Source organism: Salvelinus fontinalis, chromosome 12 (genome assembly GCF_029448725.1).
Source record: "Salvelinus fontinalis isolate EN_2023a chromosome 12, ASM2944872v1, whole genome shotgun sequence".
NCBI lineage: Eukaryota > Metazoa > Chordata > Actinopteri > Salmoniformes > Salmonidae > Salvelinus > Salvelinus fontinalis.
The window spans coordinates 48,597,973-48,718,857 of NC_074676.1; the positions used below are offsets into that span (position 1 = coordinate 48,597,973).

A 120,885-nucleotide genomic window follows, 5' to 3' on the forward strand; every position below is an offset into this window, starting at 1 on the left:
TGGTTCTCAATCAGAGGCAGGTGTCAGTCTTTGTCTTTGATTGGGAGCCATATTTAGGTAGCCTGTTTTTCATTGTGTGTTGTGGGTGATTATTTCCGTTTCAGTGTTTGCACCATTCGGGACTGTATTGGTTTTCATTTGATTTGCTTGTTCTTTTTTGTATTCATTCTCGATTAAACATTTATTATGGATACGTACCACGCTGCACCTTGGTCCTCCTCTCCTTCCACCAACGAAAGCCGTTACACCACCATAGCAATGATATATAATCCATTGTTTGATGGAGCGTGTGAGCGTGTTCCAGTGGATCACTTTTGTCGAGTCAGTGACCATTGATAAATGCATTTATAAGTGTGTTGCATTTTTTTTAAATTGCCGGACTTGCACCTACATACAGTACCAGTCAAAAGTTTGGACATACCTACTCAAAGGGTTTTCTTTATTTTTACAATTTTCTACATTGTAGAATAATAGTGAAGACATCAAAACTATTAAATAACACATATGGAATCATGTAGTAACCAAAAAAGTGTTAAACAAATCAAAATATATTTTATACAAGTAGCCACCCTTTGCCTTGATAACTGCTTTGCACACTCTTGGCATTCTCTCAACCAGCTTCATGATGTAATCACCTGGAATACATGTCAATTACCCGGTGTGCCTTGCTAAAAGTTAATTTGTGGAATTATTTTCCTTCTTAATGTGTTTGTGCCAATCAGTTGTGTTGTGACATGGTAGGGGTGGTATACAGAAGATAGCCCTATTTGGTAAAAGACCAAGTCCATATTATGGCCAGAACAGCTCAAATGAGCAAAGAGAAACAACAGTCCATCATTACTTTAAGACATGAAGGTCAAAGGTTTCTTCAAGTGCAGTCACAAAAACCATAAACTGCTATGATGGAACTGGCTCTCATGAGGACCGCCACAGGAAAGGAAGACCCAGAGTTATCTCTGCTGCAGAGGATCAATTCATTAGAGTTAACTGCATCTCAGATTGCAGCCCAAAAAAAATGCTTCACAGAGTTCAAGTAACAGACACTTCTCAACGTCAACTGTTCTGAGAAGACTGCGAGAATCAGGCCTTCATGGTGAAATTGCTGCAAAGAAAACACTACTAAAGGATGGAAATAATAAGAAGAGACTTGTTTGGGCCAAGAAACATGAGCAATGGACATTAGACCGGTGGAAATCTGTCCTTTGGTCTGATGAGTCCAAATTTAAGATTTTTCTTTCCAACCACCGTCTCTTTGTGAGACGCAGGGTAGGTGAACGGATGATCTCCGCATGTGTGGTTCCCACCGTGAAGCATGGAGGAGGAGGTGTGATAGTGTAGGGGTGATTTGCTGGTGAAACTGTCAATGATTTATTTATAATTCAAGGCAATATTTTAAACTGTTTTTTTCAATTTTTGCCTAAAATGACATACCCAAATTTGAGCCTGTAGCTCAGGACCTGAAGCAAGGATATGCATATTCTTCATACCATTGGAAAGGAAACACTTTGAAGTTTGTGGAAATGTGAAAGGAATGTAGGAGAATATAACACATTAGATCTGGTATAAGAAAATACAAAGATAAAACCAACCGTTTTTTTTTTTTTTTTGCACCATCATTTTGAAATGCAAGAGAAAGGACATAATGTATTATTCCAGCTCAGGCGCAATTTAGATTTTGGCCACTAGATGGCAGCAGTGTATGTGCAAAGTTTTAGACTGATCCAATAAACTATTGCATTTCTGTTCAAAGTTTTGTATCAAGACTGCCCAAATGAGCCTAATTGGTTTATTAATAACTTTTCAAGTTCAAAACTGTGCACTCTCCTCAAACAATAGCATGGTATTCTTTCACTGTAATAGCTACTGTAAATTGGACAGTGCAATTAGATTAACAATAATTTAAGCGTTCTGCCAATATCAGATATGTCTATATCCTGGGAAATGTTCTTGATACTTACAACCTTTTGCTAATCGCACGTTAGCTCAACCGAGTGGAATCATGTTGCAAACAAGAGTTTCTATTGGACAAATTCAGGTATGTTTGCTTCCGTTCCATTTGCTTCCGTTTAAGAAACGTTTTCCAACAGATTCAGCAGAATGAATACACCCCTGATTACATGTAAACACAGTTCACTTTCATAGCAGCCACGTTGTATTCCTTCTCTTATCTTCTTCAACCGATCGCGGCCCGCACCTGCCCGCCCAACTAGCATCACTACTCTGGATGGTTTTGACTTAGAATATGTGGACAACTACAAATACCTAGGTGTCTGGTTAGACTGTAAACTCTGCTTCCAGACTCACATTAAGCATCTCCAATCCAAAATTAAATCCAGAATCGGCTTCCTATTTTGCAGCAAAGCCTCCTTCACTCATGCTGCCAAACATACCCTCGTAAAACTGACTATACTACCGATCCTTGACTTCGGCGATGTCATTTACAAAATAGCCTCCAACACTCAGTAAACTGGATGTAGTCTATCACAGTGCCTTCCGTTTTGTCACCAAGGCTCCATATACTACCCACCACTGCGACCTGTGTGCTCTCGTTGGCTGGCACTCGATACATATTCGTCGCCAGACCCACTGGCTCCAGGTCATCTATAAGTCTTTGCTAGGTAAAGCCCCACCTTATCTCAGCTCACTGGTCACCATAGCAACACCCACCCGTAGCACGCGTTCCAGCAGGTAAATTTCACTGGTCATCCCCAAAGCCAGCACTTCCTTTGGCCGCCTTTCCTTCCAGTTCTCTGTTGCCAATGACTGGAACGAATTGCAAAAATCACTGAAGCTGGAGACTTATATCTCCCTCTCTAACTTTAAGCGTCAGCTGTCAGAGCAGCTTACCGATCGCTGCATCTGTACACAGCCAATCTGTAAATAGCACACCCAACTACCTCATCCCCATATTGTTATTTATCTTCTTGCTCTTTTGCACCCCAGTATCTCTACTTGCACATCATCATCTGCTCATCTATCACTCCATTGTTAATGCTAAATTGTAATTATTTTGCCTCTATGGCCTATTCATTGCCTTACCTCCCTAATCTTCTACATTTGCACACACAGTACATAGATTTTTCAATTGTGTTATTGACTGTACGTTTGTTTATGTGTAACTCTGTGTTGTTGTTTTTGTCGCACTGCTTTGCTTTATCTTGGCTAGGTCGCGGTTGTAAATGAGAACTTGTTCTCAACTGGCCGACCTGGTTAAATAAAGGTGAAATAAAAAATCTATGCGCTCTCCTCCTCTCACCTTTTCCCTTCGCTTATGGACTTCAATACACAACACATCAGCTGTAAATGACCAGGCAAAAAAATGTTTTGAGCCAAACCATAACAGAACAATTACACACTCTACATCGTTGTCACCATATTAGCTAAAGGAACATCATAGTCAAGATAGTTTATAGAACGAATACGTTAGTAAACCCGCTAGAATCATGCGGCAACGTTGCCATGCACAGTCAGTAAGCAGTTTAGCAGTTACACCAGCGGGCAATACATTTGTAAAACCAAAAGCTTACCTTGAATTGGAAGAGTTCCAGTGTTGTGTTGGATACTCATAGCCAGCTAGCTAGCTGCATTTGATAGCTAAGTAAGTGAAAGTGAAAATAATAATGAAATATCTCTCTTTCTCTCTCTCGCTCTCTTGCTTCTCCTTCATTTTTTAAGAAATTAATTTGTTAAAAACTGTTCAACTATTGTCTTTCTCTTTGAGTCAACTACTCATCACATTTTATGCACTGCTGTGCTAGCTAGCTGTAGCTTATGCTTTCAGTTCTGGATTCATTCTCTGCTCCTTTGATTGGGTGGACAACATTTCAAGGCATGCTGCAAGAGCTGTGACAGGTTGGAGGACGTCCTCCGGAAGTTGTCAAAATTACTGTGTAAGTCTATGGAAGGGGGTGACAACAATGAGCTGCCTAGGTTTTGTATTGAAGTCACTGTACCCAGAGGAGGACGGAACCTAGCTGTCCTTCAACCGACTCATATTAAACATCTCCAATCCAAAATCAAATCTAGAATCGTCTTTCTATTTCACAACAAAGCCTCCTTCACTCACGCCACCAAACTTACCCTAGTAAAACTGACTCTCCTACCGATCCTCGACTTCAGCAATGTCATCGACAAAATAGCTTCCAATACTCTACTCGGTTGAAAAGCATGCATTTAGTTTTACTAGTGTTTGGAAGCAGTTGGAGGCCACTGAAGGAGTGTTGTATGGCATTGAAGCTCGTTTGGAGGTTAGTTAACACAGTGTCCAAAGAAGGGCCAGATGTATACAGAATGGTGTTGTCTGCGTAGAGGTGGATCAGGGAATCACCCGCAGCAAGAGCGACATCATTGAAATATACAGAGAAAAGAGTCGGCCCGAGAATTGAACCCTGTGGTACCCCCATAGAGAATGCCAGAGGTCCGTACAGCAGGCCCTCTGATTTGACACACTGAACTCTGTCTGCAAAGTAGTTGGTGAACCAGGTGAGGCAGTAATTTGAGAAACCAAGGCTATTGAGTCTGCCGATAAGAATACGGTGATTGACAGAGTCAAGAGCCTTGGCCAGGTCGATGAAGACGGCTGCACAGTACTTTCTTTTATCAATGGCGGTTATGATATCGTTTAGTACCTTGGACGTGGCAGAGGTGCACCCGTGACCAGCTCGGAAACCGGATTGAACAGCGGAGAAGGTACGGTGGGATTCAAAATGGTCAGTGATCTGTTTATTAACTTGGCTTTCGAAGGATGCAGGATGGATATAGGTCTATAACAGTTTGGGTCTAGGGTGTGTCCCCCTTTGAAGTGAGGGATAACCGCGGCAGCTTTCCAATCTTTAGGGATCTCGGACGATACGAAAGAGAGGTTGAACAGACTGGTAATAGGGGTTGCAACAATGGTGGTGGATAGTTTTAGAAATAGAGGGTCCAGATTGTCTAGCCCAGCTGATTTGTACGGGTCCAGGTTTTGCAGCTCTTTCAGAACATCTGCTATCTAGGGAACCTGGGGAGGCTCGGGAAAGTAGGGGGGGGGGGGGGGGGGGGGGTTGGCCGGGGTTGGGGTAGCCAGGAGGAAAGCATGGCCAGCCGTAGAAGAATGCTCATTGACATTTTAGATTATCATGGATTTATCGGTGCTGCCTGTGTTACCTAGCCTCAGAGCAGTGGGATGCTAGGAGGAGGTGCTCTTGTTCTCCATGGACTTTACAGTGTCCCAAAACTTTTTGGAGTTAAAGCTACAGGATGCAAATTTCTGTTCGAAAAAGCTGGCCTTTGCTTTCCTGACTGACTACGTGTATTGGTTCCTGACTTCCCTGAAGAGTTGCATATCGCGGGGACTATTCGATGCTATTGCAGTCCGCCACAGGATGTTTTTGTGCTGGTCAAGAGCAGTCAGGTCTGGAGAGAACCAAGGGCTATATCTGTTCTTAGTTCTACATTTTTTGAAATTGGCAAGCTTATTTAAGATGATGAGGAAATTACTTTTGAAGATCCTTCCAGGATACCCGGGCCAGGTTGATTAGAAAGGCCTGCTCGCAGAATTGTTTTAGGGAGCGTTTGACAGTGATGAGGGGTGGTCGTTTGACCGCGGACCCATAGCGGATGCAGGCAATGAGGCAGTGATCGCTGAGATCCTGATTGAAAACAGCAGAGGTGTATTTGGAGGGCAAGTTGGTCAGGATAATATCTATGAGGGTGCCCATGTTTATGGATTTAGGGTTGTACCTGGTGGGTTCCCTGATGATTTGTGTGAGATTGTGGGCATCTAGCTTAGCTTGTAGGACTGCCGGGGTGTTAAGCATATCCCAGTTTAGGTCATCTAACAGAACAAACTCTGAAGATAGATGAGGGGCAATCAATTCGCTTAAACCACATCAGGGGATTACTTTTGAGGTCTGGGGATTTTTAAAAAAACGTAGATTTTTATTGTAGTGTCCCTTTATTTCTGTAAACATGCCCTGCAGTGTTGTTTGGTTAGCAGTTTTTATGTAGGGCACATGTAGGGCATGTGATGAGTTTGCAAATCAAATGCTCACTTGTGATGCCACTGGACAGCTAAAAAATAGTAAGTTAAATTTTATTTATTGTAATTTAAATTAGTTTGTAGTAGTTAAGTGTTGAGTTAGATTACATAGCTTCCTCAATAGTTATATCAAATAATTTCAGTGACTTCACAGCAATTGCTACCTAGCTAGCTAATGAAATTTAGCTAGCTAGCAGGATCAGCTAAATAGAAAGTAAGGACATTACATAAAGTGTCAATAAATAGGTTATTAACGTTCGTGTAACATGTGCACTGGGAGCCGGGAAGCAAGTTCAGGGAGTGAATCAGTTAATAAATAAATGAAAACATAATACAAAACACAAACAACCCACAGAACTGAAACAGAAACAATGACGCCTGGGGATGGATCCAAAGGGAGTGACATATATATAGGGCAGGTAATCAAGGAGGTGATGGAGTCCAGGTGAGTCTGATGATGCGCAGCTGCGAGTCGCGATGGTAACAGGTGTGCGCCATAACGAGCAGCCTGGTGACCTAGAGGCCGGAGAGGGAGCACACGTGACAGTTCTGCTGATATATGAAGGTTCTCTCATGAGCCGAAGGTTACTGTAGAGTGAGAGCTACTTAAATTGGTTGATGGACCTGCAAAGCTTGTGTTTGGGTGCGTGCGTGTGTGTGTGCGTGTGCGTGTGCGTGCGTGCGTGTGTCAGAGCGAAGATGATTTGGAGTACTTCAACCTGAGACTACTTCACCAGGTATTCCTCTTCTGTTCCCATGGAGACCAGGGAGTGATTACAACATCCGCAGAGTACGACCCTGCCTCACACAGGAAGCGGCGCAGGTCCTAATCCAGGCACTTGTCATCTCCCGTCTGGATTACTGCAACTCGCTGTTGGCTGGGCTCCCTGCCTGTGCCATTAAACCCCTACAACTCATCCAGAACGCCGCAGCCCGTCTGGTGTTCAACCTTCCCAAGTTCTCTCACGTCACCCCGCTCCTCTGCTCTCTCCACTGGCTTCCAGTTGAAGCTCGCATCCGCTACAAGACCATGGTGCTTGCCTACGGAGCTGTGAGGGGAACGGCACCTCAGTACCTTCAGGCTCTGATCAGGCCCTACACCCAAACAAGGGCACTGCGTTCATCCACCTCTGGCCTGCTCGCCTCCCTACCACTGAGGAAGTACAGTTCCCGCTCAGCCCAGTCAAAACTGTTCGCTGCTCTGGCACCTCAATGGTGGAACGAACTCCCTCACGACGCCAGGACAGCAGAGTCAATCACCACCTTCCGGAGACACCTGAAACCCCACCTCTTTAAGGAATACCTAGGATAGGATAAAGTAATCCTTCTGACCCCCCCCCCCCCCCTTAAAAGATTTAGATGCACTATTGTAAAGTGGCTGTTCCACTGGATGTCATAAGGTGAATGCACCAATTTGTAAGTCGCTCTGGATAAGAGCGTCTGCTAAATGACTTAAATGTAATGTAAATGTAAATTACAACCTGTTACAATGGTGCCAACATTTTGTGTCTGATCTTTCAGCTGGGGAGTGGTTGAATGGGTCAAAGACCTGACTGGTCCCAGCCACACACGGTAAGGTTCATTACATTGCTTTGTAGGTGTTTGTGTAGTGAGGAACATGTAACTTGGTACCAGAACAAAGCCACTTTCAATTTCCTTATGTTGGGGGCTTTCATCAAGGTAAGAGTTTCTTGGTGTAATGTTGTCCCCAGGCTATTGCACACACAGCACATATAAGCCTGGTATATCAACCATTGAATGTTGGCCTTAGTGGGAGTGACCATAGAATTCTATGGTAGTGACCTTACCAAGTAAAGTATTTGTCATCATTCGCCCTGCTCGTCACTAGTTAACACAGTCACAAAGTGATAATTATGGCAAAATCCTGCTCATTTGCACAATTTATCTTCTTGAAATTAGATCTTTAACCTAACCCTAACTAATGAAGGCCACGTTTGATGCATTGGTCCACCAGACCTTCCACCTTTATGAACCCTGTATAAAGCCTGACATACGGTTATAGATGCTTTGTAACACATTTGTGTAGTGCTCATGAAGGCATTATGAAGGCTTTATAAGCTGAACGTCATTTAAAGCGGGACCAATATTTCTATGGTAAAATCATGAACTATGGGAAAAGCCTCAAGGTAACTGTTTAAAATCACCTGGTGTAGCCTACTGTACAGATTACAACATTGTTTTATTTATAACAGGCAAACTTTATCAGAAGAAGAATATTACAGTAATTCTGTCAAGATTTTTTTTTTTAATTAAACAAGAAAATCATCACTTCCTACTGGGTACACACATTTTTCAACCTATCGTGTTTGCGGAATCTATGTGACAAACACTTTTGGATTTGCAAAAAGTCATCAACTAGTACTGTTTTCATCTCATTTCAACCAATGTTTCCATTAGTTTAACATTACACTCTCTTTAGTTCTTGGGGGGTTCTTGCAGGAACCTAACTGCCCAACAAAAAAATGTGGATTGGAATAGCAAGTGCAGGCACTTAACTGAAAAACTTTAAGATCTTCTCAATTTTAAGATCCATATCCAAAGGTAAAGGTTTATTATTAATATTATGAATTTGCCATTCTATTTATAGGGCCAATGGTGACTACTTTTAAACTTCCAAATATCCAATCAACCATGGATGAATGATAGTATACTTAGCTTCACGTCGAAATGATGTTGTCCTTTGGACAAATCAGATGTCAATGTAGCCTACATAAACCCAACCGCACTCTGAATTTACAGCTTGTGTAAAAAAAGAAGAGTAACTTTCTACTATTCAAATGAGGCATGGACCCTCCTCTTTTTGCCCTCTGAACAGTCTCAGTTGGTCAGTGGCATGGACTCTACAAGGCGTTGAAAGCGTTCCACAGGGATGCTGGTCCATGTTAACTCCAATGCTTCCCACAGTTGAGTCAAGTTGGCGGGATGTCCTTTGGGTGGTTGACCATTCTTGATACACACGGGAAACTGTTGAGCGTGAAAACCCCAGTAGAGGTGCAGGTCTTGACACAAACCGGTGTGCCTGGCACCTTCTCCCATACCCGTTCAAAGGCACTTAAATATTTTGCATTGCCCATTCACCCTCTGAATGGCACACATACACAATCCATGTCTCAATTGTGTCAAGGCATAAACATATTTACTTAACCTGTCTCCTCCCCTTCATCTACACTGATTGAAGTGGATATAACAAGTGACATCAATAAGGAATCATAGCTTTCACCTGGATTCACCTGGTCAGTCTATGTAATGGGCAGGTGTTCAACATGTTTTTTACACTCAGTGTATATCAGTAGAAGTCACTGTTCAGGCAGGAATCGTTGGATTTAAATTCTATTTAAATATACCTCTTTGTTTAGGTTGATGATGTCGAAACAATGACGTTGATTCAAAGATGCCATTTTACTATCAACATTGAAACAAGATCAATTAAAATGTCTAATCAAATATAAAATCCTGTGTAGTCTAGTGACCTGGGTGTGGTTTCATTCTCACCCAGTAAAACATGTTTTAGTGTAATTGAAGTTGACCCTTGACCCTCAAATCAAAACAAATACAAAGTAGTCTACATTTAGGTGTTGTTCATAATTGCATGATATGGAGGTAACATATGTCTGGATGATGGTGTTAATATAAAGTGAAACTTTAAACTGTCATGGGGAACAAATCTTCTTGACCCTTCCCCAGTCAGTCAGAGCACATTGGGGTCAGTCATGTGTTGCTAATTATGAGATATAATAGCCTTGAATCTGTATCTGTCAGTCAAACAGTGACACTCTGTAACCCTGTATTCTGTAGTGTACATTAGTCCCCTGGCTAGGCTACTATGGCCCAGTGACCCTGTGTAATCCCCTTATGGCAGTCTGTTGGCCCACTGCAAACAAGTGTACCTCTATCTCTCTCTCCCTCTCCCTCCCTCCTGCCTTCTACTTATTAAGCATCCCGATGGCAGCTCGCACTCCTTCTAAGCGGTGATCAAACACTGTCTGCCTGCGGCCTGTCCAATCCCTCTGAGAAAATCCTGCCATTGATTTTAGCCTGCTCCTTCCAGCCCCCCACGAATTGAATATGAATTCATATAATACTTCCTTCTCATGTATAACACACCTGAGAACAAGTATTTTTTCTATACATGTATAATACATCTGAATACAATTATCATGCAGCCTAATCCCGCAGGTTCATGCTCACTCTAAATACATTTTGCCACTAGAGACAGCGACTCATACTTCAGAAATATGTGAATTAACCAATGACCAATTAATTATATGTACATTTAGTTGTCTTTATTCAGCAGTTCCTTCACATGATTCAAGTGAAAGTGTAAGATATATAAGATAGTATAAGATAGGAGAATGTGTGACGCAACCAGAGGCCATCAAAGAGTTTACCAAAAGATCAAATGTCACTCTGCTCCAAATCCTCAAAGTGCTGTCATGTCATATTGCTAAAGCAGCGGTATGTGATTTTGGGATTGGAAAAAATATTCAATGGGGGCATTACGAGCATTTGGAGCGTAAAAATATATTATTTACAGAGCATACAATATATAAATAACAGTGGATTGTAAAAATGTAATTAAAAATCTATCAAAGATTTTTATCGAAGGTAAAATCAACGTTGATATAGACACCTAAATTGATGGTATGAGGGTCCAGACATTTGTGCTAATAGATATTAAATAAATGTATTCAAAAACATTTACATTTCAAACGTGCTTTGTCTGCTTGTTGCTTTTGTTCTGGTTGTGCTTTGTTCGGCTAAAGCTCACTTTGATTATGAAATTATGCAAAATGTCAAGTCAACTGGTAGGAAAGTCATTTCAAATGTACAGCAAAATGCAGAGACCACTTGCAGCTATCTTTTCCATATTTTTATTATCTACACTCACAGTCGCATGCTACTGTTAATTAGCAATAATTAGCAACCTTTGATAGGCCTAATCTGTACCTGTAATATACTGTATAAAGTATTAATAACTTTCAATTAACAACTTTATTGATTGCAATACCTAGTTCTCAAATCCCATCCATTCACCAGGTTACAGGTAGACACGGAGATACTGAAGGCGAAAGCCCAACTTGTGCTTACGGACGTCCATTTGAATTGATGAAAGTCGTGTTTCCATTACTCTAACATTAAACTTGATACCTCTCTCATTCTCCTGCAAATCCACCCTATTACCTATCCAATCATTGGAGTCAAGGGGCTGCCCAGCAAACAGGGGACATCCTGAGGACATTCAGTGACGTTCCTTTAGGTCCCTTAAGGGTTTCAGCTTGACGTTATCCTTGTGACGTTCTGAGAACTTTCTAAGAACATTGCGCAATGGTCTCAAGGGACCTTTGTCTGGTTCCCTGTAAATTCCCAGTCACTGAGTTAATCTGACTATTGTCTCATTTATTTCAATTACCTATTTCAGCAATTTGAGTTTGGATTTTCAGTATAGTTGTCTAATTTTGGTGGGGCATATTTTCTCTTTTAATGTTACTCCTGAATCACTATGATACATATAACCGTTTTCATGAGTTTACAGTACCGTTCAAAAGTTTGGGGTCACTGAAATGTTTTGTCCATTAAAAAAACATCAAATTGATCAGAAATACAGTGTAAACATTGTTAATGTTGTAAATTACTATTGTATCTGGAAATGGCTGATTTTTAATGAAATATCTGCATAGGGGTACAGAGGCCCATTATCAGCAACCATCACTCCTGTGTTCCAATGGCACATTGTGTTAGCTAATCCAAGTTTATCATTTGAAAAGGCTAATTGATCATTAGAAAACCCTTTTGCAATTATGTTAGCACAGCTGAAAACTGTAGTTCTGATTAAAGAAGCAATAAAACTGGCCATCTTTAGACTAGTTGAGTATCTGGAGCATCAGCAATTGTGGGTTCGATTACAGGCTCAAAATGGCCAGAAACAAAGGACTTTCTTCTGAAACTTGTCAGTCTATTCTTGTTCTGAGAAATGAAGGCTATTCCATGCAAGATATTGCCAAGAAACTGAAGATCTGGTGCAGCGCTGTGTACTACTCCCTTCACAGAACAGTGTCAGGATTCACCTAGGGGTCATGTTTTGGGGCTGTACAAATGTTTGATGTATTAGAATAATTGATTATGCTTATGTTATATTAATAGAAGGGGAGGGGTTATAAGACTCCTCCCTCCTTACATTTATAGGGTCCTAGACTACAGATTAACAATATTTATATTCATTATATAGTTTTAGAATTGTTCCACAGTTGTTTGCTCTTTCTCTCTCTTATAATGTGTGACTGAGACAGAACTCTGCAGGGGAGTGTGGGAGATAAGAGACTACTCAGACATTCCACAATAAATCTACTTTGGGGAGGGGACATTTATTGCCTAGCTTTTAGATAAACACTGAAACTCTATGTTTTTATAGCTATGGATGCAGGGTTTTGGTGTCAGGAGTAAAAAGGTAATGATGTAGTCAGTGACATCACTAAGGCGGGACTTCGGTTTAATAAAACAACTTGAGACCTTTTGTTTGATGCAGAACTTACTCAGAAACATGTGTGCTATGTTCCTGTTTGTCAACTTCTGTCTGCAATTGCATTAATAAAGGTTTTTGAATGATTTAATTAAAGATATTGTCAAAATGCTAATTTCACCAATGAGCCAATGATGATTGACAAGGAGGAAAGGAACAAACCTAACAACAGCACAAACTGGACCTAACCATAATAGAAAGAGGAGTGGGAGGCCCTAGTGCACAACTGAGCAAGAGGACAAGTACATTAGAGCGTCTAGTTTGAGAAACAGACACCTCACAAGTCCTCAACTGGCAGCTTCATTAAATAGTACCCGCAAAACACTGTCTCAACATCAACAGTGAAGAGGCGACTCCGGGATGCTGGCCTTCTAGGCAGAGTTCCTCTGTCCAGTGTCTGTGTTCATTTGTCCATCTTAATCTTTTATTTTTATTGGCCAGTCTGAGATATGGCTTTTTCTTTGCAACTCTGCCTAGAAGGCCAGCATCACGGAGTCGCCCCTTCACTGTTGACGTTGAGACTGGTGTTTTGCGGGTACTTAATGAAGCTGTAGATATTCCATTAAGAAATTTGCCGTTTCCAGCTACAATAGTCATTTACAACTTTGACAATGTCTACACTGTATTTCTGATCAATTTGATGTTATTTTAATGGACAAAAAATGTGCTTTTCTTTCTATGGACATTTCTATGTGACCCCAAACGGGTAGTAGTGTATGTTTCACAGTGCTGAGATTAAATTTAAAGTGCAAAGTCTCCATGGGACTATGGCACAACGTCCCAAGAACGTCCTAAAAACATCCTCGGAACAAACCGGGAAGTAGACAAAACCTCCAGGGGACCATGACACAACACCCTGACGACTTTAGGCGACCATTTTGTGATGTCCTGGGGACGTCTTAACAACTCATTATTGTTTGCAGGGTGTCTCATATTAGCAGGAGAGAGACAGCTATAGGAGAAGAGGGCGAATGTGGTGTGAATAATATTTAAATGGGCTCTTAGTTAGTAATAATGCCCTGAACTTGAGAGGATATCAATTGTCAGGGCTCCATAGTCTTTTATTTTCCCCATCAAAGTAGAATTGCATCAAGGCTTGATCTTCTCCTCTCGTTGAACTTGAATAGCCTCTTTGTGGGGGGGGGGGTCACCTCTTTCGGGATAAAATAACCCCTCTCAGACAGGCCCCGTCCCACCCCTACCTTCCCTCCATTCCTCAAAGTGACTCTCTTCAAGAACATCTACACTTTGCACCACCACCACCACCCTCCCCAACCCCAGTCTTTCCTTCTAGGGGTCAGGCATCAACTCTCCCTCCCTACATGATGCTGCACTTGCCCTTGAGCTTGTCGGCACGCTTCTGCTTGCCGGAGCGCTTGCCATCGATGCTCAGACTCATGTTCCTCTTCTTCTCCAGGGTGAGCAGCTCCTGGAAGAGCTCTTTGACGTTGTAGTTCATCTTGGCAGAGGTTTCCATGAAGGCACACTTCCATGTTGCCGCCTGCGCCTCACCCTCCGTGGTCTCCACCTCACGCTGGGTTTCGTCACTCTTGTTACCTACCAGCATGACAGGAATGGCGTCCACGCTGCCCTTGATGGCAAGCACCTGCTGGTAGATGGGCTTGAGCTCCTCCAGGGACTGGCGGCTGGTGACAGAGTAGACCAGGATGAAGGCGTGGCCCTTGGAGATGGACAGGCGCTGCATGGCGGGAAACTGGTGGCTGCCTGTGGTGTCGGTGATCTGGAGGGTGCACACGCTCTTGTCACAGCTGATCACCTGGCGGTAGGTGTCCTCCACAGTGGGGATGTAGGTGTCCCGGAAGGTGCCCTTGACGAAGCGGAGGACCAGGGAGCTCTTGCCCACGCCGCCGGCCCCAAACACCACCACACGGTAGTCGTTGCTCTGCTCCGGCATGTTGGGCCTCTTGGAGGGGTTTCCTAAGACCTGTTTCCTAAGACCTAAGGTTTACCTAAGACCTAAGGTTTCCTAAGACCTGTTTCCTAAGACCTAAGGTTTCCTAAGACTTGTTCCCTAAGACCTAAGGTTACCTAAGACCTGTTTCCTAAGACCTAAGGAAGAGAGAAGAAAGAGAAGATCAGGTCATCAATGGAGGGGATCAGAAGCAGTATCAGGAAAAACATGAATGCCATTCTATGTTGATTCAAATCAAATCAAATTTTATTGGTGACATATACATGTTTAGCAGATGTTGTTGTGGGTGTAGCGAAATACTTGTGGGTGTAGTGAAATGCTTGTAGGAGGGATTGCAATTTTTCTTGTTGTTGAAGCTACTCTAGTAGTTGAAATGATGTCAAATGATGTCAACCACTTTGGCCAGTTGGGACACGGCTACAAAACAACAACAACATAACAATCACATCTGGGCAGGCTTTAGCCTTTTGGCGGCCCAAAGTGAGATTTGGCTGTGGGGCCCCCCACCTTTTGGCAAAACTTTTTAGTAGAGAAAATGTTGTTGTTTTAAAACAAGTTTTCTGCAATTACACAAATTTTGCCATGGTGCAGAAAGAAAACATTGCAATTTAATAACACATTTCATGCAAGTCTACATATTTTGCCATAGGACAGAGAGAATATTTTTGCAGTTTGAAAGCAAATTTCCTGAAATTCTACCCACTTTGTCATGGGGTGGAGAGAAATGTTTGCAGGTTTAAAGCAAATGTTACGCCATTCTACACATTTTGTAATGACATGCCATATTAATAGCATAACTGAGTGAGAATTAGTAACAAAATCAATGGGAGCCCCCTGGAGGTTAGCTGGCTAGACAAAGTAGCAACATGAAAATGTTTAGCTGACAATGCTAATTCAGAGAGAAACTGCTGATGCATAACCACATTTTGAAATTGCACTGGGTGTATTCTACTATTCTTACTCAATAAGTTGAGACCCCGATTGAGTTATACATACACAGTACCAGTCAAAAGTTTGGACACACCTACTCATTCAAAGGTTTTTCTTTATTTTTACTATTTTCTACATTGTAGAATAATAGTGAAGACATCAAAACTATGAAATAACACATAAGGAATCATTTAGTAACCAAAAAAGTTTTTAACAAATATTTTAGATTCTTCAAAGTAGCCACCCTTTGCCTTGATGACAGCTATGTACACTCTCGGCATTCTCTCAACCAGCTTCGTGAGGAAGGCTTTTCCAAAAGTCTTGAAGGAGTTCCCACATATACTGTGCACTTGGATGCTTTTTCTTCAATCTGCAGTCTAACTCATCCCAAACCATCTCAAATGGGTTTGAGGTCAGGTGATTGTGGAGGCCAGGTCATCTGATGCAGCACTCCACTGTCCTTAGTCAAATAGCCCTCCACAGCCTGGAGGTGTGTTTTGGGTCATTGTCCTTTTGAAAAACAAATGATAGTCCCACTAAGCCCAAACCAGATGGGATGGTGTATCGCTGCAGAATGCTGTGGTAGCCATGCTGGTTCAGTGTGCCTTGAATTCTAAATAAATCACAGACAGTGTCACCAGCAAAGCACCATCCCGCTTCACGGGGGGAACCATACATGCGGAGATCATCCGTTCACCTACCCAGGCCTGTTCTGTAAAGGGAGTAGTACACAGCGTTGTACGATATCTTCAGTTTCTTGGCAATTTCTTGCATGGAATAGCATTAATTTCTTAGAACAAGAATAGACTGACGAGTTTCAGAAGAAAGTCCTTTGTTTCTGGCCATTGTGAGCCTGTAATCGAACCCACAATTGCTGATACTCCAGATACTCAACTAGTCTAAAGAAGGCCAGTTTTATTGCTTCTGTCACGACTTCTGCTGAAGTCGTTGCCTCTCCTTGTCCGGGCGGTGTTCGGCGGTCGACTTCACCGGTCTTCTAGCCATCATCGATCCATTTTTCATTTTCCATTGGTTTTGTCTTGTCTTCCCACACACCTGTTGTCAATCCCATTCATTACCTGTTGTGTATTTAACCCTCTGTTTCCCTTCATGTGTTTGTCAGAGATTGTTCGTTGTCAAGTGTTGTGTTGATTGTGTATAGGTGTGCGACGGGTCTTCGTACCCAGATTTGTTTTATATTTTTTCCGTGAGTGTTATGGAGCAGATTACTGGGACTTTAATTACAGTACTCCATTCTACACTCTATTTGACTCTCCTGCGCCTGACTTCCTCTTATACTTATACACGCTTATACACGCCATTGTGACAGCTTCTTTAATCAGTTTTAAGCTGTGCCAACATAATTGCAAAAGAGTTTTCTAATGATCAATTAGCCTTTTCAAATGATAAACTTGGATTAGCTAACACAACGTGCCATTGGAACACAGGAGTGATGGTTGCTGATAATGGGCCTCTGTACCCCTATGTAGATAGTCCATTCAAAATCAGCCATTTCCAGCTACAATAGTCATTTACAACATTAACAATGTCTACACTGTATTTCTGATCAATTTGATGTTATTTTAATGAACAAAAAACTTGCTGTTGCTTTCAAAAACAAGAACATTTCTAAGTGACCCCAAACTTTTGAACGGTAGGTAGTGTATATATAAAAACTGGTCTTGGAGACCATACCCAACACAATATCTTAATCATGGCATAAAACAAGTTTTTATCTAAATAGCATCCTCGCTTACACAGATTTTGTTGTGCACTTGAACAATATATAAGCGACCCTGAACTGAGATAAACAGTGTGATAAGCTGGTTTTTCCCTTTAAAGCCAGGCTTGCCGTCATAGATTATGCCAATCAATGAGTTCTCAGATCTATCCACAGCACAGTGGGCAGAAGACGCCAAGCACATTGTCGTCAAACGTGTGTTTGATCCCAGATCCCAGATCTGTTTGAGCTGTCTTGCCACCTATTGAGATTGCTTGGAATTGTCACGCCAACAGTTTTTGGAATGACAATTACCATAGGAGTTGGCAAGACTGCAAAACATATCTCGTACTCGGCAAGTGCTTGTGCGATCCAATGTTACATGGGGGCTGCATTGCAATAATGCCAAAGAATAGAAAGGTATGGAAAACATCAACACAAAATAGTGATCCAAATAGTAATTGAAAAAGAATGATATGTACTGTATCATTGATCTTAATGTTCATTAGTTGGTAATGGATAAAAATGGATGTTAGAAAATGCAATACTGTAGCTCCGTAGTTGGAGTGTTATGTAGGCCTATTGCATTTTCAGATGCGAGCTCATGTGCATGACAATGAGTGTAAAGGAGGTGGTTCAGTAAGCTATGCTTGCATTTTGAATAAACTTGCCCAGGCTTTAGCTCAGTGGACTAACACAATCCTGAGGTGACAGACAACCCAGGTTCAAGACCCAATCAGTCACATGAGCACGGGTTCAGACATGCAAATAAGTACACACATGGGAGTGTTAAGGTATGTGTCTGTGTGCAGGCATGTGTGTGAAAGATTGTGTGTTTGCTGCCATCAGCACTATAGTCAGGATGTATTAGGAAGTCATTCATCTTGCTGTGGCTGAGCAGTGGGCTATCAGTCTTTGGGTGTGTAGGTGGAGAAACAAGGTGGAATGGAAGGGGGCCAAGCCTGGGAAGGGTTGACAGATTGCCACTGAGTGGGAAGATGACTGAGTGAGAGACTAAGAGGAAGAACAGTCCGGATCTAGTGTCAGAATGTGTCACGCCTTGATCTGTTTCACCTGCCTTTGTTATTGTCTCCAGCTCCCTCCAGGTGTCGCCCATCTTCCCCATTAGCCCCTGTGTATTTATACCTGTGTTCTCTGTTTGTCTGTTGCCAGTTTGTCTTGTTTGTCAAGCTTACCAGCATTTGTCCTGTCAGCTCCTGTTTTTTCCAGCCTCTCTTTTTCTTGCCCTCCTGGTTTTTGACACTTGCCTTCCCTGTCCTGACCCTGAACCCGCCCGCCGGACCACTCTGCCTGACCTGACCCTGAACCCGCCCGCCGGACCACTCTGCCTGTCCTGACCCTGAACCGGCCCGCGGACCGCTCTGCCTGACCTGACCCTGAACCCGCCCGCCGGACCACTCTGCCTGACCTGACCCTGAGCCCGCCCGCCAGACCACTCTGCCTGTCCTGACCCTGAACCCGCCCGCGGACCGCTCTGCCTGACCTGACCCTGAACCCGCCCGCCGGACCACTCTGCCTGACCTGACCCTGAACCCGCCCGCCGGACCACTCTGCCTGACCTGACCCTGAACCCGCCTGCCGGACCACTCTGCCTGACCTGACCCTGAGCCCGCCCGCCGGACCACTCTGCCTGACCTGACCCTGAGCCCGCCCGCCGGACCACTCTGCCTGACCTGACCCTGAGCCCGCCCGCCGGACCGCTCTGCCTGACCTGACCCTGAGCCCGCCCGCGGACCGCTCTGCCTGACCTGACCCTGAACCCGCCCGCCGGACCACTCTGCCTGACCTGACCCTGAGCCCGCCCGCCGGACCACTCTGCCTGACCTGACCCTGAACCCGCCCGCCGGACCACTCTGCCTGACCTGACCCTGAGCCCGCCCGCCGGACCACTCTGCCTGACCTGACCCTGAGCCCGCCCGCCGGACCACTCTGCCTGACCTGACCCTGAGCCCGCCCGCCGGACCACTCTGCCTGACCTGACCCTGAACCCGCCCGCCGGACCACTCTGCCTGACCTGACCCTGAACCCGCCCGCCGGACCACTCTGCCTGACCTGACCCTGAACCCGCCCGCCGGACCACTCTGCCTGTCCTGACCCTGAGCCCGCCCGCCGGACCACTCTGCCTGACCTGACCCTGAACCCGCCCGCCGGACCACTCTGCCTGACCTGACCCTGAACCCGCCCGCCGGACCACTCTGCCTGACCTGACCCTGAGCCTTCCTGTCGTCCTGTACCTTTGCCTTTGTTGCTGTAACAAACATTGTTACTTCGACATGGTCTGCATCTGGATCTTACCTTATCCTGAGAAGAATGACTAATTCAAGGTTTTGGTTGGGGGATTTGCTCAAACATAGGGACATGGTCAAAAGAGCGTTTTGCCAGCTTTCTGTCGGTTAATCAAGTGATCACTATCAGTTCTATCTATGTACTCTAAGTGACATTAAAACACTCAAAATATCACTTCAACTATATTACTGCAGTTTGAGTGTCAACCCAGACTTTTCCAGGCAATCAAAAGCCTTACCAAGGCCATCCAGGTGACCATCAAAATGTAATATCAAGGTACATAGGACAAGACAACACTCATCTACAAGACAGTCTACCAGGACTTGATTCATGGGTCTCTGAAGGTTCCTGGAGCATTTTTAAACCGAATGGTATGCCCTTAAACTCAGAGACCATAGGGGAGACAAAACGTAATATTGGATCTGCTATCAGCGAACATCTCCACCTGCTAGTTGTTTACTTTCAAAAAACACAAGATTCCAATAATTCCTCTAAGATCAAGAATGGAGTTCCTTCAGTAAGTAGAGCAGTGGTGGAAATACCCCCAGCCATTAATGTCTACTGCAGGAGAGTGCTTGAGTACAGAGTCACTGACAGGATTGGGATTCGGATAATGGAGGGTCTAGGTGTCATAAATCAACAACTATAAGTCAATCACTGTGAATGGAGAGTTAAAGGGTTACAAAATAGGTAGCATACTCCACCTCTATGCCTTGCTTGTCTTGTGAGTATTGATCATTAAACCTGGGCAGGTAGAAGCAATATCATCACAGCCATGATCGTTGACGTTAAAGGGATAGTCCACTCTAGCTTCACAAGGTGTGGGACATAGACTCATCTCGACATCGGACCACATCTGATGTCTGAAAACATCTGAGCAACTTGGATTTTTCAAGCAAACTATCATTCGAATGTACTGTACTAGAAGACTACACCATGTTGCTCCTACCTATTCAGTGCTTTCAGCTCAGCGAACAGTAGGAGACATATTTCCCTGTGTGGGTATCTGAGTCTTGTATGTTACAGCCAAATGATTCCCAGTGAGCAGACAGATGCTAGATGGACCTCCGCCGTTCGTCTGTGGATGAAGGCTCAATGTTAATGTTGTTGCTTATAGCACAACATTCATGTCCTGTATGATCAACTTAAAAAACAACTCTGATTTAGTTTGTCAGGTTTGTTCATATTTCTACATATTGAAATGGTGATGTGTCACTCCTAGGGTTTAAGTCACTGCTCTGTCTCTGTCAGTGCCTGCTGTACTGCTGTGTCCACCCAGAGAGATTGCTGGGTTGGTAATGAAGGCTCTGTGGACCAGTGGAGAGATAGGGTCCCCCGCCAGAGACGTTTCCATACTTCCACCCCCATCTATATGCCTGTGATAGCAATGTGTAGTGACAGCCTGCACACTGCTGCTCTGGGCTCCCCCTGGACTGCATGTCTGGTGGCCAGACCATATAGCCCAAGAGGTCACTGTTAGCCCAAGAGGCCTTAGCCAGGGAAATTGTAATTTGTTCCATGATTTACATTGCCTTCAGAAAGTATTCACACTCTTTGACTTTCTCCTCATTTTGTTGTGTTACAAGGTGGGATTAAAATGGATTTAATTGACATTTTTTTACACAAAATATGTCAAAGTGTAAGAAAAACTCTAACATTTGAAAAAACTAAAATGAAAAATAAAACACTAATATATCTTGATTACTTACAGTACCAGTCAAAAGTTTGGACACACCTACTCACTCATTCACAGTTTTTCTTTATTTTAACTATTTTATACATTGTAGAATAATAGTGAAGACATCAAAACTATGAAATAACACATATGGAATCATGAAGTAACCAAAAAAGTGTTAAACAAATCAAAATATATTTTATATTTTCAATTCTTCAAAGTAGCCATCCTTTGCCTTGATGATAGCTTTGCACAGGCTTGGCATTCTCTCAACCAGCTTCACCTGGAATGCTTTAACAACAGTCTTGAAGGAGTTCCCACATATGCTGAGCACTTGTTGGCTGATTTTGCTTCACTGTGGTCCAACTCATCCCAAACCCTCTCAATTGGGTTGAGGTCGGGTGATTGTGGAGGCCAGGTCATCTGATGCAGCTCTCCATCACTCTCCTTCTTGGTCAAATAGCCCTTACACAGCTTGGAGGTGTGTTGGGTCATTATCCTGTTGAAAAACAAATTATAGTCCCACTAAGTGTGGTTTTCTTTGCAGCAATTCAACCATGAAGGCCTGATTCATGCAGTCTCCTCTGAACAGTTGATGTTGAGATGTGTCTGTTCCTTGAACTCTGTAAAGTTTTTATTTGGGCTACAATTTCTGAGGCTGGTAACTCTATGAACTTATCCTCTGCAGCAGAGGTAACTCTGGGTCTTCCTTTTGTGTGGCGGTCCTCATGAGAGACAGTTTCATCATAGCACTTGATGGTTTTTGTGACCGCACTTGAAGAACCTTTCAAAGTTCTTGACATTTTCCAGATTGACTGACCTTTATGTCTTAAAGTAATGATGGACTGTCGTTTCTCTTTGCTTAGTTGAACTCAAATTCATTAAGAATGAAAGAAATTCCACAAATGAACTTTTAACAAGGCACACCTGTTAATTGAAATGCATTCCAGGTGACTACCTCATGAAGCTCGTTGAGTGTGCAAAGCTGTCATCAAGGCAAACAGTGGCTACTTTGAAGAATCTCAAGTATATAATATATTTTGATTTGTTTAACACTTTTTTGGTTGCTACATGATTCCATATGTGTAATTTCATATGTTTGATGTCTTCACTATTATTCTACAACGTAGAAAATAGTAAAAATAAAGAAAAACACCTAAATGAGTATGTGTGTCCAAACTTGAGTCATTACATGTTAGAATCACCGTTGGCAATTATTACAGCTGTGAATCTTTCTGGGTAAGTCTCTAAGAGCTTTGCACACCTGGATTGTACAATATTTGAACATTATTCTTTTAAAATTCTTCAAGCTCTATCAAGTTGGTTGTGGATCATTGCTAGACAGACATTTTCAAGTCTTGCCATAGATTTTCAAGCCGATTTAAGTCAAAAATGTAACTAGGCCACTCAGGAACATTCAATGTCGTCTTGGTAAGCAACTCCAGTGTATATTTGGCCTTGTGTTTCAGGTTATTGTCCTGCTGAAAGGTGAATTTGTCTCCCAGTACCTGTTGGAAAGCAGACTGAACCAGGTTTTCCTCTAGGATTTTGCCTGTGCATAACTCTATTCCATTTATTTTTATCCAAAAAAACTCCCTAATCCTTGCAGATGACAAGCATACCCATAACATGATGCAACCACCACCATGCTTAAAAATATGTCGAGTGGTACTCTATGATGTGTTGTGTTGGATTTGCCCCAAACATAATGTGTTGTATTCAGGACATGAAGTTAATTTATTTTTGCTGTTTTACTTTAGTGCATTATTGCAAACAAGATGCATGTTTTGGAATATTTTCATTCTGTACAGGCTTCCTTCTTTTCACTCTGTCATTTAGGTTAGTATTGTGAAGTAATTACAATGTTGTTTATCTATTCTCAGTTATCCTATCACAAACATTAAACTGTCACGGCTGTTGAAAGGAGAGGTGCAAGGTGCAGCGTGGTGAGCGTACATTTTCTTTATTAAATCAAAATGACGCCGAACAAAACAATAAAGACTACAAAAACAAACCGGTAAGCTCAAAGGCTATGTGCCCTAAACAAAGTCAACTTCCCACTAGGACAGGTGGAAAAAAGGGATACCTAAGTATGGTTCTCAATCAGAGACTGTTACGTTCCCCAGTTTCTATGTTCTGTTTTGTATTTGAGTGTGTGTTTCAGGAGGTGGCTTCCGGAAGTACTCCCCAACCAGCTGATTGGTCTACCCCAGGCTAATTGGTGATTGGAGCTGACCCCGCCCCCTCGTCAAGAAGCAGCTGACACTAATCACCATTGCCACCTGAAGATAAAAGCCAGTGTTCTGCCCAAGAGAGGAGAGATTGAGAGAGGAGAGATTTGGAGATCAGAGAGAGAATTGAATATTTTGGAAAGATCGAGAGAAATTAGAGATTAGAGAGAGGAGAGAGATGAGATAAGGAGTAGAGATTTGGAGATTGAGAGAGAGAAAAATTAGATTGTGATAGTGTGGGTTGTGTATCAGAAAGTGTGGTATGTACTGCTGTTGTTGGTAGCAGTTTTTCTATGTCCTGTGTTTGTGAAATCGTTAATAATTACTCTGTTTCATTTGTTCCCAGGGGGGAAGGAGAAGGCACTTTGGGAGTGCTTAGGCAAGAGGCCCGAGGGCATACATATACCCGTAGTATATTTACTGTCTAGGCACACTAGGTAAGACCTGGGCGGACCACCCCCTGTATTTTGGTTAGGGCACCAGGCGGTGTTAAGTTAGGTAAGTTAAGTGGGTAGGCAGGTTAGATAGGAGAGGGGGAACTTTGATATTTACTTTCTTTGCTTTGGTTCCGTCCAGCCCCTTTTCCCCATATTACCGTGTAAGAAAATAAATTCTAGTAAACGGTAAATTCTGCTTTTGTGTCATCCTTACTCGCACCTACAGTCCATACCTCTTGCACTTCAGAGAGTTGAGTTGTAGCAGGGAGTTGCGTTCCCTCTTCTCAGAGGCGTGCGTAACAGAGACAACGATAGACAGCTACCTCTGATTGAGAACCACACCCGGCCAAACACAAAGAAATACACAACATAGAACATAGAATACCAACCCCAACTCACGCCCTGACCAAACCAAAATAGAGACATAAAAATGATCTCTAAGGTCAGGGCGTAACATAAACTCTAATTGATTTTAAGTCACTATTGGCCTCATGGTGAAATCCCCGAGCAGTTTCCTTCCTGTAACGGCTTTCCTCTTCCTCTTCATCAGAAGAGGAGGAGCAGGGATTGAACCAATATGCAGCGGATTGTGAAGACGTGATATTTTAAAGAAAAAACACGAAAACACGAACTTGACTAATAAACTAACAAAACAACAAACGGTGTAGACAGATCTGGACGACGGACTCACATAACACACGAGAACACACGAACAGGGAAAAAAGCCTACACATAAATGACACTGAACAAACAAACCGAAAACAGTCCCGTGTGGCGCAACGACATACACAAACACAGGAGACAATCACCCACAACGAACACTGTGAAAACACCTACCTAAATATGACTCTTAATTAGAGGAACGCCAAACACCTGCCTCTAATTAAGAGCCATACCAGGCAACCCATAAACCAACATAGAAACAGAAAACTTAGAATGCCCACCCAAACTCACGTCCTGACCAACTAACACATATAACAAACTATCAGAAATAGGTCAGGAACGTGACATAACCCCCCCCATAAGGTGCGAACTCCGGGCGCACCAGCACAAAGTCTAGGGGAGGGTCTGGGTGGGCATCTAACCACGGTGGTGGCTCAGGCTCCGGGCGAGGTCCCCACCCCACCATAGTCAATCCCAGCTTCCATCTCCCCCTATGAATGTCCACCCTCATCTTACCCCCACAAAATCCTTTTGGTAACATCGACAACAGGGGCAGCACCGGGACAGAGGGATAGATCAAGACAGAGGGATAGCTCAAGACAGAGGGATAGATCAGGATAGAGAGGTAGCTCAGGATAGAGAGGTAAATCAGGATAGAGGGGCAACTCCGGACTGAAAGGCAGCTCCGGACAGAGAGACAGCTCTGGACTGAGGGGCAGTTCTGGGTAAATAGCCGCTCCGGGCTAAGGGACAGCTCATGACTGGCTGACGGCTCTGGACGCTCATGGCTGGCTGACGGCTCTCGACGCACATGGCTGGCTGACAGCTCTCGACGCACATGGCTCGCTGACGGCTCTCGACGCTCATGGCTCGCTGACGGCTCTGGCCGCTCATGGCTCGCTGACGGCTCTGGACGCTCATGGCTGGCTGAAGGCTCTGGACGCTCATGGCTCACTGACGGCTCTGGCAGATCCTGTCTGGTTGGCGGCTCTGGCAGATCCTGTCTGGTTGGCGGCTCTGGCAGATCCTGTCTGGTTGGCGGCTCTGGCAGATCCTGTCTGGTTGGCGGCTCTGGCAGATCCTGTCTGGTTGGCGGCTCTGGCAGATCCTGTCTGGTTGGCGGCTCTGGCAGATCCTGACTGATGACTGGCTCTAGCGGCTCCTGACTGACTATCGGCTCTGACGGCTCGGGACAGACGGGCGGCTCTAATGGCTCAGGACAGACGGATGGCTCAGACGGCGCTGGGGAGACGGATGGCTCAGACGGCGCTGGGGAGACGGATGGCTCAGACGGCGCTGGGGAGACGGATGGCTCAGACGGCGCTGGGGAGACGGATGGCTCAGACGGCGCTGGGGAGACGGATGGCTCAGATGGCGCTGCGGAGACGGATGGCTCAGACTGCACCTGTCTGGCGGAAGGCTCTGGCTGCTCCTGTCTGGCGGAAGGCTCTGTAGGCTCATGGCAGACGGGCAGCTTTGCAGGCTCATGGCAGACAGGCAGTTCATGCGCCGTTGGGCAGACGGCAGACTCTGGCCGGCTGAGACGCACTGTAGGCTTGGTGCGTGGTGCCGGAACTGGAGGCACCTGACTGAGGACACGCACTTCAAGCCTAGTGCGGGGAGCAGGGACAGGACACACTGATCTCTCGAAGCGCACTATATTCCTGGTGCGTGGTACCGGCACTGGTGGCACCGGACTGAGTGCACGCACATCAGGACGAGTACGGGGAGAAACAGTGTGCACAGGACTTAGGAGACGCACATGTGGCTTAGTGCGCGGTGCCGGAACTGGAGGCACTGGGGTTACTGGGCTGGGGCGGGGAGGTAGTGCCGGAAATACCGGACCGTGAAGGCGTACTGGCTCCCTTGAGCACCGAGCCTGCCCAACCTTACCTGGTTGAATGCTCCCCGTCGCCCGACCAGTGCGGGGAGGTGGAATAACCCGCACCGGGCTATGTAGGCGAACCGGGGACACCATGCGTAAGGCTGGTGCCATGTAAGCCGGCCCGAGGAGACGCACTGGAGACCAGACGCGTTGAGCCGGCCTCATGACACCTGGCTCAATGCCCAATCTAGCCCTACCAGTGCGGGGAGGTGGAATAACCCGCACTGGGCTATGCACTCGTACAGGAGACACCGTGCGCTCTACTGCGTAACACGGCGCCTGCCCGTACTCCCGCTCTCCACGGTAAGCCTGGGAAGTGGGCACAGGTCTCCTACCTGCCCTTGGCCCACTACCTCTTAGCCCCCCCCCCAAGAAATTTTTGGGGTCTCCTCTCGGACTTCCAGCCACGTCTCCTTGCTGCCTCCTCATACCACCGCTCTTGGGCTCTCGCTGCCTCCATCTCCTCACGAGCGCGGCGATATTCTCCCGACTGTGCCCATGGACCTTTCCCGTCCAATATCTCCTCCCAAGTCCATGATACCTGTGTAGAATCCTGCTCGAACTCACGCCGCTTGGTTCTGGATTGGTGGGTGATTCTGTAACGGCTTTCCTCTTCCTCTTCATCAGAAGAGGAGGAGCAGGGATTGAACCAATATGCAGCGGATTGTGAAGACATGATTTATTAAAGAAAAAACACGAAAACACGAACTTGACTAATAAACTAACAAAACAACAAACGGTGTAGACAGATCTGGACGACGGACTCACATAACACACGAGAACACACGAACAGGGAAAAAAGCCTACACATAAATGACACTGAACAAACAAACCGAAAACAGTCCCGTGTGGCGCAACGACATACACAAACACAGGAGACAATCACCCACAACGAACACTGTGAAAACACCTACCTAAATATGACTCTTAATTAGAGGAACGCCAAACACCTGCCTCTAATTAAGAGCCATACCAGGCAACCCATAAACCAACATAGAAACAGAAAACATAGAATGCCCACCCAAACTCACGTCCTGACCAACTAACACATATAACAAACTATCAGAAATAGGTCAGGAACGTGACACTTCCTCTCCGGCAACTGAGTTAGGAATGACACCTGTATCTTTGTAGTGACTGGGTGTATTGATACACCATCCAAAGTGTAATTAATAACTTCACCATGCTCAAAGGGATATTCAATATCTGCTTTTTTACCCATCTACCAATAGGTGTCCTTTATGCAAGGAATTTGAAAACCTCCCTGGTATTTGTGGTGGAATCTCCGTTTGAAATACACTGCTCAACTGAGGAATCTTACAGATAATTGTATGTGTGGGATACAGAGATGAGGTAGACATTCAAAAATCATGTTAAACACTATTATTGCACACAGAGTGAGTCCATGCAACTTATTATGTGACTTGTTAAGCAAATATTTACTCCTGAACTTTTGAAGCTTGCCATAACAAAGGGGTTGAATACTTTTTGACTCAAGACATTTCAGCTTTTCATTTTCTATTAATTTGTAAACATTTCTAAAAACACAATTCCACTTTGACATTATGGGGTATTGTATGTAAGCCAGTGACACAAAATATAAATGTAATTAATTTTACATTCCGGCTGTGACACAACAAAATGTGGAATAGACACCTAATATTGTTTCATCACATGTGCTTCATGTTTTTTTAAATAAATAACTTACAAATAGATCAATTCAATCTCTCTGGTCTTAAAGGGAGAGTGTTTGTGATTCTACATATAGTTAACGCCATATTTTTAGTATATGAACAGAGCTTAAAGATGAAAAGATTATAAGTAATTTCACACAAAGTGGCATCTCCAGAAGGAGCTTTTTTTAGTCACTCATGTTTGACGTCAGTCCTCTACCCACAGTGAGAGACAGATTTGGAAGAAAGACTTGAAGGTCTGGTAATCAATCTACTCCCAAGATTTGGTTCATGTATGCTCGCCCTCAGAGACAACCGTAAACAACTGTGTGTGTGTGTGTGTGTGTGTGTGTGTGTGTGTGTGTGTGTGTGTGTGTGTGTGTGTGTGTGTGTGTGTGTGTGTGTGTGTGTGTGTGTGTGTGTGTGTGTGTGTGTGTGTGTGTGTGTGTGTGTGTGTGTGTGTGTGTGTTTGTGTGTGTTCCCTCCCTCTGCAGCTTTGGTATTTCTCCGTTGTGTGTATTGTTTTTTACAGATCTCTGGGCGTTCTCTGGTTACCGTGGTAACAAGGCCCAGAGGAAAATCTAAGACAGAGGAAGAGAGGGTGTGTGTGTGTGTGTGTGTGTGTGTGTGTGTGTGTGTGTGTGCGTGCGTGCGTGCGTGCGTGTGTGTGTGTGTAAAAGGAGATAGACAAAGACAGCAGAGGGGTGATGACTTGTACATTTTGGGACAGGTTATAAACATGTAATCGCCCCTGTCATCACTCGGTTGCCATGGTTACCTGCCCACGCATTTTTATGTCATATCCTTTTTCAGAGAGGTCAACAACACAACAAGAGAATGTCAGGGATTGACGTCAAATTTTCCCAGACTCGTAGCTTTCTGACATTGACAGTATGGCAATTCCTATCATTATCAAATGTTTGGACCATTACTGAGAATTGACAACTTGCTAGCCATATAGATTACCACAGTTTGAACCATAATACCCATAAAACCTAGAGGTCAAATAGGGAAATGGTTCCAATCGTTTCTCTACCATTCATTTTTCCCATGGGGGATTTTAGACACACTTAAAATAATGGCTGTATCTTGTGTAGGCTTACCCTGGCGTGAAGTTTTGATAACTGTGTAAATCTCTCGAGAACAAGGTCACTTTTATCAATATATTTGCCTGTATTTACCCCCCAAAATTGAAAGGCTAATTAGCTGCTAATCATAAAGAACTACAAGAGGGATTTACACGGTTATCAAAACGTCACGCCAGGTTAAGCCTACACAAAACACAGCCCTTATTTTAAGTGTTTCTAAAATTCCCTATGGGAAAAATGAATGGTGGAAAAATGATTGGAACCATTTCCCTGTTTGACCGCTAGGTGTTATGGGTATTATGACACCTCCAATGTGGGGCTCCATTAAGCCTCATCTCTGTTTGAAGGTATCTATACTGGAAGGCTTGAATAAAGTAGGAGTTTGAATTCATATGCACTATGCTGGTTACTCCCATAAGACCATTCAAACATTTGGCACATTTGATAGCACAAAATCCCTGACAATCTCCAGAATTTTAGGGCTTACTAAAGCCAATTTAAATTCTCTATGTCTGTTTCATTCATGCATTTCCATACAACTCATATCCTATCTGTGTAGCGCCTAGCCATCTGCATAGATACCTACCTACTGTAGTAACCATATTCACACCAGCATTTCATATTACAGTAATAACTATCTAAAATCACAAACCACCACATTGTAAGAATGCCAAAGCTACATATCTCATCGCTCCACCACCAACATCAACAACAACAGCCAAGATGGAGAACTCCTCCAGAGAATCGCCCAGTGAACAACATGGCTTCCTCACACACACCTAATGAATGGTGCCATTGTCTGTGGCAGACATGTAACAGCCCAGATAAAGGGAGTAGCCTTGTTCTGCCATCTCCCTTAGGCCCAGCTTAGTGCCTCTCTTCCCTGCCTGCCTCCCCCAGTGTAGTCTTGGGCTTTGTGTGGACGACACCCTGGAGAATGCAGAACGCTGTCCTGAGAATGTGTGTTTGAGCGAAACGTGCTGATGCCTGCAACAGTCCAAGGTGCCACACGTGATTAAGTGTATAGCCTATCCTGGGGATGAGATATCTACCAACACACACACAAACCACACACACACACACACACAGAGAGAGAGAGAGCAATCTATAATAGACATTAAGTGCCGTCCAGACCAGTATTGCCAGAATGGTGTGGGGGAGGTAGTAGACAGACCACAACAGTATGTCAAGAGAGAGGGATTTCGATGTCATGACAATTGGGAAATAACGCCAGCCTCAAATATCTTGATTCCTGTGCATCTTGGCGAGGAAAACCATGGCAACACAACTGCAAAACCATGGCAACACAAACACGTTCGCAGGCACGCACATCAATTTTTCAATGGTTGGACAGATTGTTCCACTGGGACTGAGTTTCAATACTTTTGAAACCTCGGCTGCGATTCCCTTACTACACGTTTATAGTGGCACCCACCACCCGCCACACACCACTCACCACTAACCACTAACCATCCACCACTCACCACCCACCACTCACCACCCACCACTCACCACCCACCACCCACCACACACCACTCACCACTAACCACTAACCACCCACCACTCACCACCCACCACTCACCACTCACCACCCACCACTCACCACCCACCACTAACCACTCGCCACCCACCACTCACCACCAACCACACACCACTCACCACTAACCACCTACCACACACCCACTGTGCCACAACCCCATGACACTAATAGACCCATCCACAAACATGAACAACCCCTAGTTCCTCCATACCCCTCAATGTTTAGATTTGAAACGATTGGATATGTTGGAAAATTTCACACATCAACCAAAATGATAGCAGAAAAAAGTCATTGTAATATGGCGTAGGCTAGATTGGAAAGTATGTTCTTAACATCTGGTACAGGGGTCATTGATGTGGAGTTGGTTCCGGTTCGACTGGTGGTGGTAAAATTATGAATGATTCCCTATAGTGATCAAACTGTGATGATTTTCCCACTCCTTTCCTAACACATGCTAAAGTTAGCGGTTATAGAGTCAGGGGTGGCAGGTAGCCTGGCGGTTAGGAGCGTTGGGCCAGTAACAATATAAAAATCTGTTCCGCCCTTGAGCATGGCAATTAACCCTAATTGCTCCAGGGTCGCCGTCAATAATGGCTGGTCCCCTGGCTGTGACCCCACTCTCCGAGGGTGTCTCAGGGGGAGTGAGATATGCAAAAAACACATTTCCATTTCACACCTGTAGAGATTACCCACTTGTACATACAGAGAAACAGGACTATATAAGCACCCCCTAATTTGTATTATTATTATTATTATTATTTATCAGGGTCTCACCCCTACAATACATTTTTCTTACATCTGTAAGGACAGACGCTGGGAGCCGAGAAGCAAGTACAGCGAGTGAATATTTAATGAATAAACAGACAGGAAACAAAACACGAACAGCGTCTGGACAAGGGACACATTACGACATTAATGCCGACTCAGAAAATAAACTGAGGAGGTGACAGATATAAGGGGGGTAATTAATAACGTAATGAGTCCAGGTGAGTCCGATGAAGCGCTGATGCGCATAACGATGGTGACAGGTGTGCGTAATGATAAGCAGCCTGGTGACCATGAGCGTCAGCGAGGGGGAGCGGGAGCAGACGAGACAGTACCCCTCCTCTAGGGGCGTCACCTGGCATCCCACCTGGGGAAGCCCGACGGGCCGCTGAGGGGAGGGAGCCCGACGAGCCGGCTGAGGCGCGGGAGCCCTTGGAGCCGGCTGAGGAATGGCGTGGGAGCCTGACGAGCCAACCGAGGCTTGTGAGCCTCTGGAGCCAGCTGAGGCATGGGAGCCTGACGAGCCAGCTGAGGCATCCCCGGTTGCTTCGGCAGCGGCACCCGGACCCAACGCCACCAACAAAAACAAAAAACTCCCTGATGCTTCTAATTGTGGAGTCAGCATTCTGCAAGGACAGACGCTGGGAGACGAGAAGGAAATGTACAAGGAGGGAATATTTAATTAATAAACAGACGGGAAACAAAACACGAACAGCGTCTGGACAAGGGACACATAACGACATTAATGCTGACTCAGAAAATAAACTGAGGAAGGTTCTCAAATGAAAAAGGTTCCCTGCTGAACCCTTGAAGAACTCAAGATTTATTTGTTTGTTCTAAGAGTGTACTATGTCAACGCTGCAATAACAAGACCTTACCAGTGCTTCAAAACTATTAATGGGCAAAGAAAATTACCTACAGTATCTGGGTTAATTCTTTGAATGAGAACGTCCCATTGGGGGACCCTCCTGATGTCCAAGTGGGGGACCCTCCTGTCTGAGGTGTTCAGTGTCCCGTCGTAAAAGACACCTCACCCTCTGCCCTACTAGATCCTCAGTTTATATCCCACCTCGCATGTCGTCGCAGCAGGGGACCAGCTGAGCTCTCCTGCTGCGGCCTAGCGTCAAAACCCGGGGTCTTCGTCTGGTCACCCTACTTTGCCCTGGTCTCCTGATCCGAGGCCTTCGCCTGGTTCCTCAGCCTGGGTCTGGCCTGTCCGGTGGCCACCGCCCGTTGCTGCTCCGTGGGTCCAGCCACCCAAGTATCCAGTCTCAGACTCCTTGTTGAGCTCTGTCGCTGCGGCTTTGAGGTCTCCAGTCAGAGTGTCCTCAGCTGACACCATGCTGTGGGTCAAGATGACTCCTGTTCCTCCGCTGGAGGCCTCACCTGCCCTCACTGCCAAGGTCCTTCTGTTGCCTGTTTCTTGGCAGAGGTTGGCGCTCCTCTTCCACAACTGCTGCACAGCCTGCACTGGTATCGGCCTCATCAAACAGCCAGGTTCGGTAACCTCAAGCACCTACTTGCCGGGGTGGCCAGATGCACCAAAAAACAATTCCTGCTTGACCAGATGCCTATGCTCTATGATGTTTCTGACGGGGTGGCCAGACACACTCAAGGACTGGACTTTCCCTTGTATGGCTCCTTCACAGCTCTACCTCCCTGTTCAGGTGAATGAACACACACAAGTGACCTTATGATAGAGCATTTTGTTTAGAGTTCACATTTACACAGTAAATGTGGGGGTGGCTGATAAAAAGGATAGCTCTGATTTAGCAGATCAGCACTTAACCACTTAACTATTAGTTAGTTGTACTTGCCCGACACCCCTTATTTTCTTATTAGTTGTACCTGCAAGTCACCCGACTTGTATTGGCCAATCACATTTCGCCTTTCCCCGTGCACCTCACTCAAACCCGCTCCCGCCGTCAGAGTGAGACACTACCGGTCAAAAGTTTTAGAACACCTACTCATTCAAGGGTTTTTCTTTATTTTGACTATTTTCTACATTGTATAATAATAGTGAAGACATCAAAACTACGAAATAACACATATGGAAACATGTAGTAACCAAAAAAGTGTAAACATATCAAAATATATTTTACATTTGAGATTCTTCAAATAGCCACCCTTTCCCTTGATGACACACTTGTCATTCTCTCAACCAGCTTCACGAGGTAGTCACCTGGAATGCATTTCAATTAACAGGTGTGCCTTGTTAAAAGTTCATTTGTGGAATGTCTTTCCTTCTTAATGCGTTTGACCGAATCAGTTGTGTTGTGACAAGGTAGGGGGGTATACAGAAGATAGCCCTATTTGGTAAAAGACCAAGTCCATATTATGGCAAGAACAGCTCAAACAGCTCTCCTCTCCTTCCAGACTCACATTAAACATCTCCAATCCAAAGTTAAATCTGGAATTGGCTTCCTTATAGACTTATATCTCCCTCACTAACTTAAAGCGTCAGCTGTCAGAGCTAAAGCAACTGCTTTGTTTTATCTTGGCCAGGTCGCAATTGTAAATGAGAACTTGTTCTCAACTTGCCTACCTGGGTAAATAAAGGTGAAATAAATCAAATAAAATATTATAGTTTTGAATGTCCCGTTGGTAGCTCAGTCTTCTGCATAGGTCATGTATTTTATTGTCCATAGATTGCACGTTTGCTAGCAGAATGGAAGGAAATGGAGGTTTATTCGATTTATTTCTCAGAAGGCAGCCCGCCCTCTGGTCCCCTTTTCTCCGCTTCCTCTTTACGCAAATCACGGGGATCTGGGCCTGTTCCCAAGAAAGCAGTATATTATTTGCGTCGGATTCGTCAGGCTCGTTAAAGGAAAAAAAGGATTCTGCCAGTCCGTGGTGAGTAATCGCAGTCCTGATGTCCAGAAGTTATTTTCGGTCATAAGAGACGGTAGCGGCAGCATTATGTACAAAATAAGTTACAGACAACGCAAATAAACGAACAAAAAACACAATCGGTGGGGGACACGTAAAACGTCATCCTTATTCTCAACACACCAGGCTCTGTAAGGGCTATTTTGCCAAGAAGGAGAGTGATGGAGTACTGCATCAGATGACCTGGCCTCCACAATCCCCCGACCTCAACCAAATTGAGAGGGTTTGGGATGAGTCGGACCGCAGAGTGAAAGAAAAGCAGCCAACAAGTGCTCAATATATGTGGGAACTCCTTCAAGACTGTTGGAAAAGCATTCCAGGCGATGCTGGTTGAGAGAATGCCAAGAGTGTGGAAAGCTGTCATCAAGGGAAAGGGTGGCTATTTGAAGAACCTCAAATATAAAATATATTTTGATTTTTCTAACACTTTTTTGGTTACTACATGATTACATATGTGTTATTTCATAGTTTTGATGTCTTCACTATTATTTTACAATGTAGAAAATAGTAAAAATAAAGAAAAACCCTTGAATGAGTAGGTGTTCTAAAACTCTTCAGAGGGTGAATGGGCGAAACAAAAAATGTAAGTGCCTTTGAACGGGTAAGGTAGTAGGTGCCTGGCACACCGGTTTGTGTCAAGATCTACAATGCTGCTGAGTGTTTCATCCTCAACAATTTCCCGTGTGTATCAAGAGCGGTCCATCACCCAAAGGACATCCAGCCAACTGGACAGAACTCTGGGAAGCAATGGAGTCTACATCGGCGAGCATCCCTGTGGAACACTTTCGACACCTTGTAGAGTCCATGCCCTGAAAAAAATTAGGCTGTTCTGAGGGCAAAAGGGGGTGCAACTCAATATTCGGAAGGTGTTCCTAATGTTTGGTATACTCAGTGTATATTGAATGTAAGCCAGTACTAATGGTTATTCCTTTCTATTCTTTCTCCATAGAACCTCTTCTTATAGACTTTCACGTCGGTGAGCTGTCAATACAGAGGACTGTGTGGTGTGGTTGAACCCAATATCTAATAAACCTGTTCTGAAGACATTGAGACTTGTTCTTGCCGGACAGACCTGTGGTGGCTGAAATCTATCCATTGGCACCTAATAGCTCTCTACTACCTCCCGGGTGGCGCAGTGGTCTAGGGCACTGCATCGCAGTGCTAGCTGCGTCACCAGAGTCTCTGGGTTCGCGCCCAGGCTGGGCTGGGTTTGCGCCCAGGCTCTGTCGCAGCCGGCCGCAACCGGGAGGTCTGTGGGGCGACGCACAATTGGCATAGCGTTGTGAGGGTTTGGCCGGTAGGGGTATCCTTGTCTCAGTATGTAAAATGTAATAAAAATGTATGCACTCTACTTTAAGTCGCTCTGGATAAGAGTGTCTGCTAAATGACTAAAATGTAATGTAAAATGTACTAGTTAGTGCCTATTCTACATGGTCCCCCCCAGATTGGACCTTTAGTATTTTTCACAACTGTTACATTCCTCAGTCTCCCTGCTGTATTTATTTCCCCTGTGTTATGTGCATGGATTTCTCAGGTAACCTAAACCAGGGGTGTCAAACTCAATCAGGGCACAGGACAAACAGCCTATTATGTTTGTTTTTCAACAACAGAAAAAAAGGGAATACAACTGGCCCAAACTTGCAATTGTTTTATTAGAAAAATTGGGCCCTTTACAATATCCTCTTATGTACGTAGGATGCTGTATGTAGAATTTCAACATATTAAAACAAAAGAAGAAATACATAATATTTTTCCAGCCTTTGCTGCTATGCTTGCAGATGTGCATACTATGCTGTGAACCTAATCCAAAAAGTATTTAATAACTCCAAAAAACAAAAAAGTATTTAATTACTCCAAAAAACAAAAAAGTATTTAATTACTCAAAAAAACAAAAAAGTATTTAATTACTCCAAAAAACAAAAAAGTATTTAATTACTCCAAAAAACAAAAAAGTATTTAATAACTCCAAAAAACAAAAAAGTATTTAATTACTCCAAAAAACAAAAAAGTATTTAATAACTCCAAAAAACAAAAAAGTATTTAATTACTCCAAAAAACAAAAAAGTATTTAATAACTCCAAAAAACAAAAAAGTATTTAATTACTCCAAAAAACAAAAAAGTATTTAATTACTCCAAAAAACAAAAAAGTATTTAATAACTCCAAAAAACAAAAAAGTATTTAATAACTCCAAAAAACAAAAAAGTATTTAATTACTCCAAAAAACAAAAAAGTATTTAATTACTCCAAAAAACAAAAAGTATTTAATTACTCCAAAAAACAAAAAAGTATTTAATAACTCCAAAAAACAACAACGTACCTATAGGTTGTTGTGACATTTAAAAGTAAAAGTGTTTCATTTTTTTGCACTGCATGTATCACTGGTGTGGTTGAATGCAGCATTGTTGTATGGTGCACTCAATGTATTGTAGTTGAGTAGCCAGCCTAGACTACTGCTTAAATGTTGCTATAATAGGCCTGCATGTTTCTCCTTTGTATGGTATTTTGTTGCAGGTTCTGTTTTTTTAGTTATTCATTGTCAAGCTTTAAAAACCAAAGCCAGACTGCAACATTTTAGTAGCCTAGCAAGGACTGTGTCATGTCTCTGTACACTCTCCCTCCACTGAGTGCTGTCGGGACACATGAAAGCAGCGCAATTGAAGTTGAATTCACGAATGCGAGCACATTAGGCTGTAATTTCATAAATTAGAATACTCAACTGTTGACTCATTTATGCTCGCTTGTTTGTCCTGTTGCCCATTAGTAGTAATTTATACCCGCGTATGAATCCTTTATCTGTAACTTTTTGACAACCAAGATGACATTTTGTGTGGCTACAGCAATGACCAGTTGGAACTGCAACTTGGCATGGCCATTTCGTCTACAACTTCAGTTCGGGTAAAAGACTTGACCAGTGCCATTAGTGATGATTTGATACAGAGCGCAGGCTGGCTCGTGTGTTGGTGGGTGTGAGGCAATGCCGTTTGGCTTGCAGCACTTTGACAGTGCTTGCTGTGACTTGTAGTGCAGCGCGTTTCGGACTGCATGGAATGGGGCCAAAATGAATTGACAACCCAAATAATTGCGCAGGCCAGATAGAAATGTGTCACTGGCTGGATTCGGCCCGCGGGCCTTGTGTTTGACACGTGACCTAAACTCCATAGAAAATGTATGACATAATTGCAACCACGCGTCCTGGATAATCATCCAGGTATTTGACTTAACGGGCCAAACTACCGATTTAACGACACTAAATCCAAGCATCAATCACTCATTCATGGCATAATGTTTGGCGGCTACCTCCCCATTGTGGGTTGAATGTACGACAGGTTGATAGCCCTCCATCATTCGCGTTTATGCTACACAAACACACACTCCGCATTGTAGCACATTCCATATGCATGTCCATATGATATTATAGCAGCTACGATAGCCCTGTATAACAGTGAATCCTATGGTAAACTATGGGAAGTCTGAAATTAGATATAAATTCAAATCATATTAAGCTTATATTTGCAAAGTTTATTGTGGGGTTAACTTTGAGAGAGAAATGTAGGGTTTCGAGCCCTGCATAACACAAACTTATTTGAACACAACGGTGGTTGTCAGACGCATCTGATTTCATTTTATAAACTTGTCTTGAAAACGCCGCGACAGTGTCTCATCCTATGACCAGGTATCATTATCACACGGCAAAACAAAGGATTGGCCGCATGATACCGCTGTAACATGTAGCCAAACGCAAATAAAAAATGTCCACCAGATACTGAACAATAGAAATTAGAATGTTGAATGAGTCAGTAGGCTAGATTAGTGGAGGAATGGAGAGTGAGTGAATGAATGGATGGACGTACGTGTTGAGTTGAAATTAATCGAACTTACCTTTAAGCTAACTTTCCCAGATCCGTTGTGATTTTGCGGATTTACATATGCCCGCATGTAACACGTGTAAGTAAATACATTGATGCTAGAGTCCTTGTATAGTGGGCTAATAGCATTTTACAGTATGCGTGATGTGCTGTTTAGCCAGGTCCTCCTCTTTTTACTGCATCTCTCTCTCTCGCTCTCTCTCTTTCTGATTTAAACGCCCTGATGCCAAAGATAGGAGGTGCTTTACTTTCTATTTCGTCTCTCATCGAATACTGACGCACGCGAATGGGCAGATCAATTCCAGCAATCTTGCGCTCTTGACACTCCTTCCTGCTTTTGCTGAAGATGTAAGCTCCATCATTCTGCTAAGCGTCTGAGATATGTCTCTCATTCCACTCTGTCTTTGTCTTTCTTCTTTTGAATACCTAATATGATTACCTGATTCAATCTTTGTAATTATTTGTAGGTTATAGACTATTATTCGTGAAACCTCAATCGGTTTATTTTTTAGAGAAGCTGGAATAGTACATTGTCAATCGGACATCAATATACACTACATGACCAAATGTATGTGCTCATCGAACATCTCATTCCAAAATCATGGGCATTAATATGGAGTTAGTCCCCCTTTGCTGTTATTACAGCCTACACTCTTCTGGGAAGGCTTTCCATTAGATGCTGGAACATTGCTGCAGGGACTTGCTTCCATTCAGCCACAAGAGCATTAGTGAGGTTGGGCAGTCAACGTTCATTCATCCCAAAGGTGTTCGATGGGGTTGAGGTCAGGGATCTGTGCAGGCCAGTCAAGTTCTTCGTCACCGATCTTGACAAACCATTTCTGTATGGACCTTGCTTTGTGCACGGGCCTTCCCCAAACTGCACAGAATTGTCTAGAATGTCATTGTATGCTGAAGTGTTAAGATTTCCCTTCAAATCAAATGTTATTGGTCACATACACATGGTTAGCAGATGTTAATGTGAGTGTAGCTGTAACGAAATGCTTGTGCTTCTAGTTCCAACAGTACAGTAATATCTAACAAGTAACCTAACAATCCCACAACAACTACCTAATACACACAAATCTAAGTGGAGGGATGGAATAAGAATATGTACATATAAATATATGGATGAGTGATGACCGAGCAGCATAGGCAAGATGCAATAGATGGTATAGAACACAATATATACATATGAGATGAGTAATGCAAGATATGTAAACATTATTAAAGTGGCATTATTAAAGTGGCTAGTGATCCATTTATTCGAGTCTGTATGTAGGCAGCAACCTCTCCGTGTCAGTGGTGACTGTTTAACAGTCTGATGGCCTTTCGATAGAAGTTGTTTTTCAGTCTCTCAGTCCCAGCTTTGATGCACCTGTACTGACCTCGCCTTATGGATGATAGCGGGGTGAACAGGCAGTGGCTCAGGTGGTTGTTGTCCTTGATGATCTTTGTTAGCCTTCCTGTGACATCAGGTGCTGTAGGTTTCCTGGAGGGCAGGTAGATTTCCCCCGGTGATGTGTTGTGCAGACCGCACCACCCTCTGGAGAGCCTTGCGGTTGTGGGCGGTGCAGTTGCCGTATCAGGTGGTGATACAGTCCGACAGGATGCTCTCAATTGTGCATCTGTAAAAGTTTGTGACGGCTTTTGGTGACAAGCAACATTTCTTCAGCCTCCTGATGTTGCGCCTTCTTCACCACACTGTCTGTGTGGGTGGACGATTTCAGTTTGTCCGTGATGTGTACGTCGAGGAACTTAAAACTTTCCACCTTCTCCACTGCTGTCCCGTCGATGTAGATAGGGGGGGTGCTCCCTCTGCTGTTTCCTGAAGTCCACAATCATCTCTTTTGTTTTGTTGACGTTGAGTGAGAGGTTGTTTTCCTGACACCACACTCCGAGTGCACTCATCTCCACCCTGTAGGCTGTCTCATTGTTTTTGGTAATGAAGCCCACTACTGTTGTGTCATCTGCAAACTTGATGATTGAGTTGGAGGCCACCCAGTCATGGGTGAACAGGGAGTACAGGAGGGGGCTGAGCACGCACCTTTGTGGGGCCCCAGATGTTGTTTCCTACCTTCACCACCTGGGGGCTGCCTATCAGAAAGTCCAGGACCCAATTGCACAGGGTGGAGTTGAGACCCAGGGCCTCCAGCTTGATGATAAGCTTGGAGGGTACTATGGTGTTGAATGCTGAGCTGTAGTCAATGAACAGCATTCTTACATAGGTATTCCTCTTGTCCAGATGGGTTAGGGCAGTGTGGTTGCGATTGCATCGTCTGTGGACCTATTGGGGCGATATGTAAATTGGAGTGGGTCTAGGTAAGGTGGAGGTGATATGATCCTTGACTAGTCTCTCAAGGCACTTCATGATGACAGAAGTGATTGCTATGGGGCGATAGTCATTTTGTTCAGTTCTTTTTGCCTTATTGGGTACAGAAACAATGGTGGCCATCTTGAAGCATGTGGGGACAGCAGACTGGGATAGGGAGAGATTGAATATGTCCGTAAACACACCAGCCAGCTGGTCTGCGCATGCTCTGATGACGCGGCTAGGGATGCCTTTTAGGCTGGCAGCCTTGCGAGGGTTAACACGTTTAAATGTCTTACTCACTTCGGCCACGGAGAAGGAGAGGGGTGGCCTGCAGTCCTTGGTAGTGGGCCGCGTTGGTGGCATTGTATTATCCTCAAAGCAGGCAAATTAGGTGTTTAGTTTGTCTGGAAGCAAGACGTCGGTGTCCGTGACATGGCTGTTTTTCTTTTTGTAGTCCGTAATTGTCTGTCGACCCTGCCACATACACCTCGTGTCTTTGTCGTTCAATTGCGACTCCACTTTGTCCCTATACCGACATTTCGCTTGTTTGACTGCCTTGCGAAAGGAATAACTACACTGTTTATATTCAGACATATTCCCAGTCATCTTTCCATGGTTAAATGCAGTGGTTCGCACTTTCAGTTTTGCGTGAATGCCGCCATCCATCCACGGTTTTTGGTTAGGGTAGGTTTTAATAGTCACAGTGGGTACAACATCTCCAATGCACTTCCTTATGAACTCAGCGTATAGATCAATGTTATTCTCTGAGGCTGCTCGGAACATTTCCCAGTCTGCGTGATCAAAACAATCTTGAAGCGTGGATTACGATTGTTCAGACCAGCGTTGAGTAGTTCTAGTCACGGGTACATCCTGTTTGAGTTTCTGCCTATAGGACTAGAACTAAGGGGCCAAGCCCGAACCATGAAAAACAGCCCCAGACCATTATTCCTCCTCCACCAAACTTTACAGTTGCCACTATGCATTGGGGCACGTAGCGTTCTCCTGGCGTCCGCCAAACCGAGAGTGCAATGGCGATGACCTTTACACCACTCCAGCCGACGCTTGGCATTGCGCATGGTGATCTTAGGCTTGTGTGCGGCTGCTCGGTCATGGAAACCCTGTTGTGGAAATTCACCACTAAGGACTCAAAGTCAAATTAAATAAAGTAATGTTTATTAACGCACAGAGAGGTTCACAAACTCAATACAAGCCTGATGAAACTCTGAAAAGGGGCATTCCCTTTCAGTCCCTTTATACTGCTACACCCCTTCTGAAAAAACCTACACTCGATCCCTCCGATGTCAACAACTACAGACCAGTATCCCTTCTTTCTTTTCTCTCCAAAACTCTTGAACGTGCCGTCCTTGGCCAGCTCTCCTGCTATCTCTCTCAGAATAACCTTCTTGATCCAAATCAGTCAGGTTTCAAGACTAGTCACTCAACTGAGACTGCTCTTCTCTGTATCACGGAGGCGCTCCGCACTGCTAAAGCTAACTCTCTCTCCTCTGCTCTCATCCTTCTAGACCTATCGGCTGCCTTCGATACTGTGAACCATCAGATCCTCCTCTCCACCCTCTCCGAGTTGGGCATCTCCGGCGCGGCCCACGCTTGGATTGCGTCCTACCTGACAGGTCGCTCCTACCAGGTGGCGTGGCGAGAATCTGTCTCCTCACCACGCGCTCTCACCACTGGTGTCCCCCAGGGCTCTGTTCTAGGCCCTCTCCTATTCTCGCTATACACCAAGTCACTTGGCTCTGTCATAACCTCACATGGTCTCTCCTATCATTGCTATGCAGACGACACACAATTAATCTTCTCCTTTCCCCCTTCTGATAACCAGGTGGCGAATCGCATCTCTGCATGTCTGGCAGACATATCAGTGTGGATGACGGATCACCACCTCAAGCTGAACCTCGGCAAGACGGAGCTGCTCTTCCTCCCGGGGAAGGACTGTCCGTTCCATGATCTCGCCATCACGGTTGACAACTCCATTGTGTCCTCCTCCCAGAGCGCTAAGAACCTTGGCGTGATCCTGGACAACACCCTGTCGTTCTCCACCAACATCAAGGCGGTGGCCCGTTCCTGTAGGTTCATGCTCTACAACATCCGCAGAGTACGACCCTGCCTCACACAGGAAGCGGCGCAGGTCCTAATCCAGGCACTTGTCATCTCCCGTCTGGATTACTGCAACTCGCTGTTGGCTGGGCTCCCTGCCTGTGCCATTAAACCCCTACAACTCATCCAGAACGCCGCAGCCCGTCTGGTGTTCAACCTTCCCAAGTTCTCTCACGTCACCCCGCTCCTCCGCTCTCTCCACTGGCTTCCAGTTGAAGCTCGCATCCGCTACAAGACCATGGTGCTTGCCTACGGAGCTGTGAGGGGAACGGCACCTCAGTACCTTAGGCTCTGATCAGGCCCTACACCCAAACAAGGGCACTGCGTTCATCCACCTCTGGCCTGCTCGCCTCCCTACCACTGAGGAAGTACAGTTCCCGCTCAGCCCAGTCAAAACTGTTCGCTGCTCTGGCACCCCAATGGTGGAACAAACTCCCTCACGACGCCAGGACAGCGGAGTCAATCACCACCTTCCGGAGACACCTGAAACCCCACCTCTTCAAGGAATACCTAGGATAGGATAAAGCAATCCTTCTGCCCCCCCCCCCCCCCCCCCTTAAAAGATCTAGATGCACTATTGTAAAGTGGCTGTTCCACTGGATGTCATAAGGTGAATGCACCAATTTGTAAGTCGCTCTGGATAAGAGCGTCTGCTAAATGACTTAAATGTAAATGTAAATATAACCTTCAAACTGAGACATTGTATAACTCTTCTAGTCCCAAGATAATGTTTTACAAATTGCTTATTAGTGATAGTGTGGTTTACTCCTTTGTGCAGTCAATCTGTCACTCACATGAACCCAACCAAGACAGGTTATTACAAAACAGCATTGTGCTAAACATACGATCTGATACACACAGAGACAATTTCCATTACAAACCATTCCATGAAGCTCCCGACAAACAGTTCTTGTTCTGACGTTGCTTCCAGAAGCAGTTTGGTACTCAGTATTGAGTGTTGCAACTGAGGACAGATTATTTTTAGGCACTACTTGCTTCAGCACTCTGCGGTCCGTTCTGTGAGCTTGTGTTTCCACTTCAAAACAGAACTTACTTTTGAAGCTCTAGCAGGGTAGAAATTTGAAGGGGTGTTCACATACTTTTGAGTTGTATCTAGCGTATGATTATCTTTGATTAGATGGGGTTCTTTAAGTCGGTCAGTTTAATGTAGTGTAGGCCAACATGCGGTGCTTTAGGCTGCCACATAATTTGTGTCAGTGAGTGGATACCGTTTGCTGCCTGTTAAATATCATAGTGGCTCCAGAGTGGCATGGTGCAGAAGGAACAGCTCCCAGGTCTCTCTCTCTCTCTCTCTCTCTCTCTCTCTCTCTCTCTCTCTCTCTCTCTCTCTCTCTCTCTCTCTCTCTCTCTCTCTCTCTCTCTCTCTCTCTCTCTCTCTCTCTCTCTCTCTCTCTCTCTCACTCTCTCTCACTCTCTCTCTCTCTCTCTCTCTCTCTCTCTTTCTCTCTCTCTATTGGTGGGAGTGAACATGAAGCTAGGCTTCAGGCCTCAACCCTAACAATACAATTAACGATTAATTTGCCCCTCCCCCACTAAATGGCAGTAAGGTAGGCCTCACTGACCTAGAATTAATGTGCTTTTGAGTGACAATGGCAGAAAGGTTGAGGCTAGAAAGAAAATTCACGCATGGGATCGCTCAACAGACGCTTCTGATGAACGCAATCCAGCATCTGACCATGTGAAATGGTCAGAGGAGGGAGAGAGACGATGGAGAGGGAGAGAGAGACGAGAGGAGGGGGAGGCAGGGAAAGAAGGAGGGAGAGAGAATGGAGCGGGAGGAGGGAGAGAGAAAGGGGAGACTGGGGGAAGGGGAGAGAGAGAGGGAGAGGGTGAAGGAGGGATGGGAGAGAGAGGAGGGAGAGAGAATGGAAGAAGGAGGAGGGAGAGAGAGAAAAGGGGAGAGTGAGGGAGGGGTAGAGAGGGGAGAGAGAGACAGAGAAGGTGGGAGCGGGGTGAAAGAAGGGGGAGGAGAGAGAAGAAAAGGAGTGGGGATAAAAAGGTGGAGAGAGAGAGACAGACATGAGATGAACAAGAAAACCGTCAACCCTGTGACACTCATATTTTCCCATTGACTGCGATATACTGAGAAAAATTCACTGATGTGAGAGAGATGGCGCCACTGTCTGTAGATTTTCTCAGACAGCCTTTCTTGGTGCAGCTGACACTAAAGATTAGCTGTCGTCTCCCTCCAGTGGTAAATTGAGAAATTACAAGAATAAGAGGCAACGCCCACCTCCAAAACAATGGCGCATGGTTAACCAATTATGAATGGGGTCATGTGTCTTTCTTCATTATTTATCAACGAGTTGGGTAAGGTGAATGAATAACTAAATTATACCTGGATAGGCAAAGTACTCAGGGGATCTGTCCGTTCAGCACCCCACTGCCCTGGTCAGGAACCTCTGTCAAGGCAGCGGCCCCATTCACCTGTTCAGCACCATGGACAGCAACCCCTGGCAAGGCAGCACCCCCATTTACATGTTCAGCACCATGGACAGCAACCCCTGGCAAGGTAGTGCCCCCATTCACCTGTTCAGCACCATGGACAGCAACCCATGGCAAGGCAGCGGCCCCATTCACCTGTTCAGCACCATGGACAGCAACCCCTGGCAAGCTTTGAGCAGAACATGTCAAAACTAAGCCTTGATACGACCAAAGTTTGCACAGTATTATGATTCACAGATGCACACATTATAAGTGGGAACCAAATCTGACATCTGTGTGCTTTCCCATATATACGTTTAAAGTTAAAGTTAAAAGTTTAGGCTTAGATTTTGCTAACCAGTCTTTACGCCGAACGTATGAAGCAAATCCGAAGGCAAATCATTTTGTCCTCAAAACAGCTTCAATTCATCTGGGCATGGACTCTACAAGGTGTCGACTCTACAAAGCGTTCCACAGGGATATTTGCCCATATTGACTCCAATGCTTTCCACAGTTGTGTCAAGTTGGCTGGATGTCCTTTGGGTGGTGGACCATTCTTGATACACACGGGAAACTGTGGAGCATGAAAACCCCAGCAGTGTTGCAGTTCTTGACACAAACGGTTTAGCCTGGTACCTACTACCATACCCCATTCAAAGGCAGTTAAATATTTAGTCTTGCCCATTAACCTTCTGAATGGCACACATACACAATCCATAGCTCAATTGTCTCAATCATAATTCTTTAACCTGTCCCCTCCCCTTCATGTACACTGATTGAAGTGGATTTATCAAGTGACCTCAATAAGGGATCAGAGCACCTGGATGTCCTTAATATTTAGTACAATAAGCGAATACATTTCGAGTCTAGATAAAAGGTACAACGAAATATGCGTGAAATATTTATAATACTTTCTATATTCAAAATTGCCTACCAAGAAAAATAAATAGCGTTTTTAGGGAAATTGAGAGACAGCGAGAGAGAGAGAGCGAGAGAGAGAGAGAGAGGTTGTGGTGTGTGACAGACTAGCATCACAACAGCAACACGCAGCAGCTAGTGGCGAATTCAGTTTCACTCCCACAGATTCCCGAGGTCTCCTTCCACACCCTATTGAAATCAACACAGCTCGGGAAATGAGGTAAGAATAAAGCACAATTGTATGTCTTATAATTATTTTACATGCCAGCAACGAATGCATCATCAAACGTAGATTTAAAAGCTACGAATTGTTTTTTTTATCGGTTTCTTACGATGCTGCATGAAAATGGAGGTCGGGTTGGTTACGTTGCGAGCTAAGCAAAGGGGGAATAGTCCTGATGCGAATAGAATGTTAAACAGGCGGATGCATGGACGTTTTTTTCAAGATACACATGACGCTTTTAGCCTTGAATGCATTTTATTTTCAATCTTCACTGCAAAAAGGGATTTGTAGCCCAGATTGTTCAATGTATAGGCAGGTACTGAAAATGTATTGCAAGGTCGATTGAAACAGGTAGGCTTGTCCAGGTGACCTAATGTGATGGTTTCGAAATGGTACATGTGCAGGCTATTTCTCTAACTGATCATCTCTCCACTCGACGTCAATAAATCATGGACATATTTTGCATTGAAATTGATTCGTGCATTTTCGTAGCTACGTGGTGGCCTATTTGACGTCGCCAATGGAAGAAAACAGTAGACCATCGCTGTTGTGTGATTGATGGACTCCTATTTGCAGTTGTTTTTATTAAGTTGTTTGGCTGAGCGATGTAAGGCTATATGGATATGCACAATGTTTAACAACAATGCATGCTGTTTTAAGCTTTTACATTTTTATTAGGCCTATGTGGTAAATTCCAGAGATATAAGGCCTACACTTGATTATTGAGAATGTTGGATAGACATTTAGAGCTGTACTGGCTTATGTGCAGGAGGCTGCGTGTGTGTCTGTCCTTATTTTGTAGCCTATGGATTACAAAATGTATCGAATTTACATTAGAATGCATGCGCACACAAAAAGTTCATAAAATTAGGTTATTTTTTGTCAGTTTGAATCAATCACCGGAACCTCATCAGTGTAACATATAATTTTTGTGACATTTGTGTAAAATTACATCACACCTCATTAGAAAAATATATATTGTATGCAAAGGAAATTAGTAGCCACATACAGCTTAATACTACACGAATAATAATGTGTAAACCCAGAAGTAGAGAAGAAAATATAATACCTATTTTTTAAATTAGTTTTATAGCATCATTGATCTCACTGTAGACACACAATCAGTACAGATCCTACTCTAATGAGTCTCTTAGGGACTGGCCACCCACTGTGGCCATGGCTTTGATTATCCTGTGAGTGGCTTCTATCATACAACTAGGGTGTGGCTGTGCCCTATTTGATCTGTTGCAATCTGTGTATGTGTAACAGTATTGTTTCCGTCCCTGTCCTTGCCCCAACCCGGGCATGAACCAGGGACCCTCTGCACATATCAACAATTGCCTCCCATGAAGGGTTGTTACCTATCGCTCCACAAAAGCAAGGGAAACAACTACTTCAAGGTCTCAGAGCGAGTGATGTCACCGATTGAAATGCCACTAGTGTGCACCGCTAACTAGCCAGCCATTTCACACCGCTTACATATATCTCATATCAAGCATTCACGACAACATCCAGGAATCCAATGTTATTTTCTCAGTTTTCACTTCCATCACTGCAGTCGGTTAACTAGCAGCGAAACTGTATGCCATGATGTTCTGAGCTGTCTGGACACTGTCTGGACAAAACTGCCCAAGGGAACTGAACTTGACCGCCGAGAGAACTGCCAGGTTAAACAGACCATCGATTCATAGCCCCTTTAGGCCTTAAAAGGCCTCAACATGGAAGGCGCTTACATAATGTTATATAATGTGATGATTTTTTAGGGAAGGGATGGGCTACATGTACTACACTACATGACCACTTTCTCGTCTCATTCCACCATTATGAGCATTAATATGGAGTTTTTCCCTCCCCCCTTTGCTGCTAGAGCAGCCTCCACTCTTCTGCGAAGGCTTCCTACTAGATGTTGGAACATTTATGTGGGGACTTGCTTCCATTCAGCCACAAGAGCATTAGTGAGGTTGGGCACTGATTTTGAGCGATTAGCCCTGGCTCGCAGTTGGTGTTCCATTTCATCCCAAAGGAGTTTGATGGGGTTGAGGTCAGGGCTCTATGCAGGCCAGTCAAGTTCTTCCACACCGATCTCGACAAACCATTTCTGTATGAACCTTGCTTTGTGCATGGGGGCATTGCCATGCTGAAAGAGAAAAGGGCCTTCCCCAAACTGTTGCCACAAAGTTGGAAGCACAGAATCGTCTAGAATGTCATTGTGTGCTGTAGCGTTAAGATTTCCCTTCACTGGAATTAAGGGGCCTAGCCTGAACCATGAAAAACAGCCCCTGACCATTATTCCTCCTCCACCAAACTTTACAGTTAGCACTATGCATTGGAGCAGGTCGTGTGTTCCTGGCATCCACTAAACCCAGATTTGTCTGTTGGACTGCCAGATGGTGAAGCGTGATTCATTACTCCAGAGAACGTATTTACACTGCTCCAGAGTCCAATGGCTGCGAGCTTTACACCACTCCAGCCAATGTTTGGCATTGCGCATGGTGATCTTAGGCTTGTGTGCGGCTGCTCGGCCGAACAGCGCCCGGCTCCCGACGAACAGTTTTTGTGCTGACATTGCTTCCGAGGCAGTTTGGAGTGTTGCAACTGAGGAAAGGCGATTTTTACTCGGCGGTCCCTTTCTGTGAGCTTGTGTGGCCTACCACTTCGCGGCTGAGCATTAGTTGCTCCTAGATATTTCCACTTCACAATAACAGCACTCACAGTTGACCGGGGCAGCTCTAGCAGGGCAGAAATTTGACAAACTGACTTGTTGGAAAGGTAGCATCCTATGACGGTCCACATTGAAAGTCACTGAGCTCTTCAGTAAGGGCATTCTACTACCAATGTTTATCAATGAAGATTGCATGGCTGTGAGCTCAATTTTATATACATGACAGCAATGGGTGTGGCTGAAATAGCCTAATCCACTAATTTGAAGGGGTGTCCACATACTTTTGTATATACAGTGCCTTCGGAAAGTATTCAGACCCCTTGACCTTTTCCACATTTTGTTACGTTACGGCCAATTCTAAAATTGATTAAATCATTTTCTTTCCTCATCAATCTACACACAATACCCCATAATGACAAAGCGAAAACATTAAATGTTTTTGTAAATGTATTAAAAATAAACAACAGAAATACCTTATTTACATAAGTATTCAGACCCTTTGCTATGAGACTCGAAATTGAACTCAGGTGCATCCTGTTTCCATTGATCATCCATGAGATGTTTCCACAACTTGATTGGAGTCCACCTGTGCTACATTCAATTGATTGGACATGATTAGGAAAGGCTGTCTATATAAGGTTGACAGTCCATGTCAGAGCAAAAACCAAGCCATGAGGTCGAAGAAATTGTCCGTAGAGCTCCAAGACAGGATTGTGTCGAGGCACAGATCTGGGGAAGGGTACCACATGTTTTGCAGCATTGAAGGTTCCCAAGAACACAGTGGCCTCCGTCAGTATTAAATGGAAGAAGTTTGGAACCACCAAGACTCTTCCTAGAGCTGGCCGCCCGGCCTAATATAACAATCTGGGGAGAAGGGCCTTGGTCAGGGAGGTTACAAAGAACCCGATGGTCACTCTGACAGAGCTCCAGAGTTCCTCTGTGGAGATGGGAGAACCTTCCAGGAGGACAACCATCTCTGCAGCACTCCACCAATCAGACGGAAGCCACTCCTCAGTAAAAGGCACTTGACAGCTCGCTTGTAGGCACCTAAAGACTTTCAGACCATGAGAAACAAGATTCTCTGGTCTAATGAAACCAAAATTGGAACTCTTTGGCCTGAATGCCAAGCATCACGTCTAGAGGAAACCTGGCACCATCCCTACCTTGAAGCATGGTGGTGGCAGCATCATGCTGTGGGGATGTTTTTCAGCGGCAGGGACTGCGAGACTAAGCAGGATTGAGGGAAAGGTGAACGGAGCACAGTACAGAGAGATCCTTGATGAAAACCTACTCCAGAGCACTCAGGACCTCAGACTGGGGGTGTGAAGATTCACATTCGCCCCAGTCAACAATCCTAAGCAGACAGCCAAGACAATGCAGGAGTGGCTTCTGAATGTCCTTGAGTGACCCAAACAGAGCCCGGGCTTGAACCCGATCGAACATCTCTGGAGAGACCTGGAAATAGCTGTGCAGCAATACTCCCAATCCAACCTGACAGAGCTTGAGAGGATCTGCAGAGAAGAATGGGAGAAACTCCCCAATTACAGGTGTGCCAAACTTGTACCGTCGTATCCAAGAAGACTCAAGGCTGTAATCACTGCCAAAGTTGCTTCAACAAAGTACTGAGTAAAGGGTCTGAATACTTATGTAAATGTGATATTTCCATTTTTTATTTGTACTAAATTTGCAAAAATGTCTAAACTTGTTTTTGCTTTGTCTTTATAGGGTTTTGTGTGTAGATTTATGAGGTGGAAAAACGATTTAATCATTTTTAGATTAAGGCTGTAACATAGCAAAATGTGGAAAAAGTCAAGGGGTCTGAATACTTTCCGAAGGCACTGTATAGTGTAACTGACATGCCAGATTTTGTGAAGGTTAACAACTGAACCCTAATGTGGTTGGAAAGAGGTGGACTGTTTATTCTTTAAGGACAACGAGAGGTCTGGAATTAAGATTCAACAAGGTTGATGAATCAATCAGGTTAGATTCTCACCAAGAGACCATTGTCGTGTCTTTGGCTATGGCTATGCTATGATATGGCATGTTATTCTATAAAATCATTTCTCTGTAATTAATATTACCTGATTAAGCTAATCATGTAAATGTAATTAACTAGAAAGTCGGGGCACCACAAAATAATGTTTATAGAGCTGTTATCTTCCGAATAAACTCTTAAAGACCTAGTAATCAATATTTCACTTTATTCAGTCTCATCTGAAAGTTGTAAATTCTTGGTTATCTTCACGAACCCTGGCTTAGAAGTTGAATCAGCAATACAAAATTTGGTTTAATTATTTATTTACTAAATACCTAAATAAATCACACAGAATTACATATACACAGAATGTATCATAATTGTGTTTACAAATTATGTCATAAAGGAAAACATCCCTAGCGGACGGAACAGATATGACGGCTGGTTACACAAAGAAAGGGGGTTGGGTTTGAGTGAAAGAGCAGGAAGACTGAGGAGCAAAAAGGTTGTGTGTCTCTATCGGGCCGTAGGCAACTATGCTATCGTAAATACAGTATCTTATGCAGTCTAAATAACCACCCATTTGAAAAAGGATAATGCAATAAATATTTACTCTGAGCTGCGCTTCGGTAGATTGGTCGTAGATAGAAGGCGGGGTGGTCCAGCATGGATCTCTGGTCCTCTAAAGAATGTCCAGTGGTGAATTGGTGTGTGGTAGAATGGATACTCTGTCCGTCCTCTCCTAGCCCACGTCTACAGTTGCTGCGCTAACGCAACAGCTAGGAGGTATCACTTCTTTAGTGAATAAGAGTTCAAAGTTCATACCAAGTTGCCATACTTTGCTCATGCTATTTTCTGGTTGGTATAGTCGAAATTCATCCTTTCGGCGTGTGGATCGTCATCTTCACGTTGAAATTCGATGGTAATTTCGTTAGGTTCTTGTCGTTCAACCAGAGCTCACGCTGAGGTTGGCTTAGTTCTGTAGGTGACCTTGTCCTTTTTAACGCGGGGACCACAAGTCCTCACATCCTTGGAACAGGAAGTAGAATTTTCGTCAACGGGTTTATATAGTGTTGAAAAGAGGGCGTGTTTCATAGTTTACAATCAAAGTCTGTTCACTTGGCCTCTGAGTGAGCAGAGTTTCTCTATGACAAACCGTTCTCTCATTTAAGAAGCTAAAATTACATCTCATCTTTTCACAAATAGTTTCATATTTAAACATTTAAATTGCACAACAATTCCATGTGAATCTGATAACTATAATGTGTAGACTTTCCAAGATACAGTTTAGGTTGTCCTATCATCAGCAATAATGTCTCAGACGCCAACTGATCTGACATCATGTTCATTAAGTACTAACGCATATTTTCAACTGGTTGGATTACCGAAATAGGGTTCCATTTCCCACCTTTTGATGTTCACAGACTCTCTATGTTAACAAAGGGATTTTCAATAGTCACATCGGTAGAATAGATAGAGGAAAAATGGGAAAGGTATTTATGGGGGTCATAAACCTCTTCCAACTCTCCCATAATTTTACTGACTGTTCCAAAGCATTTAACATCATATTTGAAGCAAATGTAGGATATAGCACTTTATGAGTGTCTAATGACATGGTCAGTCAAACCCAGAGAATCAGTATGAAGAATTTGTATTATATATTTCTTTGTAAGACATGGTTCTTGAGGGAGGCATTTGTTACAGTACAATAGCTATGATATATTCGTTTTTCCGAAGGATGATGTGTATTTCTTGACACGCTCAAGGGAATATCCAAGTTCAGCAATGTCTTCAGATTACAAATGTACACTGCTCAAAAAAATAAAGGGAACACTTAAACAACACAATGTAACTCCAAGTCAATCACACTTCTGTGAAATGAAACTGTCCACTTAGGAAGCAACACTGATTGACAATAAATGTCACATGCTGTTGTGCAAATGGAATAGACAAAAGGTGGAAATTATAGGCAATTAGCAAGACACCCCCCAAAACAGGAGTGATTCTGCAGGTGGTGACCACAGACCACTTCTCAGTTCCTATGCTTCCTGGCTGATGTTTTGGTCACTTTTGAATGCTGGTGGTGTTCTCACTCTAGTGGTAGCATGAGACGGAGTCTACAACCCACACAAGTGGCTCAGGTAGTGCAGTTCATCCAGGATGGCAAATCAATGCGAACTGTGGCAAAAAGGTTTGCTGTGTCTGTCAGCGTAGTGTCCAGAGCATGCAGGCGCTACCAGGAGACAGGCCAGTACATCAGGAGACGTGGAGGAGGCCGTAGGAGGGCAACAACCCAGCAGCAGGACCGCTACCTCCGCCTTAGTGCAAGGAGGTGCACTGCCAGCGCCCTGCAAATGACCTCCAGCAGGCCACAAATGTGCATGTGTCAGCATAGGGTCTCACAAGGGGTCTGAGGATCATCTCGGTACCTAATGGCAGTCAGGCTACCTCTGGTGAGCACATGGAGGGCTGTGCGGCCCCACAAAGAAATGCCACCCCACACCATGACTGACCCATCGCCAAACCGGTCATGCTGGAGGATGTTGCAGGCAGCAGAACGTTCTCCACGGCGTCTCCAGACTCTGTCACGTCTGTCACATGTGCTCATGTGCTCAGTGTGAACCTGCTTTCATCTGTGAAGAGCACAGGGCGCCAGTGGCGAATTTGCCAATCTTGGTGTTCTCTGGCAAATGCCAAACGTCCTGCACGGTGTTGGGCTGTAAGCACAACCCCCACCTGTGGACGTCGGGTCCTCATACCACCCTCATGGAGTCTGTTTCTGACCGTTTGAGCAGACACATGCACATTTGTGGCCTGCTGGAGGTAATTTTGCAGGGCTCTGGCAGTGCACCTCCTTGCACTAAGGCGGAGGTAGCGGTCCTGCTGCTGGGTTGTTGCCCTCCTACGGCCTCCTCCACGTCTCCTGATGTACTGGCCTGTCTCCTGGTAGCGCCTGCATGCTCTGGACACTACGCTGACAGACACAGCAAACCTTTTTGCCACAGTTCGCATTGATGTGCCATCATGGATGAACTGCACTACCTGAGCCACTTGTGTGGGTTGTAGACTCCGTCTCATGCTACCACTAGAGTGAGAACACCGCCAGCATTCAAAAGTGACCAAAACATCAGCCAGGAAGCATAGGAACTGAGAAGTGGTCTGTGGTCACCACCTGCAGAATCACTCCTGTTTTGGGGGGTGTCTTGCTAATTGCCTATAATTTCCACCTTTTGTCTATTCCATTTGCACAACAGCATGTGAAATTTATTGTCAATCAGTGTTGCTTCCTAAGTGGACAGTTTCATTTCACAGAAGTGTGATTGACTTGGAGTTACATTGTGTTGTTTAAGTGTTCCCTTTATTTTTTTGAGCAGTGTATATCACCTAATCATATCCATTTCTATTTTCCTAATATTTCGGCAGTTGGTTGCTGAACCTCAGCTCAGATGCATGTCTATTAAATTGAAAAAACAACCATCTAGACATTTGAGCAGTTTGCCAGTTTCTCTCTATATAGCCTACTACAATTGACATTCCCAAACATTGGTAGGAAGGAACGCAAATCTAATACAGTTAAGGGCCTTATTTCCATTATCACTGAACACATTCTTTCCTGTAATGGATGCTGAAATGTTGCTGCTGATGACTCTGCTTCAGATACAATCTCTGAGGCAGGGCCTTTAAACTCCGAGCCAAAGTCATTGACATAATTAGCCAATGTGAACAAAGGCTCGCCTTGCTCACAATGAATGTACGTCATTCAGAATGCAATGGAAGATCTCTTATCCATAGAGGCTATAGTGGGATATTGTTGACCTCTGTCACCTAAACTGTAGGAAATGTCATCCCTTCTACCTATGGAAGCCTACCACCTCTTTCCATTGTAAATTCATCGGTTGATGGTGTAATGCTAACCTCCTCTTTTGACTCATCCTTAATGTAGTAGTTGCTAGGAGACCCCCTTAGGTTACATACCATAGGGTTGGTCTATCTAGTGACTGTACGTTCATACCCCAACCAAAAACCATGGATTACAGGCAAAATTCGCACTGAGCTAAAGGGTAAGCTGCCGCTTTCAAGGAGTGCGACTCTAACCCGGAAGCTTATAAGAAATCCCGCTATGCCCTACAACGAACCATCAAACAGGCAAAGCATCAATACAGGACTAAGATTGAATCGTACTACACCGGCTCTGATGCACGTCAGATGTGGCAGGGCTTGCAAACTATTACAGACTACAAAGGGAAGCACAACCGAGAGCTGCCCAGTGACACGAGCCTACCAGACGAGCGAAATAACTTCTATGCTCGCTTCGAGGCAAGTAACACTGAAACATGCATGAAATGACTGAGATCACGCTCTCTGCAGCCGATGTGAGCAAGACTTTTAAACTGGTTAACATTCACAAGGGCCAGACGGATTACCAGGACATGTGCTCCAAGCATGCGGTGACCAGCTGGCAAGTGTCTTCACTCACATTTTCAACCTCTCCCTGTCTGCGTCTGTAATACCAACATGTTTCAAGCAGACCACCATAGTCCCTGTGCCCAAGAACACTAAGGTAACTTGCCTAAATGACTACCGACCCGTAGCACTCACGTCTGTAGCCATGAAATGCTCAGATCAACACCATTAACCCAGAAACCCTGGACCCCCTCCAATTTGCATACCACCCCAAAAGATCCACAGATGATGCAATCTCTATTGTACTCCACACTGACCTTTCCCACCTGGACAAAAGGAACACCTATGTGAGAATGCTATTAATTGACTACAGCTCAGCGTTCAACACCATAGTGCCCTCAAAGTTCATCACTAAGCTAAGGAACCTGGGACTAAACACCTCCCTCTGCAACTGAATCCTGGACTTCCTGACGGGCACACCCCCAGGTGGTAAGAGTAGGTAACAACACATCCGCCACGCTGATCCTCAACACGGGGGCCTCTCAGGGGTGCGTGCTCAGTCCCATCCGGTACTCCCTGTTCACTCATGACTGCACAGCCGGGCACGACTCCAACACCATCATTAAGTTGTCCGGCAACGATGAGACAGCCTATAGGGTAGAAACCTCACCGTGTGGTGCAAGGACAACAACCTCTCCCTCAACGTGATCAAGACAAAGGAGATGATTGTGGACTACAGGAAAAGGAGGACCGAGCATGCCCCCATTCTCATCGATGGGGCTGTAGTGGAGCAGGTTGAGAGCTTCAAGTCCCTTGGCATCACCAACAAACTAACATGGTCCAAGCACACTAAGACCTATTCCCCTTCAGGAGACTGAAAAGATTTTGCATAGGTCCTCAGATCCTCAAAAGGTTTTACAGCTGCACCATCGAGAGCATCCTGACGGGTTGTATCACTGCCTGGTATGGCAACTGCTCGGCCTCCAACCACAAGGCACTACAGAGGGTAGTGCGTACGGCCCAGTACATCACTGGGGCCAAGCTTCCTGCCATCCAGGACCTCTATACCAGGAGGTGTCAGAGGAAGGCCCTAAAATTTGTTCAAGACTCCAGCCACCCTAGTCATAGACTGTTCTCTCTGCTACCACACGGAAAGCGGTACCGAAGCGCCAAGTCTAGGTCCAAGAGGCTTCTAAACAGCTTCTACCCCCAAGCTTTAAGAGTCCTGAACATCTAATCAACTGGCTATCCCCCTCTTCTATGCTCCTGCTACTCTCTGTTATTATCTATGCATAGTCACTTTAATAACTCTACCTACATGTACATATTACCTCAATTACCTCAACACCGGTACCCCCTGAATATAGCCCTGCTATTGTTATTTACTGCTGCTCTTTAACTAAGTATTTGTTATTCTTGTCTCTTATTTTCTTAAAACTGCATTGTTGGTTAAGGGCTTGTAGTAAGCATTTCACTGTAAGTTCTAGACCTGTTGTATTCGGCGCATGTGACAAATAACATTGGATGTGATTTGACCATATGTCTGTCATTGGGACCCATGTATGGTTTTAGAATCTGTAGACCCAGCTATAGCTAGCAAAGCCTTTCCCTTCTTGGTGTAGGCTTGTATAGACAAAAGGCCCAGGGCGTGTCACTAAGATTATGCAATCTTCTTTAGGGGTCTTTACCATGCACATATCTCCCTTTACATCTGACATGTAATACTTCCATGTAATTGATGAAAACAAAATGTTGCGGTCACTTTTGAAGGACGTGTCCCCAGAGAGATAGATCGTTTTGGGTCTGGGTCATTTAAGAACTTGTGCACAGAGTCGAAGGCTTTTGACTGGCAAGTGAATTCCAGTCAACTCCGATGATACACCGTATTGATTCTTCACTTAGTGAGCATGTACAGAAGATTCAATCCCAGCTGTGACAAACTGATAGAAACAGTCCAGTCCATTCCCTAAGCTGGAATGGCCAGTCAGTTCCAGGCTAGCAAAGATCTGTTCTGTTAGCATTAGCTGTAACGTTAGCAATGTTCTAGCTAAGAAGGCCTACTAACTATGTTGTGCTAGCTATTGTATGTGCTGACAATGCTGTGTAAGCTATGTGCTAGCTCAATCAACAACAAAAAAACACTCTGCTCTATGATATTTCCCCGTGCGAGGACAATCCTTCTGTAAGCTTAGGATGTGTCCAATTGTCATGACAGTCACCATTTTGAAAGAAGAAAAACATCTGTGTCTGGAAACCTCACATAACTTCACCATTAGGGAATAAGCATTTGATCAGATTGCACGACTTCTTCCCCCGTTCACAATATCTGAATAATTCATGTTCTGGGTTTCATTTTGGATTAAATTGTAAATGCTCCTCCTACTTGGGTCAATCGAAGTGTATTGGAATGCAGTATATTACCTGGCCTTTTGACCCCAAAAGCTCCATCTCTGTCAGTATGGGCTCGTCTGACCCCATGCTCAATCCATGGAAGTGGGTTCCTCCATTATTGGAAAATGGGGCTGTGGTGATGCATTTCTTGTAAGATGGAAAATGTCCCTTATACTGCTTCATACGTATAAGAACTAGTTTTCATTAAACACCTGTGTTTGACTATATATGTTTTGGACCAAATTGACCATAATAATAGGTAGGATCCAACAACCTGAGCATGGCCTCATTGTTAATCCGTAGCCTATGGCTATTATTCTATTGCATTTTATACTAGCAAAATACTTAATAGCGGTTTAAACATTCATCAACACCTTGAACGCACCCGTGGTACTGCCCTACTGTGAGAGCCTTGTTGATTTTTAACCTACACTTACAGTATGATAAGATTGATTCTATTCAATTGTGCACAAGGACAAGACAGCCTGGTTGAGGAGAGAGATTCTCAGGCTCGCCATCTTCACTGGCAGGTGACGTTGCCATGGTAACTAGACAGTCTTGGAGTGAAAGGGTGATGTAGGAAGAAATGCAGCAGTGGTGGGCGGGCGTGTTGGTTGGGGGAGAATCCTATTATGTATGCTACTCCTGTTCTTTGTTCCGGCCTCACATTCATGGCCTTCGTATGACTGTACCAATAATAACAGTGATAACGTAATAAAAGTAAACTTATAGCTATGACAATCATGATAATGCAAATCTATTACTAATCTTTTTTAAGACTGAAATACATGCAGAAGTTCAGTAATGATAGAAAATTAGTAGCCTATTTTTATTATAAATAATGATGAGTTTTTATTAATCATTACTAATAACAATATTGTTACTACAGTATAAGTTGTGGTAAGAATGTTTTTACGGATTCGACTAGGGGATGAATTATTTTGTACAAGCTTCCATTGACAGACAACAAACCTGCTATTAGTGGCTAATTACTTAAACAAATTACCATAATTAGGAAAAACAAGATGGGAGAGGCAACAAACAGCTTGTTTGGCTCCGACTAATACTCATGGACCCCTGGACTTGAGCCCTTGACTGCTTAACCACAACAGACAATTTTTATTTATTTTATTTTATTTTACCGTTATTTTACCAGGTAAGTTGACTGAGAACACGTTCTCATTTGCAGCAACGACCTGGGGAATAGTTACAGGGGAGAGGAAGGGGATGAATGAGCCAATTGTAAATTCACAATACTCAGAAACCAAGTGTGCTTGTTCTTGTTCTTTCAGACTCAGATCCCCATTTATGTCCACGCAGCGTTTAAGTCATCGTCCGTCAGGAGAAAGTGCTCTTGATTAGCCTCTGTTTCGCATGACTTGGTTCACTGGCTACACAAACGGCAGTTGCATCCAGTGGATGTGGCTCACACCTTTGGCTCCTATTGTGTTTGCATGACTGGAGATAGAAAGAGCCTGCTGTACAGAGCTTACTAGCTAATCACAGCACTGCTCGGCCCTAGCCCACTGCTGCTGTGGGGCATCTATGCTCTAGCATGGTTGATGTTCAGCCTGACCTTATAGGCGTGAAATGAGGCTCTGTGTTACGCTTTGTTTCTTTAAATTGTCTAAACATGGTTATTACAAAATCCTAAACTGGCCATAAGTCCATTTGGGTTCATCTTGCCACACTGCTCCATAGAGAGTTGGTGTGTACTGTGTTACTCACAGTAGGTGAGATAGTAGTGCCAGCTGAAGGCTGACTTCTTCCAGGTCATGGGTTGTCTAAGTTCTGGCTACTGCATATATTAGTCACTCAATGATCAAAATAAACATTCATTTAATGTCAGATTGCGGTTCTGAATGGAAACTGCACAGACCAGTTGTGAAGTAGGCAGCACATCATGTCAATGGCATTCGTTTAGCTGGTATCAATAGCCTTACACTATATGAGATGCCCACTTAACCACACACAGCAGGGGTGTGACGTCCAACATGGTTGCAGGACAGAGGATATGATATGGCGTTTTTTTGCTCTATGACATCGATTACCCCTACCCTTCTATTACCCCTTCTGCTTAGTTCGCCTTCATTCATCTCATCCTCTCTTTTACCACCTTTTCTGAGCGTGAAAAAGGGATTGGCTGTTGCCATAGAAACTGTCTCGAACTGTAGCACGCCATTGGCAGGCTCGCTGACACTCGCACGGCTCCGTCTGAATTATATTCCTCTTGGGGACGATTTCCTCCTCCAGATTATCCAGCATGCATTGCGGCCCCACCAGCAGCAAATAGGACACAACATAAAGAGCCATGTTGGGGGGAAGAAAGAGAAAGGGAGGGAAAAAACGGCAGGGAAATAGTCATCATCTGACAAATGTCACTGCAATTAATGCTTTTGCCACCGGGGCAATTAAGATGGAAGAAGGTCGTGATAACATTGGCCCGCAAGCCAGCTCATGAATAAATTGCTTTGATGGAAGAAACCTAATGGGCAAAATCAACCGACTGTATTGAATTCCCTTTGGACCAGCATTCAGCACGCCCTCTCTCAGTCTCTACTCACTATCAGTGGCTGGCCTTCAGTAACACACTGCCACACTGCCTTCAAAGCTGTCCAGCAGAATAATAAATGTGTTTCATGTCTCCCACTTTGAAATGATAAAGAGAGTGGTGTGTTCAAGGCATGGGCAATGATGTGTCTCCATATGTCCACAGCCATTAGCTAGACATGCTGAGGCTGCTTTGTGCAGGCCGGATGCATATATTATCTTGCACCTGCCTATTTTCAGTACATATTGCCTTGTTTATTTCTATATGTGGATTCAGATAAATGTGTAAAGAAATGCGACTCACTGATGGAAAAAAGTAGGAAAAAGACCACCTCTCTCATTGCTCCAACCCTCTGGGTTTATGGTAGAATGGCCAGACGGAAGCCACTCCTCAGTAAAGGCTCATGACAGACCGCTTGAAGTTTGTCAAAATGCACCTAAAGGAATCTCAGACCATAATAAACCAGATGGCCTGAATGCCAAGCGTCACGTCTGGAGGAAACCTTGCACCATCCCTACGGTGAAGCTTGGCCATATACCACAACCCCCTCGGGCCTTATTGCTTAAATATAAAACATTTAAACACGTACAATACTACATCAGTCTGATCTCTATTTTGTTCCACTGTAAATTCCCTAAGTGGTGACAGACACGCAGTAATGATATGCAGTGCTACTCCAGCGGAGGGTTTGCCGCACTGACATTGCCTTTCTGCCCGAAAGCAGTGGTCCATAGCCTGACCTTTGTGACCCGCCAAAGGCATAGATGCCCTCCCCAGTAATATAGAAGTGGCCTGAATTGTGCTGGTGTGTGCAGAAATACCTCTAATGTCTGGAAAGCACCTCCCCCCTCATCAGCACTGCCGCTGCGGGGAGGAAATCTCATCACTCAGGCTGACAAAGAACTGGCCGAGGTCCTTTAGCAATTCAGATGGCTACATTGTGCAGGAATGAACGTCTGTTCAAATGAAATTATGTGTCGTCAAAATCCATTGAATAAGAAACCTTTTTTTGTGTGTCTGTGTGTATTCATAGGAGTAATTCTTAAACAAATGTTTCCAGATAATATTTACAAAATTGAATGCTGCGTTAACTTTAATTTCTTTGTTAACAATAGCAATCATTGTAATTCCATAATTAAAGAAAATGCCTAGGGTGGACTGTATAAGGAGGCCAGGTAAGGAGTGATGTTACCACTATGGTGCATCTGTAAGAATGAAGGAATCATTTTCAGGAATCCAGTTTTCAAGAATCCAGTTCAGGGTATTTATTAACTAACAATTAAGGACACAAGAAGTAGGACGGAGATTTGATGGCTTCTAAAGCAGGTAGGTTAGTTTGTGATACAAGTTATAAGCTTGTGGTAGTGGCTGGAGCGGAATCAGTGGAATGGTATCCAAATACTTTCCAGCCATTATTTTGAGCCGTCCTCCCCTCAGTAGCCTCCACTGAGAGGTAGATACAACACATTAACAGAGAAGACAAAGTTCCATAACTAAGGAGAAATGTAAAAGTATAACAAGCATGCTAACCAAACAAAGTTGTCAGGAGAGGGGGCATGTCCAGAGGGTAATTAAGGAATAGGTGGGCTGGCATGATCCTTCAGAACAATAGTAGGGCAGATGGTTGCGCTTGCGCTCTCTGAAAAGCCAACTATGTTTACATTTTCAAACTACTTGCCATGCAAGCTTTATGCTTGAAAATGATGTGTGAAATTCCAGGCCCAGGAGAATCACTGTCGCAGGTGCTGTTATCACCAGTCATGAAGAGCATGAAGGTGTTAATAATGCACATCTGTCACTGTCGTCTGAGTCTCCATGAAACGCAGTGACTGACTGCTTCAGGCATTATGCACAAATGCGTACTGGCTTCATTTGTTTTCATTGATGTCAAGGTGACTAGGGGGTGAATTTCATTTGTTTCTATATAATTGCATTAAAGCCACCAGAAGTGAGTCGTATTCGATTTTTTGCATGCGTCATATATTTATGATACACTTTCAAATCCTTGAAATCTCATTAGCAAAGCAGCAATGGCTCCCTGCACACAGTCATTTATCAAAATGGCTGCGCTGTATTCCCTCACTGACAGCATGTCTGATGTTGTAAAAAGAGGTCCAAATCATCAAAGAACATAGCCCAGACAAAATCTATGAATTTGATGCATACATAATTGATGGGCACAGAGGTTTTAGAATGATGAGCAACTATAATAAGTATGCTGTAATGTCAATTCGATATGGTTTGGTATTCAACTGATGTAACCAGCAAGGCTCCCGACTGCCGCAGCGGTCTAAGTCAGTGCAAGAGATGTCACTATAGTTGCTGGTTCAAATCCAGGCTGTATCACATCCAGCTGCGATTGGGAGTCCCATAGAGCGGTGCACTATTGGCCCAGCGTCGTCTGGGTTTGGCCGGAGTAGGCTGTCATTGTAAATAAGAATTTGTTCTTAACTGACTTGCCTAGTTAAATAAAAAATCTCATACCATAATAACATCCAATATCTGTACCCATAACAGATTCTTAACCAGATTAACAAGATGCTTCAACAAAACACAGAGCATCTGTGTTACTGTGTCATGAGGCTTGAAAACGGGATAGACGCTCGCTGCCTTTTAGTCCTGTGTCTGTGTGTTTTGTAGCATATTGAATGGCCACACACAGAATGAATACAGGCTCGGCCAAGCACAAACATTGATCAAAACAGAGCTAAACTTGATTTGACAGATGATACATTTCTCTGTGTACCATCTGCTGCCAACCATACACTGCAGAGAGGAGAGATGTGGCCGTTGTTTATATGTATGGAAGAGCCCGAAGCCTTGCTCTTTCTATGTATGTTGTTTATACAGTACATTTAGAAAGCATTCACACCCCTTGACTTTTTCCCCATTTTGTTGTGTTACAGCCTGAATTGAAAATGGATTCAAAGTGGAATTATGTACACACAATACTCAATGATGTCAAAGTCGAATTATGTTTTTCGAAATTTGTACAAATTTATTAAAAATGAAAAACTGAAATGTCTTGAGTCAATAAGTATTCAACCCCAAGCCTAAATAAGTTCAGGAGTAAAAATGTGTTTAACAAGTCACATAATAAGTTGCATGGACACTGTGTGCAATAATACTGTTTAACATTATTTTTGAATGACTACCTCATCTCTGTATCCAACACAATTATCTGTAAGGTTCCTCAGTCGAGCAGTGAATTTCAAACACAGATTCAACCACAAATACCAGGAAGGTATTCCAATGCCTCACAAAGAAGGCACCTATTTGTAGATGGGTAGACATTTTAAAAGCAGGCATTGAGTAATCCCTTTGAGCATGGTGAAGTTATTAATTACACTTTGGATGTTGTATCAATAGACCCAGTCACTACAAAGATACCCAGTTGCCGGAGAGGAAGGAAACCATTCATAGATTTCACCATGAGGCCAAGGATGACTTTAAAACAGTTACAGAGTGTAATGGCTGTGGTAGGAGAAAACTAAGGATGGATCAACAACATTGTAGTTACTCCACAATAATAACCTAATTGACAAAGTGAAAAGGAGGAAGCCTGTACAGAATAAACATACTCCAAAACATGCATCCTGTTTGCAACAAGTAATACTGCCAAAAATGTGGCAAAGCAATGAACTTTTTTTGTCCTGAATAAAAAAGTGTTATGTTTGGGGCAAATCCAATACAACACATTACTGAGTACCACTCCATATGTTCAAGCATAGTGGTGACTGCATCATGTTATGTGTATGCTTGTAATCATTAAGGACTGGGGAGTTTTGTTTTTCAGGATAAAAAAGAAATAGAATGGAGCTAAGCACAGGCAAAAGTATAGAGGTAAACCTGGTTCCAAGATGACGTAGCAGTGCAGATGTTGTTTGTCATTCTCCCATGTACATTTTGTATTTTTCATCATTTTGTATATATTTCAATATATTTTCAATATCTTTCTCCATTTTTTAAATTAAATATACCTTCCGGCAACCCGCCTCACCCAATGTGATACAGATCTGCTATTTTTAGACCTTTTAGCCAGAACATCAGAAGCTAGCCATCAGAAGCTAACCAACTAATTAGCTACTAGCTATTTAGTCATTGTTAGCCACTGCTAGTGGCCTTTACCTTTAGCACAGACACCAGCCGCTTTTAGCCTGGATAATACTTGCCAGCCTGCCAGTCTGCATATCAGACAGTTTTTCTCCACTACAACACAGGATTCCTGCCGTAAGCCCTGGACCATTACTCCAGATCATCGCAGCTAGCTAGCTGCCACCGAGTGGCCCAGCCCCGAAGCTAGCCTTGAGCCAGGCCCATCTCCCGGCCTGCTCAGTGGACCCTATAATAAGTCGGCTACACAGCTGATGTCTCCCGGACTCTTCACTAGCACGACTAGAATCCACTACACCACCAGATTCCTGCCGTAAGCTCTGGACTTCTGCATCAGATCATCGCTGCTAGCTAGCTGCTACCGAGTGGCTATAGTGGCCAAAGCCCTTGTCTCGAAGCTAGCACCAGTTAGCCGCGAGCCAGGCGCATCTCCTGGCTAGCAAACTAAATTACTCCAGCTACAATAACTCTTTTGCCAACTGGCCTGGACCCTTTGTCGACACGGCGCCCCGCCACTCCATCACGACTGGTCTGCCGACCTAATTCCATCCATTGTGCCCTCAACCGGCCTTCGCCGGACGTCGAAGCAGAAGCTTCTACTAGCCCCGGCCTGCTAACTTTTTTGAACGCCGTGTCTCTCGTTTGCTAGCGTAGTAACGACTACCTAGCAGCTTCCCTGTTTCATCTATTGCTGTTCACTGGACCCTATGATCACTTGGCTACATAGCTGATGCCTGCTGGACTGTTCATTAATCATGGTACTCCATTTTGTTTTTTTGGTTATCTGTCGGCCCCAGCCTTGAACTCAGGCCCTGTGTGTAGTTAACTGACCCTCTCTGCCCAATCATCGCCATTTTACCTGTTGTTATTGTCTTAGCTAGCTCTCCCAATCAACACCTGTGATTGCTTTATGCCTCGCTTTATGATTCTCACTAATGTCAAATAGCGCTTGTATACTATTGTTTAGGATTGTTATCATTGTTTTAGTTCACTGCAGAGCCCCTAGTCCCACTCAACATGCCTCAGATACCTCCTTTGTCCCACCTCCCATACATGTGGTGACCTTACCCAGCATAACTAGTGCGTCCAGAGATGCAACCTCTCATCTTCACTCAATGCCTAGGTTTACCTCCACTGTACCCGCATCCTACCATACCCCTGTCTGTACATTATGCCCTGAATCTATCCTACCACGCCTAGAAATCTGCTCCTTTTATTCTCTGTCCCCAACGCATAAGATGACCAGTTTTGATAGCCTTTAGCCGTACCCTCATCCTACTCCTCCTCTGTTTCTCGGGTGATGTGGAGGTTATCCCAGGCCCTGCATGTCCCCAGGCGCTCTCATTTGTTGATTTCTGTAACTGTAAAAGCCTTGGTTTCATGCATGTTAACATTAGAAGCCTCCTCCCTAAGTTTGTTTTACTCACTGCTTTAGCACACTCCAACCCTGATGTCCTTGCCGTGTCTGAATTCTGGCTTAGGAAGGCCACCAAAAATTCGGAGATTTCCATCCCCAACTACAACATTTTCCATCAAGATAGAACTGCCAAAATGGGAGGAGTTGCAATCTTCTGTAGAGATAGCCTGCAAAGTTCTGTCATACTTTCCAGGTCTATGCCTAAACAGTTTGAGCTTCTAATTTTAAAAATGAATCTCCAGAAATAAGTCTCTCACTGTTGCCACCTGATATAGACCCCCTTCAGCTCCCAGCTGTGCCCTGGACACCATATGTGAATTGACTGCCCCCATCTATCTTCCGAGTTCGTTCTGTTAGGTGAACTAAATTGGGATATGCTTAACACCCTGGCAGTCCTACAATCTAAGCTAGATGCCCTCAATCTCACACAAATTATCAAGGAACCCACCAGGTACAACCCTAAATCCATAAACATGGGCACCCTCATAGATATTATCCTGACCAACTTGCCCTCCAAATACACCTCTGCTGTTTTCAATCAGGATCTCAGCGATCACTGCCTCATTGTCTGCATCCGCTATGGATCCGCGGTCAAACGACCACCCCTCATCACTGTTAAATGCTCCCTAAAACACTTCTGCGAGCAGGAATTTCTAATCGACCTGGAAGGATATTGACCTCATCCATGTCAGTAGAGGATGCCTGGTTGTTCTTTAAAAGTAATTTCCTCACCATCTTAAATAAGCATGCCCCTTTCAAAAAATGTAGAACTAAGAACAGATATAGCCCTTGGTTCACTCCAGACCTGACTGCCTTCGACCAGCTTAAAAACATCCTGTGGCAGATTGCACTAGCATCGAATAGTCTCTGCGATATGCAACTCTTCAGGGAAGTCAGGAACCAATAGACGCAGTCAGTTAGGAAAGCAAAGGCTAGCTTTTTCAAACAGAAATTTGCATCCTGTAGCTCTAACTCCAAAAGGTTCTAGGACACTGTAAAGTCCATGGAGAATAAGAGCACCTCCTCCCAGCTGCCCACTGCACTGAGGCTAGGTAACACTGTCACCACCGATAAATCCACGATAATAGAGAATTTCAATAAGCATTTCTCTACAGCTGGCCATGCTTTCCTCCTGGCTACCCCAACCCCGGCCAACAGCTCTGCACCCCCTGCAGCTACTTGTCCCAGCCTCCCCAGCTTCTCCACCCAAATCCAGATAGCAGATGTTCTGAAAGAGCTGCAAAACCTGGACCCATACAAATCAGCTGGGCTAGACAATCTGGACCTTCTCTTTCTAAAATTATCTGCCGCCATTGCTGCAACCCCTATTACCAGTCTGTTCAACCTTTCTTTCATATCGTTCGAGATCCCTAAAGATTGAAAAGCTGCCGCGGTCATCCCCCTCTTCAAAGGGGGTAACACTCTAGACCCAAACTGTTATAGACCTATATCCATCCAGTCTTCAAAAGCCAAGTTAACAAACAGATCACTGACCATTTCGAATCCCACCGTACCTTCTCCGCTGTGCAATCCAGTTTCTGATGCTGGTCATGGGTGCACCTCTGCCACGCCCAAGTACTAAACGATATCATAACCGCTATCGATAAAAGACAGTACTGTGCAGCCATCTTCATCGACCTGGCCAAGGCTTTTGACTCTGTCAATCACCGTATTCTTATCGGCAGACTCAACTGCCTTAGTTTCTCAAATGACTGCCTCGCCTGCTTCACCAACTACTTCTCAGATAGAGTTTAGTGTGTCAAATCGGAGGGTCTGTTGTCCGGACCGCTGGCAGTCTCTATGGGGGTACCACAGGTTTCTATTCTCAGGCCGACTCTTTTCTCTCTATATATCAACGATGTCGCTCTTGATGCGGATGATTTCCTGATCCAGCTCTACACAGATGACACCATTCTGTATACATCTGGCCCTTTTTGGACACTGTGCTAACAAACCTCCAAACAAGCTTCAATGCCATACAACACTCATTCCGTGGCCTCCAACTGCTCTTAAACACTAGTAAAATTAAATGCATGCTTTTCAACCGATTGCTGCTCGCACCCGCCCGCCCGACTAGCATCACTACTCTGGACGGTTCTGACTTAGAATATGTGGACAACTACAAATACCTAGGTGTTTGGCTAGACTGTAAACTCTCCTTCCAGACTCAAATTAAACATCTCCAATCCAAAATTAAATCTAGAATCGGCTTCCTATTTCGCAACAAAGCCTTCTTCACTCATGCTGCCAAACATACTGTTGTAAAACTGACTATCCTACAATCCTCGATTTAATTTACAAAATAGCTTACAACACTCTACTAAGCAAACTGGATGCAGTCTATCACAGTGCCATCCATTTTGTCACCTAAGCCCCATATACCACCCACCACTGCGACCTGTATGCTCTCGTCGGCTGGCCCTCACTACATATTCGTCGCCAGACCCACTTGCTCCAGGTCATCTATAAGTCTTTGCTAGGTAAAGCTCCGCCTTATCTCAGCTCACTGGTCACCATAACAACACCCACCCGTAGCACGCGCTCCAGCAGGTATTTCTCACTGGTCATCCCCAAAGCCAACACCTCCTTTGGCCGCCTTTCCTTACAGTTCTTTGCTGCCAATGACTGGAACGAATTGCAAAAATTGCTGAAGTTGGAGACATATCTCCCTCACTAACTTTAAGCATCAGCTGTCTGAGCAGCTTACCGATCGCTGCATCTGTACACAGCCCATCTGTAAATAGCCCATCCAATCTACCTACCTCATCCTCATATTGTTTTTATTTACTTTTTTGCTATTTTGCACACCAGTATTTCTACTTGCACATCATCATCTGCACATCTATCACTCCAGTGTTAATTTGCTAAATTGTAATTACTTCGCTACTATGGCCTATTTATTGCCTTACCTCCTCACGCCATTTGCACACACTGTATATAGACTTTTTTCTATTGTGTTATTGACTGTATGTTTGTTTATTCCATGTGTAATTATGTGTTGTTGTTTGTGTTGCACTGCTTTGCTTTATCTTGGCCAGATCGCAGTTGTAAATTAGAACTTGTTTTCAACTGGCCTACCTGGTTAAATAAAGGTGAATTTTTTTGGTGTAAAATAAAATTCAGTCTACTTTCCACCAGACACTGGGAGATGAATTCACCGTTCAGCAGGACAATATCTAAAACACCAAATCTACACTGGAGTTGCTTACCAAGAAGACAGTGAATGTTCCTGAGTGGCCGAGTTACAGTTTTTACGTAAATCTACTTGATAATCTATGGCAAGACCTGAAAATTACATTTACATTTTAGTCATTTAGCAGACGCTCTTATCCAGAGCGACTTACAGTAGAGTGCATACATTTTATTACATTTTACATACTGAGACAAGGATATCCCTACCGGCCAAACCCTCCCTAACCCGGACGACGCTATGCCAATTGTGCGTCGCCCCACGGACCTCCCGATTGCATCCGGCTGCGACAGAGCCTGGGCGCGAACCCAGCCCAGCCTGGGCGCGAACCCAGAGACTCTGGTGGCGCAGCTAGCACTGCGATGCAGTGCCCTAGACCACTGCGCCACCCGGGGGGCCAGACTGTAAATGAACACCCGGGAGGCTAGCTGCCACCCGGGAGGCTAGCTGTAATGAATACGATGGGAGACAGAGAGCTGGTTTCAAGCACAGCGCACGGCAGATATTTATTTGTAAAGAACCACAGGAGGAGGCAGGTAGCTGGGTCCAGGGGCAGGCAGAAGCTCATACACAGGGGGTCCAAAAAGGCAGCAGTACAGGCAGGGAAAAGGCTAGTAACGTAGTCTGGGAGATCAGGCAATAGGCTGATAACAGGAAATCCGATAGGCTAAAGTACAAGCAGGGAATTGGCAAAAAGTGTCGTTAGTGAGGCAGGCAAAAACTATCATACACGAGAGGATTAAATTACGGGAAAACCAGAGCTCCGAATAGAAGTGTATCACAAAACAAACAATACCTCACAATAATGGGGTGCAACGAACTGAACTAAATAGTGTGTGATAATGACACACTGGTGTGTGAACAGGTGATCAGAATTCAGGTGATTGGGATCTGGAGTGAGCTGCGTTCAGGGGATCTATGTGTTTGAGAGTGTGAGCTGGATAGTGAGCTACTTTCAGGGGATCTACGTGTTTGAGAGTGTGAGTTGGAAGTAGACGTTACACTAGCAAAGATAAACAACCAATTTGAAAGAGCTTGAAGACTTTATAAAAGAATAATTGGCAAAAGTTGCTTGAATAATTTTGAAAATGATGATGTTGCACAATCCAGGAGTGGAAAGTTCTTAGAGACTTACCTAGAAAGACTCACAGCTGTAAACACTGCCAAATGTGCTTCTACAAAGTATTGACTCAGGGATATTTATTTATATTATTTCCACTAAATGTGGAAAAAAATAATAAAAACATGTTTTCACTTTGTCATTATGGGGTATTGTTTTTAGATGGGTGAGCTGTTTTATATAGGGACTGGGAGATTAGTTAGGATCGAGGGAAAACGCACAGAGCAAAGTACAGAGAGAACCTTGACAACACCTGCTCCAGGGCGCTCAGGACCTCAGACTGGGTTGAAGGTTCACCTTACAACATGACAATGACCCTAAGCACACAGCCAAGACAACGCAGGAGTGGCTTCGGGACAAGTCTCTGAATGTCCTTGAGTGGCCCAGCCAGAACCTGGACTTGAACCCGATCGAACATCTCTGGAGAGACCTGAAAATAGCTGTGCAGCGATGCAATGTGTTATTTGTAAAAAATAAAATAAAAAACAACAACAACATTAAAACCTGTTTTTGCTTTGTCATTATGGGGTATTGTGTGTAGAGTGGAAAAGGTGAAGGGGTCTGAATACTTTCCGAATGCACTGTATTAGGAAATAAACTGCCTGTTTTGCTTTAACTGTTGCTGGAAAGACACAATGGAATTATAATAAGCAATGCATAATGTGCTGGAGTTAGCCATGAAAGTTATCTCCAACGCTCATTAACCTCCGGTCCCACTTGTTCTTCTGCCTTGCAGGGACCACAACATTGTCTGAAGATGGCAAACTCCACGGCTTCCTATGACCAACTAGTCTACCAGGTGGAAGCTCTCCGCCAGGAGAATTCCCATCTGCGTAGAGAGCTGGAGGACAACTCCAACCACCTGTCCAAGCTGGAGAACGAGACCACCGACATGAAGGTGAGAGAGGTTAGAGGGACAACCCCAGGGCTAAGGGAGAAGAATAGGAGGATAACATTGGGGTGTTGATTTGATGATTGGTTAGAAAGGTGGAATTTAAACCATTTCCAGATTTCCTTGACCTCTTCATTTGTTATGTTTGTTATTTCTATCCATCTGGACTTAAGATTTTTTTAAATATGAAGACACAGATGAGAATATGTTGCTTTGATGCTCATAAAGATGGCAGCAATTGTCATTTGTTTTTTAAAAGGACACATTTTTCTTTTGGGATTTTCTCTATGCTTACATGCCCTCCATTTTGTCAAGCCGTGGCTAATAGTATGATTTAGATAGAGATAGGACATTTCCCATTCAAATCCACTCAGTTCTGCCTCAGATGGATAGAGTTCAGCCCCAATTCTGAAGGATGCTGTAGACTTCATGTAACTCCTTCGCTAGTGACCCGGTTTCTCTCCTGAGTGACTGAAGACGCTAATGCTTCATGGCTAGAATTCATGGCCTGGATAGACGAGGCACTGAGCTACCCTTCAAATCATTCTTCTTTCTGCACTGATCTAACCAGTTGTCCTCGTTACAGTAATGATGCCACCAGGTGATTGAAACAAGCTGCAAAGGAAGAAGGAAACCATTAGACAATATAGCTTGCTAAGACATTTTCTCGTTATCGATTATTTTGCTGCTTGAAATCCCAGCTTGTCTGACAGGATATTTCTTCTTTGATAGTCATTTTTGTCTCTGTGGCTAAACCTGCTTCAAATTTCTATACACTCCTCCCTGTCACACCATGTGCAATTAGGGTTTACTCTTAGGTATCTGTCTGTTTGTCAACAAAACGTTTGGCTTTTATAGACATGCATCATATAATAGTCTGGATAGGTCACCATTTTGAGATTTAATTGTAGGTGCCAACCCTAGTTCATGCTGGTCTGCCCTATCACTCCTCTGGCACACAGCTGGATTCTCCCCAGCTAAAGCCTTTATATTCCTGAGGGCAGCTTGAGCTATCAGCAGACAACCAGGACGCTCTGTAGGGAGCTCACAAAGCCAGACACTGGTGGCAAACAGACCTAACCTTCCAACCTCAAAACAAACCCTTGGAGAATATTGATTTGAGGAAAAGGCTTGGATTTTACATTGACTTGGCTGTGATTTCAGGCGGCCTACTGAGGAAAAGGAAAGAACAGGAATAGGAGGCATACAGTAGTTGCTTTGCTTTTTTCATCTCTAGGAGGACATTGTAATCCCAACAGGTTGTGACTCATTTTTGGTTTCACTGTGGCCACAACAATTTCATTTGACTGGGTTTCTGGTTGGACACAGATAGTGAATTGCTTTCTCTTCTCTAGGGGGTTTTGAAGGGGCTGCAAAGCAAACTGGAGCTGGAGGCTGGCACTTTGGCCTCCTCCGGGAGGACTGATGTGCTGGACCAGCTCAAAGGTATGTGTGCCTTAACTGTGCTTTTCTGTCTATTATCTCACCATTTAATGTCTGTTTAGACTGATATTGTACACAACTCATTAATTAATTCAATATCAGCCATTTCAATCATTCATTTTTAGAAAATAAAATCATATTTATTTTTCCAAATATGAATGACATTTCTCTCTCAGAGTTGCACATGGACTTGACCAACTACTATGAGCTGAAGTACCAGCCGCAAAACATGCGCGTTCTCCCAGACAGTCTAGCCAGTCTGGCAGCTCAGTCGGGTGACATGGACGATTGTCTGGCCTGCTTGCCTCCCTCCTCCTCCAGAGCCAGGAGCCCCCTGCGGCCTTCATCCCGCCAGAGCTCCTCTCTGTCTGGGGAGGGCACGGCTGTGCACCCTGGAGCCCTGGCCAAAGCCATGCTGGGAGACGGACGCATCACGGCCCAGCATCTGGAAGACCTCTACAAAGAGAGGTTAGCACTTTACCATAGTTCAATCAGATGTATGTATTACTAGTAATACTAAACCAAACATCTTTAAAATAATACCTTAAAAATTATAATTCACTATAAATCACTAGTCCCTTCAAAAAAGAAAAAGCGAGGTACTATGAATCCCCAGTGATGTTGTGGTGGATGGTAGTCAAAGTGTTAAATGTAGCTGGGTGTGTTCCAGAACGATGCTGCTAAGTGAGATAGACAAGGAGGAGAGGGAGCGTCACTGGTACTACAGCCAGCTCCAGGGACTGTCTCAGCGGCTGAACCAACTGCCACGCATCGACACGGTGAGAGCACTTTAACACCACTGAGTCTCCAGAATATTCTCTCCTCACAGTACTCAGACACAGTGGACCATAACAGACAGCAGTACAGTACAAAGTATACTTGTACTCAGCACTCAGTTGCAGGAAATGTAGGCACTTTTTTAAAACTGTCGCCCCCTCGTATTTCATTGTGTGCTTGTTGTTTGAAAATTACTCTTTGGAAACAAGTTTAGAGTATGAGTAGAGCATTGCTTTATTCTTTCATAGACAGACACAACATGTCTTATTGCTCATTGCTCTCTTGCATGTTCATTGTCATGAAATAAACTCATTATTGTTTTAACAGGCGCACAGGCAAGAGTTAAACCATCAAATAGAACAATGAGACAGATATTTCACAGGATGTATAAATGTGAAGCATCCACTTGGTGTTTCCACTCACTACCAAATATGGTGATGAGAGGAAACCCAGTGGCCGGCAGTGTGAGAAGATGGAGCGAGATGGATTTTGGCCGACATTCTGCAGATTCTTTCGTCAATGAAACATTCGGTCTCCATACAGTTTTCTCTTTCCAAAACTATAATCTGTAACAAACAGAGTGGACTGCTTCTTAAAGACTTTACCCTTTGCCAAAGTAAAAAAAAAAAAAATGTTTAGGAGGAGTGCAAGGGCGAATTCAGTTATTGCACACACGCACTTCACAGAGTTCCATAACAGAAATATGCAAATAAATGCTAGATTGTGCCAGTAGGATCTCTCTAGCTCATGCTTGGTTCTGCCCACTTGGATTCATTTGGTCCCATTAGAAACAACAGGCTCTGGTCTATCTTGGGTTAAATCTTTGGTTATACTCTTTGACAGAGAAGCTAGCATCCATTTAGTTTCAGAATGCCCCTAAATGGAGGCTTGTGTTGTGTGGAAACTAATCTCTTTTTCCTTATCTTAACAGTTCTCCATACAGATTGACCTCATTCGCCAGCAGCTGGAGTTCGAGGCACAGCAGTTGCGTTCTGTCATGGAGGAACGCTTCGGAACCAGCGATGAAATGGTCCAGAGGACACAGGTAAGGAGACTCTCTGCCATGTCTGTCTCTGTCATGGCAACACACACAGTAACATTTGGCAACTGTTCTCAATATCTTCACATTTTACATGAAAAACCAAGAAATTAAAACTGCCCTCAGAGGGTGTTGTACAATGTTTGGACAATGTTTGTCGTGCCACAAAATGACTGTGGCGACTAAAGACTCTCTGTCTCCCCTCACAGATCCGTGTGGCTCGTCTGGAACAGCTGGAGAAAGAACTACAGGAGGCCCAGGAGTCTAGAGGCACCCAGGAAAAGAGCCTGTGTGAGGTGAGAACACAGTTCGGACATATACAGTTTGTATTTGAAAACTATTTCTAGATGCATATTTTCAGTTTTTCCCGAACCCACTTCAGTCGCGCAAAAAAAGGAGGCTCACGCTGCTCTTGCTGGCACATGTGCAGATCAAATACACCGCAGTAAGTATGATGAAGAAGTTTACATGTCCTTATAATTTGAAAGATGGCTCATAAAACCAGGTGTTTTAATCAGTGTATGCTTACTTCCATTATGACCTAACGCCGATTAAGATCAGCAGAGTAAGGTGTTTACATGACTAATGCCATACTCGGCTTACTGCCATAATCAGTTTAATATCAAATTATTAGTCTGCATGTAAACATACTGTATTCAGAGATTGAGACAAGCAAGTGACAGTGACAGATAATCCTGTGTTCTGTTTTCACAAAATTATTTTGTACTGTAAAAATGAAAGATGACAAGGATTATTTTCTCTCAGAGGTGATTTATTTATTTCACATTGTCCGCCGCCTCAGTAGCTTTCAGTCAATTTAGATCATATTGTCAATTTTCCTCGTCCTCACTACTCCCTCTCCTGAGTTGAGTTGAGTTGATGTTATTTTTACAGGGACAGTGCACATTAATCAACGTTTCAGTAAAAGTGCCGGTTTTAGCCAGCCGGCTAATTTTCAACCTCAGTCCCTGGGCAGGTTATTAAAAACAATTACAATATAGACAATCATTGAGCAGTGAGCCCACGCAGAGCAACATAGGATAAGCAAGACGTAGCATACAGACAGAGCAACATAGGATAAGCAAGACGTAGCATACAGACAGAGCAACATAGGACAAGCAAGACGTAGCATACAGACAGAGCAACATAGGACAAGCAAGACGTAGCATGCAGACAGAGCAACATAGAACAAAAAGCAGCAAGACAAAATTCATAAAAGCAACAAAGTGTTTCCACACCTCACAAGCTACAGACAACGTGGGAAGCGGCAATACACAGCTAGGGACCATGTTCACAAATCTGATTGACCTTTAGCCATGTCTTCATGCATTTTGTGAGTGTGATATGTGGTGCAGTTATGTGTGTCTGATGGCAGTGTATTCCAAACATGGGAAGCTCTCACAGAGAAAGCGGATTTACTAAAGGTGCTTTTCCTTAAGGGAACTATACAGTCACCTCTCATAGCAGACCTTGTGGATCTGCTGCCATATGTTTGGGTTTTCTGTTGAACAAAAATACTGAGTGGAGGGGGAGCCAGGCCATTTAGGATCTTGAATACAAGACATGCATCGGTGTATTGCACAAGATTTTCCCAACTCAGGAGCTCATGCTTTTGAGGATGTAACAGTGATGATGGCTATTGGGCTTCCTATCAAGCACTTTGAGAGCCTGTTTGTAGACCGACTGAACAGGTTTTAATGTTGTACAGCAAGCTTGGGCCCAACTAGTCAAGCAGTATGTTAAGTGGGGGAGTATCATAGATTTGAAGTACAGTTTTGCTACCTCTGTAGTCAAACAATTTCGTTATAAATCGGAAATTAGCGAGGTTGAATTTGGTTATCTGAATTACCTTTTTCACATGTTTTTAAAAGAGAGGTTGGAATCAAGTTGTCACGTTCGTCGTATAGAGGAGACCAAGGCGCAGCGTGATTGGAATACATTCTTCTTTTAATGAAGAATAAAACAAAGTAACAAAACGAACGTGAAGCTATAAACACTGAGTGCTGACATGCAACTACACACAGACAATAACCCACTAAACAAAAATGGAAAATGGCAACCTAAATAGGATCCCCAATCAGAGACAACGATAAACAGCTGTCTCTGATTGGGAACCAATTCAGGCCACCATAGACCTACATTTACATAGGCAATATCAAAACCCCATAGATATACCAAAAAAACCTAGAGAAGACAAAACACCCATACCACCCTCGTCACACCCTGACCTAACCAAAATAATAAAGAAAACAAAGATAACTAAGGTCAGGGCGTGACACAAGTATGATTTCATGGTACTTAAAATCAGATACCACCTGGAGCTTCTCCCCTGACACATAGACATATGGCTCAGTAGTATCTGTTGCCCTCTTTGTGAAGAACATGCAAACAGTTTTTTTCACATTGAGATGCAAACACGAGTCACTCAGCCACTTTGTAACCTGGACCATTACAGTAGTGAATTCTTGTGCAGCTTGTTGTTTGCTCTTTGCATGCACATATATCACTGTATCATCTGCATACATTTGAACTTCAGACCCAGTACAGACAGAAGGCAGATCATTAATGTACAGGCTGAACAGGAGGTGCCCCAGTATTGACCATTGGGGCACGCCCACATCATAGCTAAGAGTGGGCTCACTCTAAGACACTGAGTTCTGCTTTCAAGGTATGATTTCATCCATCTCAAGGCATCGGGGGGAAAGTTGAACTTGGACAATTTTGTGATGAGAGTCTCTAGGTTAACAGTATCAAAAGCCTTCCTTAGGTCCAGAAACACAGCCCCAACAACGCCCCCTTTATCCATCTTGGACTGCACATTTTCTAGAAGAAAGCAGTTGGCCGTTTCTGTGGAGTGTTTCGCTCTGAAGCCAAACTGCATGGAGTGTAATGTGAAGGGGCTGTTGTTGAGGTGGGCAAACAGTTGTTCTGCTACACACTTTTCAACAACCTTTGACACCACCGGTAGTATACTAATGGGCCTGTAGTTACTCACGTCAGCAGGGTCGCCCGATTTAAAGATGGCCGTTATTATGGCCGACTTCCATACCCTTGGAAACACCCCGAGACCAATAGATGTGTTGGTGACCTTAGTAATGAGGCCAATGAGTGACTCTTTTTAGTTTTTAAGAAAGGTAGAGTTCAGCCCAAACACATCTTTGGCTTTGGAGTTCTTTAGTGAGCTGATCACCTTGTTCACCTTTTCTCTATATCTCTCTCTTTCTCTCTCTCTCTCTCCCTCTCTCTCTCTCTCTCTATCCCCCTCTCTCTCTCTATCCCCCTCTCTCTCTTGCGCTCTCTCTATCCCCCTCCGTCTCTCTATCCCCACCTCTCTCTATATCCCCCTCTGTCTCCCCACTCTCTCTCTCTCTCTCCATCCCCCTCTCTCTCTTGCTCTCTCTCTCTCTATCCCCCTCTCTCTCTATCCCCACCTCTCTCTCCATCCCCCTCCATCTCCCCACTCTCTCTCTCCATCCCACTCTCTCTCTTGCTCTCTCTCTCTCTCTATCCCCCTCCGTCTCTCTATTCTCCTCTGTCTCTCTATCCCCACCTCTCTCTCTATCCCCCTCCGTCTCTCTATCCCCACCTCTCTCTCTATCCCCCTCCGTCTCTCTATCCCCACCTCTCTCTCTATCCCCCTCCGTCTCTCTATCCCCACCTCTCTCTCTATCCCCCTCCGTCTCTCTATCCCCACCTCTCTCTCTATCCCCCTCCGTCTCTCTCATCCCCCTCCATCTCCCCACTCTCTCTCTCTATCCCCCTCCGTCTCTCTATCCTCCTCCGTCTCTATCCCCACCTCTCTCTCTATCCCCCTCCGTCTCTCTATCCCCACCTCTCTCTCTCCATCCCACTTACGCGCTCTATCGGTGCCGTGCTGCTATGCAGAACACAGGCTTTGCCCCTCTTTAGCTCGGCTCCAATTGGTCGCTCCTCCCAAAGAGTATAGTGTTGCTTGGGCACTACAAGCTTGGCACAGCAGGAGTGGGTGTTTCGGTTGAGTGGGTCTCAGACCAGCCCGTTTAGGTGTCTGTGTATCTATCCTCTGGGGCTCTGTAGGAGAATAGCAATGAGTTCTCTAGTAACAGGATGCAGGAAGAATGTGAATTAAAAGGGACAACAATAGACACATTGTTCCATGTTTTTCTGGGCTATTGTCAACCATCTTGCATCACACAAAAGGTTCCTATGCAATCCATTGTAAGCGTTTGATTATTTATTTGAACTGTGTGGCAACGACAATTAAAGGGGTGAAAGCCACGGCAGATTCAATCCATCAAAACACAGACACATTTAGCATGTTTATCTTGTTATCGGCGAGATCACACTTTATTCTCTTACAACATGATGGAGCTATTCAGACTAGCATATGTCTAATAGCCCTTCCCCTTTGTCTGAAAGCTACTCTTCGGTGAGATCAGGCACAAGCCTGGATACCATGGTGATCGACTGGGGGGATGAAAGAGTTGATAGATGACTCTCTGAAGATTTGTGATGGAGCCAATCGGTTTGTTGAATCCAAATGGAGTGTGTCTGTATGCTGGGAGTGTGCAACTCATACCTTATGAGAAAAGACATGAATGTCTGTCTGCAGTGCCAATAGTAAGATGCAGGAGGTGAAATTAAATGTATTGATATCGGTTAGTTGCTACTGACAATAACATCTCACTCTGGTGTTCACTTCAGGAGATGCTGATGCTGACTACTAAATACTTTTTTATGTTTGGACAGCAAATTTAGGTCATTTATTTTTTTCCTATTACGTATCTACTAATGCCAGAGGCTGGATACATTTGTTATTTATTCTGGCCTATTTATCTGGTATAATTATATTTGCACGATAAGTAATGGGATCTTAACAAACATTATTTTAAATTAGATGTTCATAATCTTTCTATTCAGATGTAATTATTTCAAAATAAGTTTGTTAAACCCAATAAACTTAACCAACTCAAATTTGAATACATACAGTATTGAATATAATTATAGAATATAATTTATCTACAACGATATTAGTCTATCTATATTAGTCTATAGATAATCTCTTCTATTTTAAATAATCAATAAGATTGTAATTTAGACTGAAATTAATAACATAATACATTTTTTCAAGGGCACTTGAAGGTCAGTCTTGATTTGTTTTGGATGATATTATATCAGTACTTTGACTCCAAGTATCGATTTGTACAATTTTTATAATATATACAGTAAATCAAATGTGTTTATATAGCCCTTCTTACATTAGCTGATATCTCAAAGTGTTCTACAGAAACCCAGCCTAAAACCCCAAACAGCAAGCAATGCAGGTGTAGAAGCATAGTCAAAGGTTTGGACACACCTAGTCATTCCAGGGTTTTTTATTTTTGCTATTTTCTACATTGTAGAATAATAGTGAAGACATCAAAACTATGAAATGACACATATGGAATCATGTGGGGCGGCAGGGTAGCCTAGTGGTTAGAGCGTTGGACTAGTAACTGAAAGGTTGCAAGTTCAAATCCCCAAGCTGACAAGGTACAAATCTGTCGTTCTGCCCCTGAACAGGCAGTTAACCCACTGTTCCTAGGCCGTCATTGAAAATAAGAATTTGTTCTTAACTGACTTGCCTAGTTAAATAAAGGTAAAAATAAAAAAAATAAAAAATAAATAAATGTAGTAACCAAAAAAAGTGTTAAACAAATCAAAATATATTTTAGATTCTTAAAAATAGCCACCCTTTGCCTTGATGACAGCTTTGCACACTCTTTGCATTCTCTCTGGGATGTCTTCACTGTTATTCTACAATGTAGAAAATAGTAGAAATGAAAAACTCTGGAATGAGTAACTTTTGACTGGTACTGTATATATATATATTTATTATGATTTTTTTCTAGGTAGTATTAGCTAGCGCTAGTCGGCTGTACCTGCACAAAACTCTGGTATTTTTCATTCTGTTTTCCATCTTCTTTTTCAGTTGAGCCAAGATTTTTTCAGCACTTTTATTTCCATGACTGATCAACATTTTTCTCATGCTCTCTCGTCTCTCTGCAGCCGACATATAGTGAGCAATATGCTTAGGAAATTGCAATAGAATCACAGTATAGAATCGCAATACATATAGAATCGTGACAATCGCAATACATATCGTATCGCCAGCGATGTATTGTGATAATATCGTATTGTGAGGCAATTCTCAGCCCTAATAGAAAGTTCAAAGCAAACCGCCTGCAATTGACTTTTATGCTACAAAATGAGAAATGATTCATGTCAGTTACTTGACCCTTATTGACATGAAGCAGCTTGAAACCATGTCATTTACGATCCCTCTCTTTCTTTGCAGACCTCAAGCTTTGAAAAGCAGCCTATTCCAGAAACTGAACATGCGTTGACTGGTTCTGCTCTGGATGCACAAGGAGACGGAAGCAAAGTAAGGCCATCTTCACATCTTTAGTAATAATGAATGGAGTTTGCATTAGTGGCTCTGCATTTTTTAGATGACTATTTGTGTGTGGACAATAATCAGATCCCATCGAGCCATGTGTAGTGAAAGTCGATCTTAAATGCTTATGATAATATTCAACCACCATTTTCGAACAGGGTATTTCGATGGTTTTACATATGTAACCCTCTCACCAGGCTCGAATTTGACTCTTACAATATTACCTTACTTAGATTTCTGAACAACATGGGATATTAGGTGAGAAGGACATAAGAATCCCTATTGTAAACTCGCTAGGGTGATTACAAACTAGAGTATTAACTTCAGATAAAATGATTAGGTTTCTTCCTAGGTTCTGGCCTTTCTATGGAGTTTTTCCTAGCCACTGTGCTTCTACATCTGCATTGCTTGCTGTTTGGGGTTTTAGGCTGAGTTTCTTCTGTACGGCACTTTGTGACATCGGCTGATGTAAAAAGGGCTTTACAAACGAAGCATCGGGGAGTGCTGGCTTTCCGGTTGGTGGTGACGTCGGGTCCGGGGGCCGCCACTGATAGAACCGGGGGTGCCTAAGCCAGCTCGTCAGGCTGTCACGCCCAAGCTGGCTCGAGAGGTTTCTTGCCCCGGTTGGCTCGGAAGGCAGCCATCCCACATCAAGCCTCATCCAGATCGTCAGGTTTTTACGCCCAGCCGGCTCGTCAGGCTGCTACGCCTCCGACGGATCATCGGGCTCCCACACCTCAGCGGGATAGACAGGCCTTTGTGCCTCAGCCGAATCGTCAGACTCTTATGCCTCAGCCGGCTCGCCAGGCTCTCACACCTCTGCCGGTTCGTCGGGATTTCACGCCCAGCCGGCTTGTCCAGCACCCATGCCTCGGCTGGCCCATCAGGCTCGTCCCAGGTGGGACGCCGGGTGGTGCCACTAGGGGGGGGGGGCGGGGGTACTGTCACGCCTGCTCCCGCTCTTTCCCCCTCCCCAGCATTACGCACTCCTGCCACCATCATTACGCACACCTGCCTTCCTCTGTCACGTGCATCAGCGATTATTGGACTCACCTGGACTCAATCACCTCTGTCATTACCTCCCCTATATCTGTCTGTTCCCCGCTGTGTTCCCTACTTCAGCATTGATTGTCATATGTCCTTGTATGTGTGCTGTCGCTGTTCCTGTCTTGTTTCATGTCTGTTCCTAATTAAATGTTTGACTCACCGTACCTGTTTCTCTACTCTAGCGTTGGTCCTTACAGTTACTGACTACTCGTAGATATTTCCTCAGCAACGTATAGCAGTTCGGTGCAGGTGTCCTCACAAGATCCACAGCAAACACAGTTTTCAATGCAGCCAGTACTCCGTAGCAGCAACCGACATCCCGTGAAAACCATAATTTGCCGATCGTCCACAAGGAATTCTCTCCAGACCTTGCAAGATGCTAGGCTAACCTTGAGGATGTTGAATGTATCCACAATGCGAAGGCAGCTCCAGTCTCCAATAGGTCTTTCTTAACAAAATAATAGTATTTCCCTTCAAACCTCTGTAGGTATGTCGTTGTTCCCTCCTTATAGTCTTCTTTAGTCGTTTTTCTTCAACACTGATAACGTCTCTCCATTCTCTTTTTTCAACGTCCCCCTCTCTCTTATTTTCAACATCCCCCTCTCTCTTATTTTCAACCCAGGCCTCCTGTTAACCAGGTCAACTCTCCCATTGGCCACATCTTAACAAGCTACTTCATTAGTCACAACCAGATACATGGGAAACTTAAACTTAACAGTAAACCAACCTATTCACTTGTACATTAAAGAAACATTGCTTCAAAAGAAATGCATTAACGACATAACAAATCAGGAGTAATTCAATCACATTTTAAATCTAATACCAATGAATTATGGCGGCAGGTTAGCCTAGTGGTTAGAGTGTTGGACTAGTAACTGAAAGGTTGCAAGTTTGAATCTCCGAGCTGACAAGGTACAAATCTGTTGTTCTGCCACTGAACAGAGAGTTAACCCACTGTTCCTAGGCCGTCATTGAAAATAAGAATTTGTTCTTAAAGCTTCTTCTTGATAGGGGGCGCAATTTAAACATATGGTAAAATATGCGTACCCATTTTAAACTGCCTATTTCTCATCCCCCGAAACTAGAATATGCATATAATAGTCTGATTATGATAGAAAACACTCTGAAGTTTCCAAAACTGTAAGAATTTTGTCTGTGAGTTAAACAGAACTTTTATTGCAGGTGAAAACCTGAGAAAATTTCAAGCAGGAAGTGGCACTAATTTTGAGAGCTCTGTGTTTCAAAGCCTTCCTATTGCATATGTGAAGTCTCATCAATAAGACCTCTTTTTCTATGTCTTCCCTAAGGTGTCAACAGCTTTTAGACGTAGTTTCAGGCCTATACTTTGAAGGATGAGCTCGCAAGAGCACATTGAGTAAGTGGACAGGTGGGGGCTCTCCGGGTGAATCATGCGTAAATCTGAAAAGGTAGCCATTGTTTCTCTAGCTTTAGTGAGAAGCCAACTGTCCCGGTTGATTCATTATCGAATAGATATGTGAAAAACACAATGAAGTTGGATCAGAAGCAACGTTTGGCATGTTTATGTGGACATTATTGATATCATTTGGAATTTTTTCCGCCGTTGTCGCGAACGCTTTTTCCAGTGGATTCTTGGGTCATGACGCATCAAACAAACGGAGTTATTTGGATATAAAACATATCTTTATGGAACAAAAGGAACATTTGCTGTCTAACTGGGAGTCTCGTGAGTGAAACCAACCGAAAACAACTAAGGTAAACAACTCATTTGATTGCTTTGCTGGTTGTTGTTACCGAATTACCTGACGTTAGCTGTTCTTATTGTTTTGTCGAGCGATCGATACATTTACACAAATGCATGTATTGCTTTCGCTGTAAAGCATCATTTCAAAATCTGAGACGACAGATGGATTAACAAAAGACTAAGCTGTGTATTGCAATGTTCCACTTGTGATTTCATGAAATTATATTTTATGGTTACCCTCTGGCTACGCTATGCTAGTCAGGGTTTTTAATGACAGAAATCCCGGATCCGGGAGGAGTAGCAAACTGACCTGCCTAGTAAAATAAAAATTATAACAAATAAACTCTATGCTTGGTTTTCACAAAGGTATTACACAATCTGCAAGTTATGCTTATAATCATTGCTATAAAATCTCTCAGTCGACTTATCTGCCAAAATAAAAGTTAATGAATAAAATATGTACTCTCCACGGCCATGTATTTCACCTGGATTAGGTGGAGATGGTGTTCTGGCTGCTCTCCATGCTGGCCAACCGGGACAGAGATGAGATGTCCCGCACTCTGCTGGCCATGTCCAGCTCCCAAGACAGCTGCATCGCCATGCGCAAGTCCGGCTGCGTCCCCCTGCTGGTGCAGATCCTGCACGACGGCCCAGGGGGCGCCGGAGAGTCGGCCAGGAGTGTAGCATGCAGCCGGGAGGCCCAGTCCAGAGCCAGCACTGCCCTGCATAACATTGTGTACTCCCAGCCCAACGAGGGCCAGGCCCGGCGGGAGATGAGGGTGCTGCACGTGCTGGAGCAGATCCGCTCGCACTGTGACAGCGGCTGGGACTGGATTGAGAGCCATGTGCGTACTCCCTCTCCTGGAGGTACTACAACCACAGGTTAGTAGAGGAGGATTATTTTAGGAGATTAATGTGATCTCTATAGCAGACTGTGGATTATATAGTGATGTGAGAGTAATTCAACATGTACTTGTCCGTGTTCCGTTCAGACATCCCTGACCCAGTGGAACCCCAGATATGCCAGGCCATGTGTGCTGTCATGAAGCTCTCCTTTGAGGAGGACTACCGAAGAGCCATGAATGAACTAGGTTAGTGAACAACACGTCAACGGGAAATATACACAGACGATAAAGCATAACCATAAAGAAAAATATGATATGTGAATGAATCTATTATTCAGTTTGTGATGTGCATGGCGGGTGTATCTGTTTAGGAGGGTTGCAGGTGGTTGCAGAGGTGATGCACTTGGACCAGGAGCTGTACGGCATGCTGAACGATCCCATCAATTTGGCACTTCGACGCTACGCGGGAATGGCACTGACAAACCTTACTTTCGGAGATGTCGTCAACAAGGTATCATCCGAAAAGCATCGAACAACTGAGAGGGATACATATTTATCTGATTTGTAAAGGCATTTTTCAATAAAGATAAATTACTTACAGTTGAAGTGTGAAGTTTACATACACCTTAGCCAAATACATTTAAACTCAGTTTTTCACAATTCCTGACATTTAATCCCAGTAAAAATTCCCTGTCTTAGGTCAGTTAGGATCACCACTTTATTTTAAGAATGTGAAATGTCAGAATAATAGTAGAGATAATTATTTATTTCAGCTTTAATTTCTTTCATCTCATTCCCAGTGGGTCAGAAGTTTACATACAATCAATTAGTATTTGGTAGCATTGCCTTTAAATTGTTTAACTTGGGTCAATTGTTTTGGGTAGCCTTCCACAAGCTTCCCACAATACGTTGGGTGAACTTTGGCCCATTCCTCCTGACAGAGCTGGGGTAACTGAGTCAGGTTTGTAGGCCTCCTTGCTCGCACATACTTTTTCAGTTCTGCCCACAAATTTTCTATAGGATTGAGGTCAGGGCTTTGTGATGGCCACTCCAATACCTTGACTGTGTTGTCCTTAAGCCATTTTGCAACAACTTTGGAAGTATGCGTGGGGTCATTGTCCATTTGGAAGACCCATTTGTGACCAAGCTTTCACTTCCTGACTGATGTCTTGAGATGTTGCTTCAATATATCCACAGAATTTTCCGTCCTCATGATGCCATCTATTTTGTGAAGTGCACCAGTCCCTCCTGCAGCAAAGCACCCCCACAACATGATGCTGCCACCCCCGTGCTTCACGGTTCGGATGGTGTTCTTCGGCTTGCAAGCCCCCCCTTTTCCCCCCAAACATAACAATGGTCATTATGGCCAACAGTTCAATTTTTGTTTCATCAGACCAGAGGACATTTGATGACTCAAATGATGTCAATTAGCCTACCTACCAGAAGTTTCTAAAGCCATGACGTAATTTTCTGGAATTTTCCAAGCTGTTTAAAGACACAGTCAACTTAGTGTATGTAAATTTCTGAGCCACTGGAATTGTGATACAGTGAATTATAAGTGAAATAATCTGTCTGTAAACAATTGTTGGAAAAATTACCTGTGTCATGCATAAAGTAGATGTCCTAACCGACTTGCCAAAACTCTAGTTTGTTAACAAGACATTTGTGGAGTTGTTGAAAAACTAGTTTTAATGACTCCAACCTAAGTGTATGTAAACTTCCGACTTCAACTATATGGCTGACCTTTCTTTTACACAGGCCACTCTCTGCACAAAGAAAAGCTGCCTGCAGGCCATTGTCACCCAACTTGCATCTGATAGTGAGGAACTACATCAGGTTCGATGTTGTTACTGCTATACTAACTACTTCCAGAGTGTATTAATTCTGTCACCCTTTCAGGATCACTAGGCATTACTCTTTTTAGTTTCAGTGCTTCAAATACATTTTTCCAATACCACATGGCTGAAGAGGTTATGTCTATTGTTCCCTCACAGGTAGTGTCGAGTATTCTTAGAAATCTGTCATGGCGTGCAGACATCAACAGCAAGAGGGTCCTGAGAGACGTGGGGAGTGTAACAGGATTGATAACATGTGCTCTTCAAGCTACAAAGGTAAAATCACACCTAGATTATGTGATTAATTCATGTTGGCAATTGTAACCAAAGCAATTATAAAAGGAAATAATTGCAAAATATATATTGTTTTTTAATCTCTAATGCAATGTTAATGCAAAAACCCATTTTAGGAATCCACCTTGAAGAGCCTCCTCAGCGCTCTGTGGAATCTGTCAGCACACAGTCCTGAGAACAAGGTGGCCATTTGCTCAGTAGATGGGGCTCTGGGTTTCTTGATCAGCACCCTCACCTACAGATGTCAGACCAACTCACTGGCAATCATTGAGAGTGGAGGTGGCATCCTGCGTAATGTGTCCAGTCTTGTGGCCACCAGGGACGATTACAGGTATTTCCTTGAATGGAATTCTACATCAGTGCAATTGTTCAATGATTATTGTCATCAATGTCTGCACATTTCATTCTGACATGCTTGTATACTTAGTATGTTACCATTCTTTCAACACAGGCAAATCCTCAGGGACCACAACTGCCTCCAAACGCTGCTACAGCACCTGCGCTCCCACAGCCTGACCATTGTGAGCAACGCTTGTGGGACCCTCTGGAATCTCTCTGCCCGCAGTCCCAAGGACCAGGAACTGCTGTGGGACCTGGGAGCGGTCAGCATGCTGCGCAACCTCATCCACTCCAAGCACAAAATGATAGCCATGGGAAGTGCCGCAGCTCTACGGAACCTGCTCACGAACCGGCCCCTCAAGTATAAGGATGCCGCGGTCATATCCCCTGGTTCCTGCATGCCCTCGCTCTATATGAGGAAGCAGAAAGCACTAGAGGCTGAGCTAGATGCAAAGCACCTGGCGGAGACATTTGATTCTATTGAAAAAAAAACCTGTGCCAAGCATCCAAGCATCAACAAGCCACTGCGGCACATCGAGAGCCTGGCAAAAGATTATGCATCTGACTCGGGCTGCTTTGACGATGATGAGGCCCCTAATGTCTCCAGTAGTCTGGACACAGGGAGTTTCTCCATGCTCTCCATGTTCCTGACCAACTCCAACTTTCTTCAAAACCAGCCTCGCAAGAAGGACAGTGAACTGGAGAGAGATGTGGAGCCACCACAGACAGAGGATAAGAAGCCAGCGCCTCCAGAAGATGAGGTGTCTGTTGCAGCAGAAAAATTAGCAAAAAAGATCACCAACACTGTGGCTAAGATTGATAAGCTTGTGGAGGACATTACCATGCATACATCTTCAGAGGACAGCTTTAGTCTTAGCTCAGAGGACCATTTTGCAGACCTGCCCTATGGATCAGATGAACTCCATGAGGCCCGGGCCAAGTCATGCTCCCCCTGCCGCCTCTCTGATACCAGCAGCTTTGCACACAGAGAACGTCTAAACAGAGCCCATGCTATCTTACGTCTCAAAACTACCCATGCAAGTTTGTCCACTGACAGTCTGAACAGTGGCAGCACCAGTGATGGCTATTGTGGTAGCAAGGACCAGATTAGGCCCTCAGCGAGACGGCCTAACAAGCTTGATCTTAGGGTGGCCCATCAAGAATACCTTAACGTCGGAGCTCATGTCCTCAATAAGACAAGTCAGATCGACGTACCAGAGAGAGATTCTGTGGACAGCAAAGATGTGAAATTGCCTCATCTTAATAGCACAGAAACAGAGAAGAGCCAAGCGCTGCCACCTCAAACACCAGCTAGTGCATCAACTAAATTCTCTTCTGATGTCAGCATGACTTCCATAAAGCTGTCCCCTTCCTATCAACATGTCCCTCTAATTCAAAGTGTCGCTAAGTTTGGTGTTGCAAAGACTGCCATCAATGTACATGCAGCTCAAGCAATGAGGAGACAAGCCTGGGTCCCAACTGTGATGACTGGGGGGAGTTTAACCAAGTTTTCTCCAATGAGCTCTGCTAGAAGTCCTACCATTGGACCAATGGAGACACTGCAGAAGTATTCAGTGGAGAACACACCAATCTGTTTCTCCCGTTGCAGTTCCCTGTCCTCCCTCTCCTCTGGCGATGAAGCTCTTGATGGGCAGAGTCAAAGTGAAAATGAGTTGGAGAGTGACTCATCACTTGAGATCATTGAAGTGGAAGATGAGGATCTGGTAAAAAGGGAGGAAGAGAATGAGACCTTGGAGGATCTTAGTGATAGCCAACTGCTAGTCACTGATTCAAAAACCTGTCAAAGCCTTGGGACTGATCCAATTGAAATTCCCTGCCCCACCAAACATGAAAAGGTGTTCCTGAGGGGTGTATCACCAGGCATACTTGAGGACAGATCACCTTCAAGTTCGTCAGAGAACTACATCCATGAGACCCCACTTGTGATGAGCCGTTGTAGCTCGGTCAGCTCACTGGGTAGCTTTGAATCTCACTCAATTGCCAGCTCCATACTTAGTGATCCATGCAGCGGAATGATCAGTGGGACCATAAGTCCAAGTGATCTTCCTGACAGTCCAGGGCAAACCATGCCTCCCAGTCGAAGCAAAACCCCATGCTTTGCTGAATCAAATGGACCAGAAACCCAAAGTGCTGGGACAGCAGGGCAGTGGGAAAGCAGCTTGCGCAAGTTCATGGACATTGCAGACTTTAAGGAAAGGTTCAACCTGCCTCCAGATTTAGACATGATCTACTTTACAGTGGAAAAACCCACAGAGAACTTTTCATGTGCCTCCAGCTTGAGTGCTCTACCTCTTCATGAGCACTTCATTCAGAAGGATGTGGAACTGAAATTGACCCCCATACTCCAGCAAAAGGACAACAATCCAACATTCCCACAGGCTCAGGGAGAGCCAGATGACAATGAGCATCCTTCCTTTACGGACCGAGGGGAAAGATATAGTGAGGGCAATTCAGATGATGATATAGAAATTCTCAAAGAATGCATCAATTCAGCAATGCCCTCCAAGTTCAGGAAAGTAAGGCCCTCCCTGATCTCCACCTTACCCACCCATGTTCTAAACTCACAAACCCGAAAACCTATACCTGTTTATATGATGGTTCCTAACAATGCCAATCAAATGTGCTCAGGGAGAAGGATTGTAATGCAACAAAAGGACTTATATCTTGATGATTCCTCATATACTGATTCTGCCGAGGGCACTCCCGTAAACTTTTCCAGCACGACATCGTTAAGTGACGAAACACTTCAGTACCCAGTGAGGGACAAGGGGGCAAAAGATTGGAGGGTAAGAAATATGAACAAACAGGAATTGTTGGATCAAGAGGCAAAGAGAATTGAAGACCTTCGGGTTTTCTCGCACTTCCACAAGACCACTAAAATGACCAGTCAGCCTGACATACCAGTCAATCAAATGAACAGGTCAATCAAACATGTCATTCCCACTCAAAGAGTACTGATGCAGAGCAAAGAGGTGGCTGATAGAGTGGCTAACCAGAGAAACCATGATCAATCACCCAATCAACAAAGACAAAAGCAGGGACAGGTCCTGACAAGGAAACTGGATCTGCCTATCATAAAGCCAAACACGGAGGGGAACCAAAATCAGAGAGCACTCCAGGGGAACAAGGCTTTTCAGTCCATCCGCTGTCCTACAAAGGAAGCCATTTACTGCTTATACAATGAACAGACAGACAAAGAGGAGGGAATGATTAAAAGGGCAGGGAAAAAACAGATGAGAGAGTCCAGCAAGAACACTCTCTCCCGAAGTATGACTAATATTGGTCGGATTGACAATTCCCAGACAAGACCCAAAGGTTTTAATAGGATCATGCACAAACTAATAATGGACGAAACGCCCCCATGTTACTCTCTTAGTGGATCTCTTAGCTCTTTGATTGATGCAGAATTTGAGGAACACCAATCAAAAGCCCAGCAAATATGGGTGAAAAACAAACACAACAAGATATCTAACCAGGCCCAACAAATAAGACCAATGCACATCCACAATCAGTATGAGGAACAAAGCTCACCAAGCTCAGTCAGTATGGATTCAGAAGATGATCTTCTGCAAAAATGCATAACATCTGCAATGCCCAAGCAGAGGAAGAAGCTCTCTGCAAGAAAGAAAGCAGAGAAGAAGCAGAAACAAAGAAACGTAATGCAGAATGGGGCCGGTGGATGGAACAAAGTACAAGAATTTGACAGTGATGATATGGCTTCGGATAAAGACTCAGACCTCAACAGTGTTGAATGGAGAGAAATACAAGAAGGCGCTAATTCTGTTGTCACACGGTTACAAGCATCAAAGTCTCAAGAACCGTCCTCTGAAGAGACTGAATCTGTCCTCTCTTTTATGTCTGGATCTAGTTTTACTCCTAAAGAAAAGAAGATCTTTAAGGACAAAAAAGCTAACAAACCTCTGGACTTTAACCAACGTAAGCCAGTTCCAAATCTGCCAGTGGTCTTCAGAGGTAGAACAGTGACATACACCCCTAAGAAAGAGATAAATCTCTCACAAATACCTCCTCCTAATAAAATGTCACCCAAGACAGATGCTCCAAAGAATCCAAACCTTGCTCAACAGAGGTCAAGGAGTCTCCACCGTTTGGGACAACCCCTGGACTCCACACAGTGGTGTTTGCCGAAAAGAAGCTCAACCCCACCTCCGAGGATACCAAAGAGCTCATCCTCTGGATCATCTCAAAGCTCTACTCCATCAAGACAGTCACCGAAGAAAATAACCTTCCCCTCACAAACTAGTCAATCTGTTTCCAAAAAAGATACCACACCAGCAAGTAGTCCACCTGAAAGGAAGGGACGTTCCACTGTTCCTTCAAATCCGACCCCAAAATCTCCAGCACACAAAACACAAAAGTCACCCGTCCGAATACCCTTCATGCAGAATGCAGCAAGACAGTCCAGAACTCTATCGCCATTGGTAACCAACCAGCCCACAAGTATCAGCAGGCAAAACAGTCAGGTGGCAGGAAAAATAATACCTCCAGCCAATCGCATGACATCTGTCCATTCAAGCTGCAGCGAATCTGACCGCAATGGGTTCCAGAGGCAATTGACCTTCATCAAGGAATCAAAGACTATGATGAGACGTGACGGTCCGTCCTCACGCTCTGTTCCTACCTCGCAGCATGCATCGCCCAGAAAAGCAATCCCAGGTGCTCCCGCCGTCTTCCTCTGCTCATCTCGATGCCAAGAGCTAAAGGCAGTTGCTCAGGGACCAAAGAGGATGCAAGGAAGGGGGCCAGGGCAAAGGCAAGAGTCAAGGCAGGGGCTACAAAGGCAGACTGTGACTCTGTCCAGAGCCTGCTCTAGTGACCGAGACCTCTCAACCAGGCATCCAGCCAGGAGAACCAGCTCAGAGAGTCCCTGCAGGTTGCCTCAGAGGAACGTCTCTGCAACCAAGCAGCAGGAAAGAGACACAATCAAGCACCATTCCTCATCGCCCAGCATTAACATACTGAGCAGAGTAACCAGTCGTTCCTCCCTCCGCTCCTCGTCCTCTGACTCAAGTGGGCGAGCCAAGAGCGAGGACGATACAAAGAAGAAGCAGCAGAGAACTGGATCACGTCTCAATGACAGAGTCACCTGGAGGAGAATTCGGGATGAGGATGTTCCTCAAAACTTGAAGAGCACTCTGCCATCTACTGCACTGCCTCTGTTGCCTGTTCTTGAAGGGCCAAAACCAAAACCACCAGCACTGCCAGGGAAACTGCCAACCATATTACTTAAGTCAAGAAAGACGAGCGATGCCACAGTCCAAACAGAGGACTTCTCGTCCAACAAGACCAACTCAAGCACCTCTCCAACTGTTGAGACAGCTCCAGTCATCTCAGAGGAGGCAGCGAGACTAGCCCTCCTTAGAAAGATCAGCACTGCCTCCGGCCAAGATGGAGGCTCTGATGGATCCCTAAAGAGCTACAGCACAGCCTCTACTGGAAATTCACACTCTGTGGAAACTCACACAGGTGGCGTCGGTCATTTCCGTCAGAGCTCCCCCAGCATGGCGGTTAGGGTCACCCCATTCAACTACATACCCAGCCCCATGGCTTGCTGCCTGCAAGACTCACAGAGCCAAGAAACAACAATCAATGAGAAGTCATGTGATAAATCTGAAGCGCAGTAGCTACTACGTAGTACCGTATGTACTTCTGTACATTTGAGATGAATAAAATCCTACTGTGTTCCTGATTGATACTAACACTCAGGTGGCTTAGTTGTGAATATCAATCATTTTACCTCGGGTATTGAACCTTTTTTTTCTCTCACTGCATCTGAAATGTGTCTTCAAAAAAGAACACTTCTCATGTCAAATCATCTGATCCCACATGCCATTCATACAAGTTGGATGTATGCATAAGACAAGAGTTCAATGGATAGACTAACACTATCCTTTAGAGAGGAGTTACGGGGAATAGCCTATTCTCATACAAAATAACATTTTTGTACTTTTTGTATTTGTATATAAATCATTGCCTGTTAGAAAAGTAGTGTAGACATAACAACGTACAAAAACAGAAAATTGTATGTGGATTTCAAGACATAGAGTACCATCATCAAAAGAAGGAAGTACCATTAATGAAAAACAATATGCAAATTATTGAGTGAAAACCCAGCTGGAAGACTGTGTTTTTGGAAAGGTACTACTGAGTCTCCAAACTAATTTGAAAAAGACCATTGAAATACATCAAAATAAGGACATCATCTTATGTACAGTATTTCTTATGTACTCACATGTTACTGCTTCGCCTTCACCACACTACTCACTACTGAGGATACAACACTGTTAGCCTTCACTTTTGAACCACTGCAGGAATTATTATTGCTAATAGTTAACCTTAAACAATCAGCACTGCTGGAACTCTGTGTTATCTGTATTCTGTCTTTAAAGTAGTATTTAAATGCGTGCAGGCATACAGTAGAACTATAAGCTTCCCAGTGAGCAAAAACAACTCTGTGTTGCTCCTTACAGCATGTTAAATACACCTGTATTACACCTCTTAATATTGTGGATGTTGAACTAAAATCAACTTCTCAGTGGTATTCTTCATTATTTCAAAAGTTCAACAAAAAATAACTAGTAAACATGCATTTCTAGTCCATCTGCAATCTGGATCAAGTGGCAATGAGGAAACGTCATGCTCATTAATGCTCGTTGTACATGAACAGGCTGAATGACTTGACTGTATTTCAACTTAATAGCTGTAAATGCCTTTGTCTATTGAATGCTATAACATATTTGTGTTTGCCTCTAGAATCAGTTATACTTAAAGTAATCACAGGCAGGTAAAAGATGGTGTTAAGGTGGCTGATGGTCACTAAGAGAGAAACAACTGTTGGGTTTTACAGAAGTGTACTCTTACAGAAATTATTCTGTATAACTATTTACAGAAATGTGTTAATATTTGCTTAAACGTCTTGCTGCCAGTAGTGATAGGTCAAAGAACTCGAGCATTAGAAATTTAAATTTACATTCTCTGTAGTTGTAACATCACCTGTTCATATGTTCTCTGGTCATATGTTCTCTGAGAGATGTAACCAAGACAAAAGTGCTTAACAAAAATTAAACTAATCTGGCTTGATCTCCATGAAATTTAAAGGTTGTTTATTCTCATTAAATGTGCAGTGTTGAATTGTGTCAACAAGTAACATTTCCATGTTTTACTCATGTTTTCAGTAATGCAATGAACCAAGTCTCTTTGTCACACAAACATTGTCACATAATGGCCATTGATAATGTATAAACAGCCCTTAAAGACAAATAGTGAGTGTGCAGTATGTAGGAAAGTTTTGTCAAAGACGAAGACATTATTCTTGAAAGTTTTGTCAAGATCCTTGCAACTGAAATGTTGTATATACTATGTTACAAATCGGACTAAAATGTCCAAGGTTGTCCACCATGAATGTCATATGCTTTGTTTACACCTGGCATTACATTACTTAAAGTTCTATTCAGTGCTTGGAAGTGCCGGAATGATTTTCACACTGGTTGTGAACGAGTCTAATGAAATCACCTCCAAAGTTAGAATATAAAGCTGATTTGCATCGGCCATGACTTGGAACTGGAATACTGTAGCAGTTTCCTATAAAGATAACTGTCATTTTGATATTACCCACTTTGCTACAACTAGAATAAATGAAGTTGGACCACTGGGTGAAGGGAAGGAGGATTATAACAGATCAGATATGGGGGACAAGAAATATCATGCCAGGTGGGAACAGAGCCATAGGCAGCAAATGGTACAATGTGATATAGTCCAAGGAATGAAAGTCATCATAATAAATGTTCTCATCAAATAAATTGTTGACACATTTCATTAACCTGGCTGACTTAAACCTTCATTAGAATTTTTCTTGAATTTATCAAAACAATAAAATGGGCTTTCAATTATATTGACTTTGCCAATGAAATGTGGACATACTGACAGTTTTATGAGCTAATCGGGATATAAACAAATGCACTTCTACACTGACATTTCATCCTGGCATTAATTTCATAATGACCTTTAAGTAAAAATATCACATGGCTAGATATTATCACATGGCTAGATATTATCACATGGCTAGATAATATCACATGGCTGGATATTATCACATGGCTAGATATTATCACATGGCTAGATATTATCACATGGCTAGATATTATCACATGGCTAGATATTATCATATGGGTGGATATTATCACATGGCTAGATATTATCACATGGCTAGATATTATCATATGGGTGGATATTATCACATGGCTAGATATTATCACATGGCTAGATATTATCATATGGGTGGATATTATCACATGGCTAGATATTATCACATGGCTAGATATTATCACATGGCTAGATATTATCATATGGGTGGATATTATCACATGGCTAGATATTATCACATGGCTAGATATTATCACATGGTTAGATATTATCACATGGCTAGATATTATCACATGGCTAGATATTATCACATGGCTAGATATTATCACATGGCTAGATATTATCACATGCCTAGATATTATCACATGGCTAGATATTATCACATGGCTAGATATTATCATATGGGTGGATATTATCACATGGCTAGATATTATCACATGGCTAGATATTATCACATGGCTGGATATTCATATGACCCATGTAGCTTAACTCCTGCCTGACCCTTGATCCATGCACATAAAGTCTGTGTGGTTGAAAATTAAAACCAAGTTATATTTATTCACAAATCAATATTTTATTCATATTCATTATAGAAAATCTAGAAATGTAGACATAACTAATTTGTTTGACCATTTGTGAAAAGTCACACCAATTTATGGAGACAATGTTAATGCCAACAATTATTTGGAACAACAATCAACTGACAATATACAATCAATCTGTTGAGTCCCATTTCCATTTCTGAAACACTCCTGATTGAGGTGGTGTGACTCGAGGAATGCCAAGTTTTCTCGTGATGAATCTGGTCAAGCTGAGGTAAGGTGCTACCCCAGCCCTGAGGTTAGGTTCTCCCCCAGCCCTGAGGTTAGGTGCTCCCCCAGCCCTGAGGTTAGGTGCTCCCCCAGCCCTGAGGTAAGGTGCTCCCCAAGCCCTGAGGTAAGGTGCTCCCCCAGCCCTGAGGTAAGGTGCTCCCCAAGCCCTGAGGTAAGGTGCTCCCCCAGCCCTGAGGTTAAGTGCTCCCCCAGCCCTGAGGTAAGGTGCTCCCCAAGCCCTGAGGTAAGGTGCTCCCCAAGCCCTGAGGTTACGTGCTCCCCAATCCCTGAGGTTAGGTGCTCCCCAATCCCTGAGGTTAGGTGCTCCCTCAGCCCTCAGGTAAGGTGCTCCCCAATCCCTGAGGTTAGGTGCTCCCCAATCCCTGAGGTAAGGTGCTCCCCAATCCCTGAGGTAAGGTGCTCCCCAATCCCTGAGGTTAGGTGCTCCCCAATCCCTGAGGTTAGGTGCTCCCTCAGCCCTCAGGTAAGGTGCTCCCCAATCCCTGAGGTAAGGTGCTCCCCAATCCCTGAGGTTAGGTGCTCCCTCAGCCCTCAGGTAAGGTGCTCCCCAATCCCTGAGGTTAGGTGCTCCCTCAGCCCTCAGGTAAGGTGCTCCCCAATCCCTGAGGTAAGGTGCTCCCCAAGCCCTGAGGTGTGATGCCTCAAAGACTGGTTCGAGGGCTCTCCCTTTGACCTCAGCCACACTGATCCCCAACTGCTCTCCAGCTGCCCGCAGTTCCTCCCTCTGCTGCATGAGTTCACCTCTGACCTCTTGAAGCCGCTTGTTCATCTCCAAGTACCTGCAGCTCTGAAGATACTTTGTCTCCACTTCATTATCTGATGACCCCTTCTTGGCATCTGTGGAAGGGGGAAATCCAGTTTAGTTCAATAGGTTCCTAAAACACAGGCCACCAAATCGAGTAGACAATTTGCTGAAAGCTCAAAATTAGATGCTCTCCCTCATAACATTACATGTGAAATAAAGTGAAGGGTGTCTGCTTGAATTCACTTAGTAATAGTGTCGTCTATTTGACTGATGTACAGTAGCTAGGTGCATACCTTGGTTGGCATCCTCCAAGACGCTGAAGACTGGATCATTCGGAAAGACTCTGATATCCGCAAGAATGTGATCAACAGTGGGCGGATCTGGTCGACTATGAAGCACCACTCGCTTCTTATTTTAGCACCCATGCTGATATTCATTCTGCAGAACCAAGATGTGGAATCACGGGAATAATGGCACCGTAGAGAAGTATGTCTTAGATAGCCAGCTAATTTATATGTCCAATTAGCTATTATAGCTAAGAGTCCTATTTTGCTACTGGTGTCTGTCTACACATGTCAAATTTCATAAGTAAGATAGTCATGGTTTTACGGGGTCTCCTAAACTTGCCACTTCTCTGTTGGTAGCTAGCTGAAGACTTTATACGGTGCAATTTCACCAAGTTGTCTTACAAACGTTTAGAACTGTGCATACAACATAACTTAAACAAAATCAATATGCAAAAAAAAAAACATTATTGTGCGCGTGCGTGAACCTGAAGTTGAGACGTCATTTGTGTGAGACAGACACGACATTACGCACGTATTTGTTATATTCTTTGTTAACCTTGTTCATTATGTCTTTAATCTTGTTTTTTTATTTTTTTATATCTGTTGAATAATACATCAAATTGTATGTTTTTATTGCCAACACGCAATTTAGACGCCGTTTTTCATTGCTGTTGAGACAATGATGATGACGACCAATAGAGGGCACTCTCCTCTAAAATGCTTTGTCTCCGTTGCTTCATGCCAAAGAATCTGTGATCATCTTGATAAGCAACATGTACAGGAAAAACACACTGAATAAGAGGACACTTTTATTCATACACAATTGGTACAACTTTATGTGCTTTTGAGAGTACAACATATGTACATGTATAATAATAATAATAATAATAATAATAATAATAATAATAATGGAATGTTATTGAAATATCTTATTGCATTGCTAACTCACAACTACAATAAGTAGCACTTACTCCGTTTCTCATTCCATTTAAATTATTGGTTAAATACATAGTAGCAGTATTTACCATTGGAAAATGATCTCACTAGGATTCCAAGACCCACTGCATTAAAATCTAACTTACAGTAGAGGTATGTGGCAATTTCAATTTAATACAGCCTAGATCTAACTATAATACAATTTTACAAGACAAAAAGAGAAAAAAAACATGTTCAAATAAAAAAAATAAACAAAAGACAACGATGAATAAATATTCAATTCAGCACAATGAAGTATGTGAAAACAAAAACAAAGAAGTCTAAGACTAGAACACTGTGCCTATTGTTGAAGCATTGAGCCCACACACTCCCTTATCGGAAGACAAGGACATTGATTGTAAAGCAAAGACATATCAGACAAATTCAGTTACTCTAATCAGGTGATGAGAAGGTCAAAATATCAGACATTGCATAGCATTCAACTGACCAGACACATGACCACGCGGCTGTGAAGTGATTTTCAGCTGCAATGGTTTTGGTCGATATGAAGCGGCATTATTTTAACTTGGCTATGTTTTTTTCCTGTCCCGTTATCTGTCTGTGTAATGGTATCCCATCTCTGTCAGATTTGTTTAATCGTTTTCCCACCATAGGACATCAAGTATAAGTGGTTCAGTAGTTTGCAAGTCAACATGGAAACCAAAGTCCTTCCGGTGAATCTGGCATGGTTTGGTTTGCTGTCTTCAGTACCATCACTGAGATGTTGCCTCTACCTGTGGATCTGTAAATATAATGAAAGACACTTGCTCATAGTTCACTCAAAGTTGCTCATTGTTCCCTCAAAGTTGCTCATAGTTCACTCAAAGTTGCTCATAGTTCACTCAAAGTTGCTCATTGTTCTCTCAAAGTTGCTCATAGTTCACTCAAAGTTGCTCATTGTTCTCTCAAAGTTGCTCATAGTTCACTCAAAGTTGCTCATAGTTCACTCAAAGTTGCTAATTGTTCTCTCAAAGTTGCTCATAGTTCACTCAAAGTTGCTCATTGTTCACTCAAAGTTGCTCATAGTTCACTCAAAGTTGCTAATTGTTCTCTCAAAGTTGCTCATAGTTCACTCAAAGTTGCTCATTGTTCACTCAAAGTTGCTCATAGTTCACTCAAAGTTGCTCATTGTTCTCTCAAAGTTGCTCATAGTTCACTCAAAGTTGCTCATAGTTCACTCAAAGTTGCTCATAGTTCACTCAAAGTTGCTCATTGTTCTCTCAAAGTTGCTCATAGTTCACTCAAAGTTGCTCATTGTTTTCTCAAAGTTGCTCATAGTTCACTCAAAGTTGCTCATAGTTCACTCAAAGTTGCTAATTGTTCTCTCAAAGTTGCTCATAGTTCACTCAAAGTTGCTCATTGTTCTCTCAGAGTTGCTCATAGTTCACTCAAAGTTGCTCATTGTTCACTCAAAGTTGCTCATAGTTCACAAAATCTAATTTTGTAAAATACTTTCAGATCCCAAAGGTAGTCTTATGTCGAAAGTAGACCATGTCTATATCTCTATTATTCATTTGCGATTGAGGCATAGCTGGATCTACACAATGATGTCATGGAACATGAACTCATATCGACATAAGACAACTTTGGAAGTCTGAAAACATCTGACAAACTTTTGGAGTGAACAATGCTTTTAAGAGGTTAGGTATTTTGCTTAATGCAATTAGTAATCTATCTATGCCACAAGATCCAGCCACTGCCCTTATGGTTGACCAGGTGAATACAGTGAGTAATCCTGTGTACACACAGTATCACTGCGTGTCACTTACCATTAGTCTACTTTGGGTTCATTGTAGGTCAACTCATGAATCATCTTATGAACAGACATAGAATAGGACCAGACAAGACAATGAGGAGGAATTACTTTCAAAAGAGCTTCACAACCATCTTATGAAAGGGAAACAAAGCAGTGGGAAGCATACGTTTAGCATCCTTGAAATATAGGCTAATTGGCCGATAGTCGACTACCTCTTTTCACAGCTTAGGTAATGGCCTTTGTAGTGGTTCTAGATAAGACCCTGAGGAGGGAAGCCTGGGAGAAGCTTTAGTCCCGGCATGTGTTCTTCTCACAAGCGGGATTTGCTGATTTATGTCCTTGTTTTCTTTCTTCAGAAAACAGCCCTCAAATCCAGACCTCACCATGTGGTTGCTGTGATAAAGTTTCTGACGAACCATATTTGAAAGCTTATTTTGTGTTGAGGCTGCACTTGCTACTACATTTCCTTCAACAAGCCACTCACAAAACTGAATGTACAATACACCCACATTCAAGGCTTGCAGAAAGAGAAAAATAACTTTGCTACTCATGGCAGCATTATCAGTATCCATTGTCCACAGAGGAGAGCGATTGGTTTGTTAGCACCCCGATTAACTTCAGCATGACTCTACAGAGGAATTGCTCAGGACACATCAACAACATTTACCAGCCGAAGGGGAGAAAATAGTGGTCCACAGTGTGACTGAGGGGTTTGACACTTGCACCATACAATGACAAGCACTTTCAATAGTGTTCTGACTTTCAATCCCACCGAATGTTTTCATCTTCTGTTTTTGACAAATAATAGCAATAAAATTAGATATACAATTGTTGATTTTCTATGGCTATGTTCATTAAGGGGCTGACAGGCGACTAGAATGAAGGAATGGTTTGCATAAGGTTACAACAAAATGACAAAAATCATGAAAAGGGGGCTTGCCAAGAAAAACTTCCTAAAGGACTAAGGGCCTATTCTCATTGAAGAGACTTGGAGTGGAGATATCGGGACGATTTTCAATTTACATAATATGTACATAAGTTTATTAATTCACATTAGCAATGGGAGTGTCATGAGCCGAGAAAGGGAACCATTGTTCAAGATGAGATCAGTCACCTGACGCTCATTCTGAACAATGAGTAAAGTGAGCTAATAATAAATGAATCTCTTGTTGAGTGCTGCAACTCCTTTCTGCCACAAATGTGTCCTTTTGGAAGTTTTTCTTGGTAAGCCCTTTTCATGATCTAAGGGAAACAACTCGCAGGCACAGCTAACGTGCAAGTTAACTAATAGTGGGACTATGTTAGCTGAGCTGGAGGGTTGTTAGGGAGTAACTAGGGACCAAGGAAATAAAGTAATAAGGAGTTTGTTATGAAAATAAACAGTTTGTTTTACATACAGGTGAGTCTGATGTGCTGGGTAAGCCTTTTGTCTCTGATGCTTGTTGCATAGTCTTGTTTTTCACCAGTGTTTGAAGGACTGAGGCCAGACAGGAAAGAGAGAAAGAGACATGCAAACAAAGACACATGAAGGTTCCTTCAGAAACAAGCAATCTATGCACATGATATTGCAAAAGTAATTGGGAAAATTGTATACAAATAATCAAGGCTGAAACACACACGCATGCACACACAACAGAATAGCTCTGTTTTAACTGAAAATTAAACGTATCTCAATATTTAAGCTAATTAGATTGTTCAGTATACTTTGCATTATTCTTACAGCAAGTATGCATTATTTCAACAGGTTACCTCTTTCAACAGGTTACCTCTTTCAACAGGTTACCTCTAGATCTATTTATATCAGCTGACCTGGTTCCTGCCATCCTTTCGTCTACCTGTCGTAAGCTGTCTATGACCTCAGCCGACAATGTTAATCCCTGCTAGACCATTTGCCAGTTTATGAAATCCACCACTGGTGTGACCTCATACAGTAGTCTACAGCACATTGATTCTATCCTCATTGTTTACACGCAGGTCTCTAATACGATTTATACTGTGAAATACCAAGTCATTTAGGGACTGCATAGAGAAAATAGCTATGTAGCTGAATCTGGTGCAATATGTTGGGCATCCTTTTAAATGCACCGCTAACCGATACAATACGTATTCATTAGCATTGCTACATTCTCCAAACATGCATAATTGAAACAATGGAGGCTCCTCAGAGGAGGAAGGGAAGGACCATCCTGCTCAGTGAATTTCAGAAGAAAAGAAAAATAGTGAAACATTCAAAAAGTTATCCTTTTTAGATAAAACTATACTAAATATATTCACGTCACCAAATAATTTATTAAAATGCACTGTTTTGCCATGAAGGTCTACAGAAGCCATAGCAGCACTCTGTAGGGTAGCACCATGGTGTAGCCGGAGGACAACTAGCTTCTGTCCTCCTCTGGGAACATTGACTTCAATACAAAACCTAGGAGGTTCATGGTTTTCACCCACTTCCATAGACTTACACAGTAAAAAACTTCCGGAGGACTTCCTTCAACCTATCAGAGCTCTTGCAGCATGAACTGGCATATTGTCCACCCAATCAATGCATCAGAGAACTAATATAGTACTGAAAGCATAAACTACAGCTAACTAGCACTGCAGTGCATAAAATATGGTGAGTAGTTGACTCAAAGAGATAGAAACACAATAGTTGAACAGTTTTGAACATATTAATGTCTTCCTAAATTAAGGAGAAGCAGCAGAGAGAGAGTGCTAGCTACAGTATATTTGGTTTTATGTTTTTTAACTTTCACTTAGTTAGCAAATGCAGCTAGCTAGTTTAGTCTATTCAAACACCTGGCTCAAACAGAGAGGGATGCTATGTTAGCTAGCTGGGTATGGCTATCCAACACTGGAACTCTTCCAAGTCAAGCTAAGCGTTTGGTTTTATTAATTTATTGTCATCGGGGCCCGCCGGTGTAACTGCTAAACTGTTTTCTGGCTGTACACTGTACTGCGTGATTGTAGCGGGTTTACTAACCTCATTAGTTCTAGTAGTTCTAGTTGACAATGAAGTGACAACTATGTAGGCTGTGTGTAGGGGTTAGAGTTTTTTTCGCCTGGTCACAGACAGTTGATGTGTTGTGCACTGAAGTCCACAAGCGAGGGAAAAGATGAGAGGAGGAGAGCACGCAGATAGTTGGAGAAGGAATTGTATATACAACGAGCAAAGTGATCATGCTGTTTTTATGTGGCTGCTATGAAAGTGAACTGTTTGCAAGTGATCAAGGGTGTATTCATTCCGCCGATTCTGTTGAAAAACGTTTCTTAAATGGGACGAAACGGAACGAAACAGGGATAAACATACCTGAATTTGTCCAATAGAAACTCTCATTTGCAACTGTTGGACTAATGATTATACCCTAGTTCAGCTAGATGCTGGAAGAGTGTGTAAGGTGCTATTGAATGTGTCACTGTCTGAAATCTTGATTACTCGATATTCTCTCGACCTGTGCACCTACTTTGTAAACTTAATTCCTAGGTTGTAGCAACCTCATGATGGGTACGGGGGAAATTTGGGTATCATGTAGTAGCCTAAACCTATTGATGTTTCATTGAACTGGGTGAATGGAATATAAATGACAGTCATCCAACATGCTGTAATTGAAATAAGGCCATGCTCATAAAAAACAAATCATCCTCCCTCATCTTAAACGGCACCGGCCGCCACTGAATATGAACATTTATTTTTGGTGGGGGTAGGAACTCAATGTGCAGTGCCTTCGGGAGGTATTCAGACCCCTTGACTTTTTCCACATTTTGTTACGTTACAGCATTATTCTATAAAATGGATTACATTATTTTTTATATTCCTCAGCAATCTACATACAATACCACATAATGACAAAGTGAAACAAATGAAAAACAGAAATACGTTATTTTCACAAGTATTCAGACCCTTTGCTATGAGACTCGACATTGACAACAACTTGATACAACTTGATTTTAGTCCCCCTGTGGTAAATTCAATTGATTGGACATGATTTGGAAAGGCACACACCTGTCTATATAAGGCCCCACAGTTGACAGTGCATTTCAGCGCAAAAACCAAGCCATGAGGTCGAAGGAATTGTTCGTAGAGCTCAGAGACAAGATTGTGTCGCGTAACAGATCTGAGGAAGGGTACCAAAACATTGCTACAGCATTGAAGGTCCCCAAGGACACAGTCAAATCAAATCAAATCACATTTAATTTAATTTGTCACATACGCTGAATACAACAGGTGTAGTAGACCTTACAGTGAAATGCTTACTTACAAGCCCTTAACCAACAATGCAGTTTTAAGAAAAAAAAGGTTTTGAGTAAAAAATAGAAATAAAAATAACAAATAATTAAAGATCAGCAGTAAAATAACAGTAGCGAGGCTATACACAGGGGGTACCGGTAAAGAGTCAATGTGCAGGGGCACCGATTAGTCGAGGTAATTGAGGTAATATGTACATATAGGTGGAGTTAAAGTGACTAGATAATAGATAGATAATAACCAGAGAGCAGCATCAGCGTAATGGGTGGGCAATGCAAATAGTCTGGGTTGCTCTTTGATTAGCTGTTCAGGAGTCTTATGGCTTGGGGATAGATGCTGTTAAGAAGCCTTTTGGACCTAGACTTGGCGCTCCGGTAGCGCTTGCTGTGCGGTAGCAGCGAGAACAGTCTATGACTAGGGTGGCTGGAGTCTTTGACAATTTTTAGGACCTTCCCCTGACACCGGCTGGTACAGAGGTCCTGGATGGCAGGAAGCTTAGCCCCAGTGATGTACTGGGCCGTACGCACTACCCTCTGTAGTGACTTGCGGTCAGAGGCCAAGCAGTTGCCATACCAGACCAGGCCGTGTTGCAACCAGTCAGGATGCTCTCGATGGTGCAGCTGTAGAACTTTTTGAGAATCTGAGGACCATGCCAAATCTTTTCTCTCCTGAGGGGGAATAGGCTTTGCCGTGCCCTTTTCACGACTGTCTTGGTGTGTTTGGACCATAATAGTTTGTTGGTGATGTGGACACCAAAGAACTTGAAGCTCTCAACCTGCTCTACTACAGCCCCGTCGATGAGAATGGGGGCGTGCTCGGTCCTCCTTTTCCTGTAGTTCACAATCCTCTCCTTTGTCTTGATCATGTTGAGGGAGAGGTTGTTATCCTGGCACCACACGGCCAGGTCTCTGACCTCCTCCATAAAGGTCTCGTTGTTGTCGGTGATCAGGCCTACCACTTTTGTGTCGTCGGCAATCTTAATGATGGTGTTGGAGCCGTGCCTGGCCATGCAGTCATGAGTGAACAGAGAGTACAGGAGGGGACTGAGCACGCACCGCTGAAGGGCCCCCGTGTTGAGGATCAGCATGGCAGATGTGAGTGCTACGGGTTGGTAGTCATTTAGGCAGGCTACCTTAGTGTTCTTGGGCTCAGGGACTATGGTGGTCTGCTTGAAACATGTTGGTATTACAGACTCAGTCATGGACAGGTTGAATATGTCAGTAAAGACACTTGCCAGTTGGTCAGCGAATGCTCGGAATACACGTCCTAGTAATCCGTCTGGCCCTGCGGCCTTGTGAATGTTGACCTGTTTAAGGTTTTACTCACATCGGCTACGGAGAGCGTGATAACACAGTCGTCCGGAACAGCTGATGCTCTCATGCATGCTTCAGTGTTGCTTGTCTCGAAGCGAGCATAGACGTAATTTAGCTCATCTGGTAGGCTCGTGTCACTTGGCAGCTCGCTGCGCTGTGCTTCTGTAATAGTTTGCAACCCTGCCACATCCGACGGGTATTGGAGACGGTGTAGGACGATTCAATGGCCTCCAAAAAATTTTAAAGGAAGAAGTTTAGAACCATCCAGGGCTCTTCCTAGAGCTGGCCTCCCGGCCAAACTGAGCAATCGAGGACCTTGGTCAGTGAGGTGACCAAGAACACGATAGTCACTCTGACAGAGCTCCAGAGTTACTCCATGGAGATGGGAGAACCTTCCAGAAGGACAACCATCTCTGAAGACCTCCACCAATCAGGCCTTTATGGCCAGACGGAAGCCACTCCGCCGTAAAAGGCACATGACAGCCCGCTTGGAGTTTGCCAAAAGGCCCCTAAAGACTCTCAGAAGAATAGGAGACACTCCCCAAATACAGGTGTGCCAAGCTTGTAGCGTCATACCCAAGAAGACTCAAAGCTGTAATCACTACCAAAGGTGCTTCAACAAAGTACTAAATTAGTTTGACACCCCTGCCCTAGGGAAATTGAAAATAAGCTAATACTTCAACAGAGTGAACTATCACTTTGAGATGTACATTAAATGCAATGGGGCTAGGAGCTAGCAGTTTCTCTGTACCTTCTCTGGTGACGGACTCGGCTGCGTTCATGGCTTTCCCGCTGAGGTCATTGACCATGCTGTCCACAGTGGCCTCGTGCTTGAGGAAGAAGGGTCGCACCACCCGGTTGTACAGGATCTGAGAGCCGTTCCATGTAACGGGGGCCATGCACCACAACAAGAACAAGCACTGGGAAAGAGGGAGGGAAAAAACAGGAACATTGTGACACGTTGAAGGGCAGCACATACTAAAGGAACGACATAAGCAAAGCATGACTCCCCCATGAGCATAGTAAACCAGAAATACATGTGTTTGACGACAGGTATTTCACAGCATACCCAGAATTTATTGACAGGAATGTATGAATTGTATGTAAAGCTAGCTTATAATGGCTTGTTAATTGTTTATTAATGTGTTATATACCATATTCCGTAGCCTGTAGTGATTTTGAATTAGAGTGTAATTGTAAGGTCAGTGGTTGGTCACAATGAGTGAGTTGAAACCGTTTTTCCTTAGAACATAAAGCACACAGATAGTGTCTTTCTGTGTGAAACACATCTAATGCTCTCCTTACCTTGAAAGCATAGTAGAAAGGAAACCAAAAAAGGAAGATGTCGGAGAAGAATTCCCCCACACTGAAGATTCCGTAAACCACCCAATAGGTCAGCCATTTTGTGTCATCATCTTTGTTTTTACCCTCGAGGGCTTTGATTCTACATAAAAGAGTGGAAAAAGTAACCAACATTACATAAGCCTACTTGAAGCAAGGTACTACATAACATAAAATGGCAATACATACACGGTCTGGCTAAAAAATAATACTATCCTGGGCCCAGATTCACAAAACCTTCTTAAGAAGACATTTCTTCTTAACTGACATTGTTTCCTTAACTATAGACTTAAGTAGAAAGTGAAGTAAAGTTGTTATTCCTCCAAAAGGTTCTTGGAAATTTTCTTACGTAATTTCTCATGTTTCTCCTTAAGCAAACAGTTTAGAAGAAATTAGATTCTTGAAAATACATTTATTGGAAATGTTCTTAATTCCAAGATTGCTAAACCCTTGTCTTAAACTCAGGGCATTGAGAGAAAAAGCTCATGAAAGCAATTGAACATTTTCCTTTATAATCATTCTAGGTAGTTGCTGTAGTGTACATTAGAAGTAGATATACAGTACATAAAGATATACAGTTTTAAGTTAATGCTAAATACATGTAACTTTAAACCTAATTCGCTACTGTACTTACGAGTAATATGCAGGATACACAAAACCAATCATGTTACAGAGGAGGGAGGCGCCATAGCCGTATACCAAATACAGTCCTGTCATAGACACTGCACCTGTCGATAACAGAAAAGACACGACGAGAGGTCAAACTTTATACGGCACAAATATCTTAATCAAGCATTGCACTGCTACTTCATGAGAATGTAAGTAGTCTTACGGAAATTATGAAGAGTCTCAAACGCTGTTATTGACTTTTGGTAAATGATTTACAGAACTGTAGAATGCCATACAAAATGCATAACTGTCTTCATAATTATGGAAGCGCGAGAGAGAGAGAGAGAGAGGGAGAGACCAAGCCATGAGGTTGAAGGAATTGTCTGTAAAGCTTTGAGACTGGATTGTGTCGAGGCACAGATCTGGGGAAGGGTACCAAAACATTTCTGCAGCATTGAAGGTCCCCAATAACAAAAGTGTCCTCCATCATTCTTAAATGGAAGAAGTTTGGAACCACCATGACTCTTCCTAGTGTTGTCCGCTTGGCCAAACTGAGCAATCGGGGTAGAAGGGAGGGGAGGTGACCAAGAACCCGATGGTCACTCTGACAGAGCTCCATAGTTCCTCTGTGGAGATAGGAGAACCTTCCAGAAGGATAACCATCTCTGCAGCACTCCACTAATCAGGCCTTTATGGTAGAGTGGCCAGACTGAAGCCACTCCTCAGTAAAAGGTACATGACAGCCTGCTTGGAGTTTGCCATAAGGCACCTAAAGGACTCTCAGACCATGAGAAACAAGATCCTCTGGTCTGATGAACTAAAGACTGAACTCTTTGGCCTGAATGCCAAGCGTCACGTCTGGAGGAAACCTGGCACCATCTCTACGGTGAAGCATGGTGGTGGCAGCATCATGCTGTGTAGATGTTTTTTTAGTGGGGGATTGGGAGACTAGTCAGGATCGAGGGAAAGATGGCCAAAGCAAAGTACAGAGAGATCCTTGATGAAAACCTGCTCCAGAGTGCTCATGACCTCAGACTGGGGCGAAGGTTCACCTCCCAACGGGACAATGACCCTAAGCACACAGCCAAGACAAAGCAGGAGTAGCTTTGGGACAAGTCTCTGAATGTCCTTGTGTGGCCCAGCCTGAGCCCTGGCTTGACCCTGATTGACGATCTCTGGAGTGACCTGAAAATACTTTACGTTTTTTATTGTTAATACATTTGTTAAAATTTCTAAAAGCCAAACGTAACATGTCATACTCAATGGAGTGTCTCGGATTGACGTACAGAATAATATGAAATGCTCTGAGTATGGTGGCGCTGTCCAGGGCTAATACCAACATGTAACATGTATCAGTGGAGGCTGGTGGGAGGAGCTATAGGAGGACGGGCTCAGTGGCTGGAATGGTATTAATAGAGCGGTATCAAACACATCAAAGATGTGAAAACCACATTATACTCCGTTCCATCAATTCCATTCCAGCCATTACAATGAGCCCATCCTCCTATAGCTCCGCCTCTCCTCCAGACTCCAATGATCAGTACCACCCACTGGCATGAATACACCTGTCCCATGCCTTGTCTAAGTCCTCTGGAGGCTGACAATGATATATTAGACATAACTACGAGTACCTTTTTTTATTTAACTAGGCAAGTCAGTTAAGAATAAATTATTATTTACAATGACGGCCTACCCTGGCCAAAACCTAACCCAGACGAGGCTGATCCAATTGTGCTCAGCCCTATGGGACTCCCAATCACGGCTGGTTATGATACAGCCTGGAATCGAACCATGGTCTGTAGTGACACCTCTAGCACTGAGATGCAGTGCCTTAGGACACTGCGCCACTCGGGAGCCCATAAATGGCATGGCATGGTATGGTATTGGCACTGTGGTTGATTCTGGCAGTGAAATCTTTGAATGAAGTTGTGTTGTTTTTGTTTACATAGTAACAGCAGTAGCATTTTATATTATAATAATGCACCATTAAAATATTCCTATTCCTAAACATAAAAACATAATATTATTAAGTAGTTTTTTTATTTCAAGTTACATTGATAGAGTTTCCCCCGATGAGAGTGTGTAAATTGGTCAATACCAACTGTGTGCGACAGCCTAATTTACGTATAGGTCTACCATTTGGCTGGCTGTAGTTTGTGTTCACAGCCAGGATTAACCGAAACGTGTTGTGCATTCAACGAACATAGGTTTACAATGCATTATAGCCTTCACAGGTTGCCATCATAGACATAACTAGACATCATATTTCGATTTAGGTATCCAGTTATCATCTTTTCATGCACATAAAATGTGTCATCATAATAGGCTACACAGAAATGACATACCTACGGCAAAACATTTTTTCTTGATCCCCGTTTTCTCCTCCAGTTTCCCAAGGAAATCTGTCACTATGTTTTTCTCATTTAGAAATGTATCTGCGCGATCTCGAAGTTTGTCAAGTAGTTCTGAGATTCCCATGGTGAAGAATTACACGTTTCGGAGTTTCTTAATGGTAAATTATAATAATAAACATGTAAATAATATAATAATTTAAAAAATCCCTGTGGAGATCTAAATCCCGTGCAGTTCAAATCCGCTGACGGGACATGTTTCGGCTCCCCAATCCGCTTTGCTGGAGAATCCCTGGGTGCGTCATTTTGCGGTGGAGAGGGAATCGTCAATGATCACGTCTGGCTAGAAGGAACTCAAAAGGAATAGGCTACAGGTTATAATTCTCTGAAGTTGTACAGTGCCAAATTCCAACAGGTGTATTCGCTACACTGTATTCATTTCAGCAGGTAAACAACCTGTAATTATATGGGTGTGTGCCTATAATTTGTCTCTATTTCCAACGGGAATAATATTTGTTGCTGTGTGGAATGTATTATGTTACCCAGCAGGTGTCAGTGTATGCATTCATAGTGAGGCCTCCGCTGGCTGGCCCGCCAGGACTGGAATGAAGTTGCCCTGGCCTAGACAATGACCTCAGGTCAGTTTTGCGTAAAAACGCAAGTTTTAGTGTAAAAACACTAATATTGAAGTTTAGCCCTTTGAAAAGGTAAGCTGATCCTGCATATGTGCCATGGGGCAACTTCAGCTTTAAAGCTAGAATCCTTAGTTCAGGGGACTCAAACTCAATCCACGGAGGGCTGTGTCTGCGGTTTTAGTTTTTTCCTTTCAATTAAGACCTCGACAACCAGGTGAGGGGAGTTCAAGGGTGGAGCGAAAACCCACAGACACGGGCCCTCCATGGCATGAGTTTGACACCTGTTCCTTAGTTGATACATCCATGTTTGTATTATAAATGAATGCATTGATTCTTGAAGTGTATTATAAATGCCTAATGAGCTTAGTTCAACTGTCATACTCCCTCAGAACCCTACATATAAGCTTGTTATACTCCAATGTTGGTAAACAAAATGAATTTAAACAAACACCTTATAACCTCAAAACATGGTTAAAACTATACTTTTGATATCATGGATGGTGAGTCCTGCATACGTAGGTCTCTCTCTTTGAATTTGAGAGCTGTTACAGCTTTTTACCAAAATACAGGTGTGGTGACTGCTTTGTTATTGTTTCAATTAAAGGATTCCAGTTTTAAGTGAACTTGACCATTATAAATAATGAGGAACGTATTTGGGGTCGACGTCAGGTAGCCAAAGTTCTCTCTCAGGTGTAAAGAATGTGTCTTGTAGTGTTGCAACCAGTCCCTAGACAAGCTGAGACACATCTTGAGAGTATAAGCAGGAGAGGGGAAAGGGGAAGAGAACTCTTTGCTGTAGTCTGGCGATTTCAAACCACCACACCCGACTTTTCAAGAACTCACATAATACACAAGGAGAATGGTGAAAGGAATTAAAAAATATATAACCATTAAATACACTTTATTCATCTGCTGTTACATTTTTTGGGTAAGTTGATAAAAACTATATCATTAGCAGAGACATGCCTTGTGTAGCCCATATATATTTTCCTTTTAATATTGTCAAAGGATGCTCTGCTAATCTATTTTCTCATCAGAAAGATAAGACTGCCAAAGGAAGTAGATGTCCTGTGTGTATGTCGTTAAAAGTCACAATATCACAAAAAGCCTGCTGTGTTTACTTTAAAGTTCAGTGATTGATTATTCCTTGTAGCTAATGACAGCCTGCCTACACAGAATATTCAAAGTGAAAGGCTACTATGAAATACAAATGACAAGTTTGTAAATCCAACTGCATGCTATATTACAATTAGTTCAACATTCCTTTCTCCAGGTAGCAAGTGCTGTTCTTATAGCAGTAGGAATCTACGCCAAAGTTTCCAAAGAGAAAGGTCAGTCTAAATGTCATAAACACACATTTTCAATGGCAAGTGCTTGTCTACACTCAACTGACACATATAGCCTATTTAGTGTGATACATGCCACTGATGAGACTGTGTGTGTGTGTGTGTGTGTGTGTGTGTGTGTGTGTGTGTGTGTGTGTGTGTGTGTGTGTGTGTGTGTGTGTGTGTGTGTGTGTGTGTGTGTGTGTGTGTGTGTGTGTGTGTGTGTGTGTGTGTGTGTGTGTGTGTGTGTGTGTGTGTGTGTGTGATTCCACAGATGTTGTGGACACTTTGATGACTGACCCAGCTCTCTTGCTGATCGTCATTGGCTCCCTAATGTTTATGATCACCTTCTTTGGGTGCTTCGGTGCATTGCGCAATGGAACCTGCCTACTGAAGACAGTGAGTCGCTCCTTGCTTGAGACAATAGTTTACAATATCACTGTGATGAGCTAGCCACACATAACATATTGATTTAAGTACAATGGAAAGCCATAGATAGATGGTGGTGAATAGTAGACATGTAATTATCTAAACATTGTTTATCATTATAATGATTACAGAGAGTAATTCATGCAACTGTCCTGGCCTACTACCAGGTTGAAATGTCCCTTGTGTTGCCAGTTTTCAGGGATATTGGTGGTAATCCTTCTCCTACAGATTACAGCTGCACTGCTTGGATTCCTGTTCACTGACAAGGTCATGTGAGAACCCTGAAAGTCAGTTTTATGCTGAGAATTGCATGCCCTTTATAGCCAAGCAGGATGCAATTCTCCGCTTGCCAACATTTAGAATACAAGTTTACACCATAATCAAATGATGTCATATTAGATACTATTGACTCATGAGATGCTTTCTGATGTTCTTTCAGGTTTTGGAGAGGACGGAGAAGTTAATGAGAAAGGCAATTGTTAGCTATCGGGAGGATTTGGACTTGGAAAATGTTATTGACTTTGTTCAGAAAAAGGTGAATTACACTGATAATCACAGTCAACGTGGTTCCGTGGTTCAGTTGGACGAAGCATGGTGCCGGCCCTAAAATAGAATTACTAGAATTGAGGGTTTTATTTCTTTATAGATCACATATACCGAGTATTTGTGTATTGGTGTCTTTGGATAAAACAATCTGATAAATGAAAATATTATGAATATATTATCTATTTAAGTACAACACTGTTCACTTTGCTGTACAAGGGTTTATTGATACTAATGCACTTGTTGTAACGGTTGTCCTCCTCCTCTTCGTCCGAAGAGGAGGAGTAGGGATTGGACCAAAGCGCAGCATGAAAGTTTGACATAACGAATTTATTAAAGAAAAGACGAAACACGATAAACACTTGAAAGGATTACCAAAATAACAAAACGACGTAGACAGACCTGAACACGGAACTTACATAAATACACGAAGAACCCACGAACAGGAACAGACTACATACACGAACGACAAAACGAAACAGTCCCGTGTGGTGCACATGCACAGACACAGGAGACAACCACCCACAAACAAACAGTGTGAACAGCCTACCTTTATATGGTTCTCAATCAGAGGAAAAGTCAAACACCTGTCTCTGATTGAGAACCATATAAGGCTAATTACAAACCACCTAAACATAGAAACACAAAACATAGAATGCCCACCCCAACTCACGCCCTGACCAACTAAACACATACAAAAATAACAGAAAACAGGTCAGGAACGTGATACTTGTCTTTTCTGATTGCAGTTCCAGTGCTGTGGTGTTCACACCTATGAGGACTGGTCCGATAACGTCTACTTCCAGTGCTCTGCGGAAAACCCCAGTCTGGAAGCCTGTGGAGTGCCTTTTTCCTGCTGCCTACGACTGCACAATGAGGTCAGACAAACAAATAACCTCAAAACAACACATTCATAATTCATCATATATTTCCTTCACTCAGCTTTATTAAAGCACTACAGTATATAAATGACCTCTGGGAACAACCTTTGCTGTGATTATGAAATGAGAAGAAGTCGACCACAACACTATGCACTGCATATCTACAGAACAATGGACAGTAGGCTGCTGAGTCAACTGAAATACTTCCTGTGTTAGCAGAATCCATGCAAGAGCAATGAAACACAACCTACTATCCTAGAATAGAATGGCGCAACTGCAGTGAAGCAACTCAATCTAAACCTCAGTAAAACATTTTGAAATCAAGCTTATTCACTATAGTCAACCAGTTTGCCTGGTGTCAGAAGATTCAGGTGTTTTAGAGCAGTGCCGCAACAAAAGCCTGCACACCCAGTAGCTCTCCAGGAAAAGCGTTGGCCATTCCTGGACTTCAGTGTCTGTCCCAAAACTCATGCTTACTAATGTTATATCCACTGTATTCCCCAGACAGTTTTCAACACCATGTGTGGCTATGAGGTCCAGAGTATGGAGCTGAGTTCAGCAGGGAGGAGAGTGTACACCAATGGCTGCCTGGATAAGGTTGTGTGGTGGGGGAAGCAGAACCTCTTCCTAGTGGGGGGGATTACTGTGGCTCTGCTCTGCCTAGAGGTAAGACATGGCTCAGTAGTAGGAGATTCCAAACATAGTCGATTCTGGAAAAGTACAAACCCCTTTCCAATGTAGTGCAGTTAAGCAGTTACAATTTAAATACATTTGTTACTTGCTCTGGAAATCTACCTGGCAACAAAAATCAATTTCAAATCATTAGGAATCAAATGTTATATACACTAGCGCTCAAAAGTTTGGGGTCACTTCGAAATGTCCTTGTTTTTGAAAGAAAAGCTAATTTTTTTGTGCATTAAAATAACATCAAATTGATCGGAAATACAGTGTAGACATTGTTAATGTCGTAAATGACTTTGTAGCTGCAAGCGGCTGATTTTTTAAATGGAATATCTACATAGGCGTACAGAGGCCCATTATCAGCAACCATCACTCCTGTGTTCCAATGACACGTTGTGTTAGCTAATTAAAGTTTATAATTTTAAAAGGCTAATTGATCATTAGAATACCCTTTTGCAATTATGTTAGCACAGCTGAAAACTGTTGTCCTGATTAAAGAAGCAATACAACTGGCCTTCTTTAGACTAGTTGAGTATCTGGAGCATCAGCATTTGTGGGTTCGATGACAGGCTCAAAATGGCCAGAAACAAATAACCTTCTGAAACTCGTCAGTCTATTCTTGTCTATTCCATGCAAAAAATTGCCAAGAAACTTAAGATCTCGTACAATGCTGTGTACTACTCCCTTCACAGAACAGCGCAAACTGGCTATTACCAGAATAGAAAGAGGAGTGGGAGGCCCCGGTGCACAACTGAGCAAGACGACAAGTACATTAGAGTGTCTAGTTTGTGAAACAGACGCCTCACAAGTCCTCACCCCACTAGAAGGCCAGCATCCTGGAGTCGCCTCTTCACTGTTGACATTGAGACTGGTGTTTTGCAGGTACTATTTAATGAAGCTGCCAGTTAAGGACTTGTGAGATGTCTGTAACAGCTTACAGACGGTAGGCAATTAAGGCAACAACGTCACCTATGGGCACAAACCCACCGTCGCTGGACCAGACAGGACTGGCAAAAAGTGCTCTTCACTGACAAGTCGCGGTTTTGTCTCACCAGGGGTGATGGTCGGATTCACGTTTATCATCGAAGGAATGAGCGTTACACCGAGGCCTATACTCTGGAGCGGGATCGATTTGGAGGTGGAGGGTCCGTCATGGTCTGGAACGGTGTGTTACAGCATCATCGGACTGAGCTTGTTGTCATTTCAGGCAATCTCAACGCTGTGCGTTACAGGGAAGACATCCTCCTCCCTCATGTGGTACCCTCCTGCAGGCTCATCCTGACATGACCCTCCAGCATGACAATGCCACCAGCCATACTGCTCGTTCTGTGCGTGACTTCCTGCAAGACAGGAATGTCAGTGTTCTGCTATGGCCAGCGAAGAGCCCGGATCTCAATCCCCATTGAGCACGTCTGGGACCTGTTGGATGGGAGGGTGAGGGCTAGGGCCATATCCCCCAGAAATGTCCGGGAACTTGCAGGTGCCTTGGTGGAAGAGTGGGGTAACATCTCACAGCAAGAACTGGCAAATCTGGTGCAGTCCATGAGGAGGAGATGCACTGCAGTACTTAATGCAGCTGGTGGCCACACTAGATACTGATACCCCCCCTTTGTTCAGGGACACATTATTCAATATCTGTTAGTCACATGTCTGTGGAACTTGTTCAGTTTATGTCTCAGTTGTTGAATCTTGTTATGTTCATACAAATATTTACACGTTAAGTTTGCTGAAAATAAACTCAGTTGACAGTGAGAGGACATTTCTTTTTTTGCTGAGTTTATATTTGTAGGGAATTCTCAGCCGCAAAGAGGCCACAAAACCACAATTAGATTACCAGTCCAATAACATGTTTAATCACATTTGAAGATGCACTGTGTCAGTGCAGTTGAAAACAAGCAGAAACACATAAAGCTACACAAGTCACAGAGACAGAAAAAAAAATACTGTGATTTCTAAATTAACAGAAAGACAGTGATTTCTAAATCAACACAAAGACAGTGATTTCTAAATCAACACAAAGACAGTGATTTCTAAATCAACACAAAGACAGTGATTTCTAAATCAACACAAAGACAGTGATTTCTAAATCAACACAAAGACAGTGATTTCTAAATCAACACAAAGACAGTGATTTCTAAATCAACACAAAGACAGTGATTTCTAAATCAACACAAAGACAGTGCTTCAAAAAGGACTTGAGAAAATATGAATGATTGTAGGCATGTTTGTTGTGGCCATTCTTTTTTCATCATGTACCAACTTTTTGTTTTTGTTTTCTTGCAGCTGTGTATGATTACTTTGGCATCTTGCCAGGTGTCTCGCATAAAAACGGTTCAACAGAGGCCAAAACAAGATGGTGGAAAACACCCTTCTTTGACTAGAGAAAGACTAGACAACAATGTTTGGTACCCTGCTTCCTGGGACTTCAACAAGGAATGAAAGGGCCCTCCTCTTGGTCCAATAGAGTTGTACATGAGCAACAGCTTTGAACAGAAGTAGTCTGTACCCACTGTGAATCTATGTACTTTCATGTCAAAAGGTTGTTCAAGAAAGCACTGTGTGGTCCACAGTGCACAGATGTGGCCTTGATTTTTGTACGTTATTAAAACTGTGATTCTGATCATCGCCTGGTTTTTCATTGCAAGCCGGAAAGCAAAGGCATTAACTATTAAATACACGATTTCCAACCACAGGAAATGTCTCAGATTATCTTATCAATATAAGAAACTGTATTTTAAAACGGATGTCTATCTTAATTTGAACAGTTTCTCACATCAGGAAAATAATCCTGTAGCAACAGGAAATGTGAATGAAAATGACAAACTTTAGAAGCCGTTTTAAACCTTGAATACACTAGAATTTGCATAATAGTTGTCACGTTCCTGACCTGTTTTCTGTTGTTTGGTATGTGTTTAATTGGTCAGGGCGTGAGTTTGGGTGGGTAGTCTATGTTATGTGTTTTCTATGTTGGGTTAATGGGTTGCCTGGTATGGCTCTCAATTAGAGGCAGGTGCTTGGCGTTTCCTCTGATTGAGAGTCATATTAAGGTAGGTTGTTCTCACTGTTTGTTTGTGGGTGATTGTTCCTGTGTCTGTGTAATCCACATGGGACTGTTTCGTTTGTTCGTTCGTTTTAGGTAGTCTGTTCCTGTTCTTGCGTCCTTCGTCTAATTGTAAGTTTGTTTGTTTCAGGTCTGTTGCCTTCGTTTATTGTTTTGTAGTTTGTTCTAGTGTTTTGTCAGTGTTTCGTCTGTTTGTAATAAATCGTTATGTATTCAACACCCGCTGCGCCTTGGTCCGTTCATACACCACCAGACGAACGTTACAATAGTGAAGACATCAAAACTATGAAATACCACATATAGAATCATGTAGTAACAAAAAAAGTGTTAAACAAATCAAAATATATTTTAGATTTTAGATTCTTCAATGTAGCCACGCTTTGATGACAGCTTTGCACACTCTTGGCATTCTCTCAACCAGCTTCATGAGGAATGCTTTTCCAACAGTCTTGAAGGAGTTCCCACATATGCTGAGGACTTGTTGGATGCTTTTCCTTCACTCTGTGATCCAACTCATCCCAAACCATCTCAATTGGGTTGTGGTCAGGTGATTGTGGAGGCCAGGTGATCTGATGCAGCACTCCATCACTCTCCTTGGTCAAATAGCCCTTACACAGCTTGGAGGTGTGTTGGGTCATTGTCCTGTTGAAAAACAAATGATAGCGCAAATCAGATGGGATGGCATATCGCTGCAGAATGAGTGTGCCTTGAATTCTAAATAAATCAGACAGTGTCACCAGCAAAGAACCGTCACACCTGCTCCTCCATCCTTCACGGTGGGAACCATTCACCTACTCTTTCTCACAAACACGGCAGTTGGAACCAAACAATCTCAAATTTGGACTCATCAGACAAAAGGACAGATTTCTACCGGTCTAATGTCCATTGCTTGTGTTTCTTGGCCCAACCAATTCTCTTCTTATTATTGGTGTCCTTTAGTAGTGAAGCATGTATTTGGGCTGCAAACTGAGGTGCAGTTAACTCTAATAAACTTATCCTCAGCAGCAGAGGTAACTCTGGGTCTTCCTTTCCTGTGGCGGTCCTCATGAGAGTCAGTTTCACCATAGCGCTTGATGGTTTTTGCGACTGCACTGAAAGAACCTTTCAAAGATCTTGAAATGTTCTGTATTGACTGACCTTCATGTCTTAAAGTAATGATAGACTGTCATTTCCAAATAATAGAAAAATAATAACACAAGGAATAAATGCACATTGACATGTTTCAGTAATCTGTACCTGATAGAGAAAGCCCTCCTTGGATGCTATAAGTAGTCTGCAATGTTTTGCAGTGAAAGGGAAGTTGTAAGGGTCAAACTATGTGAAGAGTTTTCCAAACGGGTCTGCACTGTCTTGGCCTCGGCGGATGGGTGGGAAGATGTGCTGCGTCTGAGAGGGAGACGACAATTCTGTTCAATACTCCAAGAATGGAGATACCGGTATCTTTGACTTGGAAGATTATGTCTGCTGTGTTAAGATGCCATACTTTCACCTGCAGGTAAAGCAGAAGTGTTAAAGGGGTGATGATAATAATTTGGGAGTCCCTACTGTACATATCAAAAAAAGCTAGAAACAGAATGATTGAAAAGGTGCATTTGAAGGAAAATTCATAATTCATTTTTTTGTTGTTGATATAAGACAATTAACTCCTTCACATCCATGTCATACATGGCCTCCAGAGTGGGTAAAGACAAGGGCCCACTCCTCAGACACGTGGATGTGTGAGGTGGAAGGCGAGGGGTTACTAGACACCGCCTCCAGGGTACAGTACAGCTGCCTGCCACTCAACAGGCTCCACCTCCTCAGAGTCCCGTCAGCAGCCAATGAGAGACAGTGATCACCGCTGTCAATCACTCTCACTGATAGCACTTTAGCTGTAGAGCACAAACAAGTAGACACACACAGACAGAGACACACACACAGAGAGAGAGAGAGAGACACACACACACACACATAAATAATAAGCAGAATTTGGATATGCCTCACAGCGATTCTGGCAAGGAGATTATTACACAATCAAATACCTTTCCTAAGAAATGAATGCACGCACACACACAGAGAGAAAGAATGAGCAAGAAACACACACACACACACACACAGAGAGAGAAAGAATGAGCAAGAACAAGCAGAATTTGAATATGCCTGACAGCGTACCCATACTAAATCATAACCTTAACGATTGGAGAGGTGAAATACAGACTGAACTTAGATCATCCTGGGCTCATTTGCATTAAATAAGCGAATCCTACAGTACTGTGTACCAACCTTTCTGGAAACCAGCGAGCGTTGTCTTTAGCGCTCCTCCTGGAAACTGGAGGAAGGTGCACTTGGGGAGGAGGATGGGGTCGAGACAGCACGAGAGCCAGTCGTGACAGTGGTTGCAGAGTCGTCCTATCAGTGAAGGGTACATCTCAGCGAAAGAGGGGAGCCTGGCCAAGACCTCTGTGTAGAAGAGGGAGGGGTCTTTGGAAAGGAAACATAGTATTAGAATGGAGTGAGATGGTTGGTGAGACACTGTGAAGAGCAGGCTCTCCTGATATCATCCATCCAGTATAATGTCAATGTTTCTGGTTCCAAGCCATAGAGGAATGTATTAGGGACTCAAATCCATCAATAACCAAATAATCTACCCTACAGCATGGCTTGTAAATATGTGAAATAGTGATCTACTTTATCAGAAACAGGACAGATTTAAACCCAACAGAACATGCGTCAATTCAAACATGTGACACTTGACTAAGATGCCAGCCCCTGACCAAATAGAGACTGCCCCATCTGTCCATCTAGGAAGTCCAGGGTGGGCTTGAGGAGAATGAAAGTGTCTCGGATCAGTTGAGTTTCGGGACAGTCCATGAGTTCAGTGCAGAGGGTCACATCCACAATGACATTGACCACCCCACAGGTCAGTCTCAGCTTAAAGGTAGACTTTGTAATATGACATCATACACAGTAAGGGCATCAACAATTCAAATTGACATTCTTGACATTAGCCACTCCTGTAGCAAAACACAAGGGCTGAGGGGCACCTTGAGAAGACAGGTGTATTTTAATGATTCAACACCACACAAATATCCCATGGGAACATTTTCACTATGGAAACACGTCTGGTTAGCTTCATGCTAGTTTCAGTCCTTATTTACTGTGAGGTTCTGGCTGTGGGTGTAAAGGTTTTCTTCCAGGGGTGAAGGAGAGGACCAAAGTGCAGCGCGGCTAGTGTTAAACATGTTTAATACCAGAACAAGTGAAACACTACAAACAACATACAAAATAACAAATGTGCAAAACCGATACAGACCTATCTGGTGCAGAACACAAACACAGAGACAGGTAACAAACACCCACAAAATCCCAACACAAAACAAGCCTCCTATATATGAGTCTCAATCAGAGACAACGACTACCATCTGTCTCTGATTGAGAACCCACACTAGGCTGACATAGAAACAGACAAACTAGACACACAACATAGAATTCCCACCCAGCTCACGTCCTGACCAACTAAACACATACAAAACAACAGAAAACAGGTCAGGAACGTGACAGTGGGTGGCGTGAGACAATTGGTCGAACTGAACTGAAATCCCATCATTCTGTTACCTTGCGGTCAGCATCCATTGTGGTATCCAGTGGAGGTCAAAGGACCGCTATGAATTGGCAATGGCTCCAGCAAGCTAGGAAGTACTCTGCCAGGACCCTGTGTTTCTCAGCCCGCTGCTCTGACCTCATCTACCTCTCTCGCACTGTTTAAAATTGTTAAAGTGGGCTATCCAGACCATTTTGATTCAGATCTAGATTTCAGATGTATTGTCCTCAACACTCATATTACCATATCAAAATATACAAACACTGTACACTGTGCAATTGTACAACACTGTACAATTGATCGAGGGCGTCTAGTAAGATAAAAAGTGTGTGTCCTCGCTCCGACACCCCAGCTAGAAAGCTATGGAAGAACCTCATCAGGTCCTCATGCATGTGTGCTGTTAGTGGGGTGGGCGGCGGCAAACTGAACGCAGCGCAGATCCGGAGGATGCAGTCCACGTCAGAGCTCTTGGCC

At 43.6% G+C, this 120,885-nt stretch overlaps 4 protein-coding genes across 7 annotated transcripts; 2 read left to right on the top strand and 2 right to left on the bottom strand.

The window, feature by feature from the left end:
* Positions 1-9,975: 9,975 nt before the first annotated feature.
* On the bottom strand, positions 9,976-38,549 carry LOC129867532 (GTP-binding protein Di-Ras1). Its single transcript, XM_055940998.1, has 2 exons — positions 38,175-38,549; positions 9,976-14,627 (listed from the first exon to the last, which is right to left on the bottom strand). The coding sequence occupies exon 2, from the start codon at positions 14,470-14,472 to the stop codon at positions 13,876-13,878; it is 597 nt and encodes a 198-aa protein (XP_055796973.1). The 5' UTR covers positions 14,473-14,627; positions 38,175-38,549; the 3' UTR covers positions 9,976-13,875.
* A 7,491-nt stretch (positions 38,550-46,040) lies between these two features.
* On the top strand, positions 46,041-94,503 carry LOC129867533 (adenomatous polyposis coli protein 2-like). The gene is made up of 15 exons (XM_055940999.1): positions 46,041-46,170; positions 70,733-70,894; positions 72,244-72,334; positions 72,508-72,799; positions 73,002-73,110; positions 74,040-74,153; positions 74,357-74,443; positions 80,464-80,550; positions 83,827-84,214; positions 84,325-84,423; positions 84,549-84,688; positions 85,936-86,013; positions 86,172-86,288; positions 86,423-86,637; positions 86,758-94,503. The coding sequence occupies exons 2-15, from the start codon at positions 70,754-70,756 to the stop codon at positions 92,306-92,308; spliced, it is 7,509 nt and encodes a 2,502-aa protein (XP_055796974.1). The 5' UTR covers positions 46,041-46,170; positions 70,733-70,753; the 3' UTR covers positions 92,309-94,503.
* Positions 93,771-109,801, bottom strand: LOC129867535 (receptor expression-enhancing protein 6-like). Of its 4 annotated transcripts, XM_055941003.1 has the most exons (6): positions 109,271-109,789; positions 106,951-107,044; positions 106,281-106,419; positions 105,727-105,895; positions 100,820-100,899; positions 97,674-98,408 (listed from the first exon to the last, which is right to left on the bottom strand). In XM_055941003.1, the coding sequence occupies exons 1-6, from the start codon at positions 109,401-109,403 to the stop codon at positions 98,397-98,399; spliced, it is 627 nt and encodes a 208-aa protein (XP_055796978.1). In that variant the 5' UTR covers positions 109,404-109,789; the 3' UTR covers positions 97,674-98,396. The 4 variants fall into 4 exon arrangements, with proteins under 4 accessions (XP_055796976.1, XP_055796978.1, XP_055796979.1 ...); XM_055941001.1 differs by lacking the exons at positions 97,674-98,408; positions 100,820-100,899 and adding an exon at positions 93,771-96,496 and having other exon boundaries at positions 109,271-109,801; XM_055941004.1 differs by lacking the exon at positions 100,820-100,899 and having other exon boundaries at positions 109,271-109,792.
* Positions 109,802-110,315: 514 nt separating this feature from the next.
* Positions 110,316-117,100, top strand: zgc:113223 (uncharacterized protein LOC541424 homolog). Its single transcript, XM_055941006.1, has 8 exons — positions 110,316-110,839; positions 111,185-111,242; positions 111,511-111,635; positions 111,858-111,932; positions 112,105-112,200; positions 112,958-113,086; positions 113,594-113,755; positions 116,054-117,100. The coding sequence occupies exons 1-8, from the start codon at positions 110,771-110,773 to the stop codon at positions 116,207-116,209; spliced, it is 870 nt and encodes a 289-aa protein (XP_055796981.1). The 5' UTR covers positions 110,316-110,770; the 3' UTR covers positions 116,210-117,100.
* The last annotated feature ends 3,785 nt before the right edge of the window (positions 117,101-120,885 follow it).

Coding starts and splice junctions, on each gene's coding strand:
- LOC129867532 (XM_055940998.1), bottom strand. CDS start 14,472: ATGCCGGAGCAGAGCAACGACTACCGTGTGGTGGTGTTTGGGGCCGGC.
- LOC129867533 (XM_055940999.1), top strand. CDS start 70,754: ATGGCAAACTCCACGGCTTCCTATGACCAACTAGTCTACCAGGTGGAA. Junction 74,154..74,356: donor AAATGGTCCAGAGGACACAG/GTAAGGAGACTC, acceptor CTCCCCTCACAG/ATCCGTGTGGCTCGTCTGGA. Junction 86,014..86,171: donor ATAGTGAGGAACTACATCAG/GTTCGATGTTGT, acceptor GTTCCCTCACAG/GTAGTGTCGAGTATTCTTAG.
- LOC129867535 (XM_055941001.1), bottom strand. CDS start 109,403: ATGGGAATCTCAGAACTACTTGACAAACTTCGAGATCGCGCAGATACA. Junction 105,896..106,280: donor CTTTCTACTATGCTTTCAAG/GTAAGGAGAGCA, acceptor CCTCTTTCCCAG/TGCTTGTTCTTGTTGTGGTG. Junction 96,497..105,726: donor CGAGTCCGTCACCAGAGAAG/GTACAGAGAAAC, acceptor CCCCTTCCACAG/ATGCCAAGAAGGGGTCATCA.
- zgc:113223 (XM_055941006.1), top strand. CDS start 110,771: ATGGTGAAAGGAATTAAAAAATATATAACCATTAAATACACTTTATTC. Junction 111,636..111,857: donor GAACCTGCCTACTGAAGACA/GTGAGTCGCTCC, acceptor TTGTGTTGCCAG/TTTTCAGGGATATTGGTGGT. Junction 112,201..112,957: donor TTGACTTTGTTCAGAAAAAG/GTGAATTACACT, acceptor TTCTGATTGCAG/TTCCAGTGCTGTGGTGTTCA.